Here is a 144,179-nt window from a genome sequence, read left to right as displayed (position 1 = left end):
AAATTGAAGTTCTTGCTCGTGCTAAAATGCGGTAATTCACAGACATCTGCGAGTCTGTGGGTTACCACTTGTTGTTACCATATAAAATGTGCTCCCGTCGGAAATGATTATTTTAAGCTAGGTGAGGAAACCAAATAAAGGACAAGAATGGAGACAACGCCTCTGGCATGCTGTTTGAATTTGCGCGCACGAAGATCTGACTGACTAACTTCAATGCTAAATAATTTGGAAATGGGGCGACGAATCGGATTTTTTCTTAACAATAATTTATCAGCACAGCCTTACCTGCAACACCCTTGCAAGGTTTCAGACTGTTTCTGACCGTCCTATGTACACTGAAGCGCCAAAGAAACTTGTAAAGGCATGTGTATTCAAATACAGAGAAATGTAAACAGGCACAATACGGCGCTGCGGTCGGCAACGCCTATATAAGACAAACGTTTGGTGCAGTTGCTACATCGGTTAGTGCTGCTACAATGGCAGGTTATCAAGATTTAAATGAGAGACCTGAGTTTCTCCTGCCGCATACAACTTTCAAATAACTTCCGGGAATTCAGCCAGGTAACACTTTCAGCGATCGCCGATATTTCGGCGGGAGAACACCCCGCCATTTTCAAGGCAAACTGCAACGGACAGGCCATGAAAATGGCGTGGTATTCTCCCGCCGAAATATCGGCGATCGCTGAAAGTGTTACCTGGCTGAATTCCCGGAAGTTATTTGGAAGATTTAAACGAGTCTTAACGTGGTGTTATAGTCGATGCACCAGCGATGGCACAAAGCATCTCCGAGGTAGTGATGAAGTGGGTTTTTCCTCGTACTACCATTTCACGAGTGTACCGTGAATACCAGGAATCCGGTAAAACATCAAAGCTCCAACATCACTATGGCCGGAAAAAGTTACTGCAAGAACGGGACCAACGACTACTGAAGGGAAACGTTCAATGTGATAGAAGTTGCGAGCTAACATCCCACAGAAGTTCGGGCTCACATGCCGTTCCTCTTAATCGAAATGTCTTGTCTCAAAGTCGTCTAGGGGTTGAACCGCACGTGTGGCATTACACGCCCTAAATTAGACACTTGTGACCCTATGGTTAAACTGTCTCGCTGATGGCAAGTTTGCGAGATACAAAGTTAATATAACATCTAATAACTCTAATTATAATAGCGGGGACTAAATTAACGTCCCATAAATGATGTAGGCCAGTCAGTTGCGATTTGGTTAGAATAATGTTTATTCAGAAAGCAAATTAATAACGAAAGTGGTCGTATTTAGAATTACTATTACGCTCGAGCGCATATCCATTTGACACAGTTCGATCATTCACAATCTCATCACGAATTACAAGTCCAATAGTCCACCTCGTTAACTACGCGAGAAGGCGTGCGGCTGCTCACCGCTCAGGGACTAAGTCCCGCGATACCGCACAGCGCGAAACTTTCCGAGTCGTCTCACTTCCTAGCTGCCTAAAGACCGAAAGATCGACCACTTTCACGTCTCCACCAGCTCTGAATCCTTTGGTGTCTAGACCCGAACTGTCCATCCCCGGCTGCGTTTTCTGGGCGCCGAATACCCTCACTCAACTGACTAGGACAGTTCCCTTTCCTGATGCCGTCCATCTGACTACCTACAGCTTATTCTATGTTACTTTACACTTAATATATTTAAATAAGCACTTTCTAAATAACATAACAATAATATCCATTACCCAACATACATTTAATTCTTTTACATAAAACCAGTACAACTTCCTTCTTAGCTTTGAATGCCACGGCCAGCAGCCTTGCACTAATGCGCTTTCTGATAGATAGATAAATAAAGAAAGAACAAACGCAACAATTATGCACTAAACTTTATAAGAAATATTCTATTACCTAATGATTCAGTAAGGTGGCATGCTGTCATCGTTCAGTGTGTTTTGTGTGGAGGAAATGATGATGTGATGCTTCCTGAAAATTCTGATGATTTAAATTTACTATATCTTTTAAACAAATAACGTTACAGAGTTGATATTTACAAGGTTTATCATTTTAATGATGTGCTTCTATATGAAATGTCGATCGTTAGATCGACCAAAGCCTTCAGATTTTAGCATTCAGGTCTTTGTTACAAAACTTGTTAATTTCACTTTAACAGTAAATCCTAAACTATTTTAGATATGATCAGAATCTAAGATTTATTGGGATCACCATTAAAATTTATGAAGGCTGGTAGATTAAAATTACTGTAGCTTCATTCCCTGAACTACTACAGAATTAAATAGTTTACATAAATGTTTCCCTTTATTGCCAATGTTAGGACCGCCATATTTAACACTGCTACGCCTCCCTGGCCACAAGCAGTTTCCGCGTGGTTTCCCTATGACGTAGGGTCTCGTCTGCCTCTCTCCCACACTACAGCGCTCAGGCCTCATTCAGCACAGTACGAGTAGCCGCCTGTGAACTTCCCCACCTCGTGGCGAGTCTGCGCTCTTCGTGGCACGCGCTCCTCGACGACAGGGTTCGTTTCACATTTCCTTAAGGCTCACTCTTTCAACCATGAACTTAAATGAGAGCGAAATCCTCGTTAACTCACAAAATGCAACCCTTCCTCAAGATGCTGCAGATTTCAATGCTGGGCCATCAAGAAGTGCCAGCATGCTAAGATTTAACGAAACATCATCGATATGGGCTTTTGTAGCTGAAGGCTCACTCGTGTACCCTTATGACTGGACGACACAGAGTTTTACGCTTCGCCTGGGCCTGTCAACTCACGATATATATATATATATATATATATATGTCACTCGCGCTGCTCCTGCTGCACAGGCAACTGCATTGAACGCTGCCAAGATGCCTTACAGAAGGTACCGTCGACGGTCACATCAGACAGTCTATAAAACAATTGAAAACATCGAATTCACCACATCAGCTGCAGACAAGAAGAAGAATACTGTAAAGAACATTGCTGCCACTGCACTTGTCGACGGACCATGTGTCTTTCGTGGCTGCAGACTGAACTTCAGCATTGACATCAATGATTCTTTTACCCATGGCAACGGATGGTTAACTGTAGCCATTGTACGAGGTGGTACTGGTGTTCCTTCTGTTGGTGGCTTGGAGAGTTTCGTCGATAGAGACATTATTTGCTATCGCACATATCATATCGGTGAACTTGCAAATAAAGACTTTGGCAAATCTGTTTATATGTCACCTTCCCCACTGTCCCTCTACACCCGTAGTAGACGTAAGATATCTGTAAATGAATCTGTATTCATTTGGATTAAACGCAGAGGTGTATGTGAATATGTAAAATTTGTTGGAGACTGTACTTTGTATTTTTATAAATAAATTGATCTGTAGCGTAGCTGAAAACCGGACAAGGGTACATCACGAACCGGGGGCTCAAGGAGGCAACAGCATGTTCCATGTTAAAGTTCTTATCAGTTTCACCTTTGACCCCAGCGCGCGAGGCTGGCTTACGCAACCTTGGCAGCGAGCCAACCGCGGACTTCGCGCACATATATATATATGAATAGTGTTAATATTAATGTTACTGAAATTTTTAGTTCTACTCGTGCAACTACATTTACAGCTAAAAATTTCTTTTTTTCTTTTTTTTTACCTGTTCTGAAACAGAAACTCGTCCAGGGAATAGAAGGAGTTGTCTAAAACAAACGCTTTTAAGCTAGATTTTAAACTTGATCAGCTACCTACCAGACATTTTATCATGTTGAGCAAATAATCAAAGATTTTTGTTCCTGAATAATGTACTCCTTTTTGAGCAACTGACAGCTTCAATAACGCATAGGAGAGGTCATTTTTCCCTCTAGTGTTGTACATGTGAACATCACTGTTCTAAGCGAATTGAGATGGATTATTTATAACGAATTTCATTAGCGAATATATGTACTCTAATGGTGCAGTTAAAATACCTAACTGCTTGAACAGGTGCCTACATGACGTCCTTGGCTGAATACCACTAATTATTCTCACTGCTCTCTTTTGTGCAAGCAATACATTATGTCTAAGTGGTGAGTTACCCTAGAAAACTATTCCGTAAGATGTTACTGAGTGGAAATAGCAAAGTTCATTAGGAGGTTGATCTGTTTATTACCAAGACTAGCAATTATATGAAGAGCAAAAGAAGCTGAACTTAATTGTTTGAGAAGCTAAGGAATATGCTTCTTCCAGTTCAAGCTGTCATCAATGTGAACATCCAAAAAATTAGGAGAAATCTACCCTGTTAACTGAGCCCTGTTCATATGCTACATCAATTGTTGGTATGACTCTATTCGGCGTACAGAACTGGATATGGTGAGTATTTTCAAAATTAGGGGAGAGTCCATTTTATGAGAACCACTCAATAATGCTTTGAAAGACATCCTTAACAATATCTTCAGCTGCTTTTTCTGGAATGGGATTTATTATAACACTCGTGTCATCTGCAAAAAGAACTAGTTCTGCTTGCTGAACGTTAAGTGAGAGGTCATTCACATGAATAAGGAACAGCAGAGGAACCGAAATTGAACCCTGTGGGACTTCCTTTGTAATAGCTACCCATTCACTGCAATTTACCACTCTCCCAACATTATTTGTATTATTCAGGACATCTTTTTGCTTTCTGTTCTTTAAGTATGATTCAAACCAACTGTGTGTAAAGCCTTCATTCCATAAAACCATAGTTGCTCTAACAGTGTGACATGATCCACATAGTCAAATGCCTTGAAAAGATCACAAAAAATACCAACTGGCGGTAATTTGTTATTTAGGGCTTGTACTATTTGATGGGTAAATGTGTAGATCGCATTCTCAGTCGAGTTACCCTTCCGGAATCCAAACTGTGACATGTTGAGTAAATTATTTTCACTTAAATGTAAGACTACTCTTGAATACATTACTTTTTCGAATATTTTAGAAAATGAAGTCAGCAATGAGACTGATCTACAATTATTTAAGTCACTCTTGTCCCCTTTCTTATGAAGAGGTTTGACAATTGCGTATTTCAATCTGTCTAGAAAAATTCCCTGTGCCAGTGAAGCATTACAGATATCACTAAGGACTCCACTTATTAAATTAGAATAACATGTCAAAATTCTGTTAGAGACTCCATCAACACCACATGAGCTCTTGATTTTCGGTATATTTATAATTCGTTTAATTTCAGTGGGGGATGTTGGTGCTATTTCTAAAGGCCTAAAGTCCTGGGGAATGACGTTTTTAACACATCTTTTGCTTCATCAATGGAACCCTTTAACCATAGTTTTGCTGCTGCTTTCAGAAAATGATTGTTAAAAATAGTTGCAACTTGTGAATTATCACTCACAATATCATCATTTAGCTTTATTGCTATGGTGTGCTGTGCACTGTCAGGCTGCCCCGACTCCCGTTTGAAAATATTCCGTATAGTTTTGACATTATTAACCACATTATTAATTTCTGTCAGAACACATATGCTTCTCGACTTCTTAATGACTTTTCTTAAAATATTACAGTATCTTTTGTAGTAAGCAAGTAACGTCAGATCCTGACTTATTCTGGTCTGTCCATGTATTTCCGTCTTCCTCTTACACGATATCTTAATTCCCTTAGTAATCCATGGCTTACTTGACATTGTTATGGCTTTTATGGATAACGTTTCTGGAAAGCAACTCTCAAATATTGAGACAAATTTACGGTGGAATAAACTGAATTTGGCATCAGCATCATTTTTTGTGTATACTTCATCCCATTCTACCTCTTCTAGGCTGCTCTTAAAAGTCTGTACCCTGTTCGCATCAATAAGCCTCCCTGCCTTGTATGAACCAGTCTGAAGCCTGTAAGGTGCTATATGTGTTATTTCCATTAACTGTGCATCATGATCAGATAGCCCATTTCGAGCACTGTCTATGACAACGTTATCGATAAGTGATCTCCTATCCTCCTGTGCACGAGCTGGAAAATTTACAACAGATACTTGATTGAAACAACCAAACAAAGATTCTAGCTCATTTTTACTATCAGTGTATTTTAAGAAATGTACATTAAAATCACCACAAACCACTAACTGCTTCTTTTTGTCATACAGGTAGCGCAATAATGCCTCTAGAGTTTTCATGAATAGCTGAAAGTTATCTTGAAGGGATCCATATGCTTCTCATTTACGGAGAATGGCAACGAAATTCAGTGAGAGCTAGAGACTTATACGCTAAAAGATATCCTCAATGTACTCACCCTACATGTCGTACATTTACATATGTGTATGATAAATTGAGAACAACTGGATCTTTAACGCATCGGAAACATATCAAGCAAGGAAAGTTGCTAACGAGGAAATGGAAATTGGTACTCTTGCCATCTACATCTACGTGGATACCCTGCAAATCACATTTAAGTGTCTGGCATAGGGTTCATCAAACCACCTTCACAATTCTCTATTATTCCAATCTCGTATAGCGCACAGAAAGAACGAACACCAATATCTTTCCGTACGAGCTTTGCTTTCCCTTATTTTATCGTGGTTATCGTTTCTCTCCATATAGGTTGGTGTCAACATAATATTTTCGCATTTGGTTGTTCGAGATCCTTGTTTTAGTTCGCCAGGGTATCTGGCATGAGCCAGAGTGGTGCTGTCTGTTTTCTGCATCTCCATAAATATCATCCTTATTATATCAATCTCCACCAAGAATTAACTGGTAGTGATTGTATGCGTCGCATTGAATTCTGCCGATCGCTCAATTTCAGATTGAGAAGGATGACACACTTATTAATTTGATTTTATTTTGTGACAGGGCTACTTTCACGAATCACGGAAATGTTAATTTCCATAATATGCATTACTGGGCAACTGAAAATCCATGTGGGCTGCGGCAAGTTGCACGCTAAAAACCGTGGTCGGTGAATGAATGATGTGGGATTCTGGAGGACTGAATTATAGGCCCCTATTTCATCGAAGGAAATCTTAATGATTGGAAGTACACCACATTCCTGCAAGAAACATTAGGTCCGTTATTGGAAGAAATTCCTATAGGAACAAGGAATAGAATGTGGTATCAACAGGATGGCTGTCCGGCACATTCGCTGAAGGCTAGAAATGAGTTGCAGAGAAAATTCCTAAATCGTTGGCTTGGGCGTGGAAGAGATGTGTCGTGGCCGGCTCGTTCACCAGACTTGATGCCCCCGGATTTTTTTCTTGTCGGAATTCGTAAAAATTGTTTATAAAGACGTTCCAGCTACACCTTAAGGTATGCGGGAGAGATTTGTCAGAGCACATGCTTCGATAAGTGCCGATGTGATAAGGAATACCACTCAATCCATGAAAAGGAGACTGCAGCACTGCACTGGTACCAATGGTCATCACTTCGAACACCTGCTGAAAATGGACCTTCATGCCGCGTTTGTTACCTTCGTTGACTTTCAAAAACCTTACTGTCACACATAAATGGATTCGTCTCGATAGCCGCTATCAGAAAGTACGTACCAAACTATAGAATACCATTTAATAAAACAAAGTTGACCTTCATACCTCTGAAGCGACCCCATCCAGCAACAAAAAACCAACATCATATTGTGGCCTCCAATGTCCCATACACCGTTTGTCCCACAAACGTTTCACCTCCTGTCATACTTTCGGAGCTGTTCTTGGTGACAATAGTTAGTGATTCACCTTGTATACTGTTTTTTTATCTATTAATGCATGTATGTCACAGTAGTGCCCTAAGAAATTTCATTGCTGTCGCCTGTATATGGCTGGGGTCTTTCTGTCTTAATATCCGAGTTTCTAACAATACCACCACTTGCAAAGTAGATTAGAAATTAGATTAATAATGTTGCTCACGCAGCATATGTTCGCTTTATCGGGCAACAACTAAGTTATTGACTGTGGATGGTATCTTCAGAACAGAATCCATCAGTGGCAGCAGCAACGCAGCGTTTATCGATACCAGTACTGCAGTAACTTCTTTGGTGTGGCACCTATATTTCCGTATCATGGTGTGTGTGGGGCAGTTGGTCGGTTGCGGCGGAGCAGCGAGGAAGTCTCTGCGGCGTGTGGTCAGGTCGGGGTCGCTGGCGGCGTGCACGCACAGTCGGAATAGTGTGATACTAGCTGGGAGAGCTGCTAAGTTCGTCCCCCACTTCACCTGCATACTGGATTTGAGTAATCAGTGAACCTGTCATGAAAGCCCAATCGTTGTGACATCTCTTCATTGATATCTGGTTGTTGCATCCTGGACTGTCCCCACAAGCAGCAACTTGATGGTATGTTGGATTAGTCAAAATCTGCAGCTGTCTCCTTGTATGGTGTTTAACCTTTGAAATGATTATAATTTATTAGTGAAGTGCACCAGCGGTATCATCTGCCTTGTGGTCGTTAACGTTCTGGTTACCTGCCCTGGTCGTTAGCCTAGTTTTGAGCCAGTGTTTCTTCCTCGCCGTGTTGATCCTATCTGGCACGGCGTGTAGTTCGGCTGCTTGGTGTTGTTCTCCTTTTTTATATTTTTTGGGTGTTTATTGTGCCTTGACTATGCTATATGCCAATTATTAAAATATAATCCTCCTGTGGTCCTCGCCTTCGCTGATAATTTTAGTTTTCTTGCTGTTGGTCAGGTGGAAGGGAATTGATTTGGTGGTTGGTTGGTTTGTCAGCCGTCAATAGGTCGTGCTGCAACCCGATTGTTTAGTGCCACGCTTGGCTGTCTGTCTCACCTAAACTGTAGTTAGAATTTCGTCCCCAGGCCTACTCTCGTACACTTCTGAGCACCACTGTTTGTTGTTTGTGATTGTCATTTTATTTGCTCACAGGTACTATACCAGGCCTTCAGCCATGTATTAATGCTGTCTGTTTTATGTTTAGTATATGGCCTTCAGCAGAACTTCACAACAACTTTAAGATTAGGCCTTCACCCATTTTTCATTTAAAATTCTTGTTGCTCTGTATTTAGGCTGAAACGTCCCCTTTTGAAGAATTATATACGAGACTGTGCTTATCCTGACACACAATATTTTTAGCGCAACGCAATCTGATTTTCAAAAATCCATACAAAAGAATGGCCCTGGCTAACATTAACCTATACGTTTCACAAATCATTTACCTCACAAAAATCTTGGTTACTCGAACTACTGCAGTACATCAAGCGCCACTACTGCCAATGAAAGCAAATGAAAGATTTTAATAGAGAACAAACAATGTATTTACCTTAATAGTCATAATATATATAGCAGTTCATGACATCCAGTCTTACAAATTTCAAAAATTCCGCCATCTCTCTCCCCGCATCCACCACTGCTGGTGGCTCACCTCCAACTGCCCAACGTTACGTGCTGTTCACATCCACCACTGCTGGCAGCTCACCTCCAACACTACAATGGCAGACAACCATGCAAACTAGCCACAGACTGCACACAGCACAGCCAGTGATTTTCATACAGAGCGCTACGTAACATTGCCAATAAGAAAACATAAACAGCCTACTTACATAGCCCCCATGCTCCCCACAAAAAATTTTACAAATTGTTTTGGGCAGTGGCCAATAATCATTTGAAAAAATTTTTCATAATTACAATAACAAAGAAATCAATTGCACACACTTATTGATACAATGTTGGTCAAAAGTTAAAATTTTCTCACAGTCGATAAAGACAGTCCTGATCGTTCATCACAGTAAAATAGCAGTTTTTTTCTCAAAGCCTGAGCAGTAGAAGAAAATGCACACGGAAGTATTGGATTTCCATGCAGTCTTGAAGAAGTAGTGTTGTCCTTCCAACGGAAAGACAGTGCTGACTCTTGACATGCTGACAGCTCGATCTGTAGACTGAAAATAGTGATATTAGTACATCTATTATATTTTATAATAAGCAATGCTGCAGTGCAGCTAGGAACTAGATATTAGACAAAATGAGCAAATACATATAGCCTATATAGAGCATGCATGAAATGTCATTCACTAGGCAATGGCATCTCCAAAGGCAAAAGAATCTCTCAACTAGAAAGACAATAAATGTAAAATGTTTCTCATCATTTCATTAGGCATTTTATTAAATATCATAAATTAAGAGCTCCAAAGTGTAATCATACGTTTTCAAGTTAGAGTGTGTCGTATTTGCGATGCTTTCTACAAAGGAATGTCAATAGCGAGGATAATGGCCTCCCCTTTTTTTTCTCCACCTGCGCCTCTGAAATCCACACACTAATGGCTTTTTTTTCCAGGCGTCTGTCGCGCAGCTGGGTGCTTACAGAGACCTACCTTTCTTCCCAAAATATTTACGACAGCAGTTTCCGCTACAGTGACAGAGTCATATAAAAATATTTTACAGGGCAAGAATTTGCGTTACAAATCCATAGAAACAAAATCCTATTGATATAACAGCGTCCAAAAAATTTTCGTTGGCATTGTAATACATTCACGCATTTACATGCATTTCATAACTCTTAAAGTACGATTCTTGGTTTCCAACAACCTTTTTCACAAACCAGAGTCCCTAACCACTTCTCATTATTCCTTACCTTATTCGTCGACACTTCGTCAATATTTCATTATATCAGATACGTAGCATAATCAAATAACTCATATAGCATCAGCTTACTGATCATAAACATACCGCAACAGCATAATACACATAGTCATCGTAATAATAACATCATAACACCTCAGTCAACTCTCAAAATCGTCGTAGCTTCCTCCAATAATTTCAAAACCTAAAAAAAATTCTCTTCTCATGTCAAAAGTGTAATCTGCCTCAAACGTACTTTAAAAATCATGATCCCATACTAAATACATAATTCAAAGCTCTCATAGTATCACAATGGTTCCGAAAAAATATGAACAGTTCACAAAGTACAGACAAAATACAATTTCATAAGTGATAAGTTATCCAACTGTGTAATTGCGTAAACATCTGTCACTGACATAGTAAAAAAAAATGTTTATCTCTCAGTTAAATGATCAGGTAGCTCTGTATTTTGTGTTGGAGAAATATGGTACCGATGTGTAAAGTTGTATAAGCAAATACTATATTAGCTAGGGCTCCTTGTGCTTGCCACACACATGGTACACAAAGTAAGCGTGTACCCCCTTGAGGATTAATGTAATTCTACCCTCAGGTGTTACAGATTACAGCAATGGAATGAAATGTATCACGGAAAACTTTTGTAATTCAAAAATCTTGAAAAATAAATGGTTCAAGTACAAAATTAATCACTCAAATGCGTGTCCTTTAGCGCTAAATGTGCGTCTTGTTGTAAAATAATTCTGTGGAAGTGTCGTAGTTATCGTCCTCTGTAAGCAAAGTTCTGCTGAAGTCAATGTACTTACCTCGTAATAAACGAAGTGAAGTGCTTTGTGTATAGATATCTTAGTTATTACGCTTATTGCCGTGATGAAGGAAGTACTGTGCTGTAACGTATTGTTGTGCTATGGAAAAGGCTGTCTCATTGTAGCTATACGACAAAAGTTACTACTAAAACATGTTTTACTTTCCAGAATAATTCAGAAAAACTGTGCAGATATAAAACAGATACACCGCAAAAGCAACATTGTAAATTGGCACTCATTAGTAGCGTCGTGATAAAATCGTGTAGTTGTCACGTAAACTAACCACTGTGTCATCTGGTATCTCACAGAAAGTACTTTAAATCAAGAATGTATCTTCAAGAAAACCAAAATGTTGCATTAAAATCTCATTAGCAGTACCAGTATATGTTCTAAGTATGTAAGCCTTATAGTCGTTACGTAATCGTGCAACTACCAAGCAAGAATGTATACACACAATAACACTGTGTCGTCTGTTCACAATAACAATGCATTCGTAATTTCTGTTTAAATAATTTCTCTTTGTTCTTGACTGGATATTTAATTTCAAACATTGTTGCATATTAACAGATTCTAAGTCTGACAAAGCATACTGGTAATGTAAAGTGAAAAGTTATATGGCAAAGACAAAGTTAAAAAGCAGATTATCTCTCAATAAACGGTTTTACATGTGAAATGTGGTGCAATCCTTTACTCTTCCTAGTGCGCAGAGGTTCAACTTGAATGCAATTATCATGCGGTATACGTCGGTAAGGAATGCTAAAATTTTTCTCAAGGTTAGCGTCTATGTTATTTTTCTCTGAGCCAGCCGGCGCACGCGGCTGCCTGCTGCGAGAGTCATTGTCTGTCTCTTTGTTGTCGCGCGTCGTTATTAGGATTAGGAGACCTAACTTCTACAAATTCACCTTGTCGAGAGTGCCCTGCTCTGTTTGAATCCCGCCAGTTCTGATAAAATTCAGGTCTGTCGTTATGATTATATCATATGTCGTCATGCCGGTAGATTCCATAATTTCTTTCTTGTCGGTCACGTGGTGGAGAATTTCTCCCTGAATCGTAACTGCGTGCTGAACTGTTGCGTTTGAAGTTATTCTGTCTCCCCTGATAATAATTGTTTTGGTTACCATATTGTCTGTTTCGATGGTTATCTCTGTCATATTCATTACTACGGAAGTGCGCTCTTTCTCTGTAACTATTATTCTGCCAACGGTTGTCATAAGGGTGGTGTCTGTTTTGGTCACGATTTATGTTGCAAGAATAGCCTTGTCGTGTATTATTTCTGTCATCGCGGAATTGTGACGGATGTGACCTGTAGTGATTGTTTTCCTGTTTTTGCATCCCGCGACTGTCTGTGTCAATTTCTAAATCTTGTAAGAGTCCCTGAAAAGCTTCAATGTCGTCTTGGCAACGTCCTGCCAAAACAATATTTCTTAAATGTTCAGGCAATTTCATTAAGCAAATGCGGATGAGTTCTGAAGGGCTGTTTGGGTTTGAAAGATATTGATTCTTATGCAACATGTCTTCAAAATATTTGACAAGACTGGAGAATTCAGATTGTTCGAAATGTTTCATCATTATGATGCTATGTTTTACTTGGTCTTGTGTAGCTTGAGACCAATATGCTGAGAGGAAGGCATGATAAAATTCTTCTTCACTGTGACAATCGTCAATGACCGATCGCATTCTTACAGCTGGTTCACTCTCTAAGTAGCCACACATAAATTCTAATCTGTGCTGCAATGACCAGTTGGGAGGAAAACAATGAGAGAATTGATGAAGCCATGCTCGTGGATGAATGTCGTTGCCAGAATTCTTAAATGTTTTGAATTTACGTGTAGTAATGAACAGCTTATAGTCAAAATCATCGTGTCGGCGAGTCGCATGTCGGTCATTGTTAGGTCGTGTCGGCGGTTCCATCTCAAAATTCGGTGCACATTGCCAATTTCTTTCATAACTTCCGAAATGCCCTGTATTATTATTTTGCGGCTTTTCCGTATTTCTAAGTCCCTCTTCCCGTGTTGGAGTGCGAGTGTCCTCTGAAATTTGTAATGTTTGTATTACTTGTGCCAACTGATCTTGTACTTCCCGGATTTCTCTTTTGTACTGTATATTGATTTGATTTTGATTGAATTTCCTAATTTGTTCACACTCTTCTCTGTCATTAAAGACTACCGGTTTTGTGTCATTCAGATTATCATCTACCTTCGTAGATAAATTAGTGAACTGATCCGAAAGTTCGGCTACTTTCTCCGATAGTGTACTTATTTCCTCCGTGTGTTTTTCTGAATCAAGTTTCAGAGTATCTACTGTGTCCTTTAAGTTTTCCTGAGTTTTTGCAAGTTGCGTAACCGAACCGGTAGATGCAACTGAGTCAAATTTAGCTTGCAAGGTCTCATGATTTTCATGAACAATAGTTTGCAGTTCTTTTAGGGCTGCTTCGTGGTTCTGTAAAGCATTTTCATGCCGTGAAAAAATAGGTTAAAAATGCTCACAAATTTGAGTTTTTACGTCATTACAGACTTTTTGACATTTCGATTCAATGTTATGTAATTCAGTAGTTAAATCTTCACGTGTTTGTTCAAGAGTTTGTTCCAATGAGTCTAACTTTTGAAGCTGTTGCTGTGTTTGTCTCTGATTTTGTTCCATCGTGTCTAACTTTTGAAGATTTTGTTCCATTTGTTTCTGATTTTGTTCGAGCGTTGTGAGTAACTTTTGAAGATTTTGTTCCATTGTGTCTAACTTTTGTAGCCTTTGTCCCATTTGTTGCATTAACTGTAATAACAGTGCACTGGTGTCTGAAACATGTTCCTCAGTGCTTTTCGGCAGTGAAGTTGCACCGGCAACATTCACATTTTCACAAGCAGAAAAAGTGTCTTGACTTATTTGAGAAAACAGTGAGGACCCAAAACCTGAGTCTACAGTAGTTGCAATATTGTGTTCTGTCATTTCGGATTCCTGAGGCGAGCTGTTGCCAACCGATCGATCGATAATGCTTCCCTGTTCACTACTTGTTTCACTGTCTACACCATTATTTGCCGCCCGCTCCATTTCTCTATGCACAATTACCAAATTACTACTTCGAATGTCTGTTACTTCATTACACAGTGGTGCTGATAAGCTATGCCGGTCGTCACTATTATTTCTCTGTTTACTTTGGAGCCTAGTGTTACGTTTTTCACACGCCATTATTGTCACAATATTTCACACGATAACACAGAAAAGCACAATTTGAAGAGCAAAAATAAGAGAACACATTAACATAGCACTGAAAATAATATCTAGTTAATTGCAAGTGCAGCTGCGAAATACTTGCTGCAAATCTACATGCATGCCACAACTGTTTTACTGTACAACAACGAAAAACTCCAACTACAAAGGAAATTCCCTCTACAATTATGTGCTAGCAATAAACAAAAGCTACACTAATTACACAAACTACAAGAAAAAAATCAGAAGATTCCAGTGAGGTATCCTGGCAGGGTCGCCATATGAAACGTCCCCTTTTGAAGAATTATATATGAGACTGTGCTTATTCTGACACACAATATTTTTAGCGCAACGCAGTCTGACTTTCAAAAATCCATACAAAAGAATGGCCATGACTAACATTAACCTATACGTTTCACAAATCACTTACCTCACAAAAATCTTGGTTACTCGAGCTACTGCAGTACAGCAAGTGCCACTACTGCCAGCTAAATAAAAGATTCAAACTACGGAAGGCACCAACTACTGATAGGCGTAGTTAGCAAATGAAAGATTTTAATAGAGAACAAACAATGTATTTACCTTAATAGTCATAATATATATAGCAGTTCATGACATCCAGTCTAACAAATTTCAAAAATTCCGCTATCTCTCTCGCCACATCCACCACAGCTGGCGGCTCACCTCCAACTGCCCAACGCTACACGTTGTTCACATCCACCACTGCCTGCGGCTGACCTCCAACACTACAATGGCAGACAACAATGCAAACTAGCCACAGACTGCACACAGCACAGCCAGTGATTTTCATACAGAGCGCTACGTAACATTGCCAATAAGAAAACATAAACAGCCTACTTACAAGGCCTTCAGCCGAGTTTGTTTCAGAATCTGTGGCTTTAATATGTAAATCCTTGCCTGTAAAGTTTCCCTTTTAATTACCTGGAATTGTTGAAACTGCCTTCAGCCGTGTTCTGCAAATGTTTGTTTTAAGGTTGTCTTTATTTATTCTTGAGTAATTGTTTGGGCCTTCAGCTGATAAGATACGTCAAGTTTTCGTAAGATGTTTTTCTGTTGTACTGTGTAAAAGCTTATCTTTAAAGCCTCTCTTTTATTATGTAAAGAAAATGTTTCTATTGGGCCTTCAGCCGAAGAATTAACTTGAATTTTCCTTAATGTGACCTTTAGCTGGAATTTGTAAATGCTTGGGTCTTAAAGAATTAGCTGATCTAAAGTATAATTTCGGCCTTTTAGCCTAGAAGATGTCGCAATTTTGCTTAAGTAAGGCCTTCAGCCGTTACTTTAAATCCTGGTGTTTTAAAAGCAATCAGTCAACCTTAATCCAGAGAAGTTACTTGGGCCCTTAGTTGTATTAAGGAGAAAACTGTGCACTGGTTTGAGCAATAAAGTTGTGTGTGTTCTTGTATAACTAACCGTAATTGACCTTGGCCCCTTTCCACAACGTGATCCGTTGTGTCCTGCAAAACCATATTTCAGTTACTTTTATGAATATATCTATTGTTTTCATACAGAGCGTGATTCTTTACAACAAACAACGTAAGAGAGTAAATGTACAGAGAGACGGTTGATAGTATGTGTGACTCTTTGAACAGTTGTCTACATAAAGTTCAGGGGTGGACACCAGACTGTTTCCTTAGAGCAAGTTTCTGGGCGGCGAATTCTTAGTGCCTATGTGTCCGGATTTACACCAGAAATTACTCCATGAGATATCAATGGATGGAGGTATAAATAGTAAGGCAATTTTCTAATACTTTCCTCACGACTATCAGCAAAAACACATAGAGCAAATGTTGCTGAACTCAAGCGTTTAAGATCTGTATGCGTATTCAGTAATTCTGGACAGTCTGTTTTAGATATTTCTTTTACTCCTGATGCTGCATTGTTGTAGATAATATATATTTCATATATATTTCCTTGTGCCACCATTACAAAAGAGGACGATTTCTGAATTCTGCAGAACGCATGTAGTATTTTGCCCCATTCAGAGAAGATTCATCATGAGGACTGTATCTGCTATCTGATCCTTTTGCTTCCTATCAGTTGAATTTGAAGTGTAACTCTTACTCATACCTGAGAAGCCATCAACCTTAAATCTCCCCCACAAAATTTACTCATTTTCCAATCAGTATGCAGCATTCCCCCTCCACAAGAGGTTGGGATGAGGAGGCAGCAGGAAGCAGAGCCCAACAACTTTATAACAACCCATTCTCGTTGTGCAGGGTGGGTTCGGCATTGTTTGCAGCTCGTTCACAGTATGTGGTCATGAAAGATGTTGTACACCATGTTACGGCATCTGCCAGGACTCACAAAGAACCTTCCTTGCCCTCCTCAACCAAAAACAACATAATTTCGCGAATCATCAACAGCTGTGCCGAAAACACCTTGTGGCAAGTGGTGAACTACTGTCTTATCTAGGGTCTTGAATGCAGATATGCACTTCTGATGCGGGGTTCAGGAGACGTCATTCCATCACAGACGACCTGACGCCCCTGGAGGTGGCTTTTATTTTATTTTTTGGGTCATCAGTCTTTTGGCTGGTTTGAAGCAGCCCGCCACGAATTCCTATCCTGTACCAACCTCTTCATCTCAGAGTAGCACTTGCAACCTACGTCCTCAATTACTTGCTGGATGTGTTCCCATCTCTGTCTTCCTCTAAGAGTTTTTGCCCTCTACAGCTCCCTCCAGCCCATGGAAGTCATTCCCTCATTCCCACATTCTGATAGTCCCAAAGCCCATGTTTCACTACCATACAATTCTCTGCTCCACACGTACATTCTCAGGAATTTCTTCCTCAAATTAAATCCAGTGTTTGAAAGTAGTAGATTTCTCTTGGCTAGGAATGTCCTTTTTGCTGCCCTCCTTGCTGCTTAGGTGGCAGAATTCCTTAACTTCCTCTACTTCGAGATCATCCATCCTGATGTTAAATTTCTAGCTGTTCTCATTTCTGGAACTTTTCATTACTTTCGTATTTCTTCGATTTACTCTCAGTCCATATTCTGTAATCATTAGACTGTTCATTCCGCTCAGCAAATCCTGCAATTCTTCTTCGCTCTCACTGAGGATAGCGATCCCATCAGCGAATCTTCTAGTTAATGGAATTTTGTTTCCCCTTGAACCTTCCTATTGATTCCATCATTGCTTCTTCGGCGTATAAACTAAGCAGTAGGGGCAAAAGGCTACATCCCTGTCTCAACCCCTTTCTAATCCGATAACTTCGTTCTTGGTCTTCCACTCTTAATATTCCTTCTTGCCTCTTGTACATGTTGTATATTACCCTTGTCTGCCTATAGCTTATCTCTATTTTCCCCAGAACTTCGAATATCTTGCACAATTTCACATTGTCGAACGCTCTGTCTAAGTTGGCAATCCTAGGAACGGATCTTGATTTTTCTTCAGTCTTGCTTCCATTATCAACCGCAATGCCAGAACTGCCTCTCTTGTGCCTTTATCTTCCATAAAATTAAACTGATCGTCATCTTAAAAAACTCACATTTTATTTTCCGTTCTTCTGTATATTATTCTCGTGAATAACTTGAATTAATGTGTTGTTAAGCTGATTGTGAGATAAATCTCGCGCTTGTCAGCTTTTTCCGTCTTCGTAACTGTGTGGATGATATTTTTCACAAAAGTCAGATGGTATATCGCCAGACTCATACGTTCTACACACAAACGTGAATAATCGTTTTGTTGCTACATCCCCCAATGATTTGAGAAATTCTGATGCTAAATTATCCATACCTTCTGTCTTATTTAAACTTATGCCTTCCAGAGCTGTCTTAAATTCTGATTCTAATACTGGATCCCTGTCTCTTCTATATCGACTCCTGTTTCTTCTTCCATCATATCAGACAAACCTTTCCCCTCATAGAGTCCTCCAGTGTACACTTTCCACCTCTCTCTCCTCTGCATTTATTAGTGGAATTTCCATTGCATCCTTAATGTTACCACCCTTGCTTTTAATGTCACCAAAGTTTGTTTTGACATTCTTGCATACTGAGTCTGTCCTCCTGACAATCATTTCTTTTTTGATTAATTCACATTTTTCATGCAGCCATTTCGTCTTAGCTTCCCTGCTGTTCCTATTGTCACTTCTCAGCGACTTCTGTTTCTGTATTCCTGAATTTTCCTGGACATTTTTGTATTTCTTTTTTTCATTGATCAACTAAAGTATTTCTTACGTTACCCATGTTTTCTTCACAGTTACTTTCTTTGTTCCTATGTTTTCTTTCCAGCACCCATGACTGCCCTTTTTGTAGGCTTCCCATTTCTCTTTAAGTGAACTGCCTGGTGAGCTGCTCCTTGTCGCAGGACACGGAGTGTCAGAAAACTTCAAACATACCTCTTCATTCCTTATACTTTCGTATTGATTGTTCCTGACCAATCTCTAAAACTTTAGCCTACTCTTTATCACTACTACATTTTGATCTGAGTCTACAACTGCTCCCAGTTCAAATCAAGACATGACCTCAGTACAGTAAGATAAGACAAACACTTTGAAATATCAGCTATTGAATTAACATGGCTTCATATCACCAAGAAATTAATCATTTTGAGTGTGTATAGATCTCCCAGTTGTAGTGTGGACCCTTTTTTCAATAAATTAACAGAAATTCTACATAAAGTCTAAAGTACAAAGGTCAACATAATTCTGTGTGGGGATATTCACATCAACACTAGTATCATAAATGAATCCAGCAGCACCTTTATAAACATCCTTAAAAATTTGGCATGTCCCTATTGGTCAATATTGCAACAAGGGTTTCTACAATGACTGCATTAGTAATTGATCATGTGGTCACAAATATGGACAGGGAAAAATGCGATGTAGCTGTAAAAGATTTCGGACTATCAGACCATCTCCATCAAATAACAACTGTAAAATCAGGCATCGAATCATTCCCTAAACTATGAGCCTACAAACGGCATCTATCAGAAATCAAATTAAAAGATTTTTCAAAGGACAAGAGAAAAAAAAGCTGGGATGAAGTGTATAAGGAAACCAATGTGAATATGAAATTCTCTAAATTCTCCATATTGTTTAAATTGAACTTTGAAAAGGCATTTCCAAAACTATGCCTGTCTGTATCAACATCTCACAACACAGATGGATAGCAGCAGGTATTAATAAGTCCTCCCAATCACTTAAACACCTCAGTTCCATAAAAAGATTCACAATGATCCAGAAACCTTAAATTTTTTATCATAGATACTAAAAGATCTGTAGGAAGGTGCTGATTGCTGCACAAAGATATTTCATGACAAAATAATATATAATGCAGAGAGTAAAAGCAAATCAGTATGGGATGTTATAAAAAAGGAAATGGGGAGATGCAAACAAATACAGAATAACTTACTGCTGAGGAAGGGGATACGGTAATAAATGACCCACAACACTTAGAAAACAAGGTAAACGAGCATTTTTTAAGTACTGCAGAGAAGTTACAGCAAAAAATCCCCAAAACAAATATAACACCTGTAAATGATGTTGCACTAAATACAATGATCTTACTTCCAACCACAGGGAATGAAGTCAATAAAACTGTTCAAAAACTAAAAAATAAAAAGTCTGTAGGCTTAGATGAAGTACCAATGTGTATATTGAAACAATGGATAGGGATTACAGAATGCCCCTTAACAAATATAATAAATGAATCCTTCACATCAGGCACATTTCCAGAGTAGTTAAAACAGGCGAGAGTTGTATTTTTGCTTAAGAAAGGTAATGCAGAAGACAGAAAATTACCAGCCCATTTCTCTGCTGTGAGCTCTCTCAAAAATAATAGAAGCAATTATGAAAGACAGATTACTGAATTACCTGAATAAATACAAACTTTTAAGCGAATAACTGTTTGGTTTCTGAAGTGGCAAAAATATGGGTTCAGCCATAGTAGAATTCACAAAAGTTGTAGAAGATGCTCTTGATAAAGATGAGTGTGTCACAGGTATATTTTTGATCTTTCTAAGGCGTTTGATACAGTCGACCACAAGATTCTATTAAATAAATTAGAAGCATTAGGAATAAGAGGGGTAGCTAATGACTGGTTTCAATCATACCTAACAGACAGGGTACAAAGAGTAGTGATAACACATACTTCAAATAGATCTAAACATTTAGTAAAGCACCTATCATAATCAAAACACATTAATATAGAGGTTCCAGAAGTTAGCATATTAGGACCAATACTGTTTCTGATATACATCAATGACTTACCCGAAAGTGTTACTCATAGTGAAAAAATTCTCTTTGTTGATGACAGCAATATTATAGTCACTGAGAAAACAAGAGAACTCTTTGCTGAGGAAGCAAATGAAACTCTCAAGGAAGTTTGATTGGTCAATAACCAATAAAGTGACATTGAACCTAAAGAAAAGTAATGCCATGTATTTCAGTTTGAATAGGATAAATAACAGTGTTAAATTAAATGTAGATGGCACCTCTATAGACTGTGTAACAAATGAAGAATTTCTAGGAATGGATATTGATTCTCAGTTGAAGTGGTGTAAACACACAAAGATACTTGCAAGCAGAATGTCATCAGCATGTTATGCCCTAAGAATCCTATCATCAGTGTGTGACATGCCGTGTCTTTTAGTTACACATTATTCACGTGTACACTCAGTTCTTAGCTATGGCATTCTTTTTTGGGGAACAAACGCATAAAATATGAACACAACTTTCAAACTCCAGAAAAGAGCCATAAATATAATAATAAAAAATACTAGTCAAGCTCATTGTAAAGATATGTTCAAAACATTGGGGATTTTAACTGCTCCATGTGAATACATTTACCAGCCAGTTGTGTACATCAGAAATAAGATTGGTAATTACTGCACAAACAGCTCTGTCCATGACCATGCAACAAGAGATAGACTCAACTTACATTTACCCAGAAAAAATAAACATAAAACAGAAAACAACATTTTCTACCAAGGAATACAACTGTATAATAAATTACCAAAAGAGATTAAAGAAATTGGAAAAATACACTTATTAAAAAGGCAGCTAAAATGCCCTGTTATGCAATGCATTTTATACATTGAAGGATTACTTAGATAAAACAGAGTAAGGGTTTGATAAGAAGGGTTATACAAATAAATAATGATAATAATGATTATAAAACAACCAACATTCCACATAACACCTTCACTTTATGTTTCTTTCTTCTTTCTTCATTTCTAGAAATACTTACCCCCAAGCTATGCATAGCACAATACTAACACCTTTTCCTCTTTCTGAGCTCAACATCTCACTCATTATGGAGGGATGCTGACTCATTTTTCAGGATAGCAAATGGGAAGTTGCGGTACAGAAAATGGCCCAGAGATCACCAGTGTGTGTGTGTGTGTGTGTGTGTGTGTGTGTGTGTGAGTGACTTTGTGTTTGTGTGTGTAGTGAGTGAAGTGTTATGAAACAATGTGTGTATAATGTGTGCAGTGACTGATAGTGAGATATGAGTGAACAGTGTGTCATTACATTATTTAATAAGTTATTTCTAAACAAATTATTGTATCCCAGGAGTAAGTCTAATGACTGTCTATAACTAGAAGTCTATAAATATATGTGTATATGAATTAGCTTATTTTAAATTGATCTAAACCCATAAAAACTTTGATATGTCCTACATGCTTGTAAAAAGAGATCTACATATTAATAAAGCTACTACTAGTAATACTACTACTACTATGTCTTATAATGAAGTATCTGATTTTGGAATCTGTGTCTGACCATGATGGAATCTAGCTGACCTTTTCCAAGTATACCTCCTCCTCATGTGATTCTTGAACAAAGTATTCGCTATTACTAGCTGAAATTTACCGCAGAACTCAATTAGTCTTTCTCCTCTCTTGTTCCTAGTACCAAGCCCATATTCCCCGTAACACTTTCTTCCAATCCCTCCCCCACAAATGCATTCCAGTCCCCCATGACTATAAGATTTTCATCTCCGTTTACTTTCTCTAGCTCTTCATCATCGGCTTTTGACGTCAGGATTATACCTGAATAGTCGTTGTCGGTGTTGGTTTGCTGTCGATTCTGACAAGAATAACCTTACGAACTAAACTGTTCATAGTATCTGACTCTCTGGCCTACTTACCCATTCATAACGAATCCTACTCTCGTTATACCATTTCTGTTGCTGTTGGTATTTTCCAATACTCATCTGACCAGAAATCATTTCCATTTCACTTTAATGACCCTTACTATATCTAGACTGAGCCTTTGCATTTCCCTATACACATTTTCTAGCTTCCCTGCCACGTTCAGACTTTTGACATTCCACTCGTAGAACGTTATTCTTTCCTTGGTTATTATTCAAGCTTTTTCTCGTGGTAATTTCCCCCTTGGCAGCCGCCTCTCGAAGACCTGAATGGGGGACTACACCGGAATCTTTTGCCAATGGAGAGATCATCATGACACATTTTCATTTACAGGTCACATGTTTCTTTAATGAAGCGTTTTCCATTTCCTTCTGCATCCTCATGCCGTTTATCGTTGCTGATTCTTCCGCTTGCAGGGACAGTTTCCCACCCCAAGGGAAAAGGAGTGCCCTGAACCTCTGTCCGCACCTCCGCCCTGTTTGACAAGGGCGTTGGTAGAACGAGGGTGACTCCTTAAGCTGCAAGTCTTCGGCCGCCAATGCTGATGATTTTTATTCAAAATCTAAGCGGGGCGTGGCTACAAATCTGAACCGGGGTTGTTTCAATTACTAACCCCTAGGCCAATGGTGCAAACACTTAGCCAGTGTGTTTTATAAGCTCGAGGAAACCTAGGATAGCACTTGGCTTCTGTCAAAGCCAACTTACGCCATATTTTGGACTATGCAGAATTGTATAGAGTTTCTAAAGAAATACCTTAGGTGTACAAGATGTGTAAAGGAAGCAATCACTTGAAACATAGAATTCTGTGTAGAGCAACGATGTTTGATCAAAGTTTGTTTAATGATTGGTGAACCAAAAGTGAATACTTTGCTGAAAGTCAGCAGGCATTCAAGGTATAGTTCAGGAATACCTGCGGGAACGTCATGGGACAAATTTCATGTTCGACCTAATGAAGCACTTGTGCCATTTATCGTGTATTAAGAAACCACAAACGTGTGCTTTGCACCCACATGCGAATGACCGTACTGGCAAGGAACCCCTTGAGTGAGAGATTACAAAATGCCTATGATGTTTACGGTTTTCGACGCCAAACATATTGTCTCCCACGCAACCACAACATTGACTGCTAATGGCAACAGGAGCCAGGACCAGAGGTATTCAATGGTGAGCATAGCACGAGGCTACAGAGAGTAGCTGACGTGTTTCGTCGACGAGTAACTCACAACAGTGCTACAGTGCTAGTGGTGTCGATGTAAAGCAGAGCAATGGGAACGATAAACAATGGGAACATTGTCTTATATATACAATAATAGTATCCAAAGTTGACATTTCGTAAGAAAAAAACGAAGGAATTTCGCAAAATGAGAAAGACGTGGGAGATAAAATACTAATAAAATTATGAGCAGCCGACCGGTTGCAATGGATAAAGAAATTTTTTACCTAGGTTCGACAAATATAAATTTGTCTTCTTCAGAAGGTAGCAATTTTACATTAGTAAGGACTAATGTACCATCGCCGTTTTTACAATTATCGGCATAGATCCATTTGTCAAAAATGAAAGGTAGCCCTAAAATTAGGGTTTGTCACGTAAATACAAAATAGTTCATGGATCTTGCAGAGTCAGTTGTGAGCCATCCTCCACCTTTTATTATTAATCACTGAATTCCTTGTGTTTATTGATGAAGTTCAACCAGCGATATTTTTCTGCCTAGTGGCCGCTAGCGCCCCAGTTACCCGCCCTGAGGTTAGTGTATTTTCGCAGCAGTGTACCTTTCCTCGCCTTGCGGCTGCTGTCCGGTAAGGCGTCTAGTCTGACACCCTCCTTGATTGTGGTTCGGACGTTTGCTTCTTTTGAACTACTTTGGTCGTAATGGGTCCTTCTGCTTCTGGATGTTCTAACATCACATTCAGAGGACTCAGTGCTGTCCGCCACTTCCGCCTTCCCTGCGTTATTCCATCGATGTGTTGGTTATCAGACGTTAGGTAGATGTTGCAAGAGTTTAAACTGTCACTAATTTGAGTTGCCATCCTGTTAAGTGAATAAAACTCTTGGCTGCCTGTCTCATCGTTTACGAAACTGAGCGACTTTTCCAGGTCGACCCTTGGAGCACTGTCTGAGGCCCACTCCTCTCTTGATTTGATCAGATTGTGATGATTGTCAATAAGGCCTTCAGTCGTGAATGAAATTTGTCTTAAGAAATTTTAAGTAGATAGTCTTAACAGTCAAATTTGATAATTGTTCCTTATTGTAAACCTTATATGCAATTTGTTCCAAATAAAGTGTACGTGATTGAAAAAAAAATAAACCTGAGCAAGTAACGGTAACTGAGTAAGGCGCTGTCCACACCTTTTCCTGCCTTCCCTGAGTAAACACGTCTCAAGTGAGTTCCTTTTCTGATGTAAATGGATAATCATCCATCTTTTGGAGTAGTCCTTCCAAATAGCGATAACATTACATGATGGATTTCTGTGTTTCTATACCAGCGCTCTGTGACACAAACCACTGTGCACTTTAAAGATTGGAGCTCAACTTCAAATTAGTGTATTTTAATTATCTGTTGGTTGCATATTTCGATGAAGTATTGTTAAGTCTGTGAAAACTCTCATTATGCTTTCTCCGATGGTATCTTTTCTTTATACGTAGTAAGCGTGCAGTTTGGTATGTCAGAATTTGCGTTGTGAGTACTTAGCACAGAATTTTTTAGACTGTGGTGGAAACTGTTTAGGCAGGGGAACATGTCCGGATTCATCCTAAACAGGACCTGCTTATCGTACCCACGATGCACGCCTCATATTTTCCTGAATAAGTTGTACCAAACGTCGCTGCCCAGTCTTAATTACGTGAGGGCCATACTTAATGGAACGTCATCTATCAGTGGTCTCGACTGGTATCGGAGCAGCATGCTCCAAATCGACAGCCAATCGAGCATTGATGATTCTTTTTGCAAATCTATGCCCAAAATATTACATTTATTTACTTTATGGCCAACTACCAATCCCTGCATCAATCCTCTATCCTATACATGTCTTTCTCCATTTCGCTACAGTTTTCGGGCGTTGAAACTTTCTCGTAGGCAAGAGAATCGCTTCCAAACATCCTCAAGCAACTTCCTTTTGGCACTTTTCATTATTTTGGGTCGATTGCCAATTTTTCACCGTGTAGATATCTTATAAAATCGTTTTGCATTTGGTTTCGATCTTCTGATGACCTCACTAGAAGATAGAACGACAGCATTATCTGCAAACAAAATAAGACTGTTCTCAGATTGTCGCTTAAGTCTTTTATGTACATAAGAAATAGTAGATGGTCTGTAAGACTACCTTGGGGAACGCCAGAAATAAATTCTGTTTTACTCGATGACTTTCCTTCAATTGCTACGAACTGTGACCTCCGCGACAGGAAATCACAAATCAAGTCGCATAACTGAGATGATATTCCACAAGCAGCCAATTTGATTACAAGCCGCTTATGAACAACGCTGTCAAAAGCCGTCTGGAAATCTGAAAATACAGAATCGATTTAAGATCCCCTTTTTACTTCTTGTGAATAAAGAGTTCATTGTGTGTCACAAGAACGATGTTTCCTAAATCAGTGTTGACTGTGTCTCAACGCACCGTTCTCTTAAGGTAATTCACAAAGTTCGAACAGCCTCAAGGAGCTTCTGACGTGTTCCACTGGATCATCTATGTACTATTATCTCGTCGATTGCAGCTATTTTAATTCTCTACGCTCGTCGAATTATATCTCTTCCGGTGAATTTTCCTAGAAGAGGAAAAAAATTAGCATGGACTTACATTTTGGGAAACGATGCAGGGAGGGAAAGCCTAGGAAACACAGAGACACTTTCATTCATAACTCTTTTCCAGAGAAGGAACTGTCATAGGATGCATTGGCGGCACAAACCAACCACTTATGCCAAGGTGAAAAAAATCATGGGATACCTCCTAATATCGTGTAGGACCTCCTTTTGAACGGTTGTTATTGTTGTGGTCTTCAGTCCTGAGACTGGTTTGATGCAGCTCTCCATTCTACTCTATCCTGTGCAAGCTTCTTCATCTCCCAGTACTTACTGCGACCTACGTTCTTCTGAATATGCTTAGTGTATTCATCTCTTGGTCTCCCTCTATGATTTTTACCCTCCACACTGCCCTCCAATGCTAAATTTGTGATCCCTTGATGCCTCAGAACATGTCCTAACAACCGGTCCCTTCTTCTTGTCAAATTGTGCCACAAACTCCTCTTCTCCCCAATTCTATTCAATACCTCCTCATTAGTTATGTGATCTATCGATCTAATCTTCAGCATTCTTCCGTAGCACCACATTTCGAAAGCTTCTATTCTCTTCTTGTCTAAGCTATTTATCGTCCATGTTTCACTTCCATACATGGCTACACTCCATACAAATACTTTCAGAAACGACTTCCTGACACTTAAATCTATACTCGATGCTAACAAATTTCTCTTCTTCAGAAACGCTTTTCTTGCCATTGCCAGTCTACATTTTATATCCTCTCTACTTCGACCATCACAGTTATTTTGCTCCCCAAATAGCAAAACTCCTTTACTACTTTAAGTGTCTCATTTCCTAATCTAATTCACTCAGCATCACCAGACTTAATTCGACTACATTCCATTATCCTCGTTTTGCTTTTGTTGATGTTCATCTTATATCCTCGTTTCAAGACACTGTCCATTCCATTCAACTGCTCTTCCAAGTCCTTTGCTGTCTCTGACAGAATTACAATGTCATCGGCGATCCTCAAAGTTTTTATTTCTTCTCCATGGATTTTAATACCTACTCCGAATTTTTCTTTTGTTTCCTTTATTGCTTGCTCAATATACAGATTGAATAACATCGGGGAGAGGCTACAACCCTGTCTCACTCCCTTCTCAACCACTGCTTCCCTTTCATGCCCCTCGACTCTTATAACTACCATCTGCTTTCTGTGCAAATTGTAAATAGCCTTTCGCTCCCTGTATTTTCCCCCTGCCACCTTTAAAATTTGAAAGAGAGTATTCCAGTCAACATTGTCAAAAGCTTTCTCTAAGTCTACAAATGCTAGAAACGTAGGTTTGCCTTTCCTTAATCTTTCTTCTAAGATAAGTCATAAGGTCAGTATTGCCTCACGTGTTCTAATATTTCTACGGAATCCAAACTGATCTTCCCCAAGGTTGGCTTCTACTAGTTCTTCCATTCGTCTGTAAAGAATCCGTGTTAGTATTTTGCATCCGTGACTTATTAAACTGATGTCCGGTAATTTTGACATCTGTGAACACCTGCTTTCTTTGGCCTTGGAATTATTATATTCTTCTTGAAGTCTGAGGGTATTGTGCCTGTCTCATACATCTTGCTCATCAGATGGTAGAGTTTTGTCAGGACTGGTTCTCCCAAGGCCGTCAGTAGTTCTAATGGAATGTTGTCTACTCCCCGGGCCTTGTTTCGACTCAGGTCTTTCAGTGCTCTGTCAAACTCTTCATGCAGTATCGTATCTCCCATTTCATCTTCATCTACATCTTCTTCCATTTCCAGAATATTGTCCTCAAGTACATTGCCCTTGTATAGACCCTCTGTATACTCCTTCCACCTTTCTGCATTCCCTTCTTTGCTTAGAACTGGGTTTCCACCTGAGCTCTTGATATTCATACAAGTGGTTCTCTTTTCTCCAAAAGTTTCTTTAATTTTCCTGTAGGCAGTATCTATCTTACCCCTAGTGAGATAAGCCTCTACATCCTTACATTTGTCCTCTAGCCATCCTTACTTAGCCATTTTGCACTTCCTGTCGATCTCATTTTTGAGACGTTTGTATTCCATTTTGCCTGCTTCATTTACTGCATTTTTATATTTTCTCCTTTCATCAATTAAATTCAATATTTCTTCTGTTACCCAAGGATTTCTATTAGCCCTTGTATTTTTACCTACTTGATCCTCTGCTGCCTTCACTACTTCATCCCTCAGAGCTACCCATTCTTCTTCTACTGTATTTGTTTCCTCCATTTGTGACAATTGTTCCCTTATGCTCTCCCTGAAATTCTGTACAACCTCTGGTTTAATCAGTTTATCCAGATCCCGTCTCCTTAGATTCCCACCTTTTTGCAGTTTCTTCAGTTTTAATCTACAGTTCATAACCAATAGATCGTGGTCAGAGTCCACATCTGCCCCTGGAAATGTCTTGCAATTTAATACCTGGTTCCTAAATCTCTGTCTTACCATTATATAATCTATCTGATACCTTCTAGTATTTCCAGGATTCTTCCATGTATACAACCTTCTTTTATGATTCTTGAACCAAGTGTTAGCTATGATTAAGTTATGCTCTGTGCAAAATTCTACCAGATGGCTTCCTCTTTCATTTCTTTCCCCCAATCCATATTCACCTACTATGTTTCCTTCTCTCCCTTTTCCTACTCTCGAATTCCAGTCACCCATGACTATTAAATTTTCGTCTCCCTTCAGTACCTGAATAATTTCTTTTATCTCATTATGCATTTCATCAATTTCTTCATCATCTGCAGAGCTAGTTGGCATATAAACTTGTACTATTGTCGTGGGTGTGGGCTTCGTGTCTATCTTGGCCACAATAATGCGTTCACTATGCTGTTTGTAGTAGCTTACCCGCACTCCTATTTTCTTATTCATTATTAAAGCTACTCCTGCATTATCCCTATTTGATTTTGTATTTATAACCCATTTGCTACTGAGCATCTCTCTTGCAGAGTCTTCCACTGGAGTTTATTTCTCATCTCCGTAACGCTTTCACGATTACCAAATGATCAAGTAACGAAGCACGCTGCTCTCCGTTGGATCTCTTTTATCAACCCTATCTGGTACAGATCCTACACCGGTAAGCAGTATCCAAGCAGTGGGCCAACAAGTGTACTGTAACCTACTTGCTTTGTTTTCGGATTGCATTTCCTTAGGATTCTTCCAATGAATCTCAGTCTGGCATCTGCTTTACCGACGATTAATTTTATATGGTCATTCCATTTTAAATCACCCCTAATGCCTACTCCCAGATAATTTATGGAATTAACTGCTTCCATTTGCTGACCTGCTATATTGTAGCTAAATGATAAAGGATCTTTCTTTCTATGTATTCGCAGCACATTACGCTTGTCTACATTGAGATTCAATTGCCATTCCCTGCATCATGCGGCAATTCGTTGCACATCCTCCTGCATTACAGTACAATTTTCCACTGTTAAAATCTCTCGATATATTACAGCATCATCCGTAAACAGCGTCGGTGAACTTCCGATGTTATCCACAAGGTCATTTATATATATTGTTAATATCAACGGTTCTACGACACTCCCCTGTGGCACACCTGAAATCACTCTTACTTCGGAAGACTTTTTTCCTTTGAGAATGACATGCTGCGTTTTGTTATCTAGGAACTCTTCAATCCAATTAAACAATTGGTCTGATAGTCCATATGCTCTTACTTTATTCATTAAACGACTGTGGGGAACTGTATCAAACGCCTTGCAGAAGTCAAGAAAAACGGCACCTAGCTGGGAACCCGTGTCTATGGCCCTCTGAGTCTCATGGACAAATAGCGTGAGCTGGGTTCCACACGATCGTCTTTTTCGAAACCCATGCTGATTCCTACAGAGTAGATTTCTAGCCTCCAGAAAAGTCATTATACTCGAACATAATACGTGTTCCAAAATTCTACAACTGATCGACGTTAGAGGTATAGGTCTATAGTTCTGCACATCTGTTCGACGTCCCTTCTTGAAAGCGGGGATGACCTGTGCCCTTTTCCAATCCTTTGGAACGCTACGCTCTTCAAGAGACCTACGGTACACCGCTACAAGAAGGGGGTCAAGTTCCTTCGCATACTCTGTGTAAAATCGAATTGGTATTCCATCAGGTCCAGCGGCCTTTCCTCTTTTGAGCGATTTTAATTGTTTTTCTATCCCTCTGTCAGTTATTTCGATACCTACCATTTTGTCATCTGTGCGACAATCTAGAGAAGCAACTACAGTGCAGTCTTCCCCTGTGAAAGAGCTTTGGAAAAAGTTAGTCTGTCATCCTCTGTTTCAGTACCATTTTGGTCACAGAGTGTCTGGGAATTTTGGTTTGATCCACCTACCGTTTTGACATTAGACCAAAATTTCTTAGGATTTTCTGCCAAGTCAGTACACAGAACTTTACTTTCGGATTCCTCGAACGTCTCTCGCATAGCCCTCCTCACACTACATTTCGCATCGTTAAGTTTTTGTTTGTCTGCAAGGATTTGGTAATGTTTATGTTTGCTGTGAAGTTCCCTTTGCTTCCGTAGCAGTTTTCTAACTCGGTTGTTGCACCACGGTGGCTCTTTTCCATCTCTTACGATCTTGCTTGGCACACACTCACCTAATGCATATTGTACGATGGTTTTGAACTTTTTCCACTGATTCTCAACACTATCTGTGCTTAAGATAAAACTCTTGTGTTGAGCTGTCAAGTACTCTGAAATCTGCTTTTTGTCACTTTTCCTAAACAGAAAAATCTTCCTACCTTTTTTAATATTTCTGTGTACGGTTGAAATCACCGATGGTGTAACCGTTTTTTGATCGCTGATTCCGTGTTCTGCGTTAACTGTTTCAAATAGTTCGGGTCTGTTTGTCACCAGAAGGTCTAATACGTTATCGCCACGAGTCGGTTCTCTGTTTAACTGCTCAAGGTAGTTTTCAGATAATGCACTTAAAAAAATTTCGCTGGAGTCTTTGTCCCTGCCACGTGTTATAAACGTTTGAGTCTCCCAGTCTATATCTGGTAAATTAAAATCTCCACCCAAAATTATAACATGGTCGGGAAATCTACTCGAAATATTTTCCAAATTTTCTTACAGGTGTTCTGCCACAACAGCTGCTGAGCCAGGGGGTCTATAGAGACATACAATCACCATGTCTGAGGCTGCTTTAATCGCGACCTTCACCCAAATTATTTCACATTTAGGATCTCCGTCAATTTCCTTCCATACTATTGCACTTTTTATCGCTATAAAAACGCCTCCCCCTTCACTCTCCAGCCTGTCTCTGCGGTATACATTCCAGTCTAAGTTTAGTATTTCATTACTGTTTACATCTGGTTTCAGCCAAATTTCCGTCCCTACTACTGTGTGGTTTATTAATGAGAGCAGTTCTGGGACCTTTTTTATAGAGGCTCCTGCAGTTTACTATTACCACATTAATATTGTTATTCCCTGTGGCGTTTTGCCTACTGCTACCTTGTCGCGTGTCAGGAGGCGTCTTGTCGGGCCTATGGAGGGAATTCTCTAACATAACAACCCACATGTGCACTCCACACGTACTCCACTACCCTTGTAGCCGCTTCCTGCGTGTAGTGCACGCCTGATCTATTCAGGAAGACCCTAGATTTCTCCACCCGATAGCGGAGGTCGAGAAATTTGCACTCCAGATCTGCGCAGAATCGTCTGAGCCTCTGGTTTAAGCCTTTCATTCGGCTTCAAACCAGAGGACCGCGATTGGTTCTGGGAACGAGCTCAGATTCCACCCCGTGAGCGAGGCTTTCCGCCTTCACCAACTCCGCCAACAGCCTGTATGAACTGAGGATTACCTCTGAACCCAGACGGCAGGAGTCATTGGTGCCGACGTGAGCAACAATTTGCAGTCGGGTGCACCTAGTGCTCTCTATCGCCGCTGGCAGGGCCTCCTCCACATCTAGGATGAGACCTCCAGGCAAGCAGACAGAGTGAACACAGTCCTTCTTCCCCGACCTTTCCGCTATTTCCCTAAGGGGCTCCATCATCCACCTAACATTGGAGCTCCCTATCACTAATAAACCCCTCCCCCCGTGTGCCTGCTCGGACCTTGCTGAAGGAGCGGCCACATGTCCACTCACAGGCAGAGCGGGCGATGCCACACGGCCAGCCTCCACATTGTCCCTCCGCCTCGTGCGACGCGAACGCCAATGAATCCGCCATTGTCCTGGGGAGAGGGTAGCCCAATTGCACCCGGTACCCATGGTTAATTAATCTTGTAAAAGTTTGCATTAAGAAAAAGGCTTCCTTATACGATGTAGTATAATGTTGTGCATTGTAAAATAGATAACTGTGTTATATGCTATAATGGATCATTGACCCTTAGATTATTTATGACAAATAAAAATAATAAAATCACACATCCAAAAAGTCTCTGTACAGTGCTGACCTATTATTTATTTAGCGTATGGCATGTACAAATCACGTTTATAGAGAAATAACCTGCTACAATAACTTTATAACTTTGGCACTAAGCCGGCCGAAGTGGCCGTGCGGTTAAAGGCGCTGCAGTCTGGAACCGCAAGACCGCTACGGTCGCAGGTTCGAATCCTGCCTCGGGCATGGATGTTTGTGATGTTCTTAGGTTAGTTAGGTTTAACTAGTTCTAAGTTCTAGGGGACTAATGACCTCAGCAGTTGAGTCCCATAGTGCTCAGAGCCATTTGAACCATTTTGGCACTAAAAAACAAGACATAAAGAATTAAATACACTTATGTCATGAACAACATATATATAATTACAAATTAACATTTAGGTTTTTAATATTTTGAACTGCACTTCGAGTCGCATCCAGGAAGTCCGTTGTTTGACCTGAGTAGACTCTCAGAGGGCGCTCTGCAATGATGTGCCGGATCGTCTGCTTCTCAGTGCCGCAGTCGCACTTTGGGGATGGTGCTCTTCCCCATTTGTGTAGAGAGTCCGCACATCGGCCATGGCCCGTCCAGATCCTGTTGAGGATGGTCCAGGTTTTACGTGGTAAGCCAAAGCCTGGAGGTCTGTTCGACGGTTTCAGTAAGGTGTTTACCTGTGGTGGTGCAGATTCTTCCCATTCCACTTTCCAGCGTTCTTCAAAACAGAAACCATTTTCCTCCAGATCTTTAGCCCTTATAAGAGGTGGATGTCTAGAGCGCAATCTATCTCTGTCAATGCCATTGCTCAAAGCGTGAATCGGAAGTTGCGGGTTGTCTTGTATTTTTTTAAATTCTCTGAGAAGCGCATATTCTCTTCGTAAGTGAGGTGGCGGTATGTGGCTCAGTACAGGTAGCCAGTGAAGGGGAGTAGAGTTTATTGTACCTGAAATAATCCTCATAGTTTGGTTCAGTACTGTGTCCACCATCTTGGTGTGAGAGCTCTTTTGCCAAACAGGGGAACAGTACTCTGCCGCAGAGTAGACAAGTCCCAAAGCAGACCATCGCTAGGTAGAGGCGGAGGAGCCCCAGCTGGTACCACACAGTTTCTGAATGATATTGTTCCTAGTACGGATTTTTGCAGCAGTGTTGATGAGGTGTTGTTTGTAGCTCAGGGTTCTATCTAATGTCAGTCCCAGGCATTTTGGATTTTTATAATAAGGCAGAATATTGTTATCAAAATATATCGTAAGGCGTCTGTTAGCCAATTTATTATTCAGGTGGAAACACATAGCCTCAGTTTTAGTTGGACTAGGTTGTAGTCTCCTTTCACGAAAGTGCGTTCCCAGCAAGGACAAGTCGCTTGTCAGGGCAGTCTCAGTATGCTCCATATCTCGATGTTGTGTAGCTATGGCCCAGTCATATGCATATCCAAACTTTTCAGATTTAGTATTAGGCATATCGGCTATATACATGCTGAAAAGTAGCGGTGCCAGGACTGATCCTTGGGGCAAGCCATTATTGAGCTTCATTGTTTTGCTCCTATAATTTCCAAGTATCACCTGGAATGGTCTGTTGCAGAGCATCTCGTTGGTAAGGTTAGCTATTTTCAAACATGGCACGATGCGGAGTAGTTTGTAAATCAGGCCTTGCCTCCACACAGTATCATAAGTCGCTGTCAGGTCTATAAATACCACGGCTGTTCTTTCTTGTCTTTGGAAGCCTGCCTCGATGTAGGAAGTTAGTGAGAGGACTTGATCTGTGCAGCTCCTGTTTGGCCGGAAGCCTGCTTGTTCCACAGGGATACACTTTAGGATATCTGCACCTATTCTGTTACATATAAGCCTCTCCAGTAGTTTGTAGATCATGCTAAGAAGGACAATTGGGCGGTAGCTGTTTGGTTGGTCATTCGGTTCACCTGGTTTCAGTATCGCTATGAGTTTTGCTTTCTTAAGGGTGTTTGGTATTCTTCCAGTTTCCATCATGCTAGAGAAGAACTGTGCAAGCCATAATTTTGCAAATTTACCGCAGTGAATCAGAAACTCTCGATGAATTCCATCAAAACCTGGGGCTTTCCGTGGCTTGATGTCTCTCAGAGCCAGTGTTATCTCTTCGATTGAGAGGGGCTACGAGTGTAGTGAATTGTTTCCTACTAAAGATTACAACTTTTTAAGTTCCTTTTTAACTTTTATGGTATGAGCTCGATCCCCTGGAGCTCTAGAGGTTTTACTGATGTGCGCCGCAACTGTGTTTGGAGAAATAGAGCTGGTTGGTCGTTTGTTCCTGCTACTGCCACCAAGCTTCCCCAGTAGCGACCACGCCTTTCTGCTTGATTTTGTGAAGTCCATTTCCTCAACAGTCTCTATCCATTTAGTGCGCCTGGCAGCGTCCAGACTGTGCAATAAGTCATCTGCAGTCTCCCTGTCCCCATGCTCTAGGAACTGTTTATAGAGGCGCTCACTCTCTTCGTACCACTCCGGCACGTATTCTTTTCCTTATCCCCGGGGAATGCTGTTCTTAGCTGAGCTGATGACTGCTCCCACAAATCTTTTGTAATTTTTATAAGTTGGAGGTATCCATCCAAGTCGTTTATCAAGTTTTTCTGAGAAAGTAGCCCAGTCCGCTTTCCCAAAGATCCACCTGGGCCGAGGATATGAGGAAATTAGGGGGATAGTAAGGCCTATTTCTATGAGCACCGGATGATGTTGGGAGTGAGGCAAGTCCCCAAGTATTCTGCGGGAGGCTGGTATAGGTTTGTTATTAGTGTCAGCCGTAACAAAGCATAGATCAGGGTGGGTTTCAGTTCCCCATGCAGCTGACTGAAATGTACTTTGGTCTTTGGCGTCAAAGATTAGCTGTGTATTGCAGTCTTCAGCCCATTTCACCAAGTCTTCACCATTCTGGTCAGATGTACGGTATTTCCACAGTTCATGGTGGCTGTTGAAGTCACCCACATGTATTGTGGGGTGAGGCAGGGGTTGTAGAACTTGTGGAGGCCACGAGTGGCCTGGAGGTTTGTAGATGTTGTTTACTGTTAGTTCACCTACTTTTACAGTAACTTCGTGGATATCACATGTGGTAGATGTAGAAATAAGGACTGCATCTTCTATGTCCTTTCTAACGTACATTGCTGTACCATAATGCCTGTGATGTGTAGCACCTATCAGGTCATAGCCCGTTATTTTAGCTCTTGATCTTAGCTGCTCATCGTTTTCTGTATGGGTCTCCTGGATTGCAACTATGTCAATGTTGTACAATGTTAAAATTTTGTGCATGTATTGGCATTGGGCTTTACTTATGCCTTCAATATTAAGTTGGCAGACTCGTACGATTGGTACGAGCTGTCCAATCAAGTTGCCCTCAGAAGGACACTCAGCATTCCGTTTTCTGTGAGTCATCGTGATTTGATTATGACCAGGAGATCGTTTACCGATTGTCTGGTCGCCAGTATGGTGCTAGTTCATTTAGCGTTACCCAGGGTGCACGTGTAGTTTTCGAATATGGACGCAAACAAGCTTTACAGCCCTGCTGACCTATTAAATATATTTATCAGAAATCAGAATACAATATTTTAAGAGAAGTAGCAAATCAAAGATGGGGTGAAGTGTGTTGAGAAACTAGAGTAAAATCGAAATTCTCTAAACTCTCACAATGGGTAACAGCCAGTGTTAAGAAGCCCAGCTCAGTTCCAAGGAAAAGTGTCATAATGAAAGAGGGTGCTTGAAATTTTATCATAGGTACACACAGATTTAGAGGAAGGCGTTGTTCGCTGCAAAAATATCGTTTAATGGGAAAAAAAGTATAAAATGCAGAGACTATATGCAAAGCACTCTGTGACGTTATTAAACAAGAAACAGGAAGAGACAAACGCATATTAACATGCCATTAAGTGGAGGGTTAGAGTTATAAGTGATCCACACCACCTACCAAATTATATGGATGAACATATTTCAAGTTATGTAGAGAAATTACAGTAAAAATTCCGAAAAAATACGTAGCAGCTTTTAACAATTATGCGCTAAGTGTAGTGAGGTTTCTACCAGCCATAGAATAGAAAGGCAGTAACATTGTGCAATATCTAAAAATAAAAACGTTTGTAGGTTTAAATAAAGTACCAATATGTGTGTCGATACAAGGTTCCTTCACAAGCATAATAAATGAGTCACTTCCGTCTGGGGAATTTCCAGAATATTTAAAATAGGCAACAGCTGTTCCCCCGCCAAAGAAATGTCATGCAGAAGACACAGATAGCTATTGGCTTGCCCATTTCCATGCTGTCACCATTCTCAAAAATAATAGAGTTAGTTATGATAGCTTAAAGAATTATTTGTACAAATGCAATCATCTATGTGAATCACAGTTTATATTCAGAATGGTAGAAGTATGGAATCAGCCACTGTGGACTTCACAAAAGTGGTAGCTGATTCTTGTGTCAAAGATAAGTACTTCATAGCCATATTCTTAGACCTTCTTAAGGCTTTTGTTGCTGTTGACCACAAAATTCTATTAAATAATCTAGAATCATTAGGAATAAAAAGCATAGGTAGTGATTGATTATAATTATACACCCAGTAGATAAGGTACAAAGAGTACACACACTTATCACAAGGAAAATACATTAAATTTCCTCAGGGTAGAGTATTAGGACCAATACTGTTTGCGATATACATCGGTGAGTTTCCCAGTAGTTTTAGTTATGGGATAAAAATTCCATTTGTTGGTAACAGTAATATTATAATCACTCAAAAAACAAGAGAACTCCTAGCAGAGTAAGGAGATGAAACCCTCAAGAAGTTTACAACAGGTCAATATGAAATAATGTGACAGTGAACATAAGGAAAACAAACGCCGGGAATTTTAGTTTGAAGAGGAAAAAAAGACACATAAACTAAATATAGACAGCATCTCTACAGACTGAATAACAAACACATAATTTCTGCGGATGAATACTGATTCTCAGTTTAAGTGGTTGAACAGACAAAGCTACCTGAAACAGCATGTCATCAGTATGTTATATTCTTAGAATCCTGTCATAATTATGTAACAGCCAGTATCTTTAAGTTACAGACTATTCAAATGTACACTCAGTTCTTAACTATGGAATTCGTTTCCGAACAATAAAGACACACAAAAAAGAACACAGTTTTCGAACGACAGAAAAGGGCCATAGTAGCAGAGTTTATTGTAAAGATATGTAAGAAACAATGGAGATATTAAAGACAGCGTGTGAGTACATAATCAGTTAGTTGCATGCATCACAAATAAACTCATTCATGATAATTACTGCACAAACAGCTCTGTCATGACCATGGAACGAGATCTACACTGAATTTACAATTACAAAATACCAATAGAAATCAGAAAACAGTTTTCTACATACGAATAAAATTGCACAATAGATTGACCAAGGAGATTAAAGAGATTACTAACAGTAACTTATTTAAAAAGGCGGTTAAAACACCTGTTAAGCAATGCGTTTTATACAATGAAGGATTACTTAAATAACTCTGGTTAGGGATTTGACAAAAAATATAACACAAGTAGACGATTATAACGATAATAATGCTAAAACCTGATTTCAAATAACACTTATACACTAACTTTGTTTTCTTTCGTTCTTCTTTTTCTTACCTGGAAATACTTGCTCTCAAAGGTGAGCACTGTATAATACTAGTATTTCATCTTCTTTCTAAGTTGAACATCTGACTCCACATAGAAGGACAGTGAGTCGGTTTTTGAGGCTAGCAAACGAGTTGTGGTACACAAAATGGAAACAAACTTCATCACTAATGTCATGACGTCAGCTGATGCTGTGTACATTGTTAGGAAATAATGTGTATGTATTATATGTAGTGTGCGAAGTGTGTAAATGTGTACAGTCAATGAGAGTGAGAGGTAGTGTTTTACAGTGTGTAAATTATTAAATATCTTCCTTGAGAAATAGCATTTGTTCTAGGGATAAACCGAATAAGATAGCACTGCTTTAAACAATGTTTTGTCGACCACTTCTTTTCTGCATGAATTATACTTCTTAATTATTATTCCAATGAGTCTGAGCCAGTCTTGTACGTGGGAGAGTAAAAGATTCAGTCTTAATATTACCATCCAGATTTTGTTTGTTCTTGTTTCCTCCAAACCACTTCAAGAAAATATTGCAATAGTTCCTGCTCTCAGTCCACGACCAACCACTCGTCCCATCCCTGTCAAACCAGATCTGTAATTATACAAATGTCTATACAAATAAATCTTGTTATTTCTTAAATTGTAATGGCACAATATGTCCAATACCCTTGTACAGGTGATCTAATACAACTACTACAATATCAGTGGTAAACCGCTGGAAACAGTACCAGCTGTAAGATACCAAGGAGTAACTGTCCGACCGGACAGACGCAAGTGGAACGGCCGCATAAAACGAACAGTAGAGGAAACAGTTGCCAGGCTGAGAGTCACTGGAATAAAAATTTGGAAATAGAATTCATCCACAAAATAAGTGGCTTTCAGAACAATTGTAAAACGTTTTGTTGAATGTTTTTCGTGAGTCTGGGACCATTTCCAGGCTGGATTAATAGAAGAAATTGAGAAAATGCAAAGAAGTGTGTCACGTTTTGTTATGGTATCGTTTAAGAAGCGCGAGGCCGTTATGGAGATGTTTAGTAAACTGCAAGATTTTACAAGATAAGAGTTGAGTATCAAGGAGAGGTTTGTTATTGAAATTTAGAAAATAAATATTCCAAGAGGAAACAGTGAACGTATTATTTCCTGCTATGTTTCACGCGAAATGACTACAACAAGATGAGTTAGATAAATTGGAGCCGTTACAGAGGTTTACTGGCTGCGGTTATTCCCACTTGCAATACAGGAATGGAAAGGAGAAGGGAGAGCGAACGATAGTGGAGCCGCAACTACCTTCCACAACGCACCGTAAGGTATTTTTCAGAATATAAGTGTACTACCTAACCACGATATCATTGTACCTGGACTCCCACGGCTGATGCAGGAAACATGCGGTGACGTCACAGGCACGGTGGTGGCCAAGGAAACCGCATCGCACAGTGAATGTGTTCGGCACAGCTGTGCATATATTATCAAGTGGTTTAGCGTATCCTCGTGAATTATCAGGGTAAAAACGCTCGATAAACTGACCGAAGGGCCCAAACTCCCAGGCGCAATAACACTGTGGGCGAGTAATAGAGGCAGATTACATGCTTGATTACCAGAGGTGCGTAGGATCATTACAATAGCAGGTACTTTCCAAGAAGAGTAATTTGAAAGCGGCAGACTAAATTTGTAGTTTACTGTGCGTATTCTGTGTGTAACTTGCATACTGCGAGGTGATATAGTGGTTGTCAGACTCCACATGTCCGAGATTTAATCGTCAGGCGGTCTTCAGATTTATGTGTTATCACAGCTTTCACCTCTGTTGATGAAGAAACTTCACTGTGGTGGGGAGGCCACTGCAGGTAATTCTGTAGCTGGCTAGTTATTTGTCGAAAAATTGGAGAAATTCAAAAACATATTCTCTTCAATTTAACAACGCCTAATAAAGCACTGCCGTGTTAAAACGATCCTTCGAGTTGGAGACAGCTCTACTTTCTTCTTAAGATTCTCGTAAAAAATCTGAGTCATTACTTATTTACAGACCTCGAATTTGTATGTCGCAAGTGTTGCGCGTCAGCTGAAAAGTTCTCCACGGACTACCTGTGATCCCCTTCTGCTCTCATATTCTACAGAATACAAGATTCTTGTACTAGAGTAGTACCAGTTACAAATTTCTCATTAACACGCTCTCTCGAGAGCCCCCGAACGAGCCAACTTCGCTGTCCAATTGTGTTCGACGTCTGCGCTGCACCCCGAGCCAGCTGCCGCCCTTAATGGCCATCGTCAGACTGCTGGGGTCCGTCTGGAGAGTCGCCGGCGTTTCGGCGACGGCCACCAGGCTGAACCGCGCCAGCAGGTGCACCAGCACCAGCTTCACCTCCATCAGCGCGAACCTCTGCGCTGCAACAACAAGACCCCAGTCAGAAGCATATTCTGTGCTCGTAATTTGCTACCTACTGGTGTTCTCAAGGAGTTAGTATTAATTACTTTCCTATTATTCAGTTGTGTAGAAGACATAATTAGCCCAAAAAGAACATGTGTATCTTTCAGGAGGTGCTTACCGATGTTTCATTCTAGTATATCTCTAAAGATTAGCTATTTGTAGCTCGTCATCGTCTTCATTTAAAGGAAAAATTTCTCGGTACACACCATTTACCTAGTTTCTAGGCTTCCACAAGGTGATCCTGTGAGGACTGCGGTTTAAACTATCAGTCGAACGTATCTTGTAATCACTTTTATTCGTTTCTCTCGATGCCGTAGCCATCCATAAAGTAAGAAATCTCGATAAACGAAACCGCCTCTGCTGCCCAAGCTCTAATTTATAATTCTGGACAATCACAATTAAACAGATGATCTCGCAGAGCCATTTACAAGTGTCTTCGTCAGAATGTGCAGTCGACACATGAAGCATATGCGACGACTTCACAGCCACAGTAACGGTGGTCCAGATCTTCACGGCTGGCTGGTTCCGCTTGTGCTTGTGCAGAGTGTTATAGGAGAATTTTGGCAGCCGAGATGATTTCTTTACCAGAATTTCCTTCTTCAGTATACCCACTTAACGCTGCATGTGCTCGTACAGAGGTTGGACAAAAATATGGGAAGACTGCCGCAAATGCATTGTTAATCATAAATGCAGATGCTAGCCAAGCCTGGAGCATGCCTTCTTGTACATGACCACAAATGGCAGCCTTGCTGTGTCCTCAGTACGGTACAAGTGTCAGTCGTGCCAACAACGGTGTTCTGTATAGTTGTGAGTGCCTTGTGTAAGAGCTAAGTGAATTCGAACGTGGGCAAATTGTTTCTGCTCGTATGATGGATGTTTCCGTGGCAAAGGGAGCCAAAGTGTTTGGTGTTTCAAGAGCCACTGTATCGTTTATACCATATAGAGGGAAAGAGAAAAAATATCATGCGCCAAGTCGAAACACGGACGAGACTGCTTGCTCAGTGATCGCCACAGATGGTGATTGAAGAGGACTGTGACGGTTAATAAAAGGACGACAGTAACAAGTATATGCAGAAGTGGATGGCCCACTCGCGAACTATGTCAGCAGGAGCAAACCAGAACTGCAAAGCCGCTCGTCGCTGGCGGAAATGCCTGTAACAGAAAACATTTTGTCGAAGCGATAAAACCTCGACCATGGGGCAATGGAAGAAAGTCGTTCGCTAAGAGGAGTCTTTTTTCACACAGTGCCCAACTTCTGCCCGACTTTAGGTCCCAGGAGTGAACCAGGTGGGCGATGATTTGGGCACCCATATCGTGACATCCCATGGGTTCCGTGGTTAATCCGGAAGGTCACGTTACTGCCAAGGTCTATATCACCTTTGGCTTATCAGGTCCATCCCCTGGTAAAACTCTCCCCCCCCCCTTTTCCCCTCTCTAGTGGCGGTGCTTTGTTCCAAGATGACAAGACCTCTATTCACTAAGCTCACGTCGTCCAGGGCTGGATGAATTGTAGCATCCCTGTGGCCGGAACAGACACCGTGTCTAATACTACTGAGCCTTTGTCGCCTACTTTGGAGAGATGGGTGTGCCATCGTTTTCCACCTCCATCATCGTTACCTCAACTTGACAAAATTTCGCAGGACAATAAGATTCCCTTGAAAACCGTACGTGACCTGTCCCTTCTCAGACGACTGGAAGCTATTTTGAAAGGCAAATGGTCTCATACTGCATATTAGGCATGGCAATGTGTTGTGTTTTTGCTGTTTCCATATTTTTGGCGAACCCCGGGTATATTTAACTCTCTCCAAGTTCACTATCAATCCTAGAAATTTCTTAACAGTTCGAAAAAAATCTTATTTTCTTAACAGTTCGAAAAATAAATCTTATTTCTGTGGACTGAACTCTCAAGCATTTCTTAACTGCCAAAGTTTCGCTGTTTTTTACTAACTCGATACAGTCATTCTTTTGTAAAACATCTTTTTTTTTAATCTACATATCATGACATGGCAAGCGCTTTGGTTGTCTGCGTTTTGGTTGTCCAGAAAATGTTCCAACTTGAAAATCACCTCGTCGTCATTCCGAAAATGCCTCGTAACCAATGTTTCCTCAAGTACTCACTGGACGCCATGTCAGGAGAATATAGCGGAATGATTCAAAGTTTTACGAGCTGCCGTCTACCAATATGATTTGGTAGTTTTATTACACTACATAAATGGTGTAGTAAATGGTAGGACTACCGGCAGTTTTGGTAAGGAAGGAAATACAAATGGATGTCTAAGAGAGAATCTGGGAGCCAACAACTTCTCTTTGTTTGCCTCTTCGTTTCGTACACGCAGAATATACACTCGCATTTTGTAAGTAATATAAACCAGCTGATCGTGTAATTTCCGCGCTTTTATGTATACAAAGCAATTTCTTTTGATGCAATCATAGTTTACACCCACAGACATAAAAGTATATAATTATTGTTCTCATCTTGTGCTCAGGGCAAGAAATTCCTGTTATTATTGATAAACGCGAAAGTTATTTATGAGTAGTAGAAATATATTTCATATAATCGAATAAGTTTTGAAGCTAAGATTGACATAATTTTGTGTTGCAGCTTTTTTATTTTACATTTTTGTTGTCAAAATTTGGTTTTATAACGCTGTATGATAAAAGTGTTTGTTTTCTATATTTTTACTACAATAAAACCTAAATTAAAAATTGACAATTTGTGTTTTATTATAAATACTGCTATTTTTAACTAACAGACAAGAGGACAACTATGTAGAAGAAAAATATTCCGTATGTTACACAGCCCTTTATAAATCCTCATTCAGTGTCCAGACGGTTCAGCGCTTCTGGTTTTTAATGGAATCTAGAGAGACGCCGATCGCACATGTAAAGAAAGCGACTGTGATGGGGTAACACACCACACGTATGCAGCACACCTAACGTACAGGTAACTGACCAAAGCTGCTAGGAAATCTACTACAGTCTACGCTTAATTATGATAGTCTATGATAGACTACCCTAATTTTACAGGTCTGTGTATAGTCCAAAGGAGAAGCATGCATAATTGTGTCCTGTGCAGAATGCTGCGGAAAATTGTTGTGGTTCAAAATCGGCCCCTTGGGAAGTTTACAGTGAGGAGATTTTGGTAGTATGCTACTGTTACAGTTTGCCCCTTATGAACATAATTTGTTTTGACCAAACCATGGCATCCAGCATCACCTGAGTCTAGGTTGGCTGGGTATCGCCCGTTTCGGCGGCGAAGAACCCACATGTTGTCACTGTTTTCCTTCCTCCTCTGTGTCGGGGTCATAATGTTGCATCTAGAGGCGTCTGAAGCCTGAGAACAGTCTTGACACAGCTGCAGCATATCCATCGCTGCCTCCGTTCGACGGGCTTTTTGAATGAGTGTCAAAATGAAGGAAGATTATGCTACAACGTCCCGTCGACATCGACGTCATTCGAGATAGTGGCTCTGAGCACTATGGGACTTAACAGCTATGGTCATCAGTCCCGTAGAACTTAGAACTACTTAAACCTAACTAACCTAAGGACATCACGCAACACCCAGTCATCACGAGGCAGAGATAATCCCTGACCCCGCCGGGAATCGAACCCGGGAACCCAGGCGCGGGAAGCGAGAACGCTACCGCACGACCACGAGCTGCGGACATTCGAGATAGTGAATGGATGTCAGCAGTCGCGGAACACAGCAACGGGTGATATTTATTATGTTGAAAACGTCGTGCAAGATGTTGAAAATTCATCCATAAGTGATTTTTCACTTTTTCAGCTATTGCCTCGATTCCGGCGCGCTTGTCTTCGAGAACCCGGGCATCCTCTTGCGAATCCCGGGTCTTTACGCTGAGATTGTGTACCACTTCAGCAATTCAACTTCATCAACTCAAAAATGATCATTCCAACGTTCTTCCCCTTAAAATGGGATGCGCCATTTTCTTTTCAAAATTGCAGTGGCGTGGCGTGGTACAGCGATGTGAGGATTTCAGCGTTCACCAGTATTGCAGATACATAACTGCAACAACAAAAATAATGCAATAATTAAAACCTTATGACTACCCTCATACCTCCATATCCTAACAGAAACCTGTCTGTTGATGGCAAGTGGAATAAAATGCCCATATCTTGTCTTCGGCATTTACTTTTGTGTACCGTGACACACTGATTGAGCCAACCTTCCTCTATACTTCGAGGGTCCGTGACGGTGTAACGTGTTTGCTGCTCATCAGTTCGTGTTGTCCAGCACTGAAATGACACGTGATGCGCTGCATTGTGGCCTCTGTTACAGTGTGCGACAGTTCAAGGTGGACCGTGAAACTAACACTTTGCAGCGCGTGGCACATGGCTATGCCGACGACACACAGTTCACCCTCGATACGACGGCGTGCGGTAGTTCCAGTCCTTGCAGACTCAGAGATGGAGAGCCTGCTTACTGCGCCAGACAAGGCCTGCCAGTATCATGCGTCAGTCTACGTCTGACGATAACCCAATCACATGATATGGCGAACCACTGTTTTCGCCGTGGAACAGGAGGTCTGCAATACAGCAGCTATCGCTGATTAAATACCTTGTATTCATCACTATTGTCCGTTGTGTGGTCATTACAAATTTGAAGATTGCCTCCTACTTGCGGATACTCATTGCTTGCGGCCAGATAGCTGAAACACGTTATTCTGAACGCTGAGCGCTGATGTCATTTGTGTCGTTCCTCTTTTGAGACAATCCTTTTTTTAATAAACAGCTGTATCTAAAGTTATATCCCAACTAGCTCCGCAGATGGGGAGGACATCGAGGAAATACATTATGAGATAAAAGAAATTATTCAGACAGTCAAGGGAGCTGAAAATTTAATAGTTATGGGGGGACTGGAATTCGATAGAGGGAAAAGGAAGAGGAGGAAAAGCAGTAGGTGAATATAGACTGAGGAAAAGGAATGAAAGAGGAGGCCGCCTGGCTGAATTTTGCACAGAGCATAATTTAATCATAGCTAATGCTTGGTTCAGGAACCATGAGAAAGGTTGTATACGTGGAAAAAACCTGGAGACACAGTAAGGTTTCAGGGTGATTGTATAATGGTAAGACTGAGGTTTCCGAAACAGGTTTTAAATTGTAAGGCATTTACAGGGGCAGATGTGGTCTCTGACCACAATTTATTGGTTATGAACTGTAGATTAAAACTGAAGAAACTGCTAAAAGGTTGCAATTTAAGAATATTGGGCCTGTATAAATTGAAAGAAGCAGAGGTTGTAGAGAGTTTCAGACACAGCATTAGGGAACGATTGGCAAGAACAGGGGAAAGGGATACAGTAGAAGAAGAATGGGTAGCTTTCAGAGATGAAATAGTGAAGGCAGCAGTGGATCAAGCAGGTAAAAAGACAAGGGCTTGTAGACATTCTTGGTTAGCACAAGAGACGTTGAACTTAATCTATGAAAGGAGAAAATATAAAAACGCAATAAATGAAGGAGGCGAAAGACAATGAAAACATCTTAAAAATGAGATCAACAGAAAGTGCAAAGTGGCTAAGCAGGAACGGCTAAAGGACAAATGTAAGGATGTAGAAGCATATGTCGCAGGAAAATTAAAGAAACCTTTGGAGATAAGAGAATCGCCTATACGAATACCAAGAGCTCAGATGGAAAACCAGTGCTAAGCAAAGAATGCAAAGCAGGAAGGCGGAAGGAGCATATAGATGGTTTATACAAGCAGCAATATTATGGAAATGGAAAAGGACGTAGATGAAGATGAGAAGGGAGCTATGAAACAGCGTGAAAAATTTTACAAAGCACTGAAAGACCTAAGTCAGAACAAGGCCCCGCGAGTACACAGCATTCCGTCAGAGCTACTGATTGCCTGGGCAGAGCCTGCCATGACAAAACTCTTCCATCTGGTGAGCAAGAGATGTGAGATGGGCGGAATACCCTCAGACTTCAAGAAGAATAAAATAATGCCAATTCCAAAGAAAGTAGGTGCTGACAGGTGTGAAAATTACCGAGCTATCAGTTAATAAGTCACAGCTGCAAAATACTAACACGAATACTTTACAGCAGAATGGAAAACTGGTAGAAGCCGACCTCGGGGAAGTTGTTTGGATTCATGAGAAATCTAGGAACACGTGAGGCAATGCTACCTCTACGACTTCTCATAGAAGATAGGTTAATGAAAGGCAAACCTACATTTATGTCATTTGTAGACTTAGAGAAAGCTTTTGACAATGTTGACTGTAATACTCTCTTTCAAATTCTAAAGATGAAAGGAGTCAAATACAGGGAGCGAAAGGCTGTTTACAATTTGTGCAGAAACCAAATGGGAACTATAAGAGTCAACGGGCACGAAATGGGAGCAGTGGTTGAGAAGGGAGTGAGACAGGATTGTAGCCTATCCCCGATGTTATTCAATCTGTATATTGAGCAAGCACTAAGGGAAACGAAAGAAAAATTTGGAGTAAGAATTAAACTGCAGGGAGAAGAAATAAAAACTTTGAGGTCTGCTGCTACATTGTAATTCTGTCAGAGACAGCAAAGGACTTGGAAGTGGAGTTGAATGGAATGGACAGTCTCTTGAAAAGAGCATATAAGATGGGCATTAAGCAAAGCAAGACGAGGATAATGAAATTTAGTCGAATTACATAAGGTGATACTGAGGGAATTATATTCGAAAACGAGACACTTCAAGAAGTAGGTGAGTTTTGCTGTTTGGGAAGCAAACTATCTGATGATGGCCGAAGTAGAGAGGATATAAAATGTAGACTGGCAATGTCAAAAAAAGCGTTTCTGAAGAAGAGAAATTTGTTAACATCGAGTATAGGTTTAAGTGTCAGAAGACCTTTCTGAAAGTATTTGTACAGAGTGTAGCCATGTATGGAAATGAAACATGGACGATAAACAGTTTAGACAAGAAGAAAATAGAAGCTTTTGAAATGTGTTACTACAGAAGAAAGCTGAAGATTAGATGGGTAGCCCACGTAGCTAATGAGGAGGTACTGAATAGAATTTCTCTTAGAAATTTGTGGCACAAGCTGACTAGAAAAAGGTATCGGTTGGTAGGACCCTTTCTGAGGCATCAAGGTGTCACCAATTTAGTACTGGAGGGAAGCGTGGGACGGGGGGGGGGGGGGCGGTAAAAATCGTAGGGGGAGGCCAGGAGATGAATACAGTAAGCAGATTCAGCAGGATGTAGGTTGCAGTAGGTACTCAGAGATGAAGAGGCTTGCACAGGATAGAATAGCGTGGAGAGCTGCATCAAACCAGTCTTTGGAGTGAAAACGACGACAATCACACGACAAGGGGCCGAAGCAATATGTTAATTATATTTACGTTTGTCTAAGGAGCGTCATTCTGTTTACGAGAAAGATATTTTACCTATGTGTTCTTCATGCATGGTCAGTGTATTTACTTTCAGTGTACTCCGTGTACTGTGCAATGAAAAAGTCACAATGCAAGAGAATATAACAATCATTTTTTAATGTGGGTAAAAAGACTTCGGCAAACAACGCCGCACTACTGCACCCCTTATCCCTGGAAGTAAACCAGTGAACAAGCTGAGGTCACCAATATAAACAGTGACCGGACGATCAAGAAGTTTCATTAATAAAACATTCTCGGGTTTCAAGCCGCGTCAAGTGGTTTACTGCCCACGAGCTTTCGGCAGAGATATCGTCTGCTATTGTCATCCACTTGACAGTGGCAGAGGAGATCTCTGCCGAAAGCTCGTGGGCAGTAAACCACTTGACGCGGTTTGAAACCCGAGAATGTTTTACTAACGGATGTCGCCGCGAAAGCATGCATTCGTACAAGAAGTTTAATGTCCCAATAGGTGGTTGCAACACGAGAAAAATGCTTACCAATGCACATGCGAGGCCCAGATCCGAAGGGGAAGTAACTGGACTTGTTGATGCTGCGCCTGTTCTCGGGGCTAAAGCGCTGCGGGTCGAAGCGCTCTGGCTGTGGGAAGTACTTGGGGTCGTTGTGGATGGCGTGGACGAACACCCAGACGTCGTCCCCGGGCCGCAGTTCGACTCCCCGGCAGTGCTCTGTGGCCGGCAGGCGGTAGGGTCGCACGCACTGGCGGTCGAGGACGAAGGCAGACGGGTACATCCGGAGCGACTCTGCGAACACATAACGGGGGAACTGTTCTCGTCAAACACACGTAGACACTTTTGGAAGTTACGGGAAGGCCACGAACCACATATTTTAAGCAAAAGTAGGATAAGGTTAAACAGCTGCCTCGGGAAGGAGAAAGGATGTTACGCTGACCGCGCTTGTTTGTTCAAGCACTTCTGCATCGCCGTGCAAGATGTAATCAGCTACGACAATGACGTATGTTATTATTATTTAATTTAAAAAGATCTTACCAGAATAATAATGTAATTACAAGAGGGATACGAGTAAGTAAACAAGCAGAAATTTTAAGAGATGATCAAAATTTTTCGTATTGTTTTCCGCTTACGATCTAAGTAGCGAGGACCATTCCTTCTTTTTTTTGCGTGTACAGGATTGTACACATATTTTCACATGCCATTTATTTACGGGCGATGGATTTACGACTCACCCGAACACAACCTCTTGCGCACCTCTACGACGTAACTATTTTCAGCGAAGACACAAAACAGCGATGCAAGAGAGTCCAGTTAGTTTACTGTGTGTCTGTAACTATAGATAAGCGCCCCCTTGCACTCAGTCAAGCAAACAGATCTGTGCGTCTTCAACGAGCGACAGCACTCGTTCTGATCACAAATTAACTGAAGTTATCACGAACTTCTCTGAACTGCAGAATGTTAACAAACTACAGATATTCTTCAGACTAGCAAATCATAGGATTCCAAACATTCATCTGTCCATCGAAAGATAAAAAGAAAACAACATAAACTCGTTTAACAGCAGTGTATGCGATAGCGTACCCATGTTTTGGAGAGCCTGTTCTTCCAGCAACACGAACTGAGTGAGGAGGCCAAGTCATTGTCGCTGCATTCGCACCGTCCAGCCATCTGGATTAGCGTTTCCGCGATTTCCTCAACCGCTTTAACAAATGCCTTGACGAATTCTTTGAAGAAGAAACTCCCGGGCTCCTTCGTCATCATTCCCCAACCCGAGCTGCGGCTGCGTCTCTTAATGACTTCGTCGCACGCGATTTTAAATCTTACTCTCCCTTCCCCTGAATTTATGTAGCTTACGGGCTGAATTCTGCTGTTGCTGCTATTCTGTCGCACTACGGTTGTAAACACCCTTTACTTTTCGCTTTCTATCAGGTGAAGAAGCTGGAATATAACTGCACTAAGGCACTACTATAGAAAATTGCTTTGTCTCACATCAACTGGTTCTTAGGAGGAAGAGAGTTCATGATAATGACGGAACATATTATGTTTAAATGGTTGCTGAATTTTACGTACCCAGTGGGCGATATGAGTCAGTGAATTCCAGTTCAAGAGAATTCACCGATTACGTAGGCAACACGTGGATGCTGACGAAAGCCAAGGAGAGTTACAGGCAACTGAAGACGATAATAAACAGGGAATGAAAAGTAAGAAAGAATTTTATTTATGAAGACATAGATGGGCTGACACACAAAATCTGGCTCTGAGCACTATGGGACTTAACATCTATGGTCAGCAGTCCCCTAGAACTTAGAACTACTTAAACCTAACTAACCGAAGGACAGCACACAACACCCAGCCATCACGAGGCAGAGAAAATCCCTGACCCCGCCGGGAATCGAACCCGGGAACCCGTGCGTGGGAAGCGAGAACGCTACCGCACGACCACGAGATGCGGGCACAAAATCTCTAATAAAGGAAATAGCGTGGGTAGTTACTCAAGAACAGCGTAATTTTACTCAAGAATAGTAACATTATTTGTTCCCCGGCCATTGTGTAAAGTAAACAACGAGTAGCAGATGAGTCCAAACGTTGTAGTGAACAAGTCGTAAATCTGATGTTCAACAATGTAACTCCTACAAGGCGGAGATTAATTTGTGAAACGTATGAACCTCTGGAAGAGGTGCATGAGACTTTTGGAAGAGTAGACTTAGGAATTATTGGATCAATACCTAAGAATAAGAAGGGAACAAATACAAGCACGTTCGATCATTTCTCGACATACTAGGATATCAAACATCTGTTAGAATGACAAAACGTTTGAAAAACTGTACGTAAAAGTTTAGTCATAAGTTGGGTTCATCGTCTAGATTAATTATTGATCAATGGAGGAAATTTATCAGTTTTAATTTATGTTGATGATTCAGCGAGAAATACCAGAGACGATGGAATCGTCGAGCGAACACGCTGAATCATTTTTAAGATTTATAACAATAAATACTAGCAAGAACCATGAAAACTTGGATTTTGGTCTTGTGCATGCAATACGACCGTAAGACGAAAAAAAATGGGTGCTTCCACTGGCCTGAGACCTTACCAAGTCATCTACGGCAGGAGGGTTAATCCATATGTGGACTTTGTCCAGTCGATCTATAATATCAGTGTCATGAGCAAATGAAATAAAGGCACATACCTAGCACATACATAGCATCGTGTAGCATTCCCCTTCGCCGTGAAGGTAGCGACGACGTGTCGTGCTGTGGACTCCTCGAGACACGAAAAGCAATGGGAGTAATCGTAACCCATGCTCACTCCTGTGACGCTCATTACTCTATAAGGTTCTTGCTATCACTGTTCAGATTACTTACATCTCGCTCGATAGCGTCCAATGTGTCTCAGTATACACTCATGGGAATGGAAAGTGTCACAACATGTAGCAAAAGTCTGATGTTTGCGAAACATTGTAGAGGTGTTCATCACGTAACGGTTATTAGATGATTAAACTTCCATTCTATTCGGGACATATTCATCAAAACTAGTATGAACTGGGTCCCCCAAGTACACGAATTCACTGCAGTATTTGTTGTGCCACGGAAGCAAACAGCCTCCAAATGTCATCTTGAGGAATTTCTAACCATGCCTGAAGCACATGCCAATGATTCATGGTGATTGGTGACTCAAAGCTGCTACGGGAGCACACGTCTTCCCAGAAAGACAGTAAGGATGACAAATCGCGGGATCGTGTAGGACAGTCAGAAGCCAGTACATTGCTTAAGGCATTTCTCCAGTGAAATGAAGTATGGAGTCTTTCATTATCCTGGTTCAATATGACATTTTCTATCCCGGCATTGAAGGGTATGGCAACAAGGAACTAGCTTCCCTTCCCTACAACATGAGATTTGATTCTCTCTCTAAAGCAGGTTATTTTATGGTTTTCGACATGATGTATATTTATTTTGTAACTATACTCGGCCTCCAGTTTGCGATTATAATAATCGTATTCAAGTCTTAAGTATTGATCCTCACCACGACTGCCACCTGGCGGCCTAATCGCCCTCCTGTAAGGCGCAGTTGCCGCAATCATCCGGCTTGGCATATTGTCTCACGGAAAAGATGGATGAGTCCATACCTACAAGTGATCACAAAAATCTTGGTATGTTTTCACACTGTATTTTGGTACATTTTTTCTCTTTGCTTTTAATGGTCAGTAACTACTATTATGCATTATATATTACTTGTGGTTCCTTACGGACTTTTTCAGATTAATCTGATGATGCATAAATCTAAAAGCGTAATTAAAGAAAATGATGACAACACAACTTATGACTTCCATGTATTTTTATAGGGTCCATAATGCCACGGATACAACCCTCAAATCGCTTTGCATTTAGTCACAACTGGTTTAGCAGGTGGTGAAACTCTCATCGGTATACTAGTTGACAAAACTACGTAAATGATAAGATACAAGATTAATGACTTCGAAAATAATGTCAAGGTCCTACGAAGAATTCCGCTTACCGGAGACGACCATGTCGAGGTACTGGCTGGCCATGACCTGCTCGTAGCTGGGCTGGCCCCCGCTCTTCTGCATCAGATCGTCCACCTCGTCCAGCAGGCGCCGCTGCACCTCCGCGTGTGTAGCCAGCAGGTGGCTGCAGAAGGCCAGCGCTGTTGACACGTTTTCGAAGCCACCGAAGAAAAATATCAGAGCCTGCGCCGCGATGTCGTCGTCAGTCAGAGCTGCCGTCGGAAAAGAAAAACAAATAAAGATGCGCAGCAGCAGGTCAAGAGCGCTGCCATCGCCGGGACGCAGCACACTGAGGTGACAAAAGTCGTACACAGATGGCCTTAGTATCACGTGTACAAGGTACAAAGAGGGCAGCGCACTGGTGGGGCTGTCATTTGCTCTCAGGTGATACAAGTGTAAAGGTTTCCGAGGTGATTATGAGCGCACGACGGGACGTAACAGACTTCGAACGCCGAATGACAGTCGGAGCTAGACGCGTCAATAGTGCGCCGAGACTACCAAATTCCAGGCATTACAGTACCTCTCATCACGGACAGTGCCGTGGCCGAGGCCTTCGCCGAGAGTAGCGGCGTGTGCGTAGAGTTGTCAGTGACAACAGACAAGCAACACTTCGTGAAGTAGCTGCAGCAGTCAGTGTGGCACGTATGATGAACGTATCCATTAGGACAGAGCGGCGAAATCTGACGTTAACGGGCTGTCACAGCAGACGACCGAGGGGAGTACGTTTGCTAACAGCTAACTGAGCAAGCTGGTGGTCGCTTCATAATGGTGGGGGCTCTATTTGCGTGTAATGGACTGTATGCTGTGGTCCAACGCAACTAATCATTGACTGGAAATGTTTCTATTCGACTGCTTCGAGACCATTTGAAGCCATCCACGGACTTCATGTTTCCAAGCAAAGATGGAATTTTTATTAATGACAATGGGCCATGCCACCGGGACAGAATTGTTTGCGACTGGTTTGAAGAACGTTCTGCAAAATTCGAGCGAATGACTCGGCCACCCAAATCACCCGACATGATTCCCATCGAATATTTATAGGACACAGCAGAGCAGTCAGTCCAGTTTCTGATCTACGCTGAGCGACAGGAGATCCGACACGACTTTTCTCACCTTAATGTATTTCAAGACTATCCCAAAAGACATGAGGCACAAATTACACTCATGCTCATAAATTAAGGATAACTGCAGAATGTGGTGCCACACAGCGTGGCACCACACAAAACTGGCTCTAATAGCATAGGCACATAGGGAACACACACGACACAGATCTGCAAGTCCACGGTATTGGTGATAAGTTGAGGAAACCGTCCCGAAACACATGTGCTACATAACGCCACTGTTTCCTGCGCATGTACCCCAACATCGATATGGGACATGATCACCATGCCCACGTACTCAGGCCGCACAACAGGTTGGCATACTCTGGATCACGTGGTCGAGCAGCTGCTGTAGTATAGCCTCCCATTCTTACACCAGTGCCTGTCGGAGCTCCTGAAGTGTCGTAGGGGTTTGAAGACGTGCAGCGATACGTCGACCGAGAGCATCCCAGAGGTGCTCTAAGGGGCTTAGGTCTGGAGAACAGGCAGGCCACTCCATTCGCCCGATATCGTCTGTTTCTGGATACTCCTCCACGATAGCAGCTCGGTGGGGCCGCGACTTATCATCCATCAGGAGGAATGTGGGACCCAGTGCAGCCCTGAAAAGGCGGACACACTGGTGCAAATGGCGTCCTGATACACCTGACCTGTTACAGTTCCTCTGCCAAAGACATTCAGGGGTGTACGTGCACCAATCATAATCCCAGCCCACGCCATCAAACCACGACCTCCATACAGGTCCCTTTCAAGGACATTAAGGGGTTGGTATCTGGTTCCTGGTTCACGTCAGATGAAAACCCGGCGAGAATCACTGTTCAGACCACACCTGGTCTCGTCCGTGAACATAACGTGGGACCACTGTTCCAATGACAATGTACTGTGTTCTTGACACCAGACTTTACGGGCTCTCCTGTGACCAGGGGTCAGTGGAATGCACCTTGCAGGTCTTCGGGCGAATAAACCATGTCTGTTCAGTCGTCTGTAGACTGTGTGTTTGGGGACAACTGTTCCAGTGGCTGCGGTAAGGTCCCGAGCAAGGCTACCTGCAGTACTCTGTGGCCGTCTGCGGGCACTGATGGAGAGATATCGGTCTTCTTGTGGTGTTTTACACTGTGGACGTCCCGTACTGTAGCACCTGGACACGTTTGCTGTCTGCTGGAATCGTTGCCATAATCCTGAGATCACACTTTGTGGCACACGGAGGGCCCATGCTACGACTTGCTGTGGTTGACCAGCCTCCAGTCGCCCTAGTATTCTACCTCTCATAACGTCATCAATATGTGTTCTTTCTACGCACAGTCACGACCGAAAACGTCTGCACACTTATTCGTTGCACCGAGCTCTGACATGCACCAACACATCTCTGCGTATGTAGACTGCTGCCAGCGCCACCGCGCGACGACCGCAGGTCAAATGCACCGCATGGTCATACCCCGAGGTAATTTAAACCCTCAAACTGCCCACCAGAGCGCTGTTTCACCATGTATCAGCATTATCCTTTATTTATGAGCATGAGTGTGTATTAAATTATTTTCTTGTTGTATCTTTAAATTCAGCAATTCCACAAGATATCGAACTAGGTATTTCTTCGAAACCTGGCAGCCACTTGACGTGTGGCAAACCGACAACCAAAATTATTAACAAGAAAAACAGAGCAGGATTATGAATGCAGCTTAAACAATGGGTGCAATTGGAGGAAAAAGCAAGATACATAAAGGGAAAAACTTAAACTGAAATCAGCAAAGTTACGAACACATTAGACATATAGAAGTGCAGATCAAAAAAGACTTTCATACCAGAGAAACGAAACGAAACGTGATGAAAACACAGTTATCAGCCAGACACAAAAATGTCAAAATGGCCTACTATCAATAACAGAAGAAAAATATCTGTATAATAGTTTCACAGGTTATTAATTCAAATATAATAGCTCTGCATATATTATAAAGAATGTTACAAGCTTTAATATCAGGTACAAAGAGCATATCAGAACCCATTCCACATATTCAGAAGACCTAATTCAGGAAAACCATACATTATATTAAGTCGGCAGTAAGTCAGTTTATCACACAGATATACAGGAACTCGGGTCTCTGAAATTTAACCATGTTTGTTTTCACACAGGTTGTATAGGCAATTCTACTCATCTGTTTCTCCACTTCATGTGTATTCTTTTGGAAGTTTTGCATTCTACATTCCTATTTACACTAGCGATGGGTCGCTCTAATTTTATAAATGCCGCAACACAATCCTGTGCTACTTTAGAACAGCTACTATGGGATTTTCAACTTGTTCAAATAAGATTATTGTTACACGAGGGTGCGCTGGAAAGCAAAATTCCGAATTTTTATGTGAAAACTCTTAAAAACATCTTAAAGAAAACCAATGTTATTAACATTCTATATCTTTATTCTTTATGTCTACATATTTGCAGCCCTTTGCTGCTAGAGGAATCCGAATTGTAGCGTGTAACAAGGCGGTGTGTAGCGTAACTAGGTCTGTGGTGTAACTACGTCGGTGCGTGAGCAACAGCGCGCTGTAACGGAGTTTCAAATTCGAAGAATTCGTCCACTCGTCCTCTCTTTCAGCGTGACAATGCCAAACGACAGACGAATGTCGCGACATGTGTGACAACCCGACCCCTTGAGTTTGCTGTCATCCATCATCCTGCATACATTCCCGACTTGGCCCCATCAGATTTTCATGTTTCCAAAACTTTGAGAACACCTTCGAGGACTTAACTTTGATGGTGATGAAGCGGTCCAAGCACAGATGAGGTTGTACGTGAAAATTTACAAAGTTAATAACGCTTTTTTATTTGAAATGCTATAAGAGTTTTCAGGTAAAAAATTCGGAGATGTTAATTTTCAGCATGACCTCATCCTATAAACTCCCAGGTAAAATCGTTTCAGAGGAACAAAATGGCTAGCGCATAAATTCAGTTACAAGTAACAGACTCACAAACCTTGGTTTCCTTCTTTTTTCATTCGCTGTCGATAACATAAACATAACATAACTCTTCTGTAACTGTAATTACTCCATCATAATTTTATTCGTTGTTTTGAACACATTCTACCTATTGACATTATGGAAAGCTTCCTCTACATCCATAAACATTATTAATGTGATCTACGCATTCCTCACAAAGGCAGCAAAGCTTAATTTCTTCTTCAATAGTATCTATTAAACATTGCAAGGTCTACCGCTTCTTCCGGTCGCAGGTGCTGACAAAGATATTTATTTAATGACAGATATATTTAGATATACAATAAATACAAATAAGAAATTTCTCGCTGACTTGAAATGTTAAGCAGTTAACGTTAGGAAATTAGTATGTAGCACAAATTATTTGTACCCAGAGTCTAATTAGGTCTTCTCAAAACAGAACTTTTCTTGGAGACTTGGGATACAGTCTTTATAGCTGCATCATTATTGTGAGACTCTCAGCAAGAGTGGAAATTTAGCAGCTTTACAAATACACTAAACAGCTTCGGAGAAACCGTAGTACGAGGGTTATTCGGAAAGTAAGGAACGATCGGTCGCGAAATGGAAACCAAAGTGAAAATCCGATGACGTTTTGCACAGGTGTGTTGGACAGTGCCTCTAGTATGCCCGTCGATCACATTACGTCTTTTTTTTTAGTTCTGAGCACACAGGGAGCATATAAAGATACCTAGAACAATAGTGTCTCCCGCCAAGTACGAGGGTCTGGTGAGAAATTTCGCCTGGAGCTATGTAGCCAACATTACACAACTGTCGTGCATTTTCTTCTTCAAGACAATTCTCAGCCGCATTCTGCAGAGACAATGAAAATCCTCCTGCATCGTTTTCAATTGAAATGTTTTATTACCCACAATACAGCCCGTAATTGTCTCCCTCTTGAGTTTCATCTCTGCTCAGACGAACCGCACGGCACGGACAACGCGCTGTAGGCCAGCGTAGAGAATTGGCGGAAAGCACTGGCGGCTGCCTTCTGTAACGAGGGTATTGGCAAGTTGGTACAACGCTACGACAAACGTCTAAGTCGGATCGGCGACTATGGAGATAAATAGCTGGACGTTGTAGCTAACTGTTGAAAATAAAACAGTTTTGATTTGCACTGTGGTTTCCATTTCGCGATGCATCGTTCCTTACTTTCCGAATAGCCCTCGTATATGTGAAATTTCGATTTACTCGTAGTTTATTAACCTTGTGTGTTTTACTAGCGTAAAGATATAATTGATGTTTGTATCTAGCGGTGTGAGGAAGCAGCAGTTTGTAGTACAATTTCAAACTGGTTACTTTAAGTTACTGAGAGCAGGTACTTCATTATAAATCTAAACTCTTCTGCGACCTAACATACGTAAAGGCTTGGTGACACGAGGAATGAGCTACATTTACTTAAAAGAACAGCTGTAGCGGAAATTTTACTCAAAATCTCAAGAAAAACTCAAAAGCATTGCGAAAAACCTTGTGAACTCAAGAGCTGTCACTCTGAGAAGGTGTTACGGTAGTTGCTGCTATGTACTTACTCATAACATCGCGTTTTGTAGGTCCGATCTTCTCTTGCTCCTCAGAGTTTACGTCACCTCGGCGTGCTTGCAGTAGCAAATTTATCACGTCCGGACGAACGATACCCTCCCTCTTTCTGGCCTGAATTGCGTCCCTTACCATTGACCTGAAGAATTGCACCGACTTTCGGTCGAAGAATGGGATGCCCAGCACCTGCAATAACATTGTAAGACAAGGAAAGTCGGAAATCCGTGTAAGCTCGACTAAGGCAGCTCAGTAGAGCACTCGTCGAACCTACCTGCATGATCCTCGGCGATACGAAGTAACCAGCAGCGGTAAGGGGGTTTACCTTCGTCAGTCTGCGGCCCATGCGGTATAAACTGTTGTCGCGGTCCATCAGCGAATCCACCTTGAGACCAAAAGCCGTCGTTGCAATTATGTCGTTCGCCACCCGGGTGAAGAGGTCCTTCATCTCTACGGTGAAGATGTCTTCCTTTCTTGAGGAAGCTTGGACAAAGTTATAATTAACTGTCAGCAGGTGGATATAATTACTGTAAAGAAATGTGGAAGACTGTTTTATTTTCAATCACTTTAATGTATAATTCGAAATACACTTGTGTGCAAAACTTAAGAATGAAACTTATCTTCGTACGACGTGACACTGTCAAGTAGTATAGCTTGACGAAACTTGGACAATACATAGAAAGAACTGTTACTATATAGTACAGCAGCTAACGCAAATAATTAATCAATGAGACGAACAGGAATGACACTTTTATTTACCGACAATAATTACGCTGAAGTCATCGCGACTCTTGATGATTCCCTGGGCATTACAAAACGCGGGACACGGTTCTTAAAAGCGTGTGTGTTCAGCATGGCCGGCAATGTACTCTCTACAGCGTGTCCCACGCTGACCCAATGACCGGTAAGCGCGTTCCGCGCCTCCCCCATCGCGGATGACAACCGCTGTGTGGTCTCGGTGCGACTGAAGTTGCTGCAGTACGTGTTCCCAACGGATGCCTCGTGTACTCGATGTGACTTAATTCGGGGAAGGGAAGGACAGTCCATTCTACGACTATCCTCTCGTTCCAAGAGCTCCTCCATTTGAACTGTTCGATGCTGTCGCGCACTGTCAGTCATAAAAAGATGCAAATGGGGAAACAGTACAGTGTCGGAAAAACGATGACCGGTGAGTGTACCGATTTGGAGGTCAGTAAACCCATGCAACGTACTGCCTCCCCGCACCATAACACCTGTACCGCCAAAGCGACCATGTTCGGTAATACACGAAATGTATTCTCAGTTGCGAATATGCGCAACCATCATTTGTATAGTGGATCGACGACTGTGAAAATGTGTAGCGGACCGGCACTCGAACCCCGATTTCCCGCTCGTCGCGAGCAGCCGCCTTACCATCTGGCCATCCGAATGGGACTCACGGCTTGAGCCAAACTACCATTTGTCGTCAACCATGTGTCTACAACTTGTACATCCATTACGTAAATTCCCGTCCTGGGGAGTCATTCTACTTGAAAGTCGCCTGCCCGGTGTCGGCGGGTAAATACGATACTGCAGTGCCTATTTTATTCCAGAGTACAATGCACTGCTCCTTCGGACATGCATCCAAGTCGAGAGGAACACTGGCTCGTAATTCGGAATAACACAGACACTGCAGTATCGCCTTTTCCATAGTGCTCCTGGATGCATTACTCGTTGGCACCTCGCGCCATATAAGGGTACATAATGCACCCAGGAAAGGGTGCATACTGCACCAGGTGGTATATTGTCGGGAGACATAACGTTACATGGGCGTACTGACCTCCAAATCTTTCAACGCGGAACACTAAACGGTGAGATTGTGAGACTGTATTCCTTCTCAATGTGCGTCTTTTCAGGGGTACATTCGGTCCTCGCTTAATTTTTTATTTATGACAATGCGTGACGAGGTGGAGCAACTTCTTGGAACTAGAGGATATTCTGTGAATGGACTGGTCGGCGCGTCCCCCAACTTCAGTCCCACGGATGTGTTGGGGAGACGTCCACGTGCACCAGCGACCACCCAGCAGTCAACCGCGCTGGTGGAGGGGTGGAGTGTCCCACCACAGGATCCCTCACCACACTTGCGGCCAGCGTGGCAACTCGCTGGACATCAGGCACTGCCGTCCGTGGTGATCAGTGTAAATCTTGTCTCTGAATAAAGTTGTCATTTCCGTTTGACTGCTTAATTCTTTCAGTTATCTTCTGCAGTGTAGCAGTTCCTTCCACTTACGTTCCAGGTTTCATCAGGTTGTTATTTGACAGTCCGCCCCGATAGCTGAGTGATTGCCGGCACGGTAGCTCAGCGTGTTCGGTCAGAGAGCTGGTTAGCCTCTGTAATTAAAAAAAAACTGAGTGGAAGGATTAACAAACGAACTTTAACGGATGTCATGTGATGTCCGCAACGACCAAACCCAACGATCAACAACGAACAAGGAAATAAAAAAAGTGGCTAGCGCAGTGGTCTGACACGGCAAGGGACCCGCGTTCGATTCCCGGCTGGGTCGGATATTTTCTCCGCTCAGGGACTGGGTGATGTGCTGTCCTCATTATCATTTCATCATCAGTGGAAGGCAACGGGAAACCACCACTGGGATCACTTCCCTTGACACTCATGCGGTGGATCTCTCTGACGTGGCTTCCCCAATGACAACACCTGCCGTAAGGCACAGCACAAAGTTTTTAAAAGTTACTTGACAGTGACACATCATTCTACAGTTAGTTTCCGCCTTAATTTTCGCACACCACTGTATTAGTTAGTAGAATTATTTGTGTCTCACTTACAACTCCTAGACTGAGAAAAGTATTTCCCTATCACGAGTAATTCATGAATGTTTTTCACAAATTTCGTAATAAGATTCTGAAGGTTCAAATACAGAATATATTTTAAGGCAACTGCAAGGATTCTTTGTGCTATAGTTCACTCAGTTTCTAGTAAACGTTGGATCTGATTTGAAATTGAAATCTAAAGAGTGGTAAGTATTGAGTGAGTGCAATCTAGCTGGTTTGTTAGTGAATTGTTTATGTGTTCCATGGAGTTTCATTTCCTTTTCTCATTACGATACGGAATGCATCAGGTTATCACTTTCCGCATAGTTTCTCAATTAAAAATACGGTAACATGGTGATCAGTTACATGGTTGTCTTAATATACCATTTCTTGTTACTATTTTTCGAATATACTATGTTAAATTCTCTCTCTCTTTCTCTCTGTCTCAATCTGAGACACACACACACGCGCGTAAGCACGCACGCACAGGCACATGATGTTGTTAAACATACAGACACAGGGAGCTCTCAAGCAGATATAATTGCCATTTATGTTTTAAGTAATATAATTATCTAGTAGATCCTTTACATCAATGAGTAAATGATCAAAGATTTTTTATTTGCGAATATCTCGCTTCTTCCCGTGCCACATGAACAAAGCGGAATGAAAGACAGTGTAAATCATTTCTTCTTCTGGTATTATTTATAAGAATATGGATGTTAGCTTTTTTTCGAGCTGTGACTACTTGCTGCCAACAAGCTTCATAAGGGATAAGTGTATTGTGAAGCTGTTGTAGATATGTCCAGTTATTTTAAGAGCTCTCTATAAGTCGTTGTATACAGTACACCATATATTGTCGTTATTAAAAGGTTCTGTGCAACGAAAAATCTCTTCGTCAGTGACGAGTTACCCAAAATACGATACCATAAGATTTTAGTAAAAATAGTAAAAGAAAGTCTATTTCTGAAATTTCTATTCCCAAAATCTGCTGGTATCCGTAATGTAACAGTTGCACAGATTAGACGTTAATGACCACTTGTAAAAAGGGCCTACCAGTTCAGTTTATTATTAATGTCAACACATAATACTTTAAAATGTCCTACATCCTTTATTGATTTCTCTTCATGCAATATTTCTAATGGAGTGGTCCATCCTTATCCGCTACAGAACTGCAGTTATTGGAAACACAACTTACAGTTTCATAAATCATTAGCGTTCTATATTACGCAAGGTAACGAAGAAAATATCCGATTCAAAACTATTTCCACAACATTCGAATCATTCCAGTTCCTGAAATGTATTTCGACATTCATGCGTTCGGTCTGTCGACCAGTGAGAAACATTGTCAGAGGCCCAAATCTGGGAGAGATAGTGTTAGAAGTTCCACGTCACCACAACAATCGAGTTGCTAAAAATCGCACAGACGAATACTCGGTGCCACACACGTCCGTGTGAGCGACAGGCATCCACTGCGCATAGCTTGACAAAATTTTCATCCAGAGCTCCACGGAAAAATGACAGCGCTGCTTACACACTAGTAACCTCCTGTTAGATCACGACAAAATGTCAGCCTGGTGCAAAGACCGAGAGTTATTTCTTACAGTAGACAGAAGCAGATTTGTGATGTCCATGAAACGTAAGAGTGTGGTACTTCCGGATTACTGAGACATTAGAATTAGTCACGCCATATAAGTATTTGGAATTAGCATTAAATAGGTATATGAAATGGAGAAACCACCTAATCCCAGTTATCAGAAAAGCAAATGGCAGTCTATGAATCATTGATAGGAAAAATTGCCTACAAAAGAGAAGACATATATTACTAAGGTTGACACTTTAGTACTGCCCAAAAGTATAGTAGTCTTATCATGCTGGATTAACAGGAGACTTACAGCGTATAAAATGAAGCGCTATGCCAATGGTTACAGGTCTGTTTGATTGCCGAGAGCGTTTAACAGATATAATGAACCATTTTAACTACAGATAGTCGAAAAAAGACGCTACACATCTCTCGAGAACCCTCTTAGAGAATTTAAAGAACCGTCTTTTCTGACTACTGGTTTGCACGTAGTGGTGAGAGGTCGGTGATACTTGTAATCAAATTTGTTAGACCCAGCTTACGGATGACTGGACTCCTTGATACTCTGATGAGCAAAGTGCTGCTGTGACGAGACATTAGATTCGTATTCGGAAGAATGGCGCTTCAGGTCCCCACCCTGCCATCCAGAAAGTGGTTGCTTACATGGTTTTCCTTAACAATTTAAATCAAATGCCGAGGCTGTACCTTTGAAGAGGACATGGCCGATTTCCTTGCCCATATATCCTCAAGAAACTATTCAGACTTTAAGGGAGCCGAAAATTTAATAGTCATGGGGGACTGGAATTCGACAGTAGGAAAAGGATGCGAAGGAAAAGTAGTAGGAGAATGTGGACTGGGGGAAAAGAATTAAAGAGGAAGCCACCTGGTCGAATTTTACACAGAGCATAATTTAATCATAGCCAACACTTCGTTAAAGGATCTTGAGAGAAGGTTGTATACGTGTGGAAGAGACTTGGAGACACTGGACGGTCTTGGATTAATAATATAATGGTTATACAGAGATTTAGGAACCAGATTTTGAATTGTAAGAAATTTCCAGAGGCAGATATGGTCTCTGACAACAATTTATTGGTTATGAACTGCAGATTAAAACTGAAGAAACTGCAAAAAGGCAGGAATTTAAGGAGATGGAACCTGACTAAACTGAAAGCACAAGAGGTCGTAGAGAGTTTCAGAGGAAGCATTACGCAACGATTGACAAAAACAGGAGAAAGGGATACAGTAGAAGAAGCATGGGTAGCTTTGAGAGATGAAATAGTGAAAGCAGCAGAGGATCAGGTAGGTGAAGAGACGAAGTTCAGTAGATATCCTTAGGTAACACAAGAGATGTTGAATTTGATCGATGAAAGAAGGAAATCAAAAAAATGTCACAAATGATGCAGGCGAAATTAAATACAAACGTCTCAAAAACGAGCTCGACAGGAAATGCTGAATGGCTAAGCAGGAATGGCTGGAGAACAAATGTAAAGATGTAGAAGCATATATTACTAGGGGTAAGATAGATACTGCCTACAGCAAAATTAAAGAGACCTTTGGAGAAACGATAACCACCTGTATGAATATCAAGAACACAGATGGAAAACCAGTCATAAGCAAAGAAGGGAAAGCAGATAGGTGGAAGGAAGGGAAAAGGAAACGGACACAGAGGAAGATCAGAAAAGAGATATGATACTGCGAGAAGAATTTTACAAAGCACTGGAAGGCTAAGTCGAAACAAGGGCCCAGGAGTAGACAGCATTCCGTTAGAGTTACTGATCGTCTTGGGAGAGCCAGCGACGACAAAACTCTTCCATCTAGAGAGCAAGATGTTTGATACAGGCGAAATACCCTCACACTTCAAGAAGATTACAGTAATTCCAATCCGAAAGAAAGCAGGTGTTGACAGGTGTGAAAATTACCAAACTAGCAGTTTAATAAGTCACGGCTGCAAAATACTAATACGAGTTCTTTACAGAGGAATGGGAAAACTGATAGAAGCTGAGCTCGAGGAAGATCAGTTTGGAAAACGGAAGGCAATACTGACCCCACGTCTTACGTTAGAAGACAGAGTCGAAGGACACGAAAGGGAAGAAGCGGTTTGGAAGGGAGTGAGACAGGGTTGCAGCCTATCGCCGATGTTATTCAGTCTGTATAGTGAGCAAACAGAAAAGGAAACAAAGGAAAAATTTGGAGCAGGATTCAATGTCCAGGGAGAAGAAATAAATACTTTACGGTTTGCCGATGACATTGTAATTCTGTCAGAAACAGCAAAGAATTTGAATGAGCAGTTGTATGGAGTGGACAGTTTCTTGAAAGGGGGATATAAGATGAACATAAAGAAGAACAAAACGAGGATAATGGAATGTAATCGAATTAAATCAGGTGATGCTGAGGGAATTAGATTAGGAAATGAGACACTTAAAGTAGTAAATCAGTTTTGCTATTCGGGGAGCAAAATAACTGACGATGGTCGAAGTAGGGTGGATATAAAATGTAGACTGGCAATGGCGAAAGAACCATTACTGAAGAAGTGAAACATGGACGATAAACAGTTTAGACTAGAGAGAATAGAGACATTTGAAATGTAGTACTACAGAAGAATGCTGACGATTATAAGGGTAGATCACATAACTAATGAGGCTAGAAGAAGGGGTCGGTTGATAGGATACATTCTGCGGCATCAAGGGATCACCACTTTAGTTCTGGAAGAATGCTTAGGGGGCTGAAGGGGGGGGGGGGTATAGGGGTAAAAATCGTAGAGATGAGACCGAGAGATGATGCTTGCACAGGTTAGAGTAGCATGGAGAGCTGCACCAAAGTCTTTAGACTGAAGACCACAGCAACAACATTTCCTCAATCCTAGATCGTGCTCTATTTATGATGACCTCATAGTCGGCTAGTCGTTTTAGTCTTCCTCATGTTTCCGATTCTCGACGGCGTAGTTAAAGTAGACTTGGCCACTTGTAACTTCTCTCTGTTAGTTCTCTAACACGCAGACATCTCCACAGACTGCCCAAAAAGTCCTGAGACCGATTTTATTCCTAGCGTATGAAAGACGTCAGCGGAATAACCCACCCATGAACTAAGGAATGTAAACAAGAGATATGTATTCGACCACTCAGTTATGAGCCGACAGTTTTAATAGTGGACGTGCGGACGTAGTGTTTCAGCGTTGCTATGTCACAAATCGCAGTCCTGCAACACCTCCAGAACTTCCTTAAAAGAGCAGAGTGTGTGCAAAATTAGTCCCCCATACCATGACTCCGAAACAAAACAACGACGCGTGGACGGCAGTCGCGACATGATTGAAATGCCAAACGTGGACAGTAGTTTCCTGATAAAGAAAATCGTTGTGGGTGACGAAACTTGGTGTTATCAATAAGACCCTACCATAAAGCGACAAAACGCAGAAATTCAGGTCTACGGTCAACGCCTTGAAATTGACAATCGAGACAATGTGATGCACGAGTTCAAAAACATCACAAAGAACTTTTCTAGGAGTTTCACGTAGTTTTATGAACATTCTGCGCCTTTTGCGTAAGTGGGACGGGGGGGGGGGGGGGAGCAGACTGTATCGTTCGAATTCATTATTCATTCGATTCTCCCTGATGTAAACCCATCCCCAACAGTGGTCTAGGACACAGTCTGAATTCCGCAGAGGACGTTTTGCTTACGTCCCGTCTGCGCGGTCGCGAGTGCCCGTAGTTGTTTACTACTTCGGCGCCGCTAGTTCAGAGTCCATCACTACCGACGCAATATGGCACATTCATACAGACAAACCACCATCAAGATCAGTTTTCAGCCCGATCATGCACAACCGCGAGCTTTTGAAGTGGAATGTTTTCTGTGTGACGACGTTAAAACTTAACCGCAGTACATAATTGGTATCCATCTCTGTATCACGAGCAGTGTTGTCTACGTCAACTTAGTAAGTGACGAGGTGTACACCAGAATCGTGTGCACACATGCGAACGATCTTAAATTCAAACATTCTGATGGCCATATTGGGGCGGTCTCTATCGATCACACGGGGCTTGGCCTCCGTACGATACGCGTCTTCGAACTCCCTTTCGAAGTACCACCGGACGTAGCCACCGCGGCTTTGCTTTCCAGCCTTACGGTAGAGTGCTCAGCCACATGGCCGGAAAATGGACACGTTTACAACGTACCCGGTTCTTAACGGAGTGCGACAGATCAAAATTGAACTGACCAAACATGTACCATCTTATCTTGTCAAAGGCGGATGCAGGGGGATCATTATGTATGACGGTCAGCCAGACACTTGCTCCCGTTGTGGCCAAGAAGGGCACGCCAAGTCTCCGACGACGGCTTACTTAAATTCCGATGGGTGAATCTATGCCTCGCCGGCGGGGTGGCCGAGCGGTTCTAGGCGCTTCAGTCCGGAACCGCGCGATTGCTACGGTCGCAAGTTCGAATCCTGCCTCGGGCATGGATGTGTAGTTCTAAGTTCTAGGGGACTGATGACCTCAAATGTTAAGTCCCATAGTACTCAGAGCCATTTCAGCCAATCTATGCCTCCTTCTACGGTGACGACCGTTCCTCTCAATTACGCCGAGATTGCACGGGCGGCAGCCCTTTCCAACGCTGACCACATTCGTCCGATAGCCGCCCTCGATATTGAGGCCATGATGGAGTCTACAGTACCGGATCCGGCCTCTACAACGGCTGCCCCTCCTGACGATAATCACCGACCGACCTTGCAAGAAAGCATGGATGCCAGGAGAGCGTAACAATTTTCTTTTAATGTCTTAACTGTTGCTGCAGGCAGCGCGATGACGTCAGCGGTGGTCCGCGTGGACGATGTGTGAAGTGAATCCTGGTTCGTGGTGTGAAGATAACAATGGATCCTCCTGTTTCATTAATACTCCAGTTACGGCGGTGATCCATGTCTCCGTTGTAGTCGAATCAGCTGGCAGCACTGGCGTGATAATAATAGTTCCAGTGTGTGCCTTGTCGTTACGTGTGCGACGTTTTATTATTAAAAGTTTATTAATCACACGGTGCGGGTGGGTCGGAATTATGCAATGTCTTTAGTATTTATGATATATAGCCGGTTAATGCCAATACCTCGCACAGTTCTTTCACCGTGTTGCCGCAGGAAAACAGTCACATGTGTTTATAACAGTCCGGTAAAGATCCGTTCAATATACGTCGTCGTCTTTAAGACAGTTTGGACGATATAATAAATGTTTCTTGATCAAATCACAGCACTGTTCCTTTACTTAACATTTTGGTTTGTTCCACTTTCACGCAATTCTAACAGTTAGTGTCTCCACGCGACAATGGTGTCTGATTCACGCCTAATTGTCACAAGTTCACACAGTATGTAAAATCGTCACCGCAAACACTCGATATACTTTTCAGGTTTTACTGTTCATTTAATAATGCACGATCTCCTATTGACACAGCGGACGCACTGTAATTAATTGTCCCTCCGCGTATCACCGTCTTTCACGCCGAACTTTGCCACGTTTTTCCACCCACGAACCGGCCACGTACCACAACAACTCGCACGCTCTCTATCGATAGTCGTTCGCTCTCTCTCTCTGACACAGTACTTCTGCTAGCCTAACCAAAGTTTTACAAAGCATATAGAACCAGAACATTCATATTCGTACAATATAAAATATAAAACAGTAGAAAAATGAACGAAGAAACAATGTGACGTATTAACAAATAAAGAATTGTTGAAATAAATGATACGTACATACTACGACAAGGTAATGCACAAAAGAAAAAAAAAATATTATCGAATTTCGGGGAATGCAATTTCTTTACATATGCCTCCATTTTATCATGAGATGTTCCACAGTACATGTCCTTACACATATAAGCCATATGCTACAAGTGATTTGTTTATCTTTAACTTTGGCACTTTGTCAATTTGCGTTATAAATTGTCAATCAATTTTAAAAGAGATGAACTTATCTAACAGCAAAAAAAATTTACATAACTTTCACATATTAAGCAAAACATATCTCTCACTGAAGCAAATAACTAATTCATTACACAACGGAAATTTGACCATAATGAAATAGAAGAAAAAACATTATGTGTTCAGTCCAAGAAAAATATATATACCTACAATTATACACTATGAACCTGAATATATACACATACGCGTTCGTATTCTGCCCATGCAAAGTCTTGTCATTGTATTGCTGTTTTTTAAAGCTTGCTCCCTCTCTCTCTTTTCACATTTTAACTATAGCGTCATATTTTTTATTTACACTCACTATCACAGATACAAAATAAATATGGTATATACTGCCTGTCAAATATAAATTGAATCTTTTGGAGTGAGTATTCCCTAACTGTGTGTCATATCATTCAATATAATTTGCAAAATTACAGATTATTACATCATATTGTCTGTGTTCTTTGACATAAATTGGTTTAATTTGTTACAATATGGTCACTATTTAAAATTTCATGCACACATAAACTTTATCGTCTTACAATCTTATTAGCATTTGACTCTGTTCAGCAGTTATAGGTCATATTCTACTTCTCACAAAATTATTTACAAACCAAATACTCAATTAAGGTTTCAGATTCCTTGCCCTATAAGGCTTTAAATCCACTACACTTTTAAGAGCAAACTTCTTTTTCTATTTTGGGTAAACCAGATAAAATGCATTCGGGTGGGGTATACTAGCCACCTCAAATGGACCTTTGTACACATCAAAGAATTTACAAATCTCACTATTTATTTCTTTAGACTTCTCATATGTTTTAACTAAAACTATATCCCCTCTTCTTAATTCAAGACTTTTTATTTTGCCATCATGTCCTTTCTTCCTTTTCAACAGTTTCTTCTCTACCGGCTCTCTTACTCTTTTCTTCTTTTCGTCCCAATTTAATTCCTCCTTAGTAGGGAAAGATAACTTTTCCTCCACCAAACTTTTCTGTCTCTCACCTTCCATAATCTCCTGAGGAGTAAACCCTGTTACATAATGATCAATAGTATTCATAACCTCTTCAATATTTCCTACTATATCTCTCCAAGAACTGTGGTTACTGCTACTGTAGGTACAGCAGAATCTGCCAATCTCCATCATACAACGTACTATGGGGTTCCCCTGTGGGTGATATGTTGAAGTGTAAATTACTGTAACTCCCTGATTAGTAAGAACTTATTTCCACTTCTTACATGCAAACTGTGACCCATTGTCAAACAATATGGATTTAGGTTTCCCAAATATCACAAAATAATCACCTTCCAACGTGCTCAAAACGGCTTTCCCAGTAGCTTTAAGTAACGGATAGAGTTTTATAAGTTTATAAAATACTTCTAAGACTACAAAAATGTACGCAAAACCTCCCTTAGTCTCCAGCAATGCACCACAAAGATCCACAGATAACGGTTCCATCACATCATTCGGTTTAATATTTTGTATAGGAAGCTTACATGTTTGATTTGTAACTTTTGCTCTTTGACATTTGTCACAGATTTTGATTCGGTCGTTCACTCTCCTTACCATGTTGTCAAAAGACACACTTTCCGTTAACTTCTGTACGCACTTGTTAGCACCTACATGTCCAAAACTCAAATGTATATAATCTGTTATCTCATCTATATATTCCCCAGGCCAACACACTCTCCAATCATCAGAATTTTCATCAGTAATATTTTGGCAATTTGCTGTTACTATCCTTCCTTTCCAACTCACATTTCACCATCTTCTATATTTCATCCTGATTCTGGTACCTTCTCATGTTTTTACAAATCCCTTAAATTTTTTCCCCTTGAACACCTTTTATATAAAATAATGTTACATGTTCCTCATCCATATCATACCCCACCTCATTACCTTCACTCAACGGTAACCCGGATAAAGCATCTGCAGTTTTGTTCTGTGTACCTTTAACATACTTTATCTAAAAAGGAAACTGTTGTAAGAACAAAGTCCATCTTGTCAACTGTCTATGTAGCAGGTGAAACGTTTTGTAAAATGTAAGGGCTCTGTGATCAGTATAAATGATAGTTTTATTTCCCCATAGGTAATCTCTAAACCTTTGGAATCCTCAAACTATTGCCAATTCTTCACATTCAGTCACAATGTAATTTCTCTCATACCTGATCAATGACCTACTTGCAAAGGCTATCGTCCTATGAACTTCATTTTCCTCATCCCCAAAATTTTGAAACAATTCCACTCTAATACTGTACCCACTCGAATCAGTCCCCAAACAAAATGGTTTACTAAGATCAGGATGGTGTAAAATCTTTTCCTCTTTCAAAGCTTCCTTAAGTTCATTAAAGGCTTTCTGACACTCTTCTGTCCAAACATAGCTCACTTTAGGACTCAATAACTTCTTCAAACATGGGTTGTTGAAAACTTGCCCTGACACAAAATTACGGTAAAAATCACACATACTGTGGTGTGCGTACTGTAAGACCATCGGTACACACACCATCAGATTATTTGACTTGTCGCTCTAACGAAGTAGGCGAGTGTCAGCAATATGTCTCGTGGTCTTATCGTGGCGTGTTTATCTTCTGTCGGTAGGTCAGATGATAGAAATGCCACTTGCACGCTTAGAGTAGCAGATTGACGGTTACCAACTTTAAATAGAACTTGATTAATTTTCACACACATTTATTAAAATAATAACAAGCACAAAAATAACTTGACTTGGTTCTGGATGCTATTTACAATTGACATTCTGAAGTTCCTTTGGCCTTGGTACGTTAATCTTATTCACACATATCTCTGATACTTGACAAACTGTCTATACATTTCTCTTCATGGCTATGTACAGGAATATGGTAATTTTATTAGGCGCAAACTGAAACTTGACTACAGACTAATGCAGACTAATGCAGACTGGTACAGACAGGTGCAGATAAAGGCAGACTCATACAGACTAACGTAGACTGAGTAATCGGAGGTCTGTACACTCGTTATAACACCTCACGCGTTCGGGTATCATTGCGCGAGCGTGATCCGCGAGGAGAAAAGGTTCTACGTTAGCAGCAATCTCATTGGCTGCATTACATATTGATACGCGGATCGGCGGAAGTATAATTTGGTCCGTCTCTATGAGAGCGCCATCTCGTGGTGCGGAGACGGACGAGCGCTGCGCCTGCGCTGTTGTGCTTAGCGGGGCGCGATGTAGTGGGAAAGTTGTGTACGCGCTGACTACGCGGAACTATGTACACAACACATACCCATAAAGATTTCAAATCTTTTCTACTCCTTGGGGATGGACACTCTTCAATTGCTTTCATTTTGTCTGGATCGACTTTAATACCAGTAGTAGACAAAATTCTACCCAAAAACTTTATCTCCTTGCGAACAAACTCACACTTTTTGAGTCTCAGGATCATGCCCCTTTTCCTTAAGGCTTGAAACAACTCATTTAATTAACAACAATGTTCTTCCCATAACTCAGTGGCAACTAATAGGTCATCCACACATATTGTTAGTTTTGAACTCAACTCTGGTCCTAATACTTGATCAAGGGCTCGTATAAAAACAGATACACTAATATGCGGCCCAAATGAGACAACAGTGTACTGATAACACTTCACATTTACCAAAAATGCTGTATACTTCCTATATTCCTTGGCAAGTGGCACCTGCCAGTATCCGGAGGTCAGATCGAGACTACTAAGATAGTTTACTTTGTGATACCTCTGTAACATCCACTCCATATTTTCTGGCCTATCAGTTTCTCTCCTTACCACTTCATTTAACATTCTGGCATCAATAACTAGTCTCACATTACCATCTTTCTTGCCCATAACGAACAAATGTGAATTATATTCACTCTTCCCTCGCTCTATAACACCACAATCCAACATCCTCTCAATCTCTTTATTCACCGCTCCTCTCTGCACGAACGGTGTGGAGTATGGTTTTTTCGAAAAAGGTTCATGCGGTTTGATATCCAACTTACATTCAATATTCTTTACTATTCCCGCTTTGTCAGAAAAATCTTCTCTATTTACCCACAACACTTCTTTCAGTTCTCCTTTCTGGCATTCACCTAACCCTTCAACTTGAGACATTTGGTTCTCCAGTTCGTCTATCAGTCCATTTGTATCCTCCTCACTTCTATTATCCAAGTTCAGCTTAACATTACCCAAACTAGTCCCTACAGGCATCATCTTCACTTTCAAATGCCCTAATAAGTTGTCCTTGTCTATAACCAATCCATCAAACTTCACACTGATCCTTGATCCATCACCCTCAAAATTAACAAAACTTTCCCCACAATTTATCTCTGCTTTGCACTCTCTCAACCAACCCATGCCCAATATAATATTCACTGTTAACCCAGGTACTATGAAAAATATTATATACTAGACCTATGTACCAAATGTCAAATTCCAGAATTATTTGATGTTTAAGAACCTTGCTTAATTTCCCTGTAGCACCCACTATCTTCAAACCTACTACTGGTACATTCATCACTTCATTATGCTCCTTTATGTTATTAAATAAACTTTCAGCAATAGCACTAATTTCACTACCTGCATCCAAAAGAGCTTTTTCTTCCCAATCATACATTCCAATTCTCACAAAAGGTTGCTCAATCCTATCCTCCTCATCACTACTTTCTTCACGTAACAAATCCTGCTCAATTTCTCCATGAACCCAGTCATCACCATTCAACTTTGAACTTTCATACCCTTCTAAACATTTCTGAAGAGCACAAACACTTACTTCCTGCTTATCATCATCTGCTATTCCTACATCTCTATGAATACTAAAAACATTAAGTTCTTCCTCATTAATTACTCTCTCTTTATGATTCAAAGCAGGTGTATTCATCACTTCTCCATTGACCTCCGAAATTGACCCTTCTCCTAGCTTAATATCTTTTCTTAAATCATCACATTCATGCAAAGCACGCACCCTTTTCACTACTTTCTGTCTATCCTCCCCTACTGCAACCGTTACTTATATTCTTCCTTTCACTATTATCACTAGCATTTTGCAATATCTTCTGTTCCTTTATCTACCTCTTTTGCTGCCCTTCATATTCTTTAACTCCCTCATACACCTGGGACAATATTTCCATACAAGGGTCCCTTAATTCCTTACCACCTTCACCATTAACTTCAGGTCCAATTTCTTCAATCACCAGACCATTATGACTACATACCCTATCACCATAATCATTACTAATACTATTACACATCACTGTATCCCTTACATTACCATGGTAATTTGAAAATTCAATAGGCCCTAACCTATGACCCGCACCAGCATGGGCGATCACTGTAGTGGGGTTCTGTTTCCCTCTCGTGACTCCCCTACTGTCTGATAACCTTGGCTATTTCCTCTGAAATTTCCTCGGCCTCTTCCTCTACCTCTAACATTTACTTGGCTCACTCTTCCTATTTTATCCTGATTCTCATGATGACCATCTACATGCCTGTTCTCATTAAATGAACAGCCCACTTGCCAACTGTCTACATCCCTCACTCTGTTCAGAAAATCTTTAATAGTATTAACATTTCCTATCAACCCACATCTTGTATTAGGAGGCAACTTCCCTATCAATACATCTATAGTGTCTTTGTCACTCCATGGGCTGTCCAAATATTTCAGTTTACTGGTGCACTTCTCACAATATTCTCTCATATTCTCCCTAATCCTTCTGTCATACCATGGAGCCTTCTTAAAAGCTTCTATGACAGCACTTTGTTTTTCTTTTGACCAGTACTCTTTGAAAAACGCTGACACAAAATCCTCAAATGTTTCATATTTTTCTGGTGCATCAGCTCCCCAATCTAAATCTTCCAAGGCCACTACGACCATCTGGTTTTTGGAGGTGACTACAATTGTGTAATGGCGCCCAGAGACCAACTCCCATGACATCCATCTCCGGAAATTGAGACGCTAATTCGAGACCTGCAGATGGTGGACACTTGGGAACATCTTCACGGTCACCGACCGGGATTCACACACTTCACGAGTCACTCTTCCAGTCACATCGACCGGATTTATGTCTCACGCTGTCTTGCCGCTGAGACACAGGATGTGGAACTGAGGCCTGCAGCTTTCTCGGACCACTCAGCTTACATCTGTGCCGTCACCCTGCGGCGGCAGCAAGTGTGGAGAAGCTGCAGCCCGTGGAAACTAAACATCGCTCACCTGTCGTACCCGGATTGTCACCAAGCCGTTGACGATATGTGGCATTCGTGTGAAAATCGCCTCCGTGCATATCCCACAACGATCCGCTGGTGGTTGGACTGCGCCAAACCGGCACTGAGGCGAACATTGATAACCTACGGTCGCGACCACGCTGCTTGGCATCGACATAAACTCGGTTTTTACTTCAGGGTACTGCGTGACTGCGGTGCTATGGCGCCGTCTCCGGAACGACAAAGGGCGGTCTACCGTGCTAAGGTTCAGATCATCGCTAATATGCGACACCACCCAGAGGGGGCGGTCATCCGCTCGAGGACGAAGGATCGGATACCGAGCCAACGACCGTCGATGTTCCACGTACCTCGTGAACGTAAACGACGCCAAAGAGCGCTGATACGCTTCATCGATACGGAGGACGTTCGTTGCCTCAACACGCAGCAAAACATAAACACAGCGTTCTACGATCTCAGACGATTTACGGCACCGTCACCCCCGGCAATGGAAGCGGCCTTGATGGAAGAAATTACAGAAGAAGAAGTGATTTACGCCATTAGAAAGGGAGCTGTCAACTAGTCTCCGGGTCCTGATGGCATCCCCTTGGAATTTTACCGGACTTTTCAATATTTATTAGCCACTCGATGGACGGACATCTGTCGCGAACTACTATCCCTGCGGCCCTTGTGGAACGGATGGTTATTCCTATTCACAAACCGTCCGGTGGCTCACGGCTGCAGGGCTACCACCCACTGACGCTATTGAACAGCGACTTTAAGATCTTTTCTCGACTGTTGGCGGCGTGCACACACCAGACCTTACGACACGTCATCTCACCGGATCAAACGTCATTAGGAGGCGACAATAATATTCAAACAGCACTCAGTGAATATCATGACTTGATGTCGTCTGAAGGGTGCGCTGGTGGCAATCGATTTCAGTCAAGCTTTCGATCGCGTGGACCACGTCTGTTTGGAAGCGGTCCTCCAACATATGCGGTACCCACAGCCATTCTTCACTGTCGTCATGCGACTACTCCGTGGCGCGGCGTCCAGGGTGATCGTCAACGGCCGACCTACGCAGCCCCTCACAGTTTCTCGGTCGATACGCCAAGGCTGCCCTCTGTTCACTTTACTTTACGCTGTGGCCATGGAACCACTCCAATGCGGCCTGCGCCAACGACTAACGGGTATGACGTTACGAGGACACACTTTCCAATGTAAAGCATACTCTGACGACCTGGTGATTGTCACCCGCAACGGCGACGACACCGCCAGCGCACCGAATTGGATAGCGAAATATAGCATGGCCACTGGTAGTCATATCGACGTCGCAAAACCGGTGGCGATGAACGTCAAGGTCGGAATGTCGGAGGGCAGAGTCACTCCCTTACAGCTCAGCGATACTTTGAAATGTCTCGGCATTGATTTCACAGACGATATACGACGAACCGCTGCTCACAACTTTCGACGGCTTTTACGAAATGTTCGGACTGGGATAGCCAGCAACCGCCTACGAGCCCTGGACATCGTCCAACGAACCCAGTATATCAACACACAATTAGCGTCACGCATTCTGCACATCGCCCAGATATTACCTATACCGGTGATGTTAGCTCGCCGTATACTTGCGGCTTTTGGGTCCTTCGTGAGTTCAGGAATGCTTTTCAAGATCAAATATGAGACTCTCACCCTTCCCCCGGATCGGGGAGGGCTTGGCCTTTATCACGTTCATGACAGAGCGGTCGCCCTATTTGTGAGAACATTAGTCAAACTATGGCACCGCCGTCCGGACAGTCTGACCAGTTTGTTAATAGAAGAACTAGCACCGCCCTCCCTGTTGCCGCCTGTGCCGATACACCACGTCCCCTCGTCACTCTTCTACATCAGTGTCTTTTACCTCGAACTACGTTACGTTCGACTTGCCTTACCAGCGATTCAGCGTGACGACAAATACGGTTTATCGGGTCCTGCAACGTGAACGACCCGATAGCGTCGTGGAGAGGAAGCACCCGAACGTCAACTGGTGAGTAGTGTGGAGGACAATTCACCACGTAGCACTGGACACTGACGTCACGGCGATGTGGTATATCACTGTCAACGGTAAGCAGGGGACCAGATCAAGGCTACGTGCGATCCACGTGGTAGACTCACCCACGTGCACGAGCTGTGGCGTTCAAGACGACGATGAACACCGTCTTAGCTGTAGCGAGTCTGCGGCAGTGTGGCACTTAGTGAGGCAAATGTCAGCGTACTTCCTTCGAGTGACGCCGAATCATATCGACCCCAAGACTATCTTGTCCCCGATGATACGTATTACCCACCCACGAAAACTAATGCCATGACGCAGCTTCGTGGACATGCAGTGCATTATTTGTTTCCAGACGGCACTAAGGACCCTTTAGACTTTTGGAACTACTTGCAGGAACGATATTGCAAGATTCTCCGTAGCCCAAAGTATCGACAATATTTTTCCAATTATTTGTGGAGTACGTTCCAATACCCTCCACGTAGCTGGAACATCACGGGTAAGAGAAGCTAAAATTACAAGACGATGATAGAACACTACACGGTACAACGTGGGCTCTATCTTGGTCACTGCGAGAAGTCATACCTGGATGATGCAGCAGACAGACAGTGTCATCGTGCCCCCTCGCACTCTGTAGCAGTATTTGCCCCATTTCCTCTTTTTGTCCCCGGTGCGAAACGTTCTTCGCAGTTTTTGTTTCCCATCCGGTGCAAGATGTAGTACCGTTTTTGTTTCATGGCTTCCTTAGCCTCACACTTCGCTCTCTTTCTTTATGCCCTTTGCTGCAACTATAAGCATGTTTTCAGTTATGAGCGATCCCACCTCGACGCAACTGAGTGTGCTTACTAGTTTCAGTTACTTTCTTACTGTTAGAAAAGAAAAAAAGAAAAAATAAAAATAAAAGCCAAATGAAATAGCAAAAAACGTTCAAAACAATACACCCATTGCATCCTGTGTACCACATTACATCCCCAGGATGGGAGGGAGGAGACGTCGTGGCCAGGCCTCGGGTTGCGACCCCTGCCCACCTCGCCTCCGCCACCCCACAATCTGATTCATTTCAATAAAAATAAAATAAATAGCAGACGGAGATACGTCTTTCATTCATAACCAAAACGCCTGCGGTCCCAGGTTCGAATCTCGCCGCTGCTGTAATTTTGATTAATAATCAGCATTGGTGGCCGAAGACTTCCGGCACAAGAAGTCGCCCTCGTTCGGATCTCCGGGAGGGGACAGCCAAAGGGCTGGCGACCATGGAAAAAAGATTGAACAACCAGCGAAAGGATAACGTTCTACGAGTCTGGGCGTGGAATGTGAGAAGCCTGAATGTAGTAGAGAAGCTAGAAAAGCTGAAGCGGGAAATGCAAAGGCTCAATCTAAATATAGTAGGTGAAATAAGAAATGGAAACAAGACAAGGATTTCTTAACAGATGAGTACAGCGTAATATCAACAGCAGCACAAAATGGTATAAGGGAAGTAGGATTCGTTAAGAATAGGAAGGTAGGGAAGAGAGCGTCTTGTTGTGAACAGTTCAGTGAAAGGGTTGTTTTTATCAGAATCGACAGTAAACCGACACCGACAACGATAGTTCAGGTACACATGCCGATGTCTCAAGTTGCAGGTGAAGAGAAGGATTGAATGGCTCTGAGCGCTATGGGACTTAACTTCTGAGGTCATCAATCCCCTAGAACTTAGAACTACTTAAACCTAACTAACCTAAGGACATCACACACATCCATGCCCGAGGCAGGATTCGAACCTGCGACTGTAGCGTTGTAGGAGGAATGAGTAGAAGAAAAGGTTACAGGAGAATATGGGCTTGGGACAAGGAATAAGAGAGGAGAAAGACTAATTGAGTTCTGTAATAAGTTTGAACCAGTAACAGCGAATACTCTGTTCAAGAATCACAAGAGGAGGAGGTATACTTGGAAAACGCCGGATGATACGGGAAGATTTCAGTTAGATTACATTATGGTCATGGTCAGACAGAGTTTCCGAAATCAGGTACTGGATTGTAAGGCGTACCCAGGTGCTTACATAGACTCAAATCACAATATAGTCGTGATGAAGAGTAGGCTGAAGCTTAAGACATTAGTCAGGAAGAATCAATATGCAAAGAAGTGGATACGGAAGTACTAAGGAATGACGAGCTACAGTTCAATTTCTCTAAGGCTATAGATGCAGCAATAAGGAATAGCTCAGTAGGCAATACAGTTCAAGAGGGATGGACATCTCTAAAAAGGGCCATCACAGAATTTGGGAAAGAAAACATAGGTACAAAGTGGGTAACTGCGAAGAAACCATGGGTAGCAGAAGAAATACTTCAATTGATCGATGAAAGGAGGAAGTATAAAAATGTTGCAGGAAACTCAGGAATACAGAAAAACAGGTCGCTGAGGAATGAAATAAATGGGAAGCGCAGGAAAGCTAAAGCGAAATGGCTGCAGGGAAACTGTCAAGAAATCGAAAAAGAAATCGTTGTCCGAAGGACAGACTCAGCACACAGGAAAGTCAAAACAACCTTCGGTGACTTTAAAAGCAAGGGTGATAAAGGGAATTCCACTGTGAAATGCAGAGGAGAAAGCGGATAGCTGGAAAGAATACATTGAAACCTCTATGAGGGGGGAGATTTGTCTGATGTGATAGAAGAAGAAACAGGAGTCGATTTAGAAGATATAGGGTACCCGGTGTTAGAATCAGAATTTAAAAGCGCTTTGGAGGACTTAAGATAAAATAAGGCAGAAGGGATAGATAACATTCCATCAGAATTTCTAAAATCATTGGGGGAAGTGGCAACAAAACGACTATTCACGTTGGTGTGTAGAATGTATGAGTGTGGCGACATACCATCTGACTTTCCGAAAGGCATCATCCACACAATTCCGAGGACGGCAAGAGCTGACAAGTGTGAGAATTATCGCAAAATCAGTTTAACAGCTCGTGCATCCAAGCTGCTTATAAGAATAATATACAGAAGAATGGAAAAGAAAGTTGATGATGCACTGGATGAGGATCAGTCTGGCTTTAGGAAAGGTAAAGGCGCGAGAGAGGCAATTCTGACGTTGCGGTTGACAGTAAGAGCAAGACTGCAGAAAAATCAAGACATATTCACAGGATCTGTCGACCTGGAAAAAGCGTTCGACATTGCAAGATGGTGCTAGATGTTCGAAATTATGAGAAAAATAGGGGTAAACTATAGGGAGCGACTGGTAATATACGACATGTACAAGAGACAAGAGGGAATAATAAGAGTGGATTACCAAGAACGAAGTATTCGGATTAAAAAGGGCGTAAGAGAGCGATGTAGTCTTTCGCCCCTACTGTTCAATCTGTACATCGAAGAAGCAACGACGAAAATAAAAGGAAGGTGCAGGAGTGGAATTAATATTCAACGTAAAAGGACATCAATGATAAGATTCGCTGATGACATTGCTATGCTGAGTGAAAGTTAAGAAGAACTACACGATATGCTGAACGGAATGAACATCTAATGAGTACAGAGTATGGATTGAGAGTAAATCGAAGAAAGACGAAAGTAATGAGAAGTAGTAGAAATGAGAACAGCGAGAAACTTAACATCAGGATCGAAGCTCACGAAGTAAATAAAGTTAAGGAATTCCGCTACCTAGGCAGTAAAATAACCAGTGACAGACGGAACAAGGAGGACATCAAAAGCAGACCAGCACTGGCAGAAAGGGCATTCCTTGCCAAGAGAAGTCTACTAGTATCATACATAGGCCTTAATCTTGAAGAAGAAATTTATGAGGACGTACGTCTGGAGTACAGCATTGTATGGCAGTGAAACATGGACTGTGGAAAAACTGGAACAGAAGAGAATGGAAACATTTGAGATGTGGTGCTGCAGACGAATGTTGAAGATTAGGTGGACTGATAAGGTAAGAAATGAGGAGGTTCTGCACAGATTCGGAGAGGAAAGGAATATGTGGAAAACACTGATAAGGAGAAGGGACAGGATGATAGGACATTGTAAAGACGTGAGGTTCAAAAATGGCTGTGAGCACTATGGGACTTAACTTCTGAGGTCATCAGTCCCCTAGAACTTAGAACTACTAAAACCTAACTAACCTAAGGACATGACACACATCCATGCCTGAGGCAGCAATCGAACCTGCGACCGTAGTGGTCGCCCGGTTCCAGCGCCTAGAACGGCTCGGCCGCTCCGGCCGGGAAGACATGAGGAAATTACTTCCACGGTGCTAGAGGGAGCTGTAGATGGCAAAACCTGTAGAGGAAGACAGAAATTGGAATACATCCAGCAAATAATTGAGGACAGGTCGCAAGTGCCGCTCTGAGGAAAAAAAAAAACCTGAGCGAATACTCTCTCTGTAGTGACGAAAAAATTTCCAGAGATGGCGGAATAATACCATTGTACCTGGGTAGCAAACCCAAGTCCGGAAACAACTATCAACAGCTACGAAGCGGAACGTATTGTGGTATCACTGTGGTAGATGTTGGAAGTGTTCCAAAAATGAATAGCATAGAGACAGAAGTGATGACACTTTCTGCAGGACCTGACCATAATTTTGCAGGACAATGCTCAAGCACGTATAGTGCAAGCTGTTGCTGATTTGTTTGACAGATGGGGCTGCTAAGTGCTATACCACCTACTGCACTCCCCTGACTTAAGGCCTAGTGAGTTCAACTCGAGTTCTAAACTGAAAGAAGCACTTCACGGCATTCGCTTCAGAACTGCTACAAATTCGTCGGGCAATAGACCGCGCCGCTCGAACTGTCAACACAACTGCCACTGCTTAGAGTATCCTACGACTTCCACATCGCTGGCAACGGGTTATACACAATGCTGGTGACTACCTTGAAGGTCAGTAAAACTTTGAAACACGTATCTATTTTGTGCGGGCTATAAATAAATAGTTGCCATTATTGAAGTTCCAACCCTCGTAAAATATGTGACCACTGACGCCTTATTGGCTGACATTTGGACCTGTGCTATTTTCGGGCGAGACTATGCCTTTTGAACCCAGTCTGTACTCTTGTCTTTTCACTTCACGGTCACAACTATAGAACCAAGATTCATCGGCAGTTATGATGGCTTCCATCAATCGTCCCTTTCATCTTGGACACATAGTTTCCAAAAGTATCAAACGTCAACTGTGTTGTACTTCTGAGCAGGACTCACTATTCTGGGAATCCAGCAAACACACAGTCGTGACACTTTTAAACGGTTCGTCAGACTGGTTTGAGCACATATCGCCGGAATTTCCTGCATTTTTAAAAGTTGTCTAACAATCACAAGAGAGTCCTGATACATGATTGCTGTCGCATTGTTGATTTTGGTGTGAGTTAGGATAGTCGTGGGGGCTCTCTCTTTTCTTTTCAACTCACAATGCCTGTTCCATTTTTGAAAGCCTTATGCCACCGGAAACAAGCAGCAAAACACGTTGTAGACTCACCATGAGCTCTGGGAAGATTTTGAAGCGTTTCTGAAGCAGTCGTCTTCAACAGAACTAAAAAGTTATTTGCGTAATGTTGCTGTCGACTTTCTTCCGTTGTAAACTTTACAGTCCGCTCAAGGTACAACCGCATTCAAGACGCTACTGCCGAAGAACAGTTGAGATCAGGCAGGTGTGGCGCCTGGTGGCAGTTGAGGATACTCAGCAGCTGCTAGATGGCAGTGCCTTTCAAACACCTCTTAAAAATTAGTCTCGGTCTTTGCTGAACAACACTGGTAGATGGCTGAGTGTGGTGCGCCATGCCTTCTATACACGTTGTAGAGTTCGCTTTTATGCACCACCACATCATGAAAGTTCATTCGCGGTGTAGTCATGGGATCTTTTCTACAATTCCTTCAAGTCGCCACATCAAAACGTCTTACTGCACTGGTTCCGTGCAGCGGACTGGTACATACAACTTTACTGCCCTGCCTTTACGTTAGCGGTAGAGTGTCACAAAACCATTTACACACCACGATGTCTAGGACGCCTTCCCACGGTTCACGCGGCTACCCCCGCCAGAGGTTCGAGTCCTGCCTCGGTCATGGGAGTATGTATTGCCCTTAGAGTAAGTTAGTTTAAGTTAGTGTAGGTAATGTATAAGCCTAGCGTCCGATGACCTCTGCAGTTTTGTCCCTTACGAATTTACCACAAATTTCCGAATTATCACGAATAACCATTTACACGTTCAAACCATGGAGTTTAGAGTATCGCTCGTGAACATTTAACGTTCCCACAGAGATAGCTAGGAAGAGATGATCCTGCTTTCTGGTCAACTTGTACACCTAATTTGATTGTACTTCATTTGCTGTTAAGGGTTGGGAGCTCCAACGTCAGGCGCGTAATGGGGCCCCTTAGGGAAATGGCAGCAAGAGAGGGGAAGAAAACCAATGTGCACTCCGTGTGCATACCGGGGGGAGACATTCCAGATGTGGAAAGGGTCCTTCCGGATGCCATGAAGGGTACAGGGTGCACCCATCTGCAGGTGGTCGCTCATGTCGGCACCAATGATGTGTGTCGCTATGGATCGGAGGAAATCCTCTCTGGCTTCCGGCGGCTATCTGATTTGGTGAAGACTGCCAGTCTCGCTAGCGGGATGAAAGCAGAGCTCACCATCTGCAGCATCGTCGACAGGACTGACTGCGGACCTTTGGTACAGAGCCGAGTGGAGGGTCTGAATCAGAGGCTGAGACGGTTCTGCGACCGTGTGGGCTGCAGATTCCTCGACTTGCGCCATAGGGTGGTGGGGTTTCGGGTTCCGCTGGATAGGTCAGGAGTCCACTACACGCAACAAGCGGCTACACGGGTAGCAGGGGTTGTGTGGCGTGGGCTGGGCGGTTTTTTAGGTTAGATGGCCTTGGGCAAGTACAGAAAGGGCAACAGCCTCAACGGGTGCGGGGCAAAGTCAGGACATGCGGGGACCAAGCAGCAATCGGTATTGTAATTGTCAACTGTCTAAGCTGCGTTGGTAAAGTACCGGAACTTCAAGCGCTGATAGAAAGCACCGAAGCTGAAATCGTTATAGGTACAGAAAGATGGCTTAAGCCAGAGATAAATTCTGCCGAAATTTTTACAAAGGTACAGACGGTGTTTAGAAAGGATAGATTGCATGCAACCGGTGGTGGAGTGTTCATCGCTGTTAGTAGTAGTTTATCCTGTAGTGAAGTAGAAGTGGATAGTTCCTGTGAATTATTATGGGTGGAGGTTACACTAAACAACCGAACTAGGTTAATAATTGGCTCCTTTTACCGACCTCCCGACTCAGCAGCAGTAGTGGCAGAACAACTGAGAGAAAATTTGGAATACATTTCACATAAATTTTCTCAGCATGTTATAGTCTTAGGTGGAGATTTCAATTTACCAGATATAGACTGGGACACTCAGATGTTTAGGACGGGTGGTAGGGACAGAGCATCGAGTGACATTATACTGAGTGCACTATCCGAAAATTACCTCGAGCAATTAAACAGAGAACCGACTCGTGGAGATAACATATTGGACCTACTGATAACAAACAGACCCGAACTTTTCGAATCTGTATGTACAGAACAGGGAATCAGTGATCATAAGGCCGTTGCAGCATCCCTGAATATGGAAGTTAATAGGAATATAAAAAAAGGGAGGAAGGTTTATCTGTTTAGCAAGAGTAATAGAAGGCAGATTTCAGACTACCTAACAGATCAAAACGAAAATTTCTGTTCCGACACTGACAATGTTGAGTGTTTATGGAAAAAGTTCAAGGCAATCGTAAAATGCGTTTTAGACAGGTACGTGCCGAGTAAAACGGTGAGGGACGGGAAAAACCCACCGTGGTACAACAACAAAGTTAGGAAACTACTGCGAAAGCAAAGAGAGCTCCACTCCAAGTTTAAACGCAGCCAAAACCTCTCAGACAAACAGAAGCTAAACGATGTCAAAGTTAGCGTAAGGACGGCTATGCGTGAAGCGTTCATTGAATTCGAAAGTAAAATTCTATGTACCGACTTGACAGAAAATCCTAGGAAGTTCTGGTCTTACGTTAAATCAGTAAGTGGCTCGAAACAGCATATCCAGACACTACGGGATGATGATGGCATTGAAACAGAGGATGACACGCGTAAAGCTGAAATACTAAACACCTTTTTCCAAAGCTGTTTCACAGAGGAAGACCGCACTGCAGTTCCTTCTCTAAATCCTCGCACAAACGAAAAAATGGCTGACATCGAAATAAGTGTCCAAGGAATAGAAAAGCAACTGGAATCACTCAATAGAGGAAAGTCCACTGGACCTGACGGGATACCAATTCGATTCTACACAGAGTACGCGAAAGAACTTGCCCCCCTTCTAACAGCCGTGTACCGCAAGTCTCTAGAGGAACGGAGGGTTCCAAATGATTGGAAAAGAGCACAGATAGTCCCAGTCTTCAAGAAGGGTCGTCGAGCGGATGCGCAAAACTATAGACCTATATCTCTTACGTCGATCTCTTGTAGAATTTTAGAACATGTTTTTTGCTCGCGTATCATGTCATTTCTGGAAACCCAGAATCTACTATGTAGGAATCAACATGGATTCCGGAAACAGCGATCGTGTGAGACCCAACTCGCCTTATTTGTTCATGAGACCCAGAAAATATTAGATACAGGCTCCCAGGTAGATGCTATTTTTCTTGACTTCCGGAAGGCGTTCGATACAGTTCCGCACTGTCGCCTGATAAGCAAAGTAAGAGCCTACGGAATATCAGACCAGCTGTGTGGCTGGATTGAAGAGTTTTTGGCAAACAGAACACAGCATGTTGTTATCAATGGAGAGACGTCTACAGACGTTAAAGTAACCTCTGGCGTGCCACAGGGGAGTGTTATGGGACCATTGCTTTTCACAATATATATAAATGACTTAGTAGATAGTGTCGGAAGTTCCATGCGGCTTTTCGCGGATGATGCTGTAGTATACAGAGAAGTTGCTGCATTAGAAAATTGTAGCGAAATACAGGAAGATCTGCAGCGGATAGGCACTTGGTGCAGGGAGTGGCAACTGACCCTTAACATAGACAAATGTAATGTATTGCGAATACATAGAAAGAAGGATCCTTTATTGTATGATTATATGATAGCGGAACAAACACTGGTAGCAGTTACTTCTGTAAAATATCTGGGTGTATGCGTACGGAACGATTTGAAGTGGAATGATCATATAAAACTAATTGTTGGTAAGGCGGGTACCAGGTTGAGATTCATTGGGAGAGTGCTTAGAAAATGTAGTCCATCAACAAAGGAGGTGGCTTACAAAACACTCGTTCGACCTATACTTGAGAATTGCTCATCAGTGTGGGATCCGTACCAGGTCGGGTTGACGGAGGAGATAGAGAAGATCCAAAGAAGAGCGGCGCGTTTCGTCACTGGGTTATTTGGTAACCGTGATAGCGTTACGGAGATGTTTAATAAACTCAAGTGGCAGACTCTGCAAGAGAGGCGCTCTGCATCGCGGTGTAGCTTGCTCGCCAGGTTTCGAGAGGGTGCGTTTCTGGATGAGGTATCGAATATATTGCTTCCCCCTACTTATACTTCCCGAGGAGATCACGAATGTAAAATTAGAGAGATTAGAGCGCGCACGGAGGCTTTCAGACAGTCGTTCTTCCCGCGAACCATACGCGACTGGAACAGGAAAGGGAGGTAATGACAGTGGCACGTAAAGTGCCCTCCGCCACACACCGTTGGGTGGCATGCGGAGTATCAATGTAGATGTAGATGTAGAAGGGGCCACGTGAAAAGTTTTGTGCGCAGCAAAACTGTCGAAAATTCAGAGGATCTCCTGACAAGAATTCTTGCTGCCTGTGGTACCGTTCTAACATCATCGGCATTGTTCCAACGAGTACAGCAGAAGTTTGTGCTATGATGTCAAGCCTACGTAGAACTTAAGAGACGCAACTTTGAATAACTGTTGGGAATGTTACACCTTGTGTAAATTGTGCAGATGGTAAAATTAATACGAAAATGAGTCTTCTTGTGTTTTTATAATTAAGGACGACCAAGAGTAAACCATTACCATTTTTTAAAAAATTCGCTTACAACTTTCGAGGCAATCGTTTCTGGACTTGGAGCTCTACCTCAAATTGATACACTTATCCTTCGCCACTGGAATCTTTTATCACGTTCACTGACACATCTCGCATATTGTCTAAGGCATGTCCCTACGAGACAAGTGCACGTACACTGGAATTTTGTTACACAGATGACCACATAGAATGCAGGGTGTCTCCACTAAGGGTCTCCTGGAGACACACACACAGAGGTCTACCTTCAGAGAGTAGACGAAGTTCCTCCACATGCGTCCTGAACCCCTGCAAGTTCCACTTAAGTATGGGAGCCATCTATGTCGGGGGTAGCACCTTCATTCTGTCTCTCCGACGGGGTGGGGAGACTGCAGCACGTGGAGGGGCAGTCGTAGGGCGAGATGATTGCCCCACACATATGTCGCACTCCATCAGCTCTGGGGAAGAGTCAGATGAAACTATCCATCTTACTCCCCTGAGCTACGAGGCTATACACTCCGCAAAAAAGATTACCTGCGTGGAGAGAGAGCTAGAGGAGGCGTAGGTATTTTCGCCAGGACGGACTACCACTCCTCGCCTCTCCCGCTTACGACGAGTTTACAGGCCGTCGCTGTGTCCGTGCACGTGCGTCATCCATTGACTGTATGTTCGGTTTTTCTGCCCCCACATGATGCACTTGATGAAGCGGCCCTCACCGACCTACTTACACAGCTCCCCCAGCCGTTCATTATTTGTGGTGATTTTAATGCCCACAGTGTACTTCGGGGCTTTGCAATTACCTGTCCCAGGGATAGAGCAATCGTGAGGCTTCTCCTGTCATCCTGTGCCTACTTGCTCAATGCACGACAGAGCACTCGCTTCTGCACAGCGACTGGGTCGTTCTCTGCCATTTATCTCTCGCTCTGCTCTCCAGCTCTTGCCGCCAGTGCTCAATGGAAAGTGCTAGCTGACTTGCACGGCAGTGATCACTTCACAATCTGGATTCACCTGCCAGATGGCGTGGGCCCAGAAAGGAGACCACCACGATGGGTGCTCAGTGGGGCCGAGTGGATACTTTATAGCCAGTTGGCCCAGTTCGAACACTGTGCGAATGTTGAGGCGTGGGTGTCGAAAGAGACAACCTGTCCCTTGGTGGAGTGCCGAATGCCGTTCTGCAATCAGGACCAGGCGTGCGGCTCTGCGTAGGTTCCAGGATCGGTCGACTGCTGAGAATCTTGCAGCCCTTCGGGTGGCGAGGGCAAAATGTCGCCGCGTTATTCGAGAGAGCAAGAAGAGGTCGTGGCAACAATTCCTGAGCACCATTAATCGTTCCACCAAAAGTTCCATTGTGTGGGAGACCATCAGGAGAATTTCTGGGAGAGGAGGGAGGTGCCCCATGGATTCCGTAATGGTTAACGGCACTCTCCACACGGATCCGCGAGACATTGCCCAGACTATGGCAGAGTATTTTACCATGGTTACTGGAACAGCCAGTCAGGATCCGGGTTTCCAGCGCCATAGAGCGTTTGCTGGGATGTGTAGTCTGGACTTCAAGTCCACCTCTAATGAAGTTTACAACTGCCCATTTTCTATGTGGGAGCTGGATTCCGTTTTGTCTACAGCTCGTGACACATCCCCTGGTCACGACAGGATCCATTACAGTATGCTACAGCACCTCACAAGGCGCAACAAAGAAATCCTCCTCGCACTTTTTAATGCCATTTGGGCGTCAGGTCACTTTCCTGACTCGTGGAGTGAGGCAGTTTTAATTCCTTTTTTAAAACCTGGGAAAGACCGCGCGAGCCCAAGTAGCTACCGTAGTGTTGCCCTCATGGGAAAGACCTTGGAGCGGATGGTCAACCACCACCTTGTCTGGATGTTCGAGTCACGGCAACTCCTTAGTCGCTTTCAGTGTGGGTTCAGGGGGTTTCGTTCCACCTACGATAACCTTTCCCTCCTGGCTTTCCTACGCCGTCATCACCTTCTATGTGTATTTTTTGACATCGAGAAGGCCTACGATACCACTTGGAGGCGTCTGATCCTGGAGCAGCTTCACGAAGGGAGTTTTCGTGGTTTTATTCAGTCTTTCCTCTCACCACGATATCTTAGATACAGAATTGGTGACGTCCTGTCTGACTGCTTTGAGCAGGAGAACGGTGTCCCTCAGGGTAGCGTTTTAAGTGTGACTGTCTTTGTCATAGCTATTAATAACATTACCTCTATAGTGAAAAGTCCCGTCTAGTGTTACTTGTTTGTGGATGATTTCTCTTTGTTTTGCTCTTTTTCAAGCCTCGCAGCGACACCACGTCAGTTGCAACTTACTCTTACACTTTTGGATAAATGGACGCAGAAGAGTGGCTTTAAGTTTTCCACCGAGAAGTCCGCGTGTGTTCTTTCTCACTGTTCGCGTTCGATTTCAACGTTTCCTGAGTTGAGGATGAGGGACACTGTCCTTAGTTTTAAAGACACGGTGAGATTTCTGGGACTCATTTTTGACTCGAAGCTTACGTGGTTACCTCATCTTAAAGACCTGAAACGACGGTCACTTAAGGCTTTAAGTATTTTAAAGTGTCTTAGCCGCAGTACATGGGGAGCCGACAGGACTTACCACCTCCAGTTTTACAGGGCGTTTGTGCGACCTCGGCTCGATTACGGGTGCACGGTGTATGGGTCTGCGAGGCCTTCTTGCTTAAAGATGTTGGACGTTGTGCACCATGAAGGGCTTCGGTTGGCCACTGGGGCATTCCGAACTAGCCCCATACCAAGCCTCTGTGCAGAGGCTGGTGAACCGCCACTTCATGTGCGGCGGCGGCTACTTACGGTGCGCCAGGCGTATAAAGCTTTGTCCACACCATACACACCTGCACACCATACCGCTGCTCAGCTTCCTCTGGCACCGCTATTTCATAACCGGCAACGAGCGACGCGGCCCTATGGGATTCGCGCACAGGATTGCCTCTCTGCAATGGATATGGCTGGCCTTCATGTTTTCCGTCGCGGTTGGAGTAGATTTCCACCTTGGCTCCTCCAGAGACCCAGACTTATTTTAGATTTGACTAATTTTAAGAAAGATAGCACACTAGATTTTACATTCCTATCTCAGTTTTTTAACATTTTAGATGTGCATCACGGTTTTACCGCCGTTTACACTAATGGCTCCGAACAGGAGAATTTCCTTGGCTATTCTGTAGTGTTCCCTGATCATGTTACCCGTATTCGCCTCCCTGATGAATATACCGTTTTCGCAGCGGAGCTCCACCCGATCCTGGAGGCACTGGAGCAGATGAATCGTGTTCGGGGCAATCGATTTCTCCTCTGCTCCGAATCTCTTAGTGCCTTACAATCACTGCAGAATCTGTACACAACTGAGGAGATGGTCCAACTGATATATGACTAACTGTACTTGCTCCAGCGGCGGGGTAAAGAGGTGTCCTTCTGCTGGGTGCCTGGTCATGTCGGCATATGGGGCAATGAGCAGGCCGGTCGGGCTGCCAAGGAGGCCTGGAGAGAGCAGGATGTGGTCCAGTGTCCTATTCCCTTGCAGTGTGTCATCTCTGCACTCCACAGGAAGTGCATAGAGTTGTGGGAGGAAGAATGGCTGGCGGTGGCGGACAATAAATCGCGGTTGGTGACGTCAACAACTCGGCCGTGGCGTTCCTCCCGCCGGTTGTTCAGGCGGGAAGTAGAGACCCTCACGCGTCTTCGGATCGGGCACCGTCCTCTCACACGTAGCTTTCTATTACGGCGGGAGGATCCTCCGTTTTGTGAGGCTTGTGGTGTGCACATCTCTGTCCGGCACATTTTAACGGACTGCATTTTATACTCTGATGCAACGGCAGAAGCACAAGTTGATGGGGATCTGCCCTGTGTTTTAGCTAATGATGAGACGTGTGTGTCTAGGGTTTTAGAGTTCTGTGATGTGTCTGGACTCTGGTCTAAACTTTTAGGCTGGAGGTTTTAGCGTATTGCAAAGTGGCTGGCTCCTCCCTTTCTTCCTTGCCTTCAGCAGGCCACTTCCATCTGCTATATAGTTTTAGCTCCCTCTACCACTTTCTTCTTGTGTTGTCCATGTTTTACTGCAGTCTGCATGCTTTGTCCCACGTTTCGGTGTGGGTAGGCACATATTTTTGCAACCTTGTTTCCTGTGTCTTACGTTCTGTTTTATCTTACTGTTCTGAGTATTTTCTTGACACCAGTCTGATTCTGTTACTAAGCGGACGCGGAAGACCTTTCCGTCGTGCGCCCATACAATCCTCTCCATCTCCATCATCATCATCATCATCATCATCATCATCATCCACTAAGGGTAGTCAGGAGCAGTTCTCTGTTATAGTCGTAAAGCTAAATGATGATAGTGAGTGATAATTCACAAGTTGCAACTATTTTTAACACTCACTTCCTGAATGTAGCAGCAAAAATATGGTTAAAGGGTTGAGTTGAAGAAGCAAAGAAATATGTTAAAAATGTCATTCCCCAGGACCTTAGGCCTTTAGAAATAACACTAACATCCCCCACTAAAATTAGGGGAATTATAAATATACTGAACAACAAGAGCTCGTGTGGTGTTGGTGGAGTCTCTAACACAATTCTGAAGTGTTACTCTAATATAATAAGTGGAGTCCTTACTGATATATGTAATGCTTCACTGGCACAGGGAATTTTTCTAGACAGAAAACATGGACCTTGCCGTTGGTGGGGAGGCTTGCGTGCCTCAGCGATACAGATAGCCGTACCGTAGGTGCAACCACAACGGAGGGTATCTGTTGAGAGGCCAGACAAACGTGTGGTTCCTGAAGAGGGGCAGCAGCCTTTTCAGTAGTTGCAAGGGCAACAGTCTGGATGATTGACTGATCTGGCCTTGTAGCAATAACCAAAACGGCCTTGCTGTGCTGGTACTGCGAACGGCTGAAAGCAAGGGGAAACTACAGCCGTAATTTTTCCCGAGGGCATGCAGCTTTACTGTATGATTACATGATGATAGCGTCCTCTTCGGTAAAATATTCCGGAGGTAAAATAGTCCCCCATTCGGATCTCCGGGCGGGGACTACTCAAGAGGATGTCGTTATCAGGAGAAAGAAAACTGGCGTTCTACGGATCGGAGCGTGGAATGTCAGATCCCTTAATCGGGCAGGTAGGTTAGAAAATTTAAAAAGGGAAATGGATAGGTTAGAGTTAGATATAGTGGGAATTAGTGAAGTTCGGTGGCAGGAGGAACAAGACTTCTGGTCAGGTGACTACAGGGTTATAAACACAAAATCAAATAGGGGTAATGCAGGAGTAGGTTTAATAATGAATAGGAAAATAGGAATGCGGGTAAGCTACTACAAACAGCATAGTGAACGCATTATTGTGGCCAAGATAGATACGAAGCCCACACCTAGTACAGTAGTACAAGTTTATATGCCAACTAGCTCTGCAGATGACGAAGAAATTGAAGAAATGTATGATGAAATAAAAGAAATTATTCAGATTGTGAAGGGAGACGAAAATTTAATAGTCATGGGTGACTGGAATTCGAGTGTAGGAAAAGGGAGAGAAGGAAACATAGTAGGTGAATATGGATTGGGGGACAGAAATGAAAGAGGAAGCCGCCTTGTAGAATTTTGCACAGAGCACAACATAATCATAACTAACACTTGGTTTAAGAATCATGAAAGAAGGTTGTATACATGGAAGAACCCTGGAGATACTAAAAGGTATCAGATAGATTATATAATGGTAAGACAGAGATTTAGGAACCAGGTTTTAAATTGTAAGACATTTCCAGGGGCAGATGTGGACTCTGACCACAATCTATTGGTTATGACCTGTAGATTAAAACTGAAGAAACTGAAAAAAGGTGGGAATTTAAGGAGATGGGACCTGGATAAACTAAAAGAACCAGAGGTTGTACAGAGATTCAGGGAGAGCATAAGGGAACAATTGACAGGAATGGGGGAAATAAATACAGTAGAAGAAGAATGGGTAGCTTTGAGGGATGAAGTAGTGAAGGCAGCAGAGGATCAAGTAGGTAAAAAGACGAGGGTTAGTAGAAATCCTTGGGTAACAGAAGAAATACTGAATTTAATTGATGAAAGGAGAAAATATAAAAATGCAGTAAGTGAAACAGGCAAAAAGGAATACAAACGTCTCAAAAATGAGATCGACAGGAAGTGCAAAATGGCTAAGCAGGGATGGCTAGAGGACAAATGTAAGGATGTAGAGGCCTATCTCACTAGGGGTAAGATAGATACCGCCTACAGGAAAATTAAAGAGACCTTTGGAAATAAGAGAACCACTTGTATGAATATCAAGAGCTCAGATGGAAACCCAGTTCTAAGCAAAGAAGGGAAAGCAGAAAGGTGGAAGGAGTATATAGAGGGTCTATACAAGGGCGATGTACTTGAGGACAATATTATGGAAATGGAAGAGGATGTAGATGAAGATGAAATGGGAGAAATGATACTGCGTGAAGAGTTTGACAGAGCACTGAAAGACCTGAGTCGAAACAAGGCCCCCGGAGTAGACAATATTCCATTGGAACTACTGACGGCCGTGGGAGAGCCAGTCCTGACAAAACTCTACCATCTGGTGAGCAAGATGTATGAAACAGGCGAAATACCCTCAGACTTCAAGAAGAATATAATAATTCCAATCCCAAAGAAAGCAGGTGTTGACAGATGTGAAAATTACCGAACTATCAGCTTAATAAGTCACAGCTGCAAAATACTAACACGAATTCTTTACAGACGAATGGAAAAACTAGTAGAAGCCAACCTCGGGGGAAGATCAGTTTGGATTCCGTAGAAACACTGGAACACGTGAAGCAATACTGACCTTACGACTTATCTTAGAAGACAGATTAAGTAAAGGCAAACCAACGTTTCTAGCATTTGTAGACTTAGAGAAAGCTTTTGACAATGTTGACTGGAATACTCTTTTTCAAATTCTAAAGGTGGCAGGGGTAAAATACAGGGAGCGAAAGGCTATTTACAATTTGTACAGAAACCAGATGGCAGTTATAAGAGTCGAGGGACATGAAAGGGTAGCAGTGGTTGGGAAGGGAGTGAGGCAGGGTTGTAGCCTCTCCCCGATGTTGTTCAATCTGTATATTGAGCAAGCAGTAAAGGAAACAAAAGAAAAATTCGGAGTAGGTATTAAAATTCATGGAGAAGAAATAAAAACTTTGAGGTTCGCCGATGACATTGTAATTCTGTCAGAGACAGCAAAGGACTTGGAAGAGCAGTTGAATGGAATGGACAGTGTCTTGAAAGGAGGATATAAGATGAACATCAACAAAAGCAAAACGAGGATAATGGAGTGTAGTCTAATTAAGTCGGGTGATACTGAGGGAATTAGACTAGAAAATGAGGCACTTAAAGTAGTAAAGGAGTTTTGCTATTTGGGGAGCAAAATAACTGATGATGGTCGAAGTAGAGAGGATATAAAACGTAGGCTGGCAATGGCAAGGAAAGCGTTTATGAAGAAGAGAAATTTGTTAACATCCAGTATTGATTTAAGTGTCAGGAAGTCATTTCTGAAAGTATTCGTATGGAGTGTAGCCATGTATGGAAGTGAAACATGGACGATAAATAGTTTGGACAAGAAGAGAATAGAAGCTTTCGAAATGTGGTGCTACAGAAGAGTGCTGAAGATTAGATGGGTAGATCACATAACTAATGAGGAAGTATTGAATAGGATTGGGGAGAAGAGAAGTTTGTGGCACAACTTGACCAGAAGAAGGGATCGGTTGGTAGGACATGTTCTGAGGCATCAAGGGATCACCAATTTAGTATTTGAGGGCAGTGTGGGGGGTAAAAATCGTAGAGGGAGACCAAGAGATGAATACACTAAGCAGATTCAGAAGGATGTAGGTTGCAGTAGGTACTGGGAGATGAAAAAGCTTGCACAGGATAGAGTAGCATGGAGAGCTGCATCAAACCAGTCTCAGGACTGAAGACCACAACAACATCAACAGATTGAAGTACGCAATTGTCAAACCTCTAAATAATAGAGGGGACAAGAGTGACTTAAATAATTGTAGACCAATCTCATTGCTGACTTCATTTTCTAAAATATTCGAAAAAGTTATGTATTCAAGAGTAGTCTTACATTTAAGTGAAAATAATTTACTCAGCATGTCTCAGTTTGGATTCCGGAAGGGTAACTCGACTGAGAATGCTATCTACACATTTACCCATCAAATAGTACAAGCCCTAAATAACAAATTATCGCTAGCTGGTATTTTTTGTGATCTATACAAGGCATTTGACTGTGTGGATCATGTCACACTCTTAGAAAAACTCAGGTTTTATGGAATTGAAGGCTATAAACACAGATCGTTTGAATCATACTTAAAGAACAGAAAGCAAAAAGTTGTTCTGAATAAGATAAATAATGTTGGGAGGGTGGTAAATTCTAGTGAATGTGGAGTTATCAATTTTGGGTCTTCTGCAGTTCCTTCTTCATGTGAATGACCTCTCACTTAACGATCAGCAGGCAAAACTAATACTTTTTACAGATGACACGAGTGTTATAATAAATCCCATTCCAGAAAAAGCAGTTGAAGATATTGTTAAGGATGTCTTTCAAAGAATTATTAAGTGGTTCTCAGGAAATGGACTCTCCCTTAATTTTGAAAATACTCACCATATCCAGTTCTGTACACCGAATAGAGTCATACCGACAATTGATGTAGCATATGAACAGGGCTCAGTTAACAGGGTAGATTTCTCCAAATTTTTGGATGTTCACATTGATGACAGCTTGAACTGGAAGAAGCATATTACTGAGCTTCTCAAACAACTAAGTTCAGCTTCTTTCGCTCTTCGTATAATCGCTAGTCCTGTTAATAAACAGATCAGCCTCCTAACGTACTTTGCTATTTCCACTCAATGACGTCTTATGGAATAGTTTTCTAGGGTAACTCACCACTTAGACATAATGTATTGCTTGCATAAAAGAGAATAGTGAGAATAATTAGTGGTGTTCAGGCAAGGACTTCATGTAGGCACATAGCAGTTAGGTATTTTAACTGCACCATCAGAGCACATAAATTCGCTAATGAAATTCGTTATAAATAATCCATCTCAATTCGCGAAAAACAGTGATGTTCATTTGTACAACACTAGACGGAAAAATGACCTTTCCTATCCGTTATTGAAGCTGTCAGTTGCTGAAAAAGGAGTACATTATTCAGCAACAAATATCTTTGATCATTTACCCAACAGCATAATGTGTCTGGCAGGTAGCAGATCAAGTTTTAAATCTAGCTTAAAATCATTTCTTTTGGACAACTCCTTCTATTCCATGGACGAGTTTCTGTTTCAGAACTGGTAAAAATATATACATATATATAAAAAAATAAATTTGCTTCAAATGTAGTCGCATGTGTAGAACTAAAAATTTCAGTCATATTAATATTAGCACTATTCATGTGTGTATATATATCTTGTAATCTGACTTGTTCCAACATCACATCGATAAAATAATAGTGAAAATGAACTACGGAACATGACATAACTAAACTAAACATCAGGTGCTCTATTAAATACTTGCAATTTGTTTCTGCGTTGTCTAGCAGTAGTCAGCTCAAGCAAAGTGTTCATGTCTTCCATGCAACGCCGAGTATCGACGGAGAGCGTCGGCTTGTTTCGCGTTACAGAGAAAATTATTTTTAAAGCAGAAGTTTACATGCCCATTCGATAGAGTTGTCCCAGTTTAGTCTAGAGCGAGATTCTCTCTATCAGCTTGTATCAACAATGACAGTACAACTCGAAGAACAGCCGAGTACCACAACAGCGACCGCACTGCCCCCTGGCCCGCGCTGACTGCTACCAGCAAGCGTGCAGCGCCACTCAGCCGCTGCTGGACGGCTGCTCACTTCTCGTGTTTTACTGTCCCTGTTAATACATATCGATAAAACGAATATCGGACTAGACTAATTTCGGAGCGTTCTAGCGAATGGGCACGTAAACCTCCGATTTAAAAATAATTTTGTTTGCAGTGGGAAACAAACCGACGCTTTCAGTTGACACCGGGAAGCGCTTGAAAGACGATACGAGCGGTAATTGTTTGCGCTGACCTCAGCTACACAGTGCAAAAATGAAATTGCAAATAACTGCCGAAACACCAGAGAAAATGCTCCTGACGACTCCTGACCCGGTATAAAACAGGAGAGTTTGCTATGCTATGACAATAACACTGTTCTCTGATTGTATAGTTACTTACCTGGATATTCGGCAATTTTCTTGTCTAGATAATCAGTCATCTGTTGGCAAATCTCTGACATCGGCATAAACATGCTCTTCATCTTCACTACGGAAAATGCAGGAGTTAATATGGTCCGCATATCACGCCATTCTGTTCCTAAAAAGTATGAAATAACTATAACTACCTAATATTTGTTTACAATGTCGAAACACAAAATACAAAAAATTCTGATACACTTCCCTCCTCTCGCAGAGTTAGTATGCGAACAAGCTGCGGAGAAAAATTGTACATGTCTTTATTTAGGTACAATTTATGGCGAGTGATTCATATGTTTGAAAAACTGTATAATTAACATATAGTAAAATTATCGACAAATATCTATTGGGTGCACGATACATATCTATTAAATAAACGAGTACGTTAGTTTTTGTGTATTTAATTATCAGGTTCCGTAGTACCATGCAACCCAAAGCAAAATTACGATACCATAGGAGGTAATAGAGGGAAAGCAACCAAAGTAAACAAGCCTTCGGCTTGAGGGTGAGAGACAATACAGATTAGTGCTACAGTAAAGATGACGTCCTTCAACTTCCATGCAAGGTCTTGACCGTGTCATCCGCAAAAATCTTTTCATCTACCCTCAGTCCCAACAATTTAAAATGTCAGATTTCAATGATTGTTACACTAGCTTGGGGTACTAACATTTCGCTTTTATGGGAGTTTCGTTTCAGAAGCTGAAAGAATTGCGTTTTGTTGAAGGTAAGCATTAACCTGTTCTCTGAAAGCCGTATGGTGATTTTACCGAATATGGGATTAAATATGTCATTTACATTAGGTCTAAGTTTCTTAGGATAACAGTTATCTCATCTGCAGACGGAAAAGTTTTGCGTCACCTGACACGTTTAGTGGCGCGGATATTTATCAAGAAAAATAATGGATCCACAATGGAATCTACTGGCACCCCACTTTTCATGACTCCAGTCAGTTTCAAATCTCTTTCTTATTTGTTGACGCTGGAGAACAAAGTTCTGCTTTCTACCTCCCAGAAGTGAACTGAACGATTGTTGAGCTTTCTCCATAATCCCACAAAGTTTCAACTTATGCAAAAATATTGCCTAGTCCACAAAGTCAAGTACTTTTCTTAATTAAAAAATTCCTACTCTCCTAAACTCAGCCGTCAGCGCTACTGGTGCATGACACTTACAATAATAAACTGCGTTGTCTGTGACTACAAGAGTCTTCCAGCCAAACAACGAGTCTGCCAACAAATTATGTATACTCAGAATCCCCCCCCCCCCCCCCCCCATGAACCATGGACCTTGCCGTTGGGGGGGAGGCTTGCGTGCCTCAGCGATGCAGATGGCCATACCGTAGGTGCAACCACAACGGAGGGGTATCTGTTGAGAGGCCAGACAAACGTGTGGTTCCTGAAGAGGGGCAGCAGCCTTTTCAGTAGTTGCAGGGGCAACAGTCTGGATGATTGACTGATCTGGCCTTGTAACATTAACCAAAACGGCCTTGCTGTGCTGGTACTGCGAAAGGCTGAAAGCAAGGGGAAACTACAGCCGTATTTTTTCCCGAGGACATGCAGCTTTACTGTATGATTAAATGATGATGGCGTCCTCTTGTGTAAAATATTCCGGAGGTAAAATAGTCCCCCATTCGGATCTCCGGGCGGGGCTACTCAGGAGGACGTCGTTATCAGGAGAAAGAAAACTGGCGTTCTACGGATCGGAGCGTGGAATGTCAGATTCCTTAATCGGGCAGGTAGGTTAGAAAATTTAAAAAGGGAAATGGATAGGTTAAAGTTAGATATAGTGGGAATTAGTGAAGTTCGCTGGCAGGAGGAACAAGACTTCTGGTCAGGTGAATACAGGGTTATAAATACAAAATCAAATAGGGGTAATGCAGGAGTAGGTTTAATAATGAATAAAAAAATAGGAGTACGGGTAAGCTACTACAAACAGCATAGTGAACGCATTATTGTGGCCAAGATAGACACGAAGCCCACGCCCACTACAGTAGCACAAGTTTATATGCCAACTAGCTCTGCAGATGATGAAGAAATAGATGAAATGTATGACGAGATAAAAGAAATTATTCAGATAGTGAAGAGAGACGGAAATTTAATAGTCATGGGTGACTGGAATTCGTCAGTAGGAAAAGGGAGAGAAGGAAACATAGTAGGTGAATATGGATTGGGGGGAAGAAATGAAAGACGAAGCCGCCTTGTAGAATTTTGCACAGAGCATAGCTTAATCATAACTAACACTTGGTTCAAGAATCATAAAAGAAGGTTGTATACCTGGAAGAATCCTGGAGATACTAAAAGATATCAGATAGATTATATAATGGTAAGACAGAGATTTAGGAACAAGGTTTTAAATTGTAAGACATTTCCAGTGGCAGATGTGGACTCTGACCACAATCTATTGGTTCTGTGCTGTAGATTAGAACTGAAGAAACTGCAAAAAGTTGGGAATTTAAGAAGATGGGACCTGGATAAACTGACTAAACCAGAGGTTGTACAGAGTTTCAGGGAGAGCATAAGGGAACAATTGACAGGAATGGGGGAAAGAAATACACTAGAAGAAGAATGGGTAGCTCTGAGGGATGAAGTAGTGAAGGCAGCAGAGGATCAAGTAGGTAAAAAGACGAGGGCTAATAGAAATCCTTGGGTAACAGAAGAAATATTGAATTTAATTGATGAAAGTAGAAAATATAAAATTGCAGTAAATGAAGCAGGCAAAAAGGAATACAAACGTCTCAAAAATGAGATCGACAGGAAGTGCAAAATGGCTAAGCAGGGATGGCTAGAGGACAAATGTAAGGATGTAGAGGCTTGTCTCACTAGGGGTAAGATAGATACTGCGTACAGGAAAATTAAAGAGACCTTTGGAGATAAGAGAACCACTTGTATGAATATCAAGAGCTCAGATGGCAACCCAGATCTAAGCAAAGAAGGGAAGGCATAATGGCGGAAGGAGTATATAGAGGGTTTATACAAGGGCATTGTACTTGAGGACAATATTATGGAAATGGAAGAGGATGTATATGAAGACGAAATGGGAGATAAGACACTGCGTGAAGAGTTTGACAGAGCACTGAAAGACCTGAGTCGAAACAAGGCCCCGGGAGTAAACAACATTCCATTAGAACTACTGATGGCCTTGGGAGAGCCAGTCATGACAAAACTCTACCATCTGGTGAGCAAGAAGTATGAGACAGGAGAAATACCCTCAGACTTCAAGAAGAATATAATAATTCCAATCCCAAAGAAAGCAGGTGTTGACAGATGTGAAAATTACCGAACTATCAGTTTAATAAGTCACAGCTGCAAAATACTAACGCGAATTCTTTACAGACGAATGGAAAAACTGGTAGAAGCGGACCTCGGCGAAGATCAGTTTGGATTCCGTAGAAATGTTGGAACACGTGAGGCAATACTAACCTTACGACTTATCTTAGAAGAAAGATTAAGAAAAGGCAAACCTACGTTTCTAGCATTTGTAGACTTAGAGATAACTTTTGACAATGTTAACTGGAATACTCTCTTTCAAATTCTGAAGGTGGCAGGGGTAAAATACAGGGAGTGAAAGGCTATTTACAATTTGTACAGAAACCAGATGGTAGTTATAAGAGTCGAGGGACATGAAAGGGAAGCAGTGGTTGGGAAAGGGGTGAGACAGGGTTGCAGCCTCTCCCCGATGTTGTTCAATCTGTATATTGAGCATGCAGTAAAGGAAACAAAAGAAAAATTCGGAGTAGGTATTAAAATTCATGGAGAAGAAGTAAAAACATTGAGGTTCGCCGATGACATTGTAATTCTGTCAGAGACGGCAAAGGACTTGGAAGAGCTGTTGAACGGAATGGACAGTGTCTTGAAAGGAGGATATAAGATGAACATCAACAAAAGCAAAACGAGGATAATGGAATGTAGTCAAATTAAATCGGGTGATGCTGAGGGAATTAGATTAGGAAATGAGACACTTAAAGTAGTAAAGGAGTTTTGCTATTTAGGGAGTAAAATAACTGATTATGGTCGAAGTAGAGAGGATATAAAATGTAGACTGGCAATGGCAAGGAAATCGTTTCTGAAGAAGAAAAATTTGTTAACATCGAGTATAGATTTAAGTGTCAGGAAGTCGTTTCTGAAAGTATTTGTATGGAGTGTAGCCATGTATGGAAGTGAAACATGGACGATAACTAGTTTGGACAAGAAGAGAATAGAAGCTTTCGAAATGTGGTGCTACAGAAGAATGCTGAAGATAAGGTGGGTAGATCACGTAACTAATGAGGAGGTATTGAATAGGATTGGGGAGAAGAGAAGTACGTGGCACAACTTGACAAGAAGAAGGGATCGGTTGGTAGGACATGTTTTGAGGCGTCAAGGAGTCACAAATTTAGCATTGGAGGGCAGCGTGGAGGGTAAAAATCGTAGAGGGAGACCAAGAGATGAATAAACTAAGCAGATTCAGAAGGATGTAGGTTGCAGTAAGTACTGGGAGATGAAGAAGCTTGCACAGGATAGAGTAGCTTGGAGAGCTGCATCAAACCAGTCTCAGGACTGAAGACCACAACAACAACAACAGAATCGACAAACCGCTGATAGCCCAAGAAGATATCAAATTTCTTTACCCTCCGAAAAAATACATACAGAGTTGTTGAAGACATGTAATGATTCTGTTTATTCATTTTAAGAGTTTAGAAATCTGACTATGAAATGGGAACGATGATTAATGGTTTAGTGTACCGTCGACTACAGGATCATTAGAGAGAAGCACGACGATGTCTTTTTTAAGAAAATCGTCTCATCGTTCACTTTAATAAAATTTTGGGAAAGAATCGAAAACCTACGCCAAGATATCCCTAGATGAAATTAAACATCACTTCTCTTAAACACGAGTCCCGTCTAATAAGCCATGTTCCACATGTTTTGGTATTGAATCTTCAGAATTCAAACGTGTCTGTACTTTTTTAGACAATCAAAGAAAACATGGAAAAAGCACCCGCCTCATTAGCTGAGGTCGCTGTCGTACGCCTGAACTGTGGCGCTCGGCACAGAGGTATTTGGTTTGAATCTTGATGGTGGAAAAAATTGCACCATGGGAATTTGACAGGCCAGCGGAGAATTGGTGGCGTAAGGTTCCCAATCGCCAGACTTTTCCTTAATGTCCCAGGTTAAATTCCAAACCTCTCCGCAGTCTCTTGTGGCGTGCGCTGTTGCTGGTGGTACATCTGTCGGATGGAGACGTTAAGTTCGGTGACACCTTTAGTGTTGTTCGAGAGGAGCTGGCTTCTCCCATCACTATATGTTCGATCTATATATCGAAGAAGCAATGACGGAAACAAAGGAAAAGTTCTAGAGTGGAATTAAAATTCTAGATAAACGGATATCAGTGATAAGATTCGATTATGACATTGCTACCCTCATTGAAAGCGAAGAAGAATTACAGGCTGTGCTGAATGGAATGAACAGTCTAATGAGTACAATTTATGGACTGAGAATAAATCGAAGACAGACTAAAGTAAGGAGAAGTAGCAGCAATGGGAAAAGTGCGTAACTTAACATCAAGGTTGGTGATCGCAAAGTAGATGAAGTTAAGGAATTCTGCAGCCTAAGCAGTGGCAAAAATAGCATTCCTGCACAAGAGAAGTCTGTTACGTTTGGAGTACTGCATTGTACGGTAATGAAACATAGACTATGGAAAAACAGGAACAGAAGAATTTCGAATCATTTGAGATGTGGCGCTACAGACTAATGTTAAAATTAGGTGAACTAATAAGCTGAGGAATGAGGAGGTTCTTCGCGGAAACGGCGAGGAAAGGAATGTGTGGAAAACAATGACAAGAAAAAGGGACAATTCTTAAGGACATCTGTTAAGACATCAGGGAACAACTTTCTTGGTACTGCAGGGAGCTGTAGAAGGTAAAAATTGTAGAAGACAGAGATTGGAATACATCCAGTAAATAACTGAGGACGCAGGTCGCATGTGCTGCTCCGACATGAGGAGGCTGGCACAAAAAGAAAAAAAAAAAAAAGAAAACTCACTAGATACACTGACAAATCTCACACATCGCAAGGAAACAAGTCATTTAGGGCGGAGGAAGAACCGACCCCTGTGGATCGCTCAACCAGCACTGCCTTATGATTCTTCCTCTCTTTATCGAAAAAAATGCAATAGTTTATTGTCCGTCGGATACTCAACATTTATCATATAGCTGATGTCATAAATATATATATAAATTATATTTATGATAAATTTACATTATACTTTCTGACCAAAATTAAGGAAAAAATTATTAGTAGTGTTTGGGCTTCTTTAATAACATAATTGAAAGAAAACAGCCCTCGCTCACTATTTTTAACGAAATTAACCGGGTTTCTACACTGCTAGGAGTGTCTTCCTCAGGATTTAAATCAAAGAATGCTCTATAACATGGTCACAGAATTACGACTAAAAACGTATGATACAGAGTATACGTACAGAATCATCGTGAAAGATTGGCAGTACTTATATGTCATTTAGAAAATAATAAATACGCCATGAGGGCATTAGTTACAAAGATATTTAAGATAAGAAATTGTGATGGCGAGCCACTAAGGTCTGCTCGTTACTTGCGTGGTTACAGGTTGCAAACGGACTGAAGGTGGCCGCGTTGACAACTGCGGCCAGGAGAACACGGCACTGCAACGAGCGCGCCATCTGGTAACCGTAGAATAAACTTCCTTGATCTGACGCTTACCATAGAAACAAATACAATTTATTTCAATATATTTCGTAAAGTAACATATACCGACCAGATCGTTCCTGCATCTTCTACACATCCACAATCGCATAAAAAAGGTTCCTGTCATTCTTCTGTTCACAGAGCCATTTCCATCACACTCTCTAAAGAAAAGTTCAACGACGAAATCAGTTTACTTAAAACAACAGCAGTTAACAACGAATATAAACCTAACATAGTAGATGACGTCCTTAAAAAGAAAACTGCTAAAACAATTACTACGCTAGGCACTTCTGTTAACTGGTGTAACTCAAAAAAATACTTCTCTATTCCTTTTGTGGGGCCTATTTCTTATCAGATCCAACGCATACTTCGAAAAAACTACGATTGCAACTTTGCTTTTTCTACTAATAACAATTAGAAAAAACTTTATTCATAATTTACATTCTATTCGTTCCTCTTTAGAAAATTCTGGTGTCTACAAAATTGTCTGTGATACTTGCTCCTCTTACTATATAGGACAAACTGGACATGCCTTCCCTAACAGATATAAAGAACACCTGCTAATAAAAATGGCACTAGCCCCCAAAATTCGTCCTTTGCCGACCATCTTCTAACTACAGGTCATTCACCTAAAGCCATCTGCGATAGCAACATTTTGCACATCGAAAAGAAAGGGCGTAGACTAGATATTCTAGAAGAATTAGGGATTTTCAAACATTTTGCTCGAAAGGATAGCCTCATCCTTAACGAACAGCTACAGCTACGTAACAAAAAAAATTTCAACGGTATAAAATCGTTACTCGATATCTGACTTGGGGTCTCCTTGTGCAGGTTGCCGAAATGTTCTTTTCTTTCTAAGGTAGTCCTATGTTTTCCAGTTATCAAATGTTTCTTGGCTGTATTTCACGTCAATAATGCTTTCTACAAGTTGTTATTCAGTCCTATCTACAGTTTCATGAGAATGTTTTATGTTTTATTTTACTGTTACCGGTATAAGCATCGATGTAGACAAAATTTTACGTTGTATGCTACTATTAAGCAAACATTGCTTCCTATTATGTACCAAATACTGTTCTTTTATATTCTTTTCTGCCTATATTTCAATGTGAAATAGCCTAATTGTATTTACGGCTACTAGATGGCGCGCTCGTTGCAGTGCCGCGTTCTCCTGGCCGCATTTGTCAACGCGGCCACCTTCAGTCCGTTTGCAACCTGTAACCACGCAAGTAACGAACAGACCTTAAATTTCTTTGTGACTAATGTCCTTTTGGCATTTTTATTATTTTATAAATGACATATAAGTACTGCCAATCTTTAACGATGATTCTGTACTTATACTATGTATCATAAGTTTTTAGTCATAATTCTGTGGCCATGTTATAGACCATTCTTTGATTTAAATTCCGAGGAAGACACTCCTAGCAGTGTCGAAACCCGGTTAATTTCGTTAAAAATAGTGAGCGAGGGCTGTTTTCTTTCAGTTATAACTATTCACGGTCTCTGAACGTGCAGCCATGTACAAAATTTTCTTTAATAATAATCTGATTTATTTTCTGACCTATTTTGGTACTGTGGAAGAAACATGCGTTCACGACCTAGCATCAGAAATAGTTTTGCAACGGATAATCATGTACTGACACGGATATAGGAGAAAACGTAAGGTTCGGAGGCACAGTCAAGGGTGGTAAAATACTAGGGGTTACCTGTGCCACAGCAGTATCATTTTTAAGTTAGAGAGAACAGAAAAAAAACAAGTTTTAAGATTAAACCTTTAGTTTGAGAGAGATATCTAATACACTGCACCAGTGCAAACAGCTGTTCGCTAAAAATTTTCAACAATCACCAGAAATTTTATTGACACCTATTTGTATCGATGTGGAATGCTATCTATTTTATTGGATCAGAATATTCGTCGACTGAGTATTTTGCTAGATCAGAATATTCGTGGACTCAGGAGTGAAATTATTGAACTACTTATTTCCACTGATTAATCAAAGTTGTTAATCTGCTGTGTCTCTGAACATCATGTGGCCATTCATATACGATTGTTAAGTGCTACAAGATTTAGTTTACCATCTAACTTTTGTAAGGCGAAAATAGATAAAGTAAGAAATTTCACTTTCGTCAGGAATTATTATAAATTTAAGAACGTATGTGTGTTTAGAGCAGCATATGGAAACATGTGCAACAGAAGTACTATTTCATGCAATCTTTTAGAATACTGACTGTATACCAAACACCTGCAGTTGATTGTAATCTGTTCATGAATCAGATCGAAGCGCTATTGGCCTCTTTAATTGTAAAAAAATGAAGAAATAGTTTACTACAGATTTTTTTTAAATCCCTTCAAGTAAGAATTTATTGTAATCAGTGACATCAACAGTCAGCTTAATTCATTCTGTAAACTAACCAACTACGGTGACAAACGCTGAAGACCTTGGTATTCAATTTTTACATTAAAAATTAGAAAAGATAAAAATCGGTTTCTTAACCATCTAATTACAAATCATATATTGTCAAAATCGCAGTATGGATTTCTAAAGGTTTCCTATATTTACAAAGTTTATAGCAAGTATTGTATGCACTTAGTTCGTTAACTAATACACTACACGTTATTGGTATAGTCTGTGATCAGTCAAAGCCATATGTGTAAATCACAACATCCTTTTAAGTAAATTAGTACAGGAAATGCTGCAAAACGTTTCCGATCGTATCTGTCTGACGGGATACAAAGAGTATCAACGGGGAAGAGTCTTACATTAGTAATCAACGAGGAGCTAATTACATATAATGTCCCACAAACTTCCATCTTATTCCTCTTACCTTTTCTTGTTTCTATTAATAACTTATCAGTGACAATTACCAGATGCCAAGTCTGTTCTGTTTGCAGATGATACAGACATTGCAATAGCTATGAAATCAAAAATAGTTTTAGAAAGATTCGTTAACGGAATTACTAAAAGCAGTGTTGAAATTGCAAGAGGTGCCCCCCAGAACAAGACCAAAATATGATAAGAAAGAGATAAACGAAGCTAACAGTGTTAAATTCTTGGGTTTACAACTTAGTCGTAAATTCAATTCGGGAGGATCATATCAAAGAAACAACTCTTCATGTGGATTGCAGATGTGGTCAAACAAAGGTAACATAAAAATAAAAACGCTAGCATACTTCGCTAACTTTCATTCTTATTTATCTTATGTGACAATTTTTTGGAGAAACTCAACACGCCACGCTTAATTTTTCCCAGTCCAAAAGCGTTTAGTACGAATTACTTGTAGTGCGAACTCAAGAACATTCTGTGAAAGTCTGTTCAAGAAACTTTTGATACTTACAACCACTTCCAGACATAATTATTCCGGTGTGAAATTTGTTAAAAAGAATATGGCTCTTTTTCAAACGAACAGATTATTTCATGGAATCTATACTAGAAATAAGAATAATTTTCTCAAAGATTTAAAGTCTCTTACTTTGGTCCAGAATGATGTTCATTATTCGAGGACACACACTTTCAGTAACTTGCCAATACCCATAAAAAGTTTGATTAGTAATAAAGATCAGTTTAAGAGGAGCCTAAATGGTTTTTTTGATGGCCAACTCCTTCCATTCTGTTGACGAATTCGTTAGTAGGACCAACTGGTGTGTGCATGTTATTAATAATGTCAAGTAATGTGAATGTTGCGTAAAATCCGACTTTCGCACATTTTCAGTATAGAGACGTGATCATGTAAATATCTGTTGTAAACTGATTTCCCCTCCCACGATGCGCAGCTACAGCAGCCAAATAATTATCTTATGCACCTCAGCGTACTGTATATTTACATATTTTATTACAAGTTTCTCATTACCTTTTAAATGAAAATACGTTTAAGATTTTTTGACTTACTTCACATCAGTCAGGACCACTTTTCTTGGAATGTGTGGAAGGACATTAGTATACCGTCCTATTTTTTAAATATGTATTAAAGCTTTTTTTATTTTTAACGTCTCCTCTTTCTGAATCTGTGGAACAAAACGTGCTTCTACTCTAATGTAATTAAAGACTGTTTAATTTGCCGGCAGGACTGTGGCTTCTTCTTTCGGGAAGCAAAAGCTATTTTCTTACGGATTACCTCGAAAAAGGTAGAACAATAACTGGAAAATATTACGCCTGGATTTATGAAACGCGTCTCTTATTTATCGGGTTTAGCACTCTCTAACGCCAAAGTAAATTTGGAACTGGAAATTATTATCAGTTTGCAGTTTGATGAAGCTGTTATAACAGCTGCAGATGACTGTTCACATGCATTCCAGACTCGTACAACTGTGATGGAATCTATTCACTTGAAAAATGTTAAGAGTATCTGCATTGGCAGAAGATCATTAGAAATGGAACACACTCTTCTGTTACTTAGGCAAGTACAGGTTGTAGGGAGCAGCGATTGTTGATTGTTTGTGAACAATTATATCGGTACGGTGACTTGCTGCGCATCATAGAGGTACGAGGGACAAGTCCTTTGGCACGTGGTTAAAGTTGACTCTCCTTATTCAACAACGTTCGCAGCTATTAAGCACAATTTCTTTTATCGTTCCTTCTTGGCTCTAAGACTGATTCAGATTTTTGCACACGCGGCATCATAATTATATTGTCAGAGTTTGCAATGAAACGTGGCCGAATAACTAGTCTACATCTACATCTACATCTACATCCATACTCCGCAAGCCACCTGACGGTGTGTGGCGGAGGGTACCCTGAGTACCTCTATCGGTTCTCCCTTCTATTCCAGTCTCATATTGTTCGTGGAAAGAAGGATTGTCGGTATGCTTCTGTTTGGGCTCTAATCTCTCTGATTTTATCCTCATGATCTCTTCGCGAGATATACGTAGGAGGGAGCAATATACTGCTTGACTCTTCGGTGAAGGTATGTTCTCGAAACTTTAAAAAAAGCCCGTACCGAGCTACTGAGCGTCTCTCCTGCAGAGTCTTCCACTGGAGTTTATCTATCATCTCCGTAACGCTTTCGCGATTATTGTTCCTTCAATAAGCTCACAGACAACTCCATATTTTCCGAGGGTAAACAATACCCGTTCTCATAGCAATATCAAATCCGCTGTAGATTATCAGAGACTCTGTAGGGAAACATTGTCACAGTAGAAACGTACACAACTCTTGGCCAGGCCAATACACCGAGAGTTTTATTGAAGAGGTTCCGAGCAGGTGGTCAAACGTTGTTATGCATCCGACTTTCGAGACTGAGTTATAAAATTTATAAGCCTGTTACCTTTTTACTTGCCACTTCCTGTTACAGTTACGACTTCATCCATCTTCCGATTATCTGGAAACGTAGAATGGCAATACACTTGTTAAAAAAACTCGGCGGCGATCTCTTCCGTTCCTAGCACTCTGTGCTCTGTAACTTTCTTGTTTAGCAGCATACGCAGAATCGCTGTTATTTAGAGTTCAGAGAAATTATACGTAGCTATATCACCGTAATATTATTTTAGGTGCCTTCTTATGATGTTAATGCAGTCGTCTGTCTGAAGCCTAATAAGAAATGAAACAAGATAATGTATTTAACATTCGCACGACCGCACGAGAAGCAAATTCGCTTTTTTACTATATGAAACGTTTGCGTCAAGGCTATAACGGCAGATTACTGCTTATGTAATTCTTCTGGGTTTTTGCTTCTCCAACAATAATAATTTGACAGAGTCCTGTTGTGAGTGAACTTTGGCTTTTGCGAAGACGAAGTACAGTCAGTCCTGCATTTGGATCGTCAGTGTGAAGCACGACAGTGAATGGCTGCCACCTGTCTATGTTATCAGTATTAATAGCGTCGTTGTCCCTAATATTCGGCCTTAATCAGTTCCTCTTTTCTTTATTAAAAACGAAAGTGGTGCCAAATTAGCATGTATTTCAAAATATTGTCTCTGCATACCAATAAATTACAATCCATAAAGTGTGTGGGACTTACGTCACACAGCTGTTCTACAAATATCTAAGCAATAGGTTACTTAAGGAAGCGAAAAATAATTCGACAAACACTATCAAACACGCTGGAGCTAACAGAAAAATGTCGGTGCTGTGACGGACATTTTTCCCGTTTTATCTAGCGTTGTATATATTTTTCGTAATCCAAGACTTTATGTAGGTTCAAATGTCTTTTTATACAAATAATATATGTATAAAGGTATTTTTGTTGTATTACATGTATGATAAAATGTAAAATTCTGTGTAAATATCATGTGTAAGTAGAAAATGCTATGGACCACTAGAATAAAGTTTGGTGAGGGAGGTGCGAGTTGGTCATTACCGCATTCGGAGCAGTTCACATTCGGAAATTTCAGAAGGGATGAGCTTATTTCAAGTCAAATTTCGACAGCAGCCAACAGCGTGAGACTAGATGGAGGCAAGATTTTAAAAAGCTTAGAGACTCAAACAGTTCAATGGAAATCATTGCAAGAGCAATGAAGAATCTTCCAGAGATATTAGCTTTGTAAATAAAAACCGCCTTTTCTTTCTGCAATATATTTTATTTTCTCCAGGCGCATTTCGCCTTTCACTTTAAGGCGTCTTCAGTGTAACGTAGAATGATGCGGTTTTGATATACGATATTTGTAGACTGTAAAACAGTTCACATGTTGTATTATACGCCAATAAGTGCTTACTTACTGTTATTCGCGCCTGTGGCTCGCAACTGCGTCTCTTATCAGCAGGTCACTTTCTGGAAGTCACACTATAACTTCACTTACGAAACAAAGGTGCGTTCTCATGTTACGAACTTTTTTCTTCACAATTTTCATATTTTTTGTGCTAATTGCCGTGGAGCACTACTAATCTTCCGTCACTAGTTGTAGGTATTGATAATGGTGTCATTGCAACGAGTCGTTAAATTTAAGGACAACACATAGAGTGTCGAAATTTCGTCGGAGGAGAGAACCTGACGAGGAAAGATACAGAAAATGAAGGACATAAGAACCGAAGATTTAACAATTAGAGAGATGCTGAAGATGGTGGAAGAATCGAAAAATCCAAGACATCAGATGGGCAAGAATTGTGCGAGTTTCATCAAAGAAACGAGAATGAATTGCACGTAGCAGCGACTTTGTACTTAGATGATAGCAGCTATTATTTTGACTAAGACCAGCGGATGAACAGTTACCGCGGATGTGCAGACGGTACAGCAGTAACTGTTCAGCGAACCTTACGCCACTGAAACTAGTCTTGGAACAGTGCAATGTTTGTTAAAATGGTGTACTGTGAAGGCCATAGAACACGTTGATCCTAAAATGTAAACTATAAATAAGGTGACGCCACGACATTCAAATAAATTAATGTTATCCAACCTAAGCAAATTCTAAATCTTTCTGCAATGTTGTATCTGTTTATCTACCAGTGACTGAGTGTGTGTAAACTCTGGTTCGAGTTGCAGGCGTAGACGTGAGACGTGGCCACGGATAAGTTCCTTGTAGGCATCACTCAGTTCTGATTTATTTTGGCGAAACAGCGGACAGTTGTAGAGACATCAATTCAAGTGTTGTTCGTTGACAGTTAGTGATAGAGCAGTATTCCAGTGTTGTTTATCAATCAGTACAACATTTATTTGTAATTAAGCAGATTTGGAAATGTCCATTATTGGATTTGATCCTCTTATATCTCGCAGGTGACACCCAATAATGGCGATAAAATAGATGAATGTCATAAAAATGTCTCGGCCAACAAACACGTAAGATATGCCCTGCCGTGCACCGTTAATAACCATTCGGATCTTATGACAGGCATATCTTAAACACTTCGCACACAGCACCAGGTACAGTTCAGAGGCAATGTGAGCTCAGATGTGGCAGTAAACAGTTAAATCGGAAATGTCTTTTCTTCTGATTGGCTAACAGGTTAATCTTGTATTTTTTTACGTAAAATGCCCAGAAGGAGTAATGAGGACTTTGTGCTTGTCGTGCGACATACATACTTTATACACTGCGGCGCACTGCAACATTAAGTAAAGTAACAAAAAGTACTTCTTTTTTCGTCGTCAGCCTTATGGTTCGTTTAATGTGGTCCGCCATGCCTTCTTCTCTTCTGGCAATCTTATTATCTCAGTTGAGCAGTTACAGCCAAATCCCCAGTTATTTGTTGGCTATATTCCGATCTACAGTTTCTTTCCCATCTACGAGTCCTTCTAGTAATATAAACATCATTCCCTGATGTCTTACCAACACCTATCATCCAGTCTCTATTTCTAATCAGTGTTTTCCACATATTTCTTTCCTCGCCTATTCTGCGGAGAATTTCCTCATTTGCTGCGAGTCGACCTAATTTTCAGTATATTTCTGCAACGTCACGTAGCTGAAACACTTCGATTCTCTTCTTTTCTGGTTCTCGCAACGTCCATGATTCAATTCGAAACGCTGTGTAAGCCCTCCTCCGTAATTTTAGAAAGATCTAATGTTGGGTGAGAGATTTAAGTTCAGCCACGAACGCACAGAAAAACTAAGCTGTAGCCCAACTTTCAGTCCGGAACCGCGCTGCTGCTACGGTCGCAGATTCGAATCCTGCCTCGGTCATGGACGTGTGTGATGTCCATAGGTTAGTTATGTTTAAGTACTTCTAAGTCAAGAGGACTTATGACCTCAGATATTAAGTCCCATAGTGCTTAGAGCCATTTTTTGTAGTCCAACTGTACTTGGCGTAACTGTACTTGCCTTAGAATTAGCAATAAGGGCTGTTCAGGTTTATCTGAAATAAAAATGGCTTCCTTTAACTTGATTTATTTAGCTTCAGACAAAAGAGAAAGCTCCTAACTGCATCACACTCGTTCCTTTGACTATATTGACATATTTTAAAGTTCGTGTGTTCCAAAAATGGCCACGGACGATTCAGCGTTGCTGTTCCCACTAAATACACTCCTGGAAATTGAAATAAGAACACCGTGAATTCATTGTCCCAGGAAGGGGAAACTTTATTGACACATTCCTGGGGTCAGATACATCACATGATCACACTGACAGAACCACAGGCACATAGACACAGGCAACAGAGCATGCACAATGTCGGCACTAGTACAGTGTATATCCACCTTTCGCAGCAATGCAGGCTGCTATTCTCCCATGGAGACGATCGTAGAGATGCTGGATGTAGTCCTGTGGAACGGCTTGCCATGCCATTTCCACCTGGCGCCTCAGTTGGACCAGCGTTCGTGCTGGACGTGCAGACCGCGTGAGACGACGCTTCATCCAGTCCCAAACATGCTCAATGGGGGACAGATCCGGAGATCTTGCTGGCCAGGGTAGTTGACTTACACCTTCTAGAGCACGTTGGGTGGCACGGGATACATGCGGACGTGCATTGTCCTGTTGGAACAGCAAGTTCCCTTGCCGGTCTAGGAATGGTAGAACGATGGGTTCGATGACGGTTTGGATGTACCGTGCACTATTCAGTGTCCCCTCGACGATCACCAGTGGTGTACGGCCAGTGTAGGAGATCGCTCCCCACACCATGATGCCGGGTGTTGGCCCTGTGTGCCTCGGTCGTATGCAGTCCTGATTGTGGCGCTCACCTGCACGGCGCCAAACACGCATACGACCATCATTGGCACCAAGGCAGAAGCGACTCTCATCGCTGAAGACGACACGTCTCCATTCGTCCCTCCATTCACGCCTGTCGCGACACCACTGGAGGCGGGCTGCACGATGTTGGGGCGTGAGCGGAAGACGGCCTAACGGTGTGCGGGACCGTAGCCCAGCTTCATGGAGACGGTTGCGAATGGTCCTCGCCGATACCCCAGGAGCAACAGTGTCCCTAATTTGCTGGGAAGTGGCGGTGCGGTCCCCTACGGCACTGCGTAGGATCCTACGGTCTTGGCGTGCATCCGTGCGTCGCTGCGGTCCGGTCCCAGGTCGACGGGCACGTGCACCTTCCGCCGACCACTGGCGACAACATCGATGTACTGTGGAGACCTCACGCCCCACGTGTTGAGCAATTCGGCGGTACGTCCACCCGGCCTCCCGCATGCCCACTATACGCCCTCGCTCAAAGTCCGTCAACTGCACATACGGTTCACGTCCACGCTGTCGCGGCATGCTACCAGTGTTAAAGACTGCGATGAAGCTCCGTATGCCACGGCAAACTGGCTGACACTGACGGCGGCGGTGCACAAATGCTGCGCAGCTAGCGCCATTCGACGGCCAACACCGCGGTTCCTGGTGTGTCCGCTGTGCCGTGCGTGTGATCATTGCTTGTACAGCCCTCTCGCAGTGTCCGGAGCAAGTATGGTGGGTCTGACACACCGGTGTCAATGTGTTCTTTTTTCCATTTCCAGGAGTGTATTTCCCTCAACGCGCCACTGTACACTTAATAACATTCAATTTAGCGTAATTCCGCCTCACAGTTCTTTTATTACGTGTTCAATCAAGCGCGGACCGAGTCTTCCTCTCTACTGCCATTGCGCCCACGCTACTAACTGGCATTGTTGACACAGAAGAGGTATATAATCAACAGAAAGAGACGTTAACAGCTCTCTGGGTAGCGGTAACAAGCAACACTGCCTTATTAAGAGAAGCTTCCAAAGTGTAACGTAAAAGTATTTTCTGAGTCATAAATTGTCGTCTCCGGCCCACTCGTCTAATATAGGGTGCCTATGAAGCTGTTTTCTCGGATAGTTGGACAACAATTCAAGCAAATCATATTAATGGAGTTTATTACAGTAAATTGAATTGACAATACGTAACTTAAGCGGAGCTACAATGCGGTGCCGCAAGCAAATGGCGGCATGCAAATAATCAATGTCCTTCCACATACACGGTTTCCATATAGGCAAACAACAGTGTCCACAAGTCACGTCTCATCTTCCAGTGAGCCGCCTCTCGTGCGGCCGCGGCCTGCTTCTTGTAGAGGCCGCCGCTGTCGTGGTGAAGTACCAGCCGGCGTACTTTTGGCTCACGTCGTCCCACAGCCTTCTCTAGGCTGTTAAGTTCCAGGCCGACGTGCCGGCACTTGACTTTACGCCGGAACATTAATCATGACCGGTTCATGTTCGAAAAGGCAAAACGGATGTTAAGAAATCGTCAAACTTTATACCTTTATGTACTGAGACAGTCGGGACGAGACCAAGTTTATTTACTGGGTTTGATCCTGGTATGGCCGAGCGGTTCTAGGCGCTACTGTCTGGATCCGTGCGACCGCTACGGTCGCAGGTTCGAATCCTGCCTCGGGCATGGATGTGTGTGGTGTCCTTAGGTTAGTCAGGTTTAAGTAGTTCTAAGTTCTAGGGGACTGAGGACCTCAGATGTTAAGATGGCTCAGAACCATTTTTTATTTTGATCCCGTAACAGTATCCTCTGAATTTAGACAGGAATGTCATTACTGCAGTCTGATAACGTTGCAGTTAAAACATTACATCACTTGCAGGTTACATCATTTGTGCAAAACTAAATCATTGGAACATCCGATGATTGTACACAAAGTTAATACTGTTTAAATGAAAATAATAGGTCTCTCTTGTACGTTGGCCTACTTAACGTAGAAACGTAGTCTCACCAACATTTCAGCGTCGAACAACTGTAGGCAGTAGCGGTTCGTGAGTATACATTCTGGGTGTTCGTGAATTTTTAGATTCAGATAAATCTGAGAGTGTGAAATTAATTGCATCTGCTGTATAACAGTCATGCTTTTCCAGGACAAAGTCATAGCTAAACATGAACAGACTTTTTATTCCGCATGTTACATGAAAATACGAAAGCATTTTGTCATTATTTTGTAAAGGAAAAACTAATTTTTGTTTATTTTCTTTTTGCATGGATACGAGTGCAACAAAAGGCATATTATATGAAAACGAGGAGCAGAGAATTAAAAGAACCTATTTATCCACCAGCGGGAGAGATTGACTATGCAGAGCAGATAAGAAATTTGCGCAACAGCTTGCATGATTATGCTTAGTAGCGTCTCTCTTGGCGTATTTAGCTTTCTTTCCTTTTTCCACACCGTTTCCCTAATAGAAAATTTATTAATCGAAAGGACTCAAAAACCATACCAAACTTAGACTCATCAGTATAGTGTAAATTATTACGAAAAATTCAATCATTTGCGTCGTAATACTTTCCTGCAAATTGACAGGAATTTATCGAAACGCGATTTCAGGTATAAGATTTATTTGCATAAAAAATGTTTATACTGATTTTTATTAATTTTTGGCAGTTGCTAGCAGGATCAAAATCGCTGACCACAAATTGCCCATTGTTGATCGTAACGCAAAACGTGCTATCGGCCAAGATGGTGATGATTTGCACGAACAGATAAATCAAAACAAAGCGCCAACCGAGCAGCTAGCAGAAAGCCGACATACTCGTAAATCAGAGATAGGTACCACTGAGCTAATAAATGACAGCACAGATACACCGACAGATTATGACGATACTATGACGACTATCGATGAGACTATTTCACAGATCCACAAATATCAAGAATCTTTGTACCGGAATGTTCTGTAACTCTATATATACCGTATGTGTTCTGGCCGGGGGCAGTTCGCACCGCGCTCTTGTATGTGCAAGTGCTGAATAAACCTTCGTTAAGTGAAGTTAGTGTTCGTCATTCATCTAATTACAGCTTCTTCTACGTGACATTATTCTAGTGGAGGCGCCGGGTATTGGAACTTGTGGTGGCGCACATTATTGACGACACAGTGGCTCCCATCAGGCCACGACAGAGCCGACGTTTACGCGGAGAGAAAGCCGAGTTCGAGCCATATTCAACAGATCCCAACCTGCCGGAGACAGAAGAAGAAGAGGACGTTACGACGACAGCAGCTGTATACCACCACATGAGACATCCTTCCGCGTTCTCTGGTGACGATGGCCAAGATTCAAACAAGTGGCTGAAGGTTTATGAGCGCATAGCCAAATTTAACAAATGGGATGACACCGTGTGTTTGGCTAACCAATTTTTCTACTTGGATGGCACTGCCAAGCAAAGGTATGAGAACAACGAGGAGAAGTTCACAAGCTGGGAAGTATTCCAGGCGGAACTGCGCAAGTATTTCGGCGACACACAACGACAGAAGTGCAAGGCTGAAGATAAATTAAAGTGCCGGGCACAGCGTTCAGGAGAAACTACGGCATCCTACATTCAAGACGTCTTGGAGCTGTGTAAAATAGTGGATCCTAGAATGAAGGAGGAAGGTAAGGTTGCACATCTCATGAAGGGCGTTGCTGAGGACACGTATCAAACCCCACTGATGAAGGAAGTTTCGACAGCAGACGACTTCATAAAATGGAGCCAGTAAATCGAGACACGCAAGAAGTTTGAACGGCTTCCAAACGTTGTATCGGTGTCTGTGATGCAGGAAGGAACTGATTCCACAAGTGTTCTTCGTCAGATAGTGAGAGAGAAAGTTCAGAAGGCACTTGGATTGCACGACGAGCAAAAAACCGAGACGCTTCAAGAGGTCACAAGGGAGGAAGTGGAACAGACATTGAACCCAATCTCTCGTCCTTCATTTCTCTTTAAAACGGCGAAAACGTCGAATCCCAGGTGAAGTTACGTTCCTACAATGCCGCATGAGGAACCTGTTTGGGCACCTAGGAAGACTGACGTCTGGAGGACCCAGGATAACCAACCAGTATGTTTCCACTGTGGACGACCGGGACGCTCCCCAACACGCCCACAAAGGTCTCTATCGCCGTTTAGAAGCTTCAGCCGATCACCTACCTAGCCGCCGCAACCTGGAAAACTAAAACGTGCGACCTTCCTTGGAGGTGAGGCAGCTGAAGAGAAAAATCCTCCGCCGTCGATCACTACAAAAATGATAGGAAACTACGTCGATATCCTCATGGATGGCCGACCAGCCCAAGCTCTTGTGGACTCTGGAGCATCATATTCAGTCATTTCGGAGAAGTACCGTCACCAGTTGCAGAAAACCGTATCGTCGACAGCAAAACATCTCTGCTGAAGGTGGCTAATGGGAAATATGTAAAACCTACAGGAGGGTGTGTCATTCGTATGGGTATAAGCGACCATACACAGCCCTTAGAATTCATCGTCTTACAAGAGTGTAGTCTTGACGTCATTGTCGGATGGGACTTCTTGAAAGCTTCTCAGGCAATTATAGATTGTGGTCACTCGAAGATTATGCTAGACGAGATGAGATACTGTAAACAGAAAGATGCGCATCCGAGTGTGTGGAGACTATGTGTTCTGGATGAAGTGACCATTCCTGCAGTCAGCCGAAGAAAGGTAACTGTCATGTGTCATGCCATGGCCGGCCCGGGTTCCCGAGCGGTTCTAGGCGCCACAGTCTGGAACCGCGCGACTGCTACACTCGCAGGTTCGAATCTTGCTTCGGGCATGGATGTATGTGGTGTCCTTAGGTTAGTTAGGTTTAAGTAGTTCTAAGTTCTAGGGAAGTGATGACCTCAGAAGTTAAGTCTCATAGTGCTCAGAGCCATTTGAACCATTTTTTGTCATGCCATGCATCAATCAATCCATGGATCTTCTAGTGGAACGTAAGACAAGCATACCACTGAAGAATAACTTGGTCATCCCAGACTCTGTCGTCTCGTTTAAGAACGGATTCGGTGAATTGTGGATAGTTAACTGTCGCCAGAGAACCGCAGATCCTTCCAAGACGCATGTGCGTACCAAACGCTGAGCCGTAAATTGCAGAACAGCTGAGCGTCATAGAAACCTCCCATGCCGAGTATGTGGGCGAAATTAGCGCTACCACTACGAGGCAAGATCTTCTAGCTCGACTATCACCAGGTCTCACTAAAGAACAACAGAAGAAGCTTCTTGCCACTCTTCAAGAGTTGCAATAATGACTGTGTGGACGATGCGGCCTGTTCTACACCTTATTTCAGATCTGTATGACGATGTTATGCTGATTACATTTATATGTTTTGACGATGCCATTATGGCCTTATCACTTTAAGACATGGTGTAAAAAAGATGTGAGGATGGTCATTACGGACTGAAACCGGTCATCGTCTAAAGAAATCATATTGTTATCAAAGACTGAAATAAAAAACATTTGGCAGAATTGGATCACTGTTTGTATACTCGACCATGTCGCAGTTGGTGATACACTAGACTGTCTGAAGGGGGCTAAGTCATTCTCAACAATGGACATACTCGGAATACTGGCAAATCGAAGTAGATGAGGCTGATCGTGAGAAAACTGCATTCATCATCCCTGAGGGCCTGGATGAGTTTAAGGTAATGCCGTTTGGTCTGTGTAATTCATCAGCAACCTTTGAACGGATGATGGATAATTTTCTAAGTCACCTGAAGTGGACGATGGTTCAAATGGCTCTGAGGTCATCAGTCCCCTAGAACTTAGAACTACTTAAACCTAACTAACCTAAGGACATCACACACATCCATGTCCGAGTCAAGATTCGAACCTGCGACCGTAGCGGTCGCGCGGTTCCAGACTGAAGCGCCTACAACTGCTCGGCCACAACGGCCGGCGAAGTGGACGATGTGTCATTGTTATTTAGATTACATTATAGTGTTCTCAGAGACATTTGATGAACACACAGAAGAAGGACGCCAAGATATCTCAAATTATGCTTGCCTTAAATCGGTCAGAGGATGTGAAAGGACAATTTAAGGATTACTTTGCAAAAGAACTTTGATCCGTTTGGAAAGATGTGGCTACCAATGATTCCTAAACACATGCGGTTAGACGTTCTACTGAAATTCCGTGACACACCTGAGGACGGACATTTAGGATTTATTGAGACGTACGATAGAATCCGCAAGAGATTTTTCTGCCCATGTATTTTTTTAGGAGCGTCCGTCAGTATGTGTCGTGCTGTAGAGAGTGCCAGAGGAGGAAGGCAGTTCCTCAGAAACCACCTGACCGACTCATACCAATTCCACCAACCCAGACCCCTTTCCAGCGTGTTGGGATTGACCTCCTCGGACATCTGCTAGTGGCAGTAGATGGATTATTGTTTGCACTGATTATCTGACACGCTATGCCATTACAAAAGCCGTGAAAACAGCCGAAGCATCCGAGGAAGCCACATTCATCGTGGAAGACATTGTATTAAAACACGGTGCCCCAAGGTCGTTAATTACGGATCGAGGAAAAGTTTTTCAATCGAATCTCGTGAGAGAGATAAACCGTGTGTGCAACATTACTCCACATGACGAATGCCTACCATCCGCAAACTAACCGGCTTACTGAACACCTTAATAAGACAATATTCTTCTCGGGTGTGCAGCCGGATCGTAACATCATCTTGACAGTATCAAGTTGTCGTTATGATCCGGCTGCACACCCAAGAAGAATATTATAAATAATTACGCCGGGAAAGCCTTCGGAGTCAGGCCTTAATAACATCCTGGCCGACATGTTATCAATGTTCGTCAATATTACACTGTGTTTCCGTTACATCCTGATGACGTGGACGACGCTTACATCGGCCAGGTGTTAACCAGAGCTGAGGAAGGTCGACTCCGCGCGCTGCAGGCTCAAGAAAACGATCGCCGAAGGTATGACGGGAGCCACTGCCCTGTTGTGTACCAGCCTGGTGATTTCGTCTGGATCTTCACTCCTGTTCGGAAGGTCGGTCTCTCTGAGAAGCTCCTCAGGTGCTATTTTGGACCTTGTAAGGTTGTAAGACAGTAGTCTGATGTTACTTATGAAGTTGAAGATTTCGACCCCGACACAAGACGACGAAAGATCAGAGATACGGTTCACGTCCTTCGAATGAAGCCCTATAAGGATGCTGGAAGCCAGGGTAAAGTCGAGTTCCAGCAACAGGCAACAATCGGAAAGGTGACGAAGAGCGTAGCGGCAAAATAAGTTCTAAAAAGATCACCGCCAGGGTGAACATCAGTCATCGGGAGTCGGAGTACGCAGGACCGATGACTCGTTCCCGGGCTAGGACGACGTAACACCGAGACCCTGGTCTTTTAAGGAGGAAGCAATGTCGCAGAAGAAACTGAGTAGCACCGTCGGTGTGGTGTAGAAGTTATGATACTAGACTGTTACATGGAGGGTCGTGAGTTCAAAAGTCAGCTGAACTATAAAATTTCAATTTTGATGTCCGGTTCGAGGACATTCTAGAAGTATCCACAAATATCAAGAATCATTGTACTGGAATGTTCTGTAACTGTATATACATCGTATGTGTTCTGACCGGAGGCAGTTCGCTCCGGGCTCTAGTATGTGCAAGTGCTAAATAAACCTTCGTTAAGAGAAGTTAGTGTTCGTCATTCATCTAATTATACCTTCTTCTACGTGACAATATGAAAACAAATTTCAATACAGTTACACAACAGCTTGGTAACTTGAAAGAAAATTAACGATTTGTCACAAGGTTTTTCACACTTCAAAACAGAGCAAAAACAGGTGTTGGAAGATTTCCAAAACAGTGTCACACAAAAATTCAATTATCTGACAGAATATCCACACACAGAGATATATGAAAATTAAAAAGAAATGAGAATACAATTAAAACAGGAGGATATTTCTGACGTTAGAGAAAGTATTGACGTTTTGAACGAAAAGGTAGGTTCAATTAGTGACAATGAAGAACATGTAGAAAGTGAATTAAAGAAAATCACGGACACGAATGATAATATAAGAGCAAATCAAAACCAAATGTGTAATACTAGAAAGAAAGTGATCACTACTGTCAACAAGCTACACAAGGACTATCAAGGTTTACCATTGGCAGTAGAGGAGCTAGCATTAAGAGCAGAAAGCTAGGAATTAGAGTCTGACTGTGCCAGAAAATAAAGAACTGAGACAGGGAAAAATTTAGATGATAATAACCAAAAGAGCAAAAGCAGGTACCTTAGGACAAAGTAGCGAAGTATATGTATGCGCAGTAGAAGAGGCCATGGGGAAAAGTAGGTCAGGCTGCTAATATTCAACTACCTGTGCCCAAGACGGATGCGTGTAATAGTTATCCACATCTTGTGACAAGGCCGACATCGAGCGCAAGTGAAGACTACAAAATTCGTAGCCGGCCGCGGTGGCCGAGCGGTTGTAGGCGCTTCAGTCAGGAGCCACGCGACTGCTACGGTCGCAGGTTCGAATCCTGCCTCGGCCATGGATGTGTGTGATGTGGTTAGATCAGTTATGTTTAAGTAGTTCTAAGTTCTAGGGGACTCATGACCTCAGATGTTATGTCCCATAGTGCTCAGAGCCATAGAAAATTCGTAATTTAACTACAGCAGTACCTACAGCACATGCTCCGCACACATGTAACAACATACCGGTGTCAGATAATGCCGCATGTTTAACGTCCATCTTCGCTGTGGAAGGGTTGCTTACACATGGGTAGTTTCCCTCGTATTCGGCAGATGGAAAGTGGATGAGCCCGGTAGTTTTTTCAGTGCGTTCCGCAATGTATTTCCGCGTAACCGCAAAGAGGCTCAAAAGATAAGATTTGTTCTCGGTTGCACCCAAGATGACGTTCTTTTGGGGGTCACTGAAATGGGAGAGCGTTGTCACAGTTACGAGCAATATGAAGGTACTTTCTTGAACAACTACTGGTAGGAAGCCGTTAAGACGTAAAATCTTTAACCCGCCTCCATTTAATAGGCAAACGTGGAAGCTTGCGGGGTTATTTCGAAAAGTATTTAAATAAGGCCAGATATTGGACCAACCCCATATCACAAGTGAATGTATTGAAGATATTAAAGAACAGACTTCTGTCATGGATAAGGGAAAAATTAGTAACCACAGTTTAGGTTTCCATTGACCTCATTTATGAAGAGGCACCGTGGCAACATAAAGCGGCAAATAAACAAACACCTCAGCCCGTCTTTGGAAACCAACCTGTAAATAATAATGTTGCTACACAACAGGCATGGCAACCGTATCCGACACAGTACATACAAAAAGGGAATGGATATGGTAATGAAAATGGGACGAACAAAAGATTTAAGCGAGGTTATCAGAACAACAGGAACAATTATAACGGACAAGCGAACTACGGTCCCCCAGTACAAGACATCCGTCGCCCGCCAGTGGTAACAGTCAGCCAGTGCAGTGGCAAGCGGTCGCCAACAGTCAAATGCCAGAGCGGACTTTAATATCGCAACTACCAACGGAAATTCGCGCGAAGATGGGTCACGCGCCGCCAGTGGTTCAAATGGCTCTGAGCACTATGGGACTTAACATCTATGGTCATCAGTCCCCTAGAACTTAGAACTACTTAAACCTAACCGACCTAAGGACATCACACAACACCCAGTCATCACGAGGCAGAGAAAATCCCTGACCCCGCCGGGAATCGAACCCGGGAACCCGGGCACGGGAAGCGAGAACGCTACCACACGACCACGAGCTGCGGACGCGCGCCGCCAATGGCACGAACTGGCGGAGCACAACGGGCTGTACAGCTCTCTGAAATCACTCCGGCCACCGAGGTCAACGCTCCAGCACCGGCGGAAGACTCCAACCAGGCACAGAGACGCCCACGCTGCTGACAAGGGAAGGAGTGGGGGCAATACACTTACAAACACACGTTTTGGGAGATACGACGAACAAGATGACATGAAAGATGATTTATACCGACTTGGGGAGGAAGTTCAGGAAAACTTGTACGAAGAGCAGGTACAGGCAGTTACGAAGACAACGATATTTGACATGGAAGTACACTTAGTTCTAGTCACAGGTGCAACGACAAACTTAATGTCAACTGAATTTTTCCAAGAATTAATGAAAAGAGGTAAAATTCCCAAGTTCCCAGCGCAAATTGTAGAATACGGACGGCCACTGGAAACTAACCAAAAGTATTGGTTACAAGCACTTATTCCATTGAAAATAGTACACTTTACAGTCAAACGTAATTTCCTCATCACTGACAAATTAATAGCAAATTGTTCGATTGGAATGGACACGTTTAGGACTTATAAGACGCAAATTGGCACTGAAAGTGGTAAATGCTACTTCAGTGAAAATGAACAGGTATTTTCTGCCGGTTTAATAAAAACGTTAGACAAGAAGGTCAAGCAGAAGGAGTAGTCTGATGCGACAGTTCAGTTTGTATTTTCTACTGTATTATTTGCAAACACTCAGCATAATGAACACATGCCAGAATTGGATGTAAACTATGAAATGGTGGAGCAAAAGGTAAGTGAGTCCAGCACCTTAAGTGAACGGGAGGAACAGGATTTTACAGATGTGTTTTTTTAAGTATGTACATGTATTTGCAGAACAACCCGGAGTTTTCAAGGATTATCAGTACAATATGGATGTTTACCCAAGTGCAACTTTATGTGTATCATCATATGCCATTCCTTAGACGTAAAAAGAGGCTTAGTTAATGCAAATACGCTCAGTCTCACCGATATGGAGAAGGATTTCTGTCTGTGCAGAGACGCCTCCTCGCATGGTCTGGGGACGTGTCTGTTCCAGATGAGACTGAAAAGGACTGTACATGGTGTGCATAATAATAATAACTTAATTTCAGTTTTATTTTAAATACTAGTGTTAAGGAAAGATGTTTAAAAATATAAGATTTTTACTTATATTTTGATATATATGAAGTAGCAGGTAAGTAAAATTGAGAGCGATATTAGACAATAGAGCGCTTCAATAGAGCGCTTCGCTTGATGCGAAGAGCGGCGAACCAGAGTAGAACTTGCGACACGCGCTGTGGAGTAATCGTAACTGTGAGATACGTCAGCAGACGAGGTGAAAGCAAGAAGTCGCGCGCATGCGCGTGTAAACACTGCCGCAGGAGATTTAGTTCTTTGACAGCCGACATGGTAGACGACTGCCAGCGAACGCACACACGTATTTATAGGAATTATATACATATAGGAAGAAAGAAGGAATAATTAGAAACTCTCAACACTCAGTTGTCTCTTTATGATATGTGTATGAACGTGATCATTATAAACAGCATTATCATTTCTACACGTCGAATGACAACATCTACGGCAATTAAACACGTGTCGTGAGTACTTAAATTAGACGTCGTCTTAAGTAAACAATGTCTATTTCATGTAGTAGGAGCATAACAAGAATCTACCATGAACAATGCTGATTGAGAGTCTTCTTGTAACACGGTTTGAGTCATATACCTTTTCCTTAGGAATCCGATGGGCCGGCAGTCAAATAGATTCCTTCCTTCATTCCTAGAGGTGATGCTAAGCGTAGTTAGACAAGCGTTCCCTAGAATTTAGAACTACTTAAACCTAACTAACCTAAGGACATCACACACATCCATGCCCGAGGCAGGATTCGAACCTGCGACCGTAGCGGTCACGCGGTTCCAGACTGAAGCGCCTAGAACCGCTCGGCCGCACCGGCCGGCCGAATGTATTAAATCTAATTTTGTTAATAACAGTAGGTTTAAAGAGTAACAGCATAGAAAATCAGACACTTTATGCAAAATAAGTAAGTGATTAATAGAGTTGGACGACAATTCGGCAAGGGACCTGTGTAAAAGTGATTTTTTTTTTCAAAATTGAACGATTAGTACTCGTATGCAAACCTACAAAAATTTTTACTAAACTATGTTCACCTCTGAATAAATGGAGAAGTGTTTTATTAGGAACTTACCTTATCGTTGGGTGCTCGTCGAAGGATTTCCTCTCTGCTCAATCAGCACGTTACGACAGGTAAACAATGGATCCCGGGGCGTAAAATTGGAGTCTTCTGTCACTGCATCGAAATTACCGCAAGCAAGCACACCGTTTCCACGAAATGAACAAATACTTGTGGAGGAATACACTGTGAGACACACGGCGACTTCGCTGTTTCACTCCGCATGAAATGGACCCGCACGAGTTAAAAGAATTCAGCGAGGACGCAACCGTTACAGCCCCACTGCCGTGCCGCCAACTACTTGCCACTCAAGTGGGCGCAACAATGAACAGGACTTGACCAAGCGTTGTCGAATACGCACAGTGTTCACCCCCTTTTTATAAACCGTTTTCCTTGTAATTATTTGTATTAATATATGTAGATATAATGTAAAGCTGACGTGTCCACTTAACATGACATTACTCTTTCTAAAAGACCGAGAAATAAAATGCTTAAATGGCTTTGACCCCTCCCCCCCCCCCCCCCACATCGCTACTGGATAGCAACCGATTAATCACACGATACTGCCTAGCAGTGTACACCCCCATACGATGTCAGGGTACAGTGGGGGGGCAATTGTGCAACGCCACCGCAGAAGACGGCAAAGATAGGCTTTCAAAATTCTCTTTGTAACAACAGAGCACTGTCCGGGGAATATTCAATTTTTCAACAATTTTTGTCTCAATTTCACTTAAGAGTACTTGTGTTTTAGATCTCACACGAAAAGGATGTGTAATTTTTACTCCTGCGTCAACAATGAGTGTAGTGTATGCCATGTGTGGTAAAAATCCAAAATGGAAAAATACATATACATTAAGAGTTATCATAGATGCAAGAGTATATATATATATATATATATATATATATATATATATATATATATATATATATATATATATACATGCACGAACCGTCAAGATTTAATGGTTGGACTGTATAATCGGCAACCACAGAAAATTAGAGGTAAAGTCAGCGCAACTTTATATATATATATATATATATATATATATATATATATATATATATATATACAGGGTGAGTCACCTAACATTACCGCTGGATGTATTTCGTAAACCACGAATCGACTCTTCCACAGTTCGATCGTGTGTACCGGAGAGCACCGAATTACGTAGGGATCCAAAGGGAACGGTGATGGACCTTAGGTACAGAAGAGACTGGAACAGCACATTACATCCACATGCTGACATCTTTTTATTGGTCTTTTTCACTGACGCACATGTACATTACCATGAGGGGTGAGGTACACGTACACACGTGGTTTCCGTTTTCAATTACGGAGTGGAATAGAGTGTGTCCCGACATGTCAGACCAATAGATGTTCAATGTGGTGGCCATCATTTGCTGCACACAATTGCAATCTCTGGCGTAATGAATGTCGTACACGCCGCAGTACATGTGGTGTAATGTCGCCGCAGGCTGCCACAATACGTTGTTTCATATCCTCTGGGGCTGTAGGCACATCACGGTACACAATCTCCTTTAACGTACCCCACAGAAAGAAGTCCAGAGGTGTAAGATCAGGAGAACGGACTGGCCAATTTATGCGTCCTCCACGTCCTATGAAACGCCCGTCGAACATCCTGTCAAGGGTCAGCCTAGTGTTAATTGCGGAATGTGCAGGTGCACCATCATGCTGATACCACATACGTCGACGCGTTTCCAGTGGGACATTTTCGAGCAACGTTGGCAGATCATTCTGTAGAAACGCGATGTATGTTGCAGCTGTTTGGGCCCCTGCAATGAAGTGAGGACCAATGAGGTGGTCGCCAATGATTCCGCACCATACATTTACAGTCCACGGTCGCTGTCGCTCTACCTGTCTGAGCCAGCGAGCATTGTCCACTGACCAGTAATGCATGTTCCGTAGATTCACTGCCCCGTGGTTTGTGAAACCAGCTTCATCGGTAAACAGGTAGAACTGCAACGCATTCTCTGTTAATGCCCACTGACACAATTTCACTCGATTATTAAAGTCATCACCATGTAATTGCTGATGTAGTGACACACGAAACGGGTGAAAGCGGTGACGATGCAGTATGCGCATGACACTACTTTGACTCAGTCCATCGGCTCTCGCAATCTCCTGTGTACTCATGTGTGCGTTCATGGCAACAGCAGCTAACACACCAACTGCACCCGCTTCTCCTGTTACGGGCCTGTTACGGATCCGTTTGCGTGCTACGACCATACCTGTTGCATACAGTTGGCGGTAGATGTTTTGCAATGTGCGGCACATTGGATGCTCTCTGTCCGGGTACCGTTCTGCATACACTCTGCGGGCTTAAGCTGCATTTCGTCGACACTCGCCATATACGAATATCATCTCCGCCTTTTCAGAGTTCAAATACACCATGGTCACAGTTCCTACAACACTGCACTATCACAGACGTCTGGTAACACGGTGTACTACAGTTGGTCTGCGTGCGGCGACGAATGCAGCAAGCGCTACATGCGGACACTGCGACAGCTAGTCCAAACCACAACAGTGTACTACAGCCACACTCGTAAACACGGTCGTCATCGTAAACATGTCCCTGCAGATGCTGCTCGCCGACCGTGGCCCGTGTTTGTTACAACACACAACTGAACGTCGGAGGTTTCAAGCGTCAACTTTAGGTTACAATATCTCCGGATGTAATTAACATTTTACAACGCAACAAACGGCACTGATTACTTATTTCTTTATATATTCAGATGTGCTAACAAAACTAACGTGGTTTCATTTTAAAAAAACGTAGGTTTGTGTTGAAAAACATACTTCCGTGCATTTTTGTATGGTTTGTATTAAACAATTACACTAGCCCCTCTCCTCACGTTCGGTCTGTGGAATCGGACCGTCAGTATTTGATGTGGTTTACGAAATATATCCAGCGGTAACGTTAGGTGACTCACCCTATATATATATGTGTGTGTGTGTGTGTGTGTGTGTGTAATAATCGAACAACTGACTTTTTGTTAGGCATCAAGTAAGCTGCAAAATATGGATTGTGTAACTTCAGTATTGGTACGTTGCATCGTATTTTTCTTCGGCTGCGAGGAAGACTGTTCACGGAACCAGATTTAGTTTCAACACGAATTCATGCTTTAATTCCAGTACTGCAAGTAGTAACTATCTCTCATTACATAAATTTCATGCCGTTTCATATTCCATGTATTAGCTGTTGGGCTGCCTTCCAGCACTGTTAATCCAAAATGGGCCAACAAAACTAACACAAGCATTAATAATAATAACAGTATAATTATAACAATAATAATATGTGTAACTTGTCTGACAAAAGAAAGAATTGTTTTTGTGGAATTTTGTTGGTTTGTATATAATTAAGTACAGTTTAGGGCAATAGCAAAATAATGTGTAAGCTTTCGCAACTCTCCGTTTCGCATGCGTGTAAGTGGGAGTTTTCGTGCTTTTCCATTTTTTAGGATAAATGTCCAAGATTCCTAAGAGATGTATCAGTTCACGAATTTACTTCTCGGCTGAAAATCAGATTTGTTGTGCTGCACCCGAACAGAACCTTGTGCTAACTGTACCTCTCCATGCTAACCGTTCGCTTGAAGTCACGCTTATTTGATTTGGTCACTCTCTCAATCAAAGGATCTGTTCACGGAGGCTCTAGTTCTTTTGTGCCTAACTTTTCCGTGTAATTTACTTTTTTGTTCCTAGAATGAGATTTTTTTCCCTGCTGCGGAGAGTACGCTAATATGAAAATTCCTGGCAGATTAAAGCTGTGAGCCGGACGGAGACTCGACCCTGGGACCTTTGTCTTTCGCGGGCAAATGCTCTACCGACTGAGCTACCCAAGCACGAAGCACGACCCGCCCTCACAGTTTCATGGTTCAAATGGCTCTGAGCACTATGGGACTTAACATCTGAGGTCATCAGTCTCCTAGAACTTAGAACTACTTAAACCTAACTAACCTAAGGACATCACACACATCCATGCCCCAGGCAGGATTCGAACCTGCGACCTAGCGGTCACGCGGTTCCAGACTGCAGCGCGTAGAACCACACGGCCACACCGGCCGGCTCACAGTTTTACTTTTCTGTTAGCATTTAAAATAGATTCAACACAGTTCATGTTTACACTGCACATGAAAGCTGATTCCTGCACTGTAAGCAATCAGCTCCAAAGAGAAAGTGCCATTTGTGGAAATGATGAAACTGAAGTAGTAATGTCTACCAACATGGTCACTTGAGTAAAATACAAATGAGGCGGTGAGATCCGTAAGAGCCTAAAGCACATCGCCGTCGATCCCACATTTAAGCAAATATGAGAGAAACCAGTGATACAGATTTTCCTGAATTTTCATATATGCAATATGGGCCTACAGCACAGGTAACCCTGACTCACTGTAAAATCAACAGTTTTCAGAAGCATTAATAAATGCTACAGTCTCACAATCGACGCCGATGTGCTTTACGCCCTTATGACTGATTCTCAGCGCCTCAAATAGATTACTGTACGACAAAATTTATAACATAGGTTACATTCAGTACAACTTTTAACATATACCGACGTCCGATCTATAGCATATAGTTAGTGAATCAGCATGCCTGAAAAGTTTGCTTTATCATATAACAGGATTTATGTCAGGGGAAAAGGGAGAAAAGTCTGCTGCAGTGTTCTGCCATCTGATGGCACTGACGGAAACTTCTAGTTGAGTGGCACATCGTGAGGCGTGCATGTTGTTTATCAAATCCCTTTGTATTTGACCCTTAGTGCAATTACGTCACGCGAGTTGCGCATGCGCAAAAGCTCACTAAAACGTGCACAACTGAGGGTGTGCTCACGACCCTGTTGCCAAGTTTCACGACGCCTGGAGGAGCACTAGCGCGTTACATTTAAGGGCCGTGTACCGCGCTAGAGTGGCCGCGCGGTTTAATGCGTCATGTCAAGGTTCGCGCGGCCCCTCCGCCGGCGATTCGAGTCCTCCCTCTGGCATGGATGTGTGTGTTGTTCTTAGCACAACTTAGTTTAAGTAGTGTGTAAGTCTAAGTACCGGTGACCTCAGCAGTTTGGTCCCTTAGGAATTCACACACAAGTGTTGTGTGTTTCAGAGTGCAGCATCTGTTTTACGTTTAACAGCGTTCAAAGGAAAATAACTAATAAATCCGCAAGGTGTCGAAAGTTAGGGTGTTCACGTGCTCTTGTGCTCGCTCATACACAGCAGCCGCCACTGACATTATTAAACTAGTCAATTACTGTACTGCATAAACGTGTTTTATTTACTTTCTCTTTATTTCTGTTAGCTTTTAAATAGAAATATTAGATTGTCAGCAGCGATTTGTTTTTAATTCAGTGCACAACGTACAGTAATATCATTCAGTCTTACTCATTATCAAATGGTTCTTGAAAGTCTGCGACTGTAAAAACAAAGATTTTGCTTGTTAAGCAGTAATACTTCCGTTTACACAATGACAGCAGCAAGCTGAGATCAGATTTCTGGTGTCGGGTAGGATGCTGAATCATCCAACATGTTACACAAACGAATGAATTTTCAACCTCAATGATCTGATGATAGGGGACGCGGTAGTTGCTCTTATCCGAGAAAGAAATCTCCAAACGCAATGAGAGATAAAACAATCAGTCCTGACTTCTGTTAGGGCTGCTCAAAGGCGCACGAAAACAGCATAACAAAAAAAGTCTAGATCTCTGGAATTCTCAACAGCAATGTTAATTAACCCTTCTAACTACATTTCAAAATTGCTTGTTTACCCGACTATTGTTTGCTTTCACTATAAACAGAAACTGTCTGTTAAACGTACCTCTGAAAAATATCCAAGACAGTGCTTCCGAGCGTGAAATGTCGTTCGAGTTACCAGTAGAATATCCGAATGTAAATCAATAAAGAAATTCGCCTGTATCTACATGGAAATATACATCGGCAATTACAAAACTAAACTTGTTCACATTACAGTAAAACCATGAAAATAGTGTAGCAGCTCGCACCTCGTAAATATCACGCTTAAGATGACACATGACAAGATAAACACACCTCACAATGGGAATCATTTCCAAACGAGTCGCTTCTGTGAGTGACAGGAACAAATACCGTTGATTAACAAACACACGATTCCGTGCTAACAGGCGGCTAGTACCACCCAGCACGACGTTGCAAGGTGAGGCGGCTAGGTTTCCAGTTGGCTTCAAATAAGATGGCGCGTTGGCCAATCTGTGTGCTTACGTAAACCATTGTTAACGCAACACTACAATGCCCGTCCGCCGAAAAAGGCGGGAGACAGCAAAAAGTTGTAGAGGCTAAGGCTCGCCAGCTAGCAGCTGCTGCTAAGTAGTTCGCTGCCAAGATATCGATCACTGTATCCTTACGACCGATCTTAAACAAACGTTTGTGTAAAGAAATGAACAGGCCGTGCAAAACCCTATGCCTGGCGGTTTTGACCACAGGACGTTTAACTGTGTGAGTACTATTTTGAACACTCCACTGGAATAGTTGGTCAGTGAATACAGGGTAGATGTCATCGATTCTCACAGACAATACTCTCAAGAAGTCACGATTCTACAGCACGACAGACACAAGCTCAAACTCAAGGTGCAACATGGTTATTTTCAGAAATTTCCCTAACTATAACCAACTCTACCACTGTTGTTAGAGAACTAGATGTTATGCTCTACGTGCAGACATTAACCCTGAAAATTTCACCATACCTTTCAGTGCGAGAATCATTCGCTGCAGTAGTGGGTTGCACCCGTCGACGCTCATGAAATCGGCGTGATCGGTGAAATGGTCAAAATCGGTGGTGGTGATGGCGTGGACGATTTCGGGATCCCTCACCAGCAACACTGGGCTCGCTAAATTGTAGACCCCCGCATAAGAGTAGGGCTCCAGCTGTCGGTACAGACGGGCAGCGACGTCGACGAAGGACCTCCTGCCCAGCACCACGTCCAGCATGTTGCCCACCAGCGGCAGCGGGGGGGCCCAGGGGACGCCGCGGCGCGAGAAGAACGTGCTGTAGCGCCGCCACCGGTACAGAGCCAGGGAGGCGGCCCCCACCGCCACCAGCAGCAGAGCAGCCGCAGGCAGCCACCACGAGAGCGCCATCTCCTGCCGAGTCCAGCCAGTCGCTCGTTCCGTTACAGGTCTCTCGACAGTTGGCGGCTTACGCAGGCCGTACTAATGTCTCGATCAACGTAAAATCAACGCGTCACAAAGAAGCAAACGTAAATAATGAAGCTACCGGTACCACAGGTCTGCTTTAACCATGACATCATTAACATGGTGCAAATAAACACTCATCGAAACCAAAACATTCGTAAAATACGTGCTATAACAATAACTTCACAAGACCTGCCCCAGAAGTACTAGACCTAACAAAGAAAATACAAAAAGTCTGAGATAAACACATCTTTATTTTCCTGCATAGTCTCCTTTCAGCTCGATAATTTCCCAACAAAGTTCAATAGCTTCAGTACCCTACTCACAATGAGGTGGTAAAAGTCGTGGGATACCTCCTAATATGGTGTCGGACGTCCTTTCGCCCGGCATAGTGCAGCTACTCGATGTAGCACAGACTCAACAAGTCATTGTAAGTCTCCTCCAGAAATGTTGTGCCCTTCTGCCTGTATAGCATCCATAACTGCGAAGTGTTAGCGTCAGAGGATTTTGTGCACAAACGAATTTCTCGAATATGTTCCATAAATGTTGCATGGGATTCATGTCGGGCGATATGGGTGGATGTTCTTTAACACTCGAACGCCCAGAGGGGTCAGAATGACTCTTTTAAGTTTTCCAAGTGCAAGCTGTGTTTTAAAGACTGATTCAAGCGACATATACTTTCGTGTCATTTATTTATTTCGCATGTGCTCTCATTATATTAAAAAAACAGTGCATTTCGCCTAACTGATTATCACCTTCTTCCAGTTTCACCTTTAACGTCGGGAGGGGTCATGTTGACCTCTTTACAAAACAGCTATAATTTTCTTTATATTTATGCCATACATTTACCTCTTGCATCCTTAAGCCTCGGCTACTTTACTCTGTAGTGCAATAATTTACTTTCGTTCGTCTTATTGCCGAATGAAATGACAACATTGGACTTGGTTCACCGTTGTTCGTCATTCTCTTGTAAGAATCAGTCTTTCAAAGGTGACTGTGAGCTGAAGATTAAAATGAATCAGAAAGAATATTTACGGGAGGAAGAGATTCTTGCAGAGTTACGAAGAGGAAGAGTTTTTACCGCAGACATTGAAAGAAGATGAATCATCTAATACAAATGATTCTGATTCTTCAGATACAGATAATGGAAGTTTACAGTCTCGTCAGTATATTATTATTATTGTTATTATTGCTACTAATTTATAATCAACATATTCTTATCTACATATTGTGCTACTGTACTTAAATTAGATTTTATGGTAGTTTTCTTACATTTGTTCTATTATTCGTGCTCTGTAGATCGAGAAGAATCATGTAACAGGAGATAATTCTGTTCCTCTGAGTGTAGACTAAGACACTGCTGCTTCATCGTCTGATGAAAGACGTAACATGCTCTGAAGTCCTTGAAGAGTCCTCTGTATTCCACAAAAGTATTAAAACATGATGATATTTCCTTGACAGTCTATCAGCGAAAGAAAGCAAGAAATTTGATAGTAATGGCTTCTCTTTATCCTAGTGTTACCATGAGAAAAAAAACTCCGAAAACTGTAGGCCTATGTTATGACAACAAAACTAAATTTGGGGTTGACACAGTAGACAAAATGGCGAGGCAGTATGGACTCAAGGCTTCCTCAAGAAGATGGCCAGTGCACTCCTTCTACAATATCCTCGACCTAGCAGGAATTAATGCATATGTAGTATTTAGGGCCGTTACTGGGAAGAACATCAAAAGAAGACATTTTATTCAGCAGGTTGCAGATGATCTACGCTCTGAGTATGGGAAGGGTCGCTTTCCTTGTAAGACAACAGACAAGTATGAAAATAATGAAAATGAAGATGAAGACGAAATGTGACAGAATCGCCGTAAATGACAAGTTCTGGAATTCTGCAAATGTAATAAAACTATTTCCAAGTGCAGTGTTTGTAAGAAGGTGGTCTGAGGAAAATGTACAAAGGAAACTGAATACAAATGTGTCCATTGTGTAAAACAATGTAGTAGCTGATGAAAAATTCAATTTTTTATGAATTTAGAACAAAGTAAAGCCTGTGACTTGCTAACACTTGTTTGAGTATTACCAGGTTCAGTGAAATTTGTTTACATGTCAATAAATAATATAATTTCTGTCTGTTCTTTTTATTCACAACTATGTGTGTAAAATGACTATAAATCTTTTAAGTAATAAAATATAATAAATGCTTAAAATTTCGAAATAATAGTTGAGAAACCTTTTTTTAAATCGTAGGGGTTAAAACGACCCCTCTGGGCGCTGGAGAGGCACGCAAAGCCTGGGCGTCCGACAGTCGAACCAGCCACGAACTACTCTGGCCCGGTGACAGGGCGCATTGTCATCCATAAAAATTCCATCGTTGTTCAGGAACAAGTAGCCGAACACAGTCATTCCCAGTCAATGAACGGTTCAACTGGACCAAGAGACGCAGTGTATCCCACGTAAACACATCCCATACCATTATGGAGCCGCCACCAGTTTGTTGTGCCTTGTTCACAGTTTGGGCCCGTAGCTTCGTGGGGACTGGGCCACACTCGAATCCTACCAACAGCTCTTACCAGCTGAAGTCTCGATTCATCTGATCGGGTCACGGTTTTCCAGTCGTCTAGGGTCCAACCGGTATGATCACAAGCTCCGGAGAGGCGCTGCGGGCGATGTTGTGTGGAGAAAGGCCGCCTGCCTCCACAGCTCATTAACGGCAAATTTCGCCCCACTGTCCTAACGGATTCGTTCGTCGTTTACGTCCCGCACTGATTTCTGCTGTCGTCTCATGCAGTGTTCCTCGTCTGTTGGCAGCACTGACAACTCTACGCAGATGCACCTGCCGCCACTCGTTAAGTGATGGCCGCCGGGCACTGCGCTGTCATCGGTGGGAGCTGATGGCCGAAATTTGGTATTCTCGGCGGACTCGTGACGCTGTGAATCTCGGAATATTGAATTCCCTAACGATTTCCGAAATGGAATGTCCCAAGCTTCTAGCTACAACTACGATTCCGCGTTCAAAGTCTGTTAATTCCCTTGATGCTGTCACAATCACGTGGGAAACCTTTTCGCACGACGCAGCTGAGTACGGATGACAGCTCCCCCGATCCACTGCTCTTTTATATTTCGTGTAAGCGACACTACCGCCATATGCATGTATGCATACTGCTGCCCCATAACTCTCGTCACCACGGTGTGTAGTGGGAACCGTCGAGCTCCGCAAAATTACCATCAACTGCAGACTCAACATCCTCAATTTTTGCAAATCTCTAACACCGAGCCATTTCTTCAAGTTTGGCAAAGAAAGTAAGCAGAGGGGCTGAATCTGGCGAATAGGGTCCATGAGGATGCAAATTTTGGCCTACACGATAATGGATGTTTGTGAACTGGTGCATTTTCAAGATGAAACAAAACTTACGTTTTCCCTAATTGCGGCTATTTTTGCTTGACTTCATTACTCAAACGCTGCACAAAGTACGCATAATACTTACAATTAATTGCTTTATCAATTTGAAGATAATCAGTCAAAATTATACCACATGCATCCTAAAGAAAAGATGCCATGGTTTTGCCTGAGATGGGACCGTCTTGGCCTTCTTTGGAGCTAATTCTCCCCTTTAAGTCCACTGTTTTGACTGTTGGGATAATGCGTATGTGAATAGAGGAGGATGTGGATGTGGTGTGAGAAACGAAGAGTGAAAGGAAGATTACAATTTACCATTCCATGGACGATGAGATGACGTATCAGGTGATGGGCCCATGTTTCATCTAGTTATGAATCGACACAAAAACTAGCCTTTATTGTAGCGAACCATCGCCAAACATTTGACTGAAATATCCTCAAGATGCTGTTTTCGTTCCATTGCGAGCAATCGCTTCGCCCATTTCGCACACAGCTTTGTCAGGTCCAAACTGACAGTGTATGACGTGCAGCACTTTTGAAACGACTGGGATGTTCGCTGTCTCGTTACTTACAGTCGACGGTCATCTAAAACCAGTTTGTGGATTTTTTCATTATTTCTAGTGTAGTCACCTTGTTTGGTGGCCCACAGTGATGTTCATGTTAACAGCACATATGGCCTCAGTTCCTGTCTGCGATGTAATATTTTAGCGTTGCAAACGAAGGAACAAACTCCCCCAGAGTCGAATCTAGCGTTAATATTATTTTAAATAAAACATTTAAAATAAAAGTATTGTATCACATAACGATGATCAGTTTTACTAATGTTCAAAGGTTCCTGAGAGCGTTCACTGTTGGTGGCAACCAAACAAATACTAAACATCGTAGCATCGTCAAATATCAAACTTAAAGTTTATACTGTTGGTACCTTCTACCACAGTCATTTGTTTACACAACAACCGCTATCTCTACGTCAGATCCGATATTTCTGGTTCAGTCCTCGTAGTTACCGTCATGACATCACATTCGTTGGCTTCGCCAACTCTCAAAGAATGAGCCACCTTGCAAGCTAACATAGACATCTGACTACGCTACAGGACACAACTAAAGTTTCGTACTGACAGTCATTAGTTTCGTTAACTCACAAACCGACTGACGGCTTTCTACTTAACGTAGATCTTGGGCTACGACACAGTTCAGTCACCAAAACCTACAGTCGAAAAACATTATGTAGAAGCTTAATAATTATTGCCAATTAAACGTAGGCCCCCGCAGCCGCTGTCTCTGTCCATAAAATTCTTCAGGGTACAAAGTGACCCCACTGTCAGTTTATAAAATTCCTCCAGCGTTCCGGTCACTGCTCCAAAACAGCTTGAGGAAGGCTATTTGCAACGGCTGCCAAAACGTTGGAGGGATTTTATACACTGACAATGTGTCGCGTGCCCTGAAGTATTTTATGTTCGGTTCTGTCTTCATTGGTGCACAATGGCCCCACACGCATCAGTATCCTGCGTCAAGGATCAAGCTTGTCGCCCGTTATCTGTCGGTAAGACCCACTCCAGAAAAAAGTATAGATAATTCTACACCTGTCGAAATGAATTTAACTGTAACCACGCTTCACTATAAACATTCAACCCACTGTAAAGGGTTGAAGTGTAACGTGAGAGTCCCTTATTGCCTCTCTGTTAAAATCTTGAAAGTATTGGTTCCCAGATAAGACAGGTAAAATACTTCTTGCTGCCACATACATCTGTCGTACTGAAAGTTGAAAAACTGAGGCCAATACCTATGCGAATAGACAAGGGTGAGTATGTAGCGTGAGAAACGAAGAGTGAAAGGAAGATTACAGTTTACCGTTCCATCGATGAAGAGGTCATTAGTGCCGGAGCGGTAGCTCGGAATGGGCGAGTGTATGAAAGAAAACTAGCAGTACCCTTTCGAAGGAAACATCCCGGCATTTGTCTCAAACTGTCAAGGAAAACCATCTAAAAACTAAATCGATGTGGGGTGAGGATAGGGTTAAAGAGTAGGGACGAATCAGTAATGTGCGTTATGTGTTCTCCGCCACACACCATACAACGGCTTTCGGCATACAGTTGTAAAATATGAAGATGTTACGAACTGCACAATTAATTGGCATTGCGTCAACAACTCAAGGAACCATTACATTTCTTGTCTGTGGCGCTACTCGACCAGTCAGTTCACTAGAACAACGAGTAAAAATACAGATCGACGTGTATTGAAGTTTAGTAACACTACCCTGGTTCTACATAATGATTAGTGCTTGAAATACCTGGGCAAAGGAAAGTAAATCAGTAAACCACAAAAATTGTGCTACTGCTAGGAAGTAAGATATCAGAAACGAACGATTAACCCTCCATTACAACGAAATTGACCGTGTGGGACGCCAAATTTGTACATCTAAAAATAATATTTTTCACGATACGATTTAAATAACGTGTTGACAAATAGGTTGAAGATGCAAGTGTCATATCAGGGCAGCTAAGGAAATGACCAAAGTTATTTCACAATCTAAGTAACCAAGTAGAATTGATTTGTCTCTTCATCCTTAGTAGAAGTTCGATTAGTGAAATTCGGTGATGCAATTGATTGTAGGTCTGACAAGAAATTTTAGAGTGAATAGAAGTTTATACCGCTGTCCATCGAAATATACGTCGCTACCTAAGACATACGTGATCAATCGTGTAGCGTCTTTGAGAGAATTTGAAGTTAGCAGGAACTATTGACTACTACAGTCACTGTCTACACATTTTATCGACAGCACTTCAGTCGATATTGAAAATCAGTGTCGTATAATTGTTGAGGTATATATACAATGATATTTACGTTCGTATAGAATTCAAGCACCAATCTATGATTGATATCATTCTCCCTGTGTATTAACGCAGCAACTACAAAAAGAGTTGGTCTACTGCATGATACCATTCTTACTACGAATACGTTTCTCCGGAGCAAAACTTCCAGCCTCTTGACAGATTCCGGGGGTGTGAGAGCAGACGGATCGCGACTACCAAGAGACTGTTCTGCACGCAGTTGCGGCACTCTCGCTGTACACCGGTGATCTGTTCATCAAGTGGCAGCACCTCATCCTATCCTTCACTTAAAAAAATATCTTAACAAAGATTTATAAGTTAACAATGATTTTAAAAACACAAGTATTTCACGATGGACGTATTCAAATTAGAAGCCTGAAAAGCTAATGGCGTAAGTACTCGTATTTCTTATTTCAGTAACATATATTTCCGCTGAGAGTGGCGAGTACTGTACGATTCAGTCTGCAGTAAGAACAACAGAGTTCCGATACACATTGTAGTTTAAAATGGAGACATCGTTGACTGAAAACACACAACGTGATTTAATTTTTGAACCTCATGTTCATTTGTCTTGGAGAAGACAGATCGTCAAAGTCTTTAAAGTGCCATAAGGCATTTGAAATGAAAAAAATTAGGTACTTCACCCTGTAGGCGACACTCGACTTTTGCAGCATCAAGTTCTGAACAGAAGCACCGACACACTACATAAAAGAATTTTAGATGATGGTACCTCTTTGTCAAACAAGCAAAAGTATACGAGAACACGATGAGCGACCGGCAGCGGAGAAACCGTAATTGCATTACGTCGGCGCTTACCTCTCTAAAGGCAGTAACTGAAGTCGTCGAAGACGTAACAACGAGGCGGCATTTATTGCGGCATAAGAACCGCAGTCGGGAGATAGTTATTAGGTTTTCATGGAGGGGATAAGATGGGAGTGGAGTAAGGGAGGGGCGGAGGGAGGGAAGGGCACAGAGAGAGAGCGAGAGAGAGAGAGAGTAAAAGGAGAGAACGTTGGCAAAGGGGACGGCTTGGCGTCATACTGAGGTAATCCTGAGTCCTTCAGTTAGAGCGTCAACCTGCCAATTTTAATACCCACAATCCCACGTAGTACATACGAACTAAACACGATGATCAAATTTAACACTCAGCATCAATATATAAACTGTATCCTATAATACAGCCACTTCGAATATGTCACTTATTTTCGCACTTTTATTGACTTAAAGGTTCCTGCCCACAGAACCACCCACTCAAAACTGTAAAAGTAATTTCCTTTTTGAAATTTATGTTCCTTAGTGTTAAAGACTAAGGAGAAGAAATAAAAACTTAGAAACTCGCCCATGAGTTATAATTTATTCGGCGATGGCCCAAGACTTGTGATATCTAATGAACGCAATACATGTTACCTTGGAAACAGGTTCAACATGAACACAAAAAAAGTAAAATGATGGAAGGGAGTGTAACAGGATTAAGTCAGGTGATTCTGAGTGTATTAGACCAGGAAATATGACGCTTTAAGTGGTAGACGAGTTTTATTGTTTGGGCAGTATAACTGACAACAGCAAAAGTATCTACATCTATTTCCATACTCTGCAAACCACGGGGAAATACATGGGCTCGCTTAGTGTAAGACACCTCGGGGTCTTTGCTTAAACGTCTCTGTGTCTGTCGTAATTTGTCTAACTTTTTTCTTTTCTTCACGAGGGGTGGGGCTGGAGGGAGATGAAGAATATCACTAAACTCTTGACTTAACATTATGCTTTCGCGACATAATTGACGTCTATCTCAAAGGGCCTACCAGTTTAGTTTTTCAACATATCCACGACACTCTCCCGTAGTCAAACAAAGGTGTGGTCATTCGCCTTGTCCTACTTTATACACGTACAATTTCCCAAGTTAGTGTTATTTGGTATGGTTCCCTCTATGGCTTCATTTTCTGCCAATGAATCGAAGACTGCCATCGCCTTACTTAAAATTGAGACTCTGTGATTCTTCTATTTCATATCCCTCCAAACTATTACTCCTAAATATTCCAATTATGACTTATTGACTATGTAGTCATAGAATACTGCACTTCTGCGTTTTATAAAATGCACAGTTTTAGATCGCTGAACAGTTAGTGGGAGTTGCCAATCTTTGCATTTGAAATCTTGTAAATATCTGACTGGATATTTGTACAGTTTTTTGTAGATATTTCTTTGGTGGTTGCCAGTCTTTGCATTTCAAATCTTGTAAATATCTGACTGGATACTTGTGCAGTTTTTTTAGATATTTCTTCATTTTACTGCTGATATTGTCTGCCAGATGATTGATGTACAGTATCAACAGTGAGAGTTCAAAACACTTCTCTTGGACACTCCTGAAGTTACTTCTACTTCTATCGATGACTCTCCATGCAAAGTAACATGCTGCATCCACTCCACCAAAATATCCTCAGTCAAGTCACACATTATGTTTGATACCCTGTACAGTGTGTCCCAGGACGAATGGTCAGTATTCAGAGGTGTATGACAGGAACTATCATTCGAACCAAAAACACTAGTGAACATGAGCTCTCAAATGCATATCTTAAGAACTATGAGCACTTCTTCATCTTCGATAATGTGAAACCAATCTCTTCTTCTCAATTGTTTGCTTTCCATATTTTAGAAGGAGGTACTATGGACCAAAATAAGAAAAAACTTGTCTAGTAAACAATTTGCTCCATGCTACCACCTATCAAAACACGGACAGAAAAGAGCTTGCTTTGGAAGAGATTTGTTTCACATTCCCGAAGATGAAGCAATATACATAACTCTTAAGCGGCCTAGCATTTTAGTGCTCGTGTTTACTATACTTTTTTACTTCGAATGAGGTCGTATCCCTCAATACTGACATTTCCTCCTGGGTCACCCTGTATGATCGCACTTTCTGCTAAAATTGTTGTTGTGTTTCCGAGTCAGATCCTTTTCGGAATTCTAGAGTTACTGCAATCACCTGATTGCGTTGACTCAGGGCTTTCAGGATATCATGTGAGACAAGCACAAGCTGGGTCTTGCATAAGCGAAGAGTCCAAAATTTTTGCCACCTGCCATGAATGAGACCATTCTGTTCGAGATACATCATTAAGTGAGAGCTCATAACGCTTTTTAAGATACTATAACAGTTGAACATCAGTGAAATATGACGGTAGGTTTGTGGGTCACTTCTGCTACATTTCTTGTAGGGGGGTGTGACCCGTGGTTTCTCCGAATCATTGGCGTATGGCTAAAATGAGAGGTAACTCACTTTTCTGCGTGTGACAGGGTTCCATAAGGGTCTGCAGCCTTGTTTAATTTTATAGTTTTTGCTGTCTCTCAGAGCCATTAATTCGTGCCTCACTCATCTTCGAGCCGCGGGGAGTACCGCGCGGTCTTGGGCGCCTTGCCACGGTTCGCGCGACTCTCTCCGTCGGAGCTTCGAGTCCTCCCTCGGGCATGGGTATGTGTGTTTTCCTCAGCGTAAGTTAGTTTAAGTTAGATTAAGTAGTGTGTAAGCCTAGGGCCGATGACCTCAGCAGTTTGGTCCCGTTGGAACTTAGCACCACCACTCATCTTCGAAGTGATGCGGGAAGTAAACTGCTGCAGTAGTTCTGTGTCTTCCTCAGTAAAAGAATATTTGAAAACATATTTCAGTATTTGCTCTGCTATCAACAATTTGTGTTCCTTTGTCAAGTCTGACTGTCAGTACCATTGAAAGCCTTTACGTGTGAACAGAATTTCTTCAGATTTTGTGAGAGATCTTACACTAAGATACTGCTACGATAGTCATTGAAGGATGTAAAATGTAGCTGGTAATACCGAGAAGTTTACCTGAAAAGAGAGATATGTTAATATCGAATACAAATTTAAGATTCAATGGGTATTTTCTGAAAATATTTGTCTGGAGTAGTGAAATCGTAAAAGTTCTTGTCGATGTCTTGGAGTATTTTCCAAATTTCTGCGAGTGAGACCTTTCGTGAATGCAAAGTACTCAAAATAGTCCCATAATCTGAATACAGCTTCCTCTGTGACCACAGTATAGACTAAAGTGAGCACCAGGCAGATACGTAAGTTCTATACTTTCATTTCTTATCTTACCAGAGAATGATATTTTGAAGCTGAAAGACGGCCGATTCGTGACGAGTGCCTTTGGTATACTGCACAGCAGCACCATGCTCGGCGTTAAGTCTCTTGTTGATCACAATCAGTCACGAGTCTCCTCCATGAAGGTACCACCACATAATAAGCGGAGATGACGCTACAGACGTACGCTGTAAGTTGTATTGAAGCAGGCGCCGCCATGTTAGATGCCCGAGTAATTAGCAGGCTACAGTTTACGATTGCTTTTTGTCCCTAGTTTATGTCGTGTGCACGCGACAGTTGCTTTAATTAGACTACGTGAATAACACAGCATCAGATAAACAAGTCCAAATGCGTATATGATTCAATCATACGACGCATTTCGCTTCGCAAATGTAACTTTCTGTTTGTTGTAAATTTCTAATAACCAAGAAAAGAAGCATCTGACATAAAAAGGCTGCTTTCGTTATCCAGTGTGTTCCTCAAAGTGACTTAACTAATGTTATGTCTAAGTCACCTTTCCGAAAATGCTGAGATCATACTTGGCTACACTTGCTCGGTTTCCAGTCATTCCTTCTCACAGAGTTCATCTGGAGAACCTTTCACGAAGGATTTATAGGAAATCAGAAGCCAAATGACAGAAATAAAACAATTCCAACGAAATGTGATTCTTTTGCATTTTAGACAATAATCATAATGGTCAGTATCCCCGTGAATGACGCAAGCTGGAATTTTCGATCAAAATACTTCCACCAGAGTCCAGAAGCTAATGTTTGGGGCATCTAACACGGTAGATGTTGGCTTCACGTTTGTGGCATCATGACACGCCCCCTTATTACATCTCCGTGGTCGCCTCTGTCCGCGAGAGAGATTCATCTTTGCCAAATCAAAGAATTACTCACAGCGATGCAAAAGCTTTGACCGGAGCCGGCCAGTGAGAACGCTAGCCAGCAGAGTTCGTTTCAGTTCCGTAATGCTTTGAAACACAAACGCACACTCTTCTTTCTTGTCGTGACTCTCATCTCATCCTTTGGCACGACCAGATCTCAGCAGAAAGCAGTATTTCAGAAATTCGACTTGTGTTTTATATAGAGGCATTCGAGCACTAACCTAGGATGTATCGACGAACCCGTGGCAAACAAGAAGCTAGAACTTGAGTTGCATCCATACGACTGAGATTCATGACAACGTTGAAGTTTGTTAAAATCGTGTCTTCTTGCGCTCTCTCTTACGTGAGGACGTCACTTGCAGAATGCCGGGTATTCTCATTTTAAACTTGAAACAGTACTGTATGTACCGTTCCATGACTGAATACGATGTTTTGCAATCGTACCTTCTCAAAAGGACAGCATCATCGATAGATATTCACGTGTGCGGCCACTTGCCGTTTTTCTCTCTCCCGTAACGCGGCCCCACCGCGGGCGCCACCAAACTACCGTGATGTAGGATGGAACACAGATTTTTTATGTTGTAGAATATTTATTATGCTGTAGAATATTTATTTAATGTTAATATGTTCACGTACATGAAATATCGTTTACAACCTATTCTTATATTTCCTGAAGCGATGTCAGCCATC

At 42.1% G+C, this 144,179-nt stretch overlaps 1 protein-coding gene across 1 annotated transcript; it reads right to left on the bottom strand.

Moving 5' to 3' along the window:
• Positions 1-37,879: 37,879 nt before the first annotated feature.
• LOC124596574 (cytochrome P450 9e2-like) lies at positions 37,880-132,242 on the bottom strand. Its single transcript, XM_047135767.1, has 7 exons — positions 131,849-132,242; positions 96,918-97,055; positions 58,488-58,696; positions 58,210-58,402; positions 52,589-52,810; positions 48,602-48,865; positions 37,880-40,705 (listed from the first exon to the last, which is right to left on the bottom strand). Exons 1-7 carry the CDS (start codon positions 132,240-132,242, stop codon positions 40,470-40,472), a joined length of 1,656 nt encoding a protein of 551 aa, XP_046991723.1. The 3' UTR covers positions 37,880-40,469.
• Between the last annotated feature and the right edge of the window lie 11,937 nt (positions 132,243-144,179).

The sequence above is a fragment of the Schistocerca americana genome, chromosome 2, assembly GCF_021461395.2.
Source record: "Schistocerca americana isolate TAMUIC-IGC-003095 chromosome 2, iqSchAmer2.1, whole genome shotgun sequence".
NCBI classification, from domain to species: Eukaryota; Metazoa; Arthropoda; class Insecta; order Orthoptera; family Acrididae; genus Schistocerca; species Schistocerca americana.
Note: the sequence above shows the minus strand (reverse complement) of the source record. Positions and strands in the feature narration are given on the sequence as shown.

Excerpts from the sequence above, each read along its gene's own strand:
- LOC124596574 (XM_047135767.1), bottom strand. The coding sequence starts at position 132,242 with ATGGCGCTCTCGTGGTGGCTGCCTGCGGCTGCTCTGCTGCTGGTGGCG. Across the intron at positions 48,866-52,588 it reads CCTCGACATGGTCGTCTCCG|AGTCGCTCCGGATGTACCCG; the intron begins GTAAGCGGAATT and ends ATGTGTTCGCAG. Across the intron at positions 40,706-48,601 it reads TGGGCCTCGCATGTGCATTG|CGCAGAGGTTCGCGCTGATG; the intron begins GTAAGCATTTTT and ends TTGTTGTTGCAG.